General features: G+C 36.6%; 1 protein-coding gene across 2 annotated transcripts; it reads left to right on the top strand.

Moving 5' to 3' along the window:
- The first annotated feature begins 73647 nt into the window (after positions 1 to 73647).
- On the top strand, positions 73648 to 133163 carry LOC131146582 (pre-mRNA-splicing factor ATP-dependent RNA helicase DEAH1-like). Of its 2 annotated transcripts, none has more exons than XM_058096257.1 (28): positions 73648 to 73749; positions 73931 to 73996; positions 74089 to 74194; positions 74345 to 74475; positions 74631 to 74855; positions 74974 to 75048; positions 75481 to 75567; positions 76308 to 76341; positions 76433 to 76487; positions 79114 to 79173; positions 79290 to 79361; positions 80630 to 80693; positions 94257 to 94336; positions 94543 to 94610; positions 94706 to 94763; positions 94924 to 94981; positions 95073 to 95141; positions 101811 to 101879; positions 102044 to 102133; positions 112183 to 112269; positions 113429 to 113544; positions 113620 to 113686; positions 114144 to 115184; positions 115547 to 115609; positions 120515 to 120638; positions 120784 to 120884; positions 130965 to 131027; positions 131142 to 133163. In XM_058096257.1, exons 3-28 carry the CDS (start codon positions 74095 to 74097, stop codon positions 131310 to 131312), a joined length of 3228 nt encoding a protein of 1075 aa, XP_057952240.1. In that variant the 5' UTR covers positions 73648 to 73749; positions 73931 to 73996; positions 74089 to 74094; the 3' UTR covers positions 131313 to 133163. The 2 variants fall into 2 exon arrangements, with proteins under 2 accessions (XP_057952240.1, XP_057952241.1); XM_058096258.1 differs by having other exon boundaries at positions 73654 to 73996; positions 131142 to 131214; positions 132719 to 133163.
- The last annotated feature ends 11016 nt before the right edge of the window (positions 133164 to 144179 follow it).

The following is a 144179-nucleotide window of genomic DNA, read 5'->3' as shown; positions in this document are numbered from 1 at the left end:
ATTGGTATTTTAAAAATTAATACCCTAGGTCAAACCAATAGCATCAGTATTACACAAGCCTAAGGTCAATCTAGTGCGGATAAAATAAATCAATATATATTTGACGGAAATTAAACTGCACAAGTAATCTAATTAACCATGTAAGGGAAAGCAGTAAAGAAAGACAACACCCTAAATGTTATCGAGGTTCGGCAAACTGCCTACATCCTCGCCTTGCCTCACCAGCACAAGGATTACACTTGGAACTCACTTAATGGGTGGAGCGGCACTTAAATACAAGCAGGTCAATTAGCACAGGGCTGACCTCAACTTTCACAACCAATCCTTCCGGGCTGGATTACCGCCCCCTCAGGCAACCCCTGGAATACAACAGTATTTCAATACAAGATGCATACAAATATAATGCTTCTTAATCAAGCATATTTGCTCCAGTAATAATCAAAATATACCAATAATGTAAGAACAATAAGCTCAATGGTGTATATGTGCAATAAGTACTCACAATAGTGATTATCGCAAATCAAGCACAAGATTGTATCTACAAGAAAATCTTTGAAACTAAGTAATCATAAAATCTCAATCTCAGTTTAGGGTTTCAAAGAATCAAACCAATAGAAATTTAGAATATCTCAAAAATAGTTTTCTCAATATCAAAGCACAAGGAGATATTCAGATATGAGCTTGTAAAAATATTTTTGCACACAAATAGGCAAGCCCTAATGAGTCTTGCAATAATAATGCAAAGACCCACAAAGCTATAAGATTTTTCCCAACCAAAGATTTATTAAATAAAATCAAGAGGAAAAATCAAGCTAAACCCTCAATCCAAAAATCAAGTGAATACTATACAAATGAGAGTTTCTAGCAATATAGAACAATGAATAAAACACTCACAATGTTAGATATCTCAAAGGAATGAGAGTATATGAGTGTATGGACTTTGTGTAAGAAAATAGGATTTGAAAATTTTGAAAGAGTTTTTTGCTAATCAAATGGCAAATCACATGCTAATCCAAGCAAATGAACCCCTATATATAGATTTGGTTAAAATTATAACTGTTGGGGATATGTAGGGCATGATTAAATATGCTTTAAAACCATTTAAGAAAATTAACCCTATTTAACTTAAAATAACCACGGTAAAAATTAAAACAACCCGAGAGTTTCGGGCACTTGACTCATGGTTCAGTCGCCCGAACAAACATAATAGAAAATTTTCATTTTTGAAGTTCGGGTGCCCGAGTGTGGGTTCGGTGTGCTGACCGAAGGCGATTTCTATTCTGTTTGAGGTTCGGTCGCCTAGTCTTGAGTTTGGTTAACTAAACTCATGTGTTCAGTAGCCCGAAGCATTTTTGAACGTGAAGTTCAGGCTGTCGAGTTGGTGGGAAAAGTCAGAATTGTGGTTCAATTGATCGGGGACGCTACGTTCCTTTTAGTTCGGTCATCCGAAACCAAGTCAAAACTTTGACTGGTCAATGGTTCGGTCGCCCAAAGTGTTTTGAACACAACTATTCGGTCGCTCGAAGCCTATCTAATTTTACCCTACAAGTCCAGTTTTACTTCAATTAATTCCCCTGATAATATGTATTTTTGGGGACAGCTTAGGTGTATGTGCAAGGACCTAAGATCTTTGTAACGTCTTTTGGGCTTATTTCATCTACATGCATGATATGCAGTGATTATTATAGACTTTTTCCTATATTACTATTACAGACTCGAATGAGCATAAAATAAATTACACTAAGAATAAATGTTTTAAGTCTTTAGACTTTAAGTCTTCTCATGCCATCAAGTGATCTTGCAAATATGAACCTACACATAGACTTGATAGACATTAAATACCTAAGCATTTGTCATAATCAAAATCGGGTGTGACCAATAAGGTCAACATTCTCCCCCTTTTTGATGATGACAAATACACCATGCAAAAGGGGGTATCACCTTGAAAGGCTCCCCCCTCCCCTCTGACAATACGCACTATTGAGAATTTTTAAAGAATTAAAAGTTCAAATATTTCTAAAAAATATACCTAATTTTGCCTCTTCTCCCCCTTTTAGCAACAGAAAAAGGGGCAGTGATAAACATAAAACACATAGGCATAGGCATGGAGTATAAATCATTTAAATTCAAGACATGTTTGGGAAAGTTTTTAGAAATTTCGGCAGCATGGCGTTTGAAAATAGAGCATTTTCCCAAAAAATACCTATATAGAAATGACCTGATTGAGTTTTAGATTAACAGTTTATCCATAACTACCAACTCAAATAGTCTAGTATGATCAAGACATAAACATAAATATAACTATCAACATGCAAGAGATATGATAGTCATGTATTTGCAAAACACATACAAACTCATAAAGTATAATGTAATGATAGATTTAAAGTTTAGAGCTATATGTTTTCTTATGATAAGAAGCTCCCCCTAAGTTTATGCATTCTATCAAAAATCTAGGAGGCATCTCTATTATGCATTATACCTAGCTTACGTCTAATCTGTAAGAACCTATCTTCCACAAAGGGTTTGGTGAAAATATCAGCCCACTGCTCATTGGTGCACACAAACTCAAGTGTCATATCTCCTTTCTGCATATGATCACAAAGGAAATGATGTCTAATTTCAATATGTTTAGTTTCTAAATGTGAGATAGGATTTTTAGAAATATTAATTGTACTAGTATTATCACATTTAATTGGAATTGTATCATAGTGCAATCCAAAATCCGTAAGTTGTTGTTTCATATAAAGCTTTTGAGCACAACAACGCCTAACTGCAATATATTCTGCTTTGGCTGTGGATAAGGCAACTAAGTTCTGTTTCTTAGAAAACCAAGAAACCAGAGATTGTCCTAAATAGTGACAAGTGCTGCTAGTACTCTTCCTATCAACCTTACTACCGGCAAAGTCAGTATCAGTATAACTAACAATCTCAAATGTTGTATGCTTAGGGTACCATAAGCCTAATTCTATAGTTTCAACTAGGTACCTAAGAATGCATTCGACTGCCAATAGATGAGACTCCTTTGGAGTGCCCTAAAACCTAGCACACATGTACACACTAAACATGATATCAGGTCGACTAGCTGTGAGATATAGGAGACTACCAATCATGCCACGATATAATTTTACATCTACAGGGATTCCTTGCTCATCTTTATCAAGTTTGATGGAAGAACTCATAGGAGTGCCAAGAATTTTACCATCTTCCATGTTAAATTTCTTTAGCAAGTCCCTAACAAATTTAGATTGGCAAATGAAAGTCCCATATTTAGCCTATTTAATTTACATTCCTAAGAAGAAACTCAGTTCACCCATCTTGCTAATTTCAAATTCACCTTGCATGCATTTGGCAAACTCATTACACAAATCATCATTAGTTGCTCCAAAAATAATATCAACATAAATTTGAACAAGGAGCATATCATCATTTTCAGATTTGATGAAAAGTATAGTGCCAATTTTGCCATAGGTAAACCCATTTTCTAATAGAAACCCACTAAGGCTCTCATACCAAGTTTTAGGAGCTTGTTTCAATCCGTGCAAGGTTTTGGACAAACAATATACATGATCAGGATATTTATGATTTTCAAAATTGGGTGGTTGTTCTACATATACTTCTTCATTTATGTAGCCATTAAGAAATGCACTTTTAACATCCATTTGATACAATTTAAGTTCTTAAAAGTGGCATAAGCAAGCAACATACGAATGGCTTCCATTCTACCTACAGGAGCATAGGTTTCATCAATATATATATCCCCTCTTCCTGATTATATCCCTGGGCAACTAGTCTAACTTTATTTCTGGTTACTACCCCATTCTCATCCTTCTTATTTCTATATACCCACTTAGTTCCAATAATTGTATGATCATTAGGCCTAGGAACTAGGTTCCAGACTTTACTTCTTTCAAATTGGTTAAGCTTTTCTTGCATAGACATCACCTAAGACTCATCTTCTATGGCTTCCCTATAATTTTTGGGCTCCTCCTGAGATAAGAAAGCAAAATGGCTAATTAGGTTTCTTAAGGAAGATCGTGTTGCTACACCACATGAAGGTTCACCTATAATTTGATCTAAAGGATGGTTCCTAATGTATTTCCAATCCCTAGGTAGTTCTTGAACCTCACTTTCAACTTTATCATTTTCAATTGATTTATCATTTGCTTCTGAATTGATGTCCACATTATTTTTAGTAGATAGCTTATCTAAACCTTTTCTAATATCAATATCATCTTCATCATCTCTTTTACACAATGGATTAGATTCATCAAATACAACATGAATGGATTCAATAACAGTTAGTGTTCATTTATTGAAAACTCTATATGCTTTACTATTAAGTGAATAGCCTAGGAAAATACCTTCATTGGATTTATAGTCAAATTTCCCTAGATGTTCATTATCTCTAAATACAAAACATTTACAGCCAAAAACATGAAAATAGGAAATATTAGGTTTATGATTGTTCCACAGACCATATGGAGTCTTATTAAGTGAACACTTGATTAATACTCTATTCATGACATAACATGTAGTACTTACACCTTCAGTCCAAAAATATTTGGGTAATTTATGTTCATTCAGCATAGTCCTACCCATTTCTTGTAGTGACCTATTCTTTCTTTTTACAACACTGTTTTGTTGTGGGGTCGTAGGTGTAGAAAAATTATATGAAATGCCCTGTAGGTCACAATAATTTTCTATCCCATCATTTTTTTTAATTTAGTTCCCCTATGACTTCTTTTGTGTGTGATTTTGTAGCCTTTTTCATTCTAAATTCTTCTACATAATTTAGTGAATTTTTCACATGATTCATCTTTATGAGAAAGAAATAACACCCATGTGAACCTAGAAAAATCATCCACAATAACAAAGATATACAAATTTCCACTTAGACTTTGAACTTGATTAGGACCAAATAAATCTAAGTGTAGCATTTCAAGTGGTCTAGTTATAGATATGAATTTCTTTTTCTTAAAACTTGATTTTGTTTGCTTACCCATTTAACATGTATAATAAATTTTATCTTTTACAAAATGTGTTTTAGGTAAGCCTTTAACCAAATCCTTTTTCATAAGTTTTGATAACAAATTCATACTAGCATATCCTAAACGTCTATGTCATAACCGGCTAGTTTCATTTATTGCAGAAAAACATATAACCTGTTAAGATGCTAAGTTATCAAAGCTAGTTGTATACATATTTTCATTACGTTCAGTGGTAAAAAGTACTTTGTTATCAAATTTACTCTCAATAATGCATTTATCATTTTCAAAAGACACTTTATACCTTTTTATCACATAATTGGCTAATACTTAACAAATTATGTTTCGAACCATCAATAAGCAGTACATTATCAATAACTAGGGAAGGTTCCTTACCAACTTACCTACGCCGATGATTCGCCTATTTGCATTGTCACCAAATGTCACGTATCCTCCATCCTTGGGAGTGATGGATGCGAACTTAGCCTTGTCACTTGTCATATGTCGTCAACACCCGCTATCTAGGTACCACTTGTCCTTAGAGGAGGATGATCTCAAGCACACCTGCACGAAAAACAAAGTGACTAATGCTGGTCCCCAAATTCTGTTAGGTCCACAAGGGTTAATGCCTAGATCACCTCTGACTCTCCACACCTTTTTAATTCGTACATGCTTATTTCTAAGTGGACAGTCAAACTGGATATAACCAATTTGGAGCTATCCTCCAATTTTCTTTCAAGTTTGGCAATTTTCAAATCTTTTTCTTTAAGTATCGATGCATAAGAATTCTTTGCAATTTCAAATAGTTTTGACCAATTTTCACACTTCTTTTTCAAAACATCATTTTCCTTGGTCATTTTGTTCAACAATTTAGATACACGAATATATTCATATTGCAATTCTTTAAAAGTAGACATGTTATTAGGATCACAATCATCATCAGAATAATACGAGGATAAGAAACAAGAAGATAATACCTCATCACTATGTGCCATCAAGCACAGGTTAGCAACCTTCGAATCATTGCAGTTTGAATCTGAATCACTGCTACTTAGTTTATCCCATGAAGTGCCTATTTTCATGACTTTATTTTTTTTCCTAAACTCCTTCTTTCGCAAAGGGCAATCAGGTTTGATATGCCCAACCTTGTCGCAATTATAGCATGTGGGAGCATGCAATTTTTCCTTTCTTTTACTAGACTCTCCCTTCTATAATGTTGAATCCCAAAACTTTCTATGTGGCCTACTATTCTTCCTGAAGAACCTGCTAAATTTTCTAGTAAGCATAGCCATGTCATCTCCAAATTCAGGTTCACTGCACTCACTAGATGTATTAGTAGATGTTTTTAATGTAGTCACCTTCTTCATTCTATTGTGCTCATTTAGTATTTCATTAATAGCTAACTTATTAAGGTCTCTACCCTTAGATATGGTCGTAGCCTTTGCTTCCCAAACAGGAGGCAAACCCCTAAGGACTTTCCTAATCATCTCATACATAGGATAGCTCTTACCTAATGCATGTAGTGAATTAATGATATGTGTGAATCTAGTGTACATGCTCTGAATGGACTCATCGGTGTTCATCCTAAATGCTTCATTTTCACTGGTCAACATATCAATCCTACTATCTTTTAATTCTCTAGTACCCTCGTATGTGACCTCTAACTTATCCCATATCTCCTTAGCAGATGAATATGCCATAACTTTATTAAATTCATTAACATGAAGACCATAGTACAGGTTATTCATGGCAGTAGCATTTAAACTAACACATTTCATATCATCATCAGTATATTCCTCTTCAGTCTTAGGAACTTTAGTTGTACATTCAGTTTTCATAGGGACATACTTTCCCTTAGAGACAACTCTCCACACCTTCCAGTCAATATTCTGAAGATAGATGTGCATCCTCTACTTCTAAAAGGTGTAATTGACACAACTGAAAATCGGAGGGTGTGTGGAAGAGGGTCCCTTAGGGAAAGGAGTTACAATGTTATGAGTCATCTAGATCTTTTGCAAAATAACTATTAAGTCTAAGCTACTAGACTCTGATACCACTTGTTAGCTTTACTGTAATCCTAAAAGTGGGGGTGAATTGGTATTTTAAAAATTAATCCTCTAGGTCAAACCACTAGCAGCAGTATTACACAAGTCTAAGGTCAATCTAGTGCGCGTAAAATAAATCAATATATATTCGGGGGAAATTAAACTGCACAAGTAATATAATTAAGCATGCAAAGGAAAGCAGTAAAGTGAGACAATACCATAAATGTTATCAAGGTTCGACAAACTGCATACATCCCCGTCTTGCCTCACCAGCACAAGGATTACACTATGGGCTCACTTAACAAGTTGAGCAGCACTTAAATATAACAAGGTCAATTAGAATAGGGCTGACTTCAACCTTCACAACTAATTCTTCCAGGCTGGATTACCGCCCCCTTAGGCCATGCTTGGAATACAACAGTATTTCAATACAAGATGTGTACAAATATAATGCTTCTTAATCAAGCAGATTCACACCAGTAATAATCAGAACACACCAATAATGTAAGAACAATAAGCTCAATCGTGTATATGTGCAATCAACACTCAAAATAGTGATTATCTCTAATCATGCACAAGAGTGTATCTACAAGCAAATCTTTGAAACTAAGTAATCATAAAATATCAATCTTAGTTTAAGGTTTCAAAGATTCAAACCAATAGAAATTTAGAATATCTCAAAAATAGTTTTCTGAATATCAAAGCACAAGGAGATATTCAGATTTGAGCTTGTAAAAATATTTTTGCACACAAAATTGCAAGCCCTAATGAGTTTTGCAATAATAATGCAAAGACCCACAAAGCTATTAGATTTTTCCTAAGCAAAGATTTATTAAATAAAATCAAGGGGAAAAATCAAGCTAAACCCTCAATCCAAAAATCAAGTAAACACTACACAAATAAGGTATTGTATATGGAATTATGAGTTATTTATGATTTTATGTTTCCTGCTGCTTAGGCTTCTGCATTGTGTTTCTATTATATCCCTGATACCCATAGGTTCAGGTTGATCATGATTTGCTAAATTGGTTATTGTGGTTTTTATTATATTATGGGAAAAAATATATGGAAATTAAGCAGGTCGTTACAGTTTGGTATCAGAGCCTAGGTTGCTAGGTTTTGTAGACTTTAGAATGCAGCGGAAATGATACCAGAGTATAGGAAATGATTTAAGGTTTTGTTCTACAGTCTAGAAGCAAGACTACTGTAGTGGTTTCTGTGTTTTTCCTGGGGTGACGATTTCAAGAAAATCATAGTAAACTATTGTCAGGTTGTGTTCCTAGAATGTAGGACTGGGGTTAAAAGTAACCTAAGAATGTTAGAATGAGAAGTTAGGTTAGACAGGTAAATTATAAGAATAGAATTTCTAAGTTGCGTTTATTGTTTTTAGGATGGATATAGGTTGAGGTACCGCCCATGCGAGCGGTAGTGATGGGGCAGGGCCTTCGAGTGCAGGCGGGACTGACTCTGACGCGGTATTACGTAGCGTGGCCCAGCAGGTTATGATTGAGATCGCTAGGAGCTCTAGGGAGCAGGGTGGTTTGTCAGTTGGCCATGGATGCACTATCGAGAAGTTTACGAAGATGAATCCTTCTACATTTTCAGGAGGGGTCGATCTTGCATCCACTAAGAATTGGATGTAGGAGATTGAGAATGTCTTGGCCGTGTTGCAATGTACGGAGGAACAGAGGGTCCTCTTTGCCACCTATACACTAACAGGGAGGCCGAGAGATGGTGGACTACTGTGAGACTTTTGGAGCAATAGAGGACTACGCCAATAGCCATAACTTGGGATCGGTTTAAGGAATTGTTCTTCGATAGATATTTTCCAGCTACTGTTTGAAAAGCTAAAGTGGAGGATTTCCTAAGTCTGAAGCAAAGACAGTTAACAGTTCAGCAGTATGCAGCAGCGCATTTTATCAAGCTCTCTCGCTTCGCTCTGTATGTTGTTCCTGATAAGGTGAAAAAAGCGAGACAGTTTGAGAGAGGTTTGAGGCGAAGCATGTTCAAGCAGGTGGTGGTGTTGTGGATTCAAGACTTTGCTGAGTTAGTCGACAAGGCAACCTTGGCAGAGATTGGTGAGCGTCTGGATGTAGAGGAGCAGGGATAGAAGAAGAAATATGCATCTTCGGGCTATCAGCAGGGTCCTAGACAGAATCAGTAGAGGAGAGGAAACCATGGTAGAGGAACAAGGTAATAGACTGGAGGTAGTGAGATTTAGGCAGTGCAGGGTCCTCCATTCTACTAGACTTGTGGGAGGAGACACTAGGGAGAGTGTCAAGCTGGTGGAGTTATCTGTTACCGCTGTAGTAGGCAGGGTCATATGGTGCGAGACTGTCCTATACCACCAGATGCAGCTTCTGCTCCCAGACCGTACCGAGGAGGATATCAAGCGCCATGTGGGGGCTAGCAGAGGAATATGGCTCCAGCCAGGTTGTTTACTCTGAGGCCGGGTGAGGCTAAGACAGCAGGTGACGTGGTGACAGGTATGATTAGTATGCTTTCTTTTAAAGTTATTGAATTGTTTGATTCAAGAGCCACACACACATTTGTGTCTTTGGAGTGCACTAGATTATGTGGTACAGAAACGCAGATGTTAGAAATTGAATTGTTGGTATCTACACCGACTCGGTTAGCAAGGAAGTGTAGTAGGGTGCTCCAGGATTGTTCAGTTGAGATTCAGGGGAAAATCTTGTCTGCCGATCTAATAGTGCTGGATATCCATGGGTTCGATGTTATCTTCGGCATGGATTGGCTAGTAGCTAATTTTGCCAACATAGAGTGCCATTCACAAGATGTGATACTTAGACCTCCGGGACGAGCAGAATTCAAGTTCGTAGGGTTGCGAGTGCAATCCCGCCTCAGCTAGTTTCAACTATCCAGGCCAGGAGACTGCTGCTGAGTGGTTGTCAGGGATTTGTGGCAGTTGTAAATGAGATGTCAAAGAATGAATTCAAACTTGCTAGTACGCCGATGATAAAAGAGTTTAGTGATGTGTTCCAAGATATGTTACTAGGCTTGCCACCTGATCGCGAGGTAGATTTTCCTATTGATCTACTTCTAGGTACAATGCCGATTTCTAAAGTACCTTACCGAATGACACTAGCGAAGTTGGCAGAATTGAAGGATCAGTTGCAAGATCTGCTTGATAAGGGCTTCATACGACCCAGTGTATCTCCATGGGGAGCTCCAGTTCTATTTGTGAAGAAGAAAGATGGGTCTATGAGGATGTGTATAAATTATAGAGAGATTAATAAAGTTACGATCACGAAAAAATATCTTCTACCCTATATAGAAGATTTGTTTAACCAGTTCTAGGGAACACGGGTGTATTCAAAGATTGACCTCAGATCAAGCTATCATCAAGTAAAAGTGAAAGCAGAAGATGTTTCGAAGATGGCCTTCAAGACCAAGTATGGCCATTACGAATTCCTTGTTATGCCATTTGGTCTAACGAATGCTCCTGCTATATTTATAGATTTTATAAATAGGATTTTTTATCAATATTTAGATCAGTTATTGTTGTTTTTATCAATGATGTACTAGTCTATTCGAAGAGTTATGAGGAGCATGAGACACACTTGAGGTAGGTTTTGCAGACGATGCGGGAAAAGAAATTGTACGCTAAGTTCAGTAAATGTGACTTCTAGCTTGAGAAGGTCATGGTTTTGGGGCATATTATATCTGGAGATGGTATTTTCGTGGATTCTAGTAAGATCGAGGCGATAGTGAATTAGGCTAGATCGAGGAATGTCCAAGAGATCAGGAGTTTCTTAAGGCTAGCTGGGTATTATCGTCGTTTTGTTGAGGGATTCTCAGCATTGTCAGGGCCTTTAACACGACTGACTAGGAAGAATGTTATATTTGAGTGGGACGACAGCTGTGAGCAAAGTTTCCACGAATTGAAATAGAGGTTAGTCACAGCACTAATATTGGTCACCCTGTTAGGGGGTGAGGGTTATGTCATTTATTGTGATGCATTCTTGAAAGGACTTGACTGTGTATTGATCCAGCATGACAAGGTAGTGGCGTATGCGTCCAAGTAATTGAAAGAATATGAAAATAACTACCCTACTCATGATCTTGAATTGGCTGTAGTAGTGCACACATTGAAGATTTGGAGGCATTACCTGTATTGTGAGCAGTACGAAATCTTCTCAGACCAAAAGAGTTTAAAGTACTTTTTCATGAAGAAAGAACTGAACATGAGGTAGAGAAGGTAGTTAGAACTCATTAAAGATTTTGACTTCACTATCAGTTACCACCCAGGGAAGGCAAACATGGTAACTGATGCTTTGAGTCGGAAATCGGTGGGACCAGCGTTGCAGCTATGGAGATCCAGCATCCGCTCATGATGGATCTGGAGAGATTCGGTATAGAGTTGGTTGAGAATGGTTCTCAGGCTTGTATTTCTAGTTTAGTGGTGCAGCCTACGCTACAAGAAAGGATTAAAGCCGCCCAGAAGGAAGATCCAGAATTAGCATAGGTGATAGATAGAGTGCAGAATGGTCAGGGGGAGGAATTATGTTTTTCAGATGACGAAGCTCTACGGTTTCGTTCCAAGTTATGTATTCTTGTCGATGCTAGGAACAAGAAGACTATTTTAGAGGAGACCCACAAAACTTTGTATACAGTTCATCCCAAAATTTATGAAAATGTATAGGGATCTGCAGGAGTCGTACTGGTGGAGTGGTATGAAGAAAGAAATTGTCGAATATGTAGCCTAGTGTTTGACGTGCCAGCAGGTGAGAGCTGAGCACCAGAGGCCAGCAGGGTAGTTGCGGCCATTATTTATCCCAGAATGGAAGTGGGATCACATATCTATGGATTTTTTGACAAGACTACCGACGGCGTTACACGGTCAAAATGCCATCTAGGTGATTATTGACCGTTTGACTATGACTGCCCACTTTTTACCTATCAAGATCAGCTACTCCCTCAACAGGTTGGCGGAGATTTACTTTTAGGAGATAGTTCATTCACAGAGGGTGCCAGTATCTATTGTGTCAAATCAAGACCCATGCTTCACATCACGATTTTGGAGCAGTTTGCAGGAAGCACTAGGATCTCAGTTGTCTTTTAGCACGATATTTCATCCTCAGTCGGACGGACAGACTGAGAGGACGATGCAGATATTAGAATATATGCTTCGAGTGTGCGTATTGGATTTTGGGGGTAGTTGGACTCAGTTCATGTCACTGGAAGAATTTGCGTAAAATAACAGTTATCATACTAGCATTGGCATGGCACTGTTTAAGGCTTTATATGGTAGGAGATGTCGTTCTCCTTTTTTTTGGGATGAAGTGGGTGAGCGGTGAGTAGTGGGTCCAGAGCTTGTTTAGCAAGCGCGTGATAAGGTTCAACTCATCAGAGAGAGAATCAGTACAGCTCAGAGCCAACAGAAGAGTGATGTTAATAATCGCCATAGGAATTTAGAATTTATTGTTGGTAATCATGTATTTTTGAAGATAACTCCGTTGAAAGGGGTTATGAGGTTCGGGAGGAAGGGTAAAATTAGCCCTAGGTTTATCGGTTGATTTGAGATTCTAGAGAAAGTGGGGCTGGCGGCCTACAGGCTAGCTTTGCCACCTGTGTTATCCAGAATTCATAACGTATTCCACGTATCTATGTTGAGGAAACACGTCCCAGACCCTTCTCATATTATCAGTTATGATGAATTAGAGCTCAGTGATTCACTTGTGTATGAGGAGGTGCCAGTACAAATTCTGGATAAGAAAGTTCAGGAGTTACGTAGCAAAAGGATTCCTTTGGTAAAAGTTTTGTGGAGGAATCATTTAATGGAGGAAGCTTCTTGGGAGTCCGAGGAGCAGATGAAACAAAAATATCCACAGCTATTCTAAGAGATATGACAAGTAAAATGTAAATAATTAGGTAATACTTCTTTTGCAGGTACATGTAATAGTTTAATTAGTAGGCGATATTTTAGTTTTGGGAGAATTTTATTTTGTTTATGCAATCTCCCAGGAATCAGAATGTAACCACGATATTCCTCCGCCATAAGTGAGGGTAAGTAATAAAATAAGTAGACCATTTTGTCGTAAGGGATGATGAACTACGTGAATAGCAAATTTTGAGGACGAAATTTTATAAGGAGTGGAGAATGTAGCGACCCAAAGAAATTATAATATTTAAATAATAAAAGAGGGGGAAAAGGAAATTAAAAAGGGGCACCACAGGTCTTCATTGACGAACGCAAACATATTGGGCTCGTCGATGAGGGTGCTCTTCGTCGACGAGAAAATACCGAGAGGGGGTTTTGGGTAATTCTAAATTTCATTGACGAGGTGAGAGTTCGTCGACGAGTTGTCTTCTGGGCCTCGTCGACGAGGTGGTGTGGCTTGTCGACAAAGGCCATAGTATAAGTAGCCCTAAACGCCATTTCTTAGCTAATTTTTGCCACAGAATTTCTCTCTCTCCCTCCCTTCGGTTCTCCTTACTTCTCTCTAAGATTTCGAGCCGATCTTCTGCTAGTTCAACAATCTGAAGCCACCACGACACTCCTAGGGAAGTTCTCTGCATATCCGCCAGAGTAGATCGTTGGTGGGGCTAGTTCGGAATTCATCCCAAATTTAGGGTAAGACTTTCTACTCAGTATTTGACTTCTTGAAAGTTGTAGAAAACATAGTACGCGTAGAAATAGTGAAGTTTAGTTCTGGGAAGTATCATTTTCAAGGTGTTGAACGGGGAATCCTGCGGGTGTAGGACTGTTTATCTTAGGGGCTTTCAAAAATTGGGTAAGGGGATAAACTAAGCTAGTTATTTTATGAAATTATATGTATATTATTACAGTGTCTGATTTCAGGGAAATAAATAAATATATGCTTTTATGTTGGGAAAGACTACTGTAAAAGATGATGTGTTTAAATATGTATAAAACCTATTTTGTGTGGCATGAGCAGAATTTATAATGAAATACCGTTTTCTGAGAATATGATAAAATATGGATTTTTATAATAAAAAACCGGTGTACGGGCTGAGAATTTTATATATTTTTCCGGCCTACGGGCCGAGCTATGGATATGATTTGCCGACAAACGGGTCGAACTGTGGATATTATTTGTCGGTGTACGGGCTGAGCTATGGTAAAATATGAAATGCTTGCGTACGGGCATTTTTATGTCATATATAAATATGCAAAATGATGTGATGATAATGATTTTTCAATTAATAGTATGAAATATCCATGTATCGCAGTTTGATTATATGCTATATGTTATTGGCTTGATTTAGGCTAGCACTTACACGGTACCACTGCTATGTGTTCATGATCATCATGATATTGTGTTAACGCTGCTGTACAGAGTAGCGCGAGGATGGATAGTTGATGTGGTTCTAAGAAGTGTGAGCGCACCTGGTGTATGGACTAGGTCTGGCAGACCCATCGGACTTATAGACTGTACTTTTGACTTGGCAGTGGTCGGCCAACTATTGTCAGGTCTCGTCTTCGGGCCACACAACCCAGTCATGTGGGGGTAAAAAATGACAATATTCAGCTAACCTGCCAGGATTGTTTTCTTATTATTATTATTATTATTATTATTATTATTATTATTATTATTATTATTATTATTATTATTATTATTATTATTATTATTATATGAGATGGATTAGTCTTAAAGAAATCATGTATATTCTGCTATGCTATGATTATACATGTTTTTCCCAGAAATGATACATACAGTTTTACTAGTTATGTTTATGTATATGATTATATGTACAACACAGAAATGCTCATGTTGTCACACACTAGTATTAGTTTATTTCCCTTACTAAGAGGTGTCTCGCCCCAAAATTTTTATAAACATTTCAGGAGCCCCGGATAGGAGAGCGGATAAAGCTCCGCTGAGATAGTTACGACTGATCTGCCCTCTCTGAAGGGTATGCATTTTGTGTTAGGATCAGATGGATTTTTGTGGGAAGTGACTCTAGGACTCTTTTGGGTGATTTATGTATGTAAATACAGTGGATATAGTAAATCTGGTATTGTGATGGATGGAATTGTATATGGAATTATGAGTTATTTATGATTTTATGTTTCCTACTGCTTAGGCTTCCACATTGTGTTTCTGTTATATCCCTGATACCCATGGGTTCAGGTTGATCCCGATCTGCTGAATTGGTTATTATGGTTTTTATTATATTATGGAAAAAAATATATGAAAATTAAGCAGGTTGTTACAATTTGTCATAATCAAAACCGAGTATGACCAATAAGGTCAACACTTGGTCATCAAAACCCCTTTTTACCGAGGTGTGGTTAAATCAACCTAAATCCTATTTGTTAATCCTAGGTTCTAAGGAATCAATATTATGAAAATCATGTAAATTGTTTTGGCACTCATTCTTCCTTGGGTCCCAAGGGGTTGATTTTCTTAACTACCCATTCTAGTTTCCTTTCTTTGCCTCTAGCTTCTCTGTAAGGGAAAAAATAACGAATGCCCCCTTTTCCTTCACAATACAAGCATGATTTGTTTTCATATGAGGGTTTTGCCATATTAACCCTATATTTACTTGACGAGGCACACCCATGTGATTTAAAAGAGGAACCATAACTCAAATTCCATTTGTAAAGATTATTTCTTTGGGTTCCTAAAGGCTTATTAATGTTTTCTATCCCATTGATGAATTTACTATAATTTTTATTTTTTAAAATAATATTTTCTTTTAAAATATTTTCAATTTGATCTTTTAAATTTTATAATTTTTCTTTTAAAGTTTCTTGCTCTTGTTTAGTATTTATAATAAGCTCCTCATTCCTCTTTTTAAAATAATCATTTTTATTATTTCAAAGAGGATTCCCTTTTGTTTAAACATAGCAATCTCATTCTCAAAATGGTTGTTTTTTTCATTTTATCAAAATTAATTAATCAAATAATTTAGCACAATTATTCACTAATTCATTATATGAAGGAGTATAATCATCGTCATGGGAACTTACCTCTTCTTGCTCATTAGCTATGAGACAAGAATGTTCTACTTCCTTCTCTACTTCATTATTGGTGGAAATTCCATCGCATTCGTCCCAATTTGTTGCAGCATCCATGTAACGACCCATAAAATACTGATATTTAAATATTAAAAAGAGAGGAAAAATGGAAACAAGAACAAAAGGAGGCAGAACTCGTTGACGAATACAGGGCTTTGTTGACGAGTACATAAGGAAACTCGTCGACGAATGCAGGACTTCGTCGACGAGAAAATACCGAGATGGGATTTGGGGCAACCTAAAATTCATTGACGAATACAGGGATTTGTCGACAAATTTATTGAAAGATTCATTTTGACAAGATGACGCATCTCGTCGACGAAGGCCACAGTATATAAGGGGAAAACTCGAATTTTTATCACTTATCCGCGCCCCACACTCTCTTCTCTCTCTTTCTCTCTCTACGACTCTTTCTCACTTCTCTCTTCGTTTCCGGACCTGTTTCTCGCCGGATCAAAGATCTAAGGCTACCACGACGCTCCTGGCAAGATTCTCTACAAGTCTGCCAGAGCTTATCGCTGGAAAAGTTGGGTTAGATTTCCTCCCAATCTCAGGGTAAGACATTTTATTCAATATTTGTCTTTCCTTCTATTATGAGAAATGTTGTAGGTAAGAAAATACTGATGTTTTGTTCTGCGGGATTGTGTTTTCAGGATGTTGAGCTAGGAACACTATGGGTATAGAGCCAGAATTTTATAGGGGCTTTTCAAAGCTAAGGTCAAGGAAATATGCTATGCTATGAATTTTAATGATGTTAATAGAGATTTCATAGAGACATATTTATACCAGTTTATTATACAATTTTTACATATTATGAGTTTAAATGCTTGTGTGGCCTGAGTAGATTTTCATGTGATGGAGAATGTATACAATTTTTATAATGTATCATACTATACTGAATATACAGATAAACATATATATTCACAGAGATTATACAGAGAAATTTACGTGCATATACAGTTTTTATATGAGTAGTTCATGAAACAAACGTATATATACATATATATATATATGCATATACATATATACAGTTTTATTCCAATCAGTATTATATCACAGTTTTATACAGAACAGTATATGCCAAGTTATAGCATGCCATGTTTCCTATTACCATAACATACAAAGTATATAGATAGAGTATATAGACAGAGATACAGAGGTAGCATCAAGATACTACAGATACAGTATACAGAGATTACAGTATTTACAGTACATAAAGATAACGTTATGGTAATTTTGGAAAACATGATGAAAACAGTAAAAGAGTATATATGTATATATGTATATATAGTATCAAATCCCTGTGGAAAAATTACAGATAGATACAGTTTACAGAGCATAATACCATTGCTAGATACAGATAGAGTGCAACCACGTATCTCAGATAGTATGTGGGTACCGTCGACCGTGCTCGGAGAGTATGCAGCTCCCCAGTTCACTAGGTGGAGGGGGCCAGTTTGACGAGGTAGCAGCCAATCCCGAGCTTAGGAGTGTATGCAGTTTGGTCGGGCTGAGGTAGTGTAGAGTGTATTGACTTATCTAGAGGGCCGACCAGCTAAAGTCCCACCTACGGGCCACACAACCCTGTCATGAGAGGTCAAATCATGACGTACAGAGTCCCAGGGATAAAGCACAGTTATGTATATGTATACAGTTTTACAGTATATGATGAGTATAGTATGATATTATCAGTATAAAAAGTAGAAAAACAGACGATACAGTATATTTTAAATTGTGAAAGAAAGATATGCTATACAAATGATTTAATGCATTACAGTTCAGTTACTATTTTAAAAGTATCTTTAACTTAGTTACCACACACTAGTAATAGCATATTTCCACTTACTGAGCATTGACTCACCCCATTACTTTACCATATTTCGAGTGAGCCAGCTAGGCGAGCAGATCTGGCTCGCGAATAGAAAGTAGTTTGATCACCCTGGTTATAGGGTGAGTTTTTGTCAGAGTTGAGTATTTTTGAGTAGATGATGCTGGAGGAGTATTTTTGTGTGACTATGGTCTGTATATACAGAATTCTGGTATTGCATAGTAAATATGTAAATGGTTGCATGATATGAGTTTCCGCTGCTTAAGTATGGATCTGGATATATATATATATATATATATATATATATATATATATATATATATTAAAAAAAAAAAAAATTGTATAAAATTTGATGTCATTGCAATCCACGTCCCCATTCTTCTTAACTTTGTATATATCTTTGAGCTTGTCCCAAATTTCTTTTGCGGTTTAATATCTGCAAATGCGATTGTATTATTCATCACTCAAGCTACAATAAAGATAATCTTTTGTTTTGAAGCTAAGTTGTACTAACCTCTTTTCAACGATTGTAAGCTCCGTTAATGACTTTGGGATATCTTCATTCTTCTTGGTGAAGGAGAAGTCTCCATTTAAGATGATCTCCCACATATATAGGTCACATAATTGAATGAAGATGGTCATTCTGCTCTTCGATGTCAGGTAGTTGGAACCGTTGAACATCGGTGGTTTGGTCATGGATTATCCTTAGGAAGAAGTGTCCACCAAATACACCATTTGATCTTTTTACTCTGTAATTTACTCTAAAAAATTATGCGCCTCACTCTGATACCACTAGTTGGCCCTAGAGTAGAGTCTAGAGGGGGGGGCGAATGGACTATTTTACGTATTTTTGCTTTTATCTGCAAAATATAAAATCTTGGCAACATGCAAGTAATTAAATCACAATGTAAATAATATAAACTAAACACAATATATAAATTAAATATTTTAGGGAAGAAAAGCTTAACAAATGATTTTAACATGGTTCGACCCCTTGCCTATGTCCACGCCTTGAGAAGCACTTAAGGATTCTTAATCTACTATCACGACCGTCTTCACCGGCGGAGAAGCCTTTACAACACAAGGGAACAAATACCTTAACGCTTATCAAGAGCCTTCACACAAAAACAAATCCCTTGACGCTCAACAAGAGCCTTTCCAAGGGAACAAATCCCTTACCACTGGGTTCACAAAGAACCCTTACAAGATGAATATGAAATACAACAAAATTGCTCCTTGAATGAGCTGATATTTGATACACTTGAAAACTTCACACAACTCTCTCAAAGTAATGATTCACCACAAGATTGAAGAGCAAAAGGGAAGTTTAACACAAAGATAATGAACTAATTGAAGTGTGCTTGTAAATACTGTATGATTTCTAAAATCTATGTTTAAAAGAAGTCTTTGAACTTGTATTTAAAGGTAAAATGGAGTACTAGCCGTTTCGTGATCGTTATGTAACAACCTGCTTATTCAATCATATAACAAAACATATTTAATAATAAAGTCAACCCGAACCCATGGGTAACGGGGACACATCTGACATTCATAGCAGAAACCTAAGCAGCAGTAAACATAAATCACATTTTCATAACCATAAAATACAAATACCAGAATCTACTACATTCCCAAATATTTGTGTTTATATACAATCTCCAAAAATACAAAATATATACATATCTAGGAACCCACACCACAAATCTACTGTTCCTAGATCAAAACTTACACACCTAGCGGGGTAGTATCAAACTAACTCAACGGCAGCCTCGATTCGCCGGTCATTCTGGGTTTCTGAAAAGTTATTTAAGTTCGGGAGTGAGACACTTCTCAGTAAGGGAAAATAAACTAAATACAACCATGTGACAACATGAATATTTGATGCAATTATACATATACAGTACATTTCATATACCTGAAAACATACATCAAAACATAGTGAATAATCATGTGCTTTCATATTTTCTAATAAATCATATTGCTCATGAATCATCTGATATAACTAATATTACTGAAATTTACCTAGGATGTATAGCTAGCTGATGTCATGTATTACCCACCATGACAGGTTGTGAAGCCCGAAAGCGGGACCCGACAATGGATGGCCGACCACTGCCGAGTCAAAAATGTTTATAAATAGGATGGGTCCGCCACACCCTAGCCCATACTGCCAGGTGGACGTCTACAATTCTACATTGAAAGTCACATCGACTATCCATCTCCCACCCACTTGTGGGGTGATTAGCACAAGTCTGAACATAATATATGATCTATATAGTAACGGTACCGTGCTCGTGAAACTGAACTAAACTAACATCTAGTTTCTAATAACAAATAATACATGATAATATACTTGTCTAACATAATTAGATCGATAGCATTTTCTTGAAATAACATAGACACATAGGATCTTGCGCCCGTTTCTTTCATATCTGTGACCTTGCGTCGAACATTCATAAATACGGCATTGTGCCTAAATCATACGTAAAGTACGGCCTTGCGCCAACTATCAATCACGGCCTTGTGCCGATTTTTCATACATATCATTCTGAATAAACAATTCATTTATCATGTATTTCAAAAACCATAATATACTGCATTATTTCATAACTTCTGAAAAACATACTTTATTCATAAATTTGTCATATCGTAATACTTATCAAGTAATATATATTCATGCCACACAATGCTGAGTAAAATCATACATTTCTTTCTAAAATTGTATTTCTTGTATAACATCAGTATTTTCCCAAATATGCATTTTCTCAATAATAATCAAGTATAATACATGCTTTTTTAAAAATTAATTTGTTGATAAATAATAATAATTTGCATAAAAAATAACTGCGTTTATTCCCTTACCTGACACTGAGAAGAAACCCCCTAAAAATCCACTCGTCCTGCACCCGCAAGGTTCCCTGTTCAATACCCTGAATTCAATAACTCCCAGAACTAAATTTCAGTATTTTTCCATGAATAACATTTCCTATAACTATGGGAAGACCAAATTTTGCATAAAAAGTCTTACCTCAACTCAGGGATGAATTTCAACATAGTCCCACCAACGATCCGCTTCGGCAGATTTGGAGGGAACTTCCCCAGGAGCGTCGTGGTGGCCTCAGATCCTCGATCTGGTGAACGACGAAGCCGAAATCGAAAAGAGAGGAGAGAGAAACCGTAGGGAGGAGAGAGAGAGAGAGAGAGAGAGAGAGAGAGAGAGATTTTTGCCGATTTTTTCTACGTAAAATCTGAGGTTTACTCTATTTATAACAAGAGCTTCGTCAACAAGCCATGTGACCTCGTCAACGAGGTTAAGAGGTAATTCGTCGACGAACTCTCCCCTTCGTTGATGAAATTCAGTGTCTCCCAAATATTCTCTCGGTATCTTCTCGTAGACGAAACACACCTTCGTCGACGAGTTCATAATAATGCAATGTCGTCTACGAACGAAGCCTGCTGCCCCCTCTTCTTTTCTGTTTCCATTTTTCCACTCTCTTAATTATTATTTAAATACCATTATTCTTCGAATCATTATATTCTATCCTCCTTATAAAATTTCTTCCTCGAAATTTACTATTCATACAACTCATCATCCCTTAAAGCCAAAACGATATACTTATTTTATTACTTACCCTCACTTATGGTGGAGGAATACCGTGGTTACATTTTGAGTCCTGGGTGATTACATATATCAACAGAAAATTTCCCCCAAAACTAAAATACCACTTACTAACTAAAGTATTACATGTACCGGCAAACGAAATACTACATATTTACTTACATTTTCTAATTACACTTGAACTTCTTCGGACAATTGCGAGTATTTCTGTCTGATCTGTTCCTCGAGCTCCCAAGAAGCCTCTTCTACTGCATGATTTCTCTATAAAACCTTTACTAGAGGAATCTTCTTATTACGTAGTTCTTGTTCTCTTCTATCCAGAATCTACATGGGTACCTCCTCATAGACTAGTGAATCACTGAGCTCTAACTCAACATAATTGATCATATGAGAGGGGTCTGGGACGTATTTCCTCAACATAGAAACGTGGAATGCGTTGTGCATCCTAGATAGCATAGGCGGTAAAGCTAACCTGTAGGCAACCGGTCCCACCTTGTCTAAAATCTCAAATGGACCAATGAACCTAGGGCTAAGTTTACCCTTCCTTCCAAACCTTATAAACCCCTTTAACGGAGCTATCTTCAAAAATACATGATTACCAACATCAAATTCTAAATTCCTACGGTGATTATCGGCATAACTTTTCTGTCGGCTCTGAGCTACACCGATTCTATCCCTGATAAGCCGAACTTTATCGTACGCCTGCTACACAATCTTTGGTCCCACAACTCATCACTCACCCATCTCGTCCCAATACAAAGGAGATCAACATCTCCTACCGTATAAAGCCTCAAACGATGTCATGCCAATCCTGGCTTGATAACTGTTACTATACACGAACTCTACCAACGACATAAACTGAGTCCAACTACCCCCAAAATCTAACACACACGCTCGAAGCATATCTTACAATATCTGTATCGTCCTCTCAGTCTGCCCTTCTGACTGAGGATGGAATGTCATGCTAAATGATAGCTGAGACCCTAAAGCTTCCTGTAAGATTCTCTAGAACCGTGACGCGAAACGCGGGTCTCGATCTGACACTATGGACATAGGCACTCCTTAAGAATGAACTATCTCCTGAATATAAATCTTCGCCAAATGGTTAAGGGAGTAGCTAATCTTGATAGGGTGGAAATGGGCGGTCTTGGTCAACCGATCTATAATTACCCAAATCGCATTCTAGCCATGCAATGTCGATGGCAGCCCTGAGACAAAATCCATAGATATATGGTCCCACTTCCACTCTGTGATAAATAGTTGTTGCAACTAACTACCGGCCTCTTGTGCTAAGCTTTTACCTGCTGGCACGTCAAACACTGGGCTACATACTCGACGATTTCCGATTTCTTTATTCATGCCACTCCACTAGTAAAACTCTCGCAGATCCCTATACATTTTCATACTGCCAGGATGAACTGTATACAAAGATCTATGAGCATCCTCCAAAATAGTCTTTCTGACGTCAACATCAACAAGAACACACAATCTGGAACAAAACTGTAAAGCTCCGTCATATGAAATGCAGAATTCCTCTCCCTAACTAGTCTGTACTTTATCTATCACCCATGCCAATTCTGCATCTTCCTTTTGAGCTACTTTAGTTCTTTCCTGCAGAGTAGGCTGCACTACTAAACTGACGATACATGCCTGAGGATCACTCTCTACCAATTCAATGCCAAATCTCACTAGATCCATCATGATCGGATGCTAGATCCCCATAGCCACCAACTTTGATTCCCCAGACTTCCTTCTCAGTGCATCAGCTACCACATTTGCTTTCTCTGGGTGGTAACTGATAGTACAATCAAAATCTTTAATTAACTCTAACCACCTTCTCTGTCTCATATTCAATTCCTTCTAAGTGAAAAAGTACTTCAAACTCTTGTGGTCGGAGAAAATCTCACACTGCTCGCCGTATAGGTAATGCCTCCAAATCTTTAATGTGTGTACCACTACAGCCACTTCAAGATCATGGTAGGGTAGTTCTTCTCATATTCTTTCAACTATCTAGACACAACAGCACTACCCTGCCATGCTACATCAATACACAGCCAAGTCCCTTCAAGGACGCATCACTGTAAATAACGTAACCCTCACCCCCTAACTGGATGATCAGTACTAGCATTGTGACTAGCCTCTGCTTCAGTTCTTGAAAACTCTGCTCACAACTATCATCCCATTCAAATCTGGCGTTCTTCCTAGTTAGTCCTGTCAAAGGCCCTGATAAAACTGAGAATCCCTCAACAAAACGATGGTAATATCTAGCTAACCCTAAGAAACTCCTAATATCCTGGATGTTCCTCGGTCTAGCTCAATTCACCACTGCCTCAATCTTACTAGGATCCACATAAATTCCATCCCCTGAAATAACATGCCCCAAAAACACAACTTTCTCGAGCCAAAAGTCACATTTGCTGAACTTTGCAAACAACTTCTTTTCCCTGAGCATCCGCTAAACTTGCCTCAAATGTATCTCATGCTTCTCATAGCTCCTCAAATAGACCAATACATCATCAATAAAAACAACAACAAACTAATCTAAATATGAATGAAAAATCCTATTCATCAAATCCATAAATATCGCAGGAGCATTCGTCAAACCAAATGGCATAACAAGGAGCTCGTAATGCCCATACCTGGTCCTGAAAGCTATCTTCGACACATCTTCTGCCCTTACCTTTACTTGATGATAAGCTAACCTGAGGTCGATCTTAGAATATACCCGTGTGCCTTAGAGTTGATCAAACAAATCATCGATATGGGGTAGAGGATACTTGTTCTCGCTGGTCACTTTATTAATCTCCCTGTAATCTATGCACATCCTTATAGACCTGTCCTTCTTCTTCACAAATAGTACTAGAGCTCCCCACGAAGATACACTAGGTCGTATAAAGCCCATATCAAGTAAATCCTGTAAATGATCTTTTAATTCTGCCAACTCTGCTGACACCATTCGATACGATGCTTTAGAGATCGGCGTTGTATCTGGAAGCAGATCAATAGGGAAATCTACCTCACAATCAGGTGGCAGACCTGGTAATTCATCCGAAAACACATCTAAAAATTCTTTCACTACAGGTGTATTAATAAGCTTCAATTCATTCTCTGACATTTCCTTCACAAAAGCCACGAACTCCTGACAGCCATTCAAGGGCAGTCTTCTCGCTTGAACAACTAAAACCATCTGAGGTAGAGATTGCACTTGTGACCCTGTAAATCCGAATTATGGTCTTCCTGGAGGTCTGAATATCACTTCCCTCGCACGGGAGTCTATAATGGCAGAATTAGCTGCTAGCCAATCCATGCCGAAGATGATATCAAACACATGCATATCCAGCACCACTAAGTCAGTAGATAAAATTCTCCCCTAAATATCAACTGGACAACCACGGAGCATCCTACAACATCTCACCACTGGCTCGATCGGTGTAGCCATTAATAATCTAATATCTAGTGATTGTGTTTCAGCCCCACACAATTTAACACACCCTATAGATACAAACGAATGTGTGGCCCCTAAGTCAAAGAGTGCAATAACTTTAAAAAAAAAACATGTTAACCGTACCTGTCACTACGTCACCGAATGTCTCAGCATCACCCAATGTCAAAGCGAAAACCCTAGCTGGAGCCATATTCCTTTGTTGGCCTCCACGTGGCACCTGATAGCCTCCTCGAGCAGGTCTAGGAGCAGGAGCAACACCAATCTAAGCCTGACAATCTCTCATCACATGCCCTGGCTCCCCACACCGGTAGCAAACACCTCGCCCGACACGGCACTCCCCTAGGAGTCTTTTCCCACAAGTCGAGCAAGCTAGAAGTGCCTACATAACCTAAAAACCTTGAGTCCCTATCTCCTACCTCCGATCTCTGTAGTAGCCACCACTCTTACCCGAACCACGGCCGACTCCCTACTGGGAACCAAAAGGCGCGGATCACTTCTTCTGTCTCTGCTTCTCAGCCTCTAACCGCTCTCCAATCTCCGCTATGGTGGCCTTATCTACCAACTTGGTAAAATCCGGCAACTTTAGCATCAACACCTACTTATATATTTCCTTCCTCGGGCCTCTTTCAAACTGTCGTACCTTTTTTGCCTCATCTGGAATAATGTACGGGGTGAAGCGAGATAGTTCGATAAACCTCGCCGCGTACTCTTGTATGGTCCGCTATCCCTATTTTAGATTTAGGAACTCCTTTATCTTAGCTTCCCTAGATAAGGTTGGAAAATACCTGTTGAAGAATGTCTCCTTAAACTGCTCCCACATCGTCTCCACAGATACTGTCCTCTACTGCTCTAAAAGTTTCACCGCTGTCCACCATCTCTCAGCCTCTTCAGTCAATTTATATGTAGCAAATAGTACCCTCTGCCTCTATGAACACTGTAGTACTGCATATACTTTTTCGATCTCCTGCACCCAGTTTTCAGCGACTACAGGGTCAGTTCCTCCTGAGAATGCTGGAGGATTCATCTTAATAAATTTCTCGATCGAACTGTCGTGGCTTGTAGACAAACCACCCAACTCCCTAGAATTCCTGGCAATTTCTACCATAACCTGTTGTGCCACACGGCGTAAAACTGTATTTGAATCCCACTAGTATGGGCACTACTACCACCAGGGTCCATCCTGAAAAACAAATAACTTAACTTAGAACCCTATCACCATAACATATCATCCAACTAGTACAATATTTCCTTAATTAATTCATCACTGTTGATCTTAATTCAAGGTTCAAGCCTACAAATTAGATACCCAACCAGACGATAGTTTACCATGACTTTCTTGAAATCATCACCCTAGGAAAATCACACAAACCACCACGGACGTCCTACATCTAGACTACAAAACCAGACCTCAAATTCCCTTATCCTATACTCTGGTATTATTACTACTGCATTCTAGAGTCTACAGAACCTAGTATCCTAGGCTCTGATACCAAACTGTAACGACCTGCTTATTTAATCATATAATAAAACATATTTAATAATAAGGTCAACCCGAACCTGTGGGCAACGAGGACACATCTAACATTCACAGCGGAAACCTAAGTAGCAGTAAACATAAATTACATTTTCATAACCATAAAATACAACTACCAAAGTCTACTACATTCCCAAATATTTGTGTTTATATACAATCTCCAAAAATAAAAAATAGATACATATCTAAGAACCCACAACACAATTCTATTGTTCCTAGATCAAAACTTACCCTCCTAGCAGGGTAGTATCAAACTAACTCAACGGCGGCCTATATCCGCCTGTCTTTCAAGGTTTCCTAAAAAGTTATTTAAGTTTGGGGGTGAGACACTTCTCAGTAAGGGAAAATAAACTAAGTACAGCCGTGTGGCAACATGAATATTTGATGCAATTATACATATATAATACATATCATATGCCTGAAAACATTTATCATAACATAGTGAATAATCATATACTTTCATATTTTCTAATAAATCATACTACTCACGAATCATCTGATATAACTAATATTACTAAAATTTACCCAGGATGTATAGCTAGCTGATGTTATGTATTACCCCCCATGATGAGTTGTGCAGCCCAAAGGCAGGACCCGACAATGGCTGGCCAACCACTGCCAAGTCAAAAATGTTTATAAGTACGATGGGTCCACCATACCCTGGTCTGGACTGCCAGGTGGACGTCTACAACTCTACATTGAAAGTCACATCAACTATCCATCTCCCACCCACTTGTGGGGCGGTTAGCACAAGTCTGAACATAATATCTTATTTGTATAGCAATGGTACCGTGCTCGTCAAACTGAACTGAACTAACATCCAGGTTCTGATAACATATAATACATCATAATATACTTGTCTAACATAATTAGATTGATAGCATTTTCTTGAAATAACATACATACATAGGGTCTTCTGCCCGTTTCTTCCAAATCTAAGACCTTGCGCCGAACATTCATAAATATGGCCTTGTGCCGAAATCATACGTAAAGCACGGCCTTGCGCCGACTATCAATCATGGCCTTACACCGAATTTTTCATACATATCATTCTGAATAAATAATTCATTTATCATGTATTTCAAAAACCATAATATACTGCATTATTTCATAACTTCTAAAAAACATACTTTATTCATAAATTTGTCATATCGTAATACTTATCAAGTAAAATAATATTCATGCCACACAATGCTGAGTAAAATCATACATTTCTTTCTAAAATCGTATTTCCTATATAACATCAGTATTTTCCCAAATATGCATTTTCTCAATAATAATCAAGTATAATACATGCTTTTTAAAAAATTAATTTGCTGATAAATAATAATAATTTGCATGAAAAATAACTGCGTTTATTCCCTTACCTAACACTGAGAAGAAACCCCCTAAAAATCCATTCGTCCTGCACCCGCAAGGTTCCCCGTTCAATACCCTGAATTCAATAACTCCCAGAACTAAATTTTAGTATTTTTCCAAGAATAATATTTCCTATAACTATGGGAAAACCAAATTTTGCATAAAAAGCCTTACCTCAACTCAGGGATGAATTTCAACTTAGTCCCACCAACGATCCACTCCGGCAGATTTGGAGAGAACTTCCCCAATAGCGTCGTGGTGGCTTTAGATCGTCGATCTGGCGAACGACGGAATCGAAATCGAAGAGAGAGGAGAGAGAAATTGTAGCGTGGAGAGAAAGAGAGATTTATGCAAATTTTTTCTGCGTAAAATCTGAGGTTTACACTATTAATAAGATAAGCTTTGTCGACGATCCACATCACCTCGCTGACGAGGTTAAAAGGTAATTCGTCGACGAACTCTCCCCTTCGTCAACGAAATTCAGTGTCGCCCAAATATTCTCTCGGTATCTTCTCGTCAACGAAACATACGTTCGTCGATGAGCTCATAATGCAACGTCGTCGACGAATGAAGCCTGCTGCCCCCTTTTCTTTTCTGTTTCCATTTTTTCACTCTCTTAATTATTATTTAAATACCATTATTCTTCGGGTCATTACACGTTAGGAATGTAAAATAATTGTTTTCTTTGAAAACTACTCGTTTATACCCATTGGGGACTGAATCTCGACACAAATCGTCAACTATTTGACAAAATTAGTCAACTGTTTACCCAAATTAGTCAACTGTTTCATTTGGGCCACATTTTGCCTAAAATCGTCGACGATTTGCCCCAAATTGTAGATTAATAGCCTAAATCAGTAAAAGAATCCAACATGAAAGTTGTGTGATTTTTTCTTAACTTTCCATAGATATCATGATCGTCCTTTTTGGACTATTCTAACAAAAGTTATGCTCCAAATATAGATCGGTGTTCAAAAAATTTGAGAGGTACATAAATGAGGTTTTAAACCCAAGTAGGACCAGGCTTTTAAAAGATTATAACACTAGTATAATTTAAAACTTGTCCTCATAAAAATAGACTTTATTTTCTTAACTCTTTAGGTACATAAAAATTGTTTTGACTCAATCGGGACAAAGTATATTAAAATTCACAATACTAAGACCACTTAACACTTGTCCCATTTTAATCAAAGTTGAGTATCGAATATTTTAATATAAGTTATGATTTTGCCTTTGAAAAATCTTAAGTATGAAATAATGAAAAACTTATTTTTCATTTAATTGATATCCTATATACTCTTATGAACTAATATGCACATGCATTTGCTCAACTCTTGCTTAGTAAACACGTGTGAAACAGAACTGCAAGAGTTACAATAAACACTACCTCAAACACTCCCCATTACATATGATTCTATATTAGCTTTCTTGGATGTGCTTGAGTTCTACCAAGTGAGTTTCCTTTTGATCTTTCCTACTCGAATGTCTACTCAGTCCGATCTTTGTCTCTGATCCAGTATGTTCATGTCTTTGTCTCTGATCCAGTACCTTCATGTCTTCGTCACTTATACATGTGTTGGCTTTTTTAGTCCCATCTCCGTTTTGATGCTGACAAACACAAGCGGTTCTTATGTGTACTTTTAAGTGCGTGAAACGGTATAATTCAGGTCACACATCAGATCAAGAGGACATGGAAGCCATGACACGACTCAAAGCTCATATCTAGTGCATTTCATGGAGTTAAAGAGTAAAGAAGAAAGAAGAAGATATTTATGTTTTATTTGTATTGCATTTATTTTCATATCTCTGGTCTGTAATAATGCATGCATCTGCATGATATGGATTATATGTTCAAATGGTCATAATTTGACCATAGGGAACCGAATAACCTTAGGGATCAACTGACGCTGGATTTTTAAGGTTATTTCTCAAAAGCCTTAGACTGACCTTAGGACCATGATTACTTCATAATAATGTGCCCTATTAAAATCAAGTTAATCATCATATGAATAGGGACAACATTATAAAGGAAAAGGACCGAAAATGCCCAAATTAGCATGTTCAGTCGACCGAACTCAATTATACTGAGATCTTCGGTCAACTGAACGCCCAACAGGTCAGCAAGTTGACCGCTTGGTCAACTAACCAGAATTATATGGGCAACACCCTCGTCGACCAAACCCCCACGTGAGAATTGACAACTGCTCGGTCGACCGTAAATCATAGTTCAAATTGATCCTATCGACCGAACCGCGCAGAATTGGAAAATTGCCTTTGAAACCCTTAAGTCTGGTCGACCATCCTTTTAGTTCAAGTTTCTCTCGATTGACCGAACCCAACCACTTGGTCAACCAAACCTTAAGTTCGGTTGACCAACTCTCTCGGGTTGGCGAAATTTACCGAGGTTAAAAACACTTTAAAATTTTATTAACATCACTTAAACCTTTTCTAAAATGACTAATATGTCCCTAACGGCCAGATTTTCTTAAAATTCTATAAATACCCCCTCCATAACTCAGATTAGGAACTTTGATTAACTCCAAATTTCTCTCTAATCCTTTGTTAATCAAAGTTCCACCAAATCATTTTTATTACAAAAAATCATTTCTTTGGGGAAAATGTGTTAAACAAAGCTCTCTAACTCTTTTTCCATTTACTCATTTCAAAATCATTTTAGAAGAGAGCATATTCATTTTGGGCATTTATTTTTATATATGCATGTTTTCACTCTCACATATTATTCGTCTTTGAAAATCATTTTCTTGAGAGTATAGCTTTGGTTTTCTCCCAGATTATTTATTTGATAAATATTTTTTGGGAGAAAATTATTTATTGCACAAATATTTCCTTGAACATAAACTCTAGATTCTCCAAATACTTTTATTTGAAAAAACTTTTGTTCGAGAACATAATAATCATTTTTATATCCACGTATTTTATTTGTGCAAACTATTTAGATAAGCACCCTTACTCCCTGAGCATTATTTCATATCATTGGAGTGTGTGTTTTTATAAGCTCAATGTGTACATCCATGCCTGTATTTAGAAGCTTTTTCATATGTACAAAAATATTTTTACTGTAACGGTTGGGTTCAGCTCGGAATTGAATTGGGGAGTCTCAACCTCATAAGTGAGACCAATTCGGTTCAACCTGAAAATTGAATTGGGAAGTCTCAACCCCGTAAGTTAGACTAGTTCGGCTCAACCTAGTAATTGAGCTAGGGTTTTTCTCGCCTCATAAGGAGAGGATGTAAAAATCTTCTGCTTCACCTATTTAAGTGAGCAGGGTTAGTGGAATCCTTGGGGGGTATGCCCAAGGCGAGGACGTAGGCAGTATTGGCCGAACCTAATTAACAAACTTGTGTGTCATTCTCTCTCTATCTTATTTAAACTCCTACACTTAAATTTCAATATGCGTATGCTTGTTCATGCTTTTTTATAACCATATTGCATGCACACAGAACTAATTTAAATGAGCTATGCAGCACACGTGTATGTATGCACACACTAATAACTCAATTGTTGTATGTACACGTTTTCAATATTGAATGGGATATGAACTATGATGAGTACGTGTAATTGTTTAAATTTAGTCGAAAAATTTTTTAAAACCCAATTCACCCCCCTCTTGGAATCACACTAATTCCAACAACATGTACTAAACATGATCTGTAAAAATAGGATACACTTGAAACTACGAATACGTTAATATCATCAAAACACATTAAATATGATTATGTGGCCACTAAGGCTAATAGAAATATTGAACTTGCAAATGATAAATAAGGACAAAAACTAAAAATAGAAGATTTATTCCCAAAATTAGAATCCTTGAAGTTAAGACGACATTAAAAAAAAATGAAAGGTGGGAAATTTTGAAGATGGGATAAAACATTAATTGAAGTTTGGAAATGTTTACGGGATAAAAAAAAATTAATTAGATAACTAATCTATTGAATACTATTATAAAAACCAAGAATATATCAGAAGAGCATAAGAAAAGTGCATTGGTACCTTTGCACAAACACAAAGACAATATTCAAAATTGTAATAGTTATCATGGAATTAAGATTATAAGTCTTGCGATGAAATTATAGGAAAGGGTAATTGAACATAGAATAAGATTAGAAACAAAGACTTTAGAAAATCAATGTGGTTTTATGTCTAGGAGATTAACAACAAAAACTATTTATCTTCTAAGAAGTTTAATGGAAAAGTTTAGGGAAAAGAAAAGGGGCTTGCATATGGTTTTTACTGACATAGAAAAAACTTACGATAAAGTACTTAGGGAAGTTCTTTTGTGGGTCTTAGAAAAGAAAGGAATTTATAGTAGATATATGGAGGTCGTTAAGGATACATATGATAAAGTAATGATGAGCTTTAGGACTGTAGGAGGTGAGTATAAAGATTTTTCAACCATAGTAGATGTACATCAAGGTTCTACTTTGAATCATAATCTTTTTACTATAGTAATTGATGAATTAACTAAGTATATTCAAAATGAGATCCCTTGGTGTATATTGTTTGCTGATGATATCGTGTTGATTGATGATAGTATGAGAGGAGTGGAATCTAAGTATAAACTTTTAAGAGCCACATTAGAGTCTAAAGGGTTCAAGATAAGTAGGAATAAGATAGAATATATGAAATATAATTTTAGTAATATAAGGATTTGCAATAGAGATAAGATTAAACTTGACAATCAAGAGATTAATATTATTGATAGATTTAGATATTTTTGATTTATTATGCAAGCTTAAGGGAAAATTGAAAAAGATGTAGTACATAAAATTAAAACAGGCTGGGTAAAATGGGAGAGTGCATCAGGTGTGTTGTGTGATCGTGAAATCCCCTTAAAATTAAAATGAAAACTCTATAAAACAACTATGAGGCTAATTGAGAAAAACGCTATTGATCAAGTGAATTGGCGAAAAATTATACATTTAGCCGATCCCACGTAATGGGACTTCAAGGCTTCTTGTAGTTGTTGTTGTACACATAAAATATATGGTGATTGTGTGGGTTAACTTAAATTTGTTATTGATAAGCAAAATCTATTAACCCCATGTTTGATTAAAAATATTTATAATTTTAAAAAAAAATTAAAAATAAAAATAAAAATAAAAATATTTAAGTCACCTCCTTCCTTCTTTGACACCCTTCACATTTAACTATATTTTTTTCATATGAATGGACAAAATTGAAAATTGGTCATTTACTTTATATTTCCAAAATTTTGAATAAAAAAATTCCAAAACAAAAAAAATCATTTTACCCCATTTCTTCCACATCATTTACATTTACCTACAATTATGCAAGAAATAAACAATAGAATTGCGTATCACAAAATGAATTACCAATGTCTCATAGACCAAATCATCTTACCAATATTAAACGATAAGTACGAAGATTGGGATATCAAAGACTAAATGAAGATTCACATTCAAATGTGAATCCAATATGTTTGGATTCAGACATTTGTACCAATAATGAAAGTGTGTTCATCCCGAACTTCTTTATAAATATTCATTTCTATTACCCATATATATTTCTCTATAACCTATTACACTCATTACTTCATTTTTTTTTCTAATTAATTATAATTTACACAAACTAAAAGTTGGGGATGTGGCTCATATTCTGAGTGCATACATGTATCGGGAAAGCATAATGAAGCATTGAACAAAGCAAACTTCAAGGAATTTCTTTTTTCCTGAAATCGTCGATGGTTTGGTTCGACGCAAGCATGAAAAATTGAATCGAAGATCAGTAGATTGGGGGGATTTTCCTCTGGGATTTGACCTAGAGCCTATTGTGCGCATAGGGTTTATATAAATACAACTTATTGTAGCCCTAATTGTAAGCTTGAACAATCATATAGTATAAATCGGTCGTTGCTCCTATGGATGTTGGTGAAATTGCCGAAGGCCGTAAATCTTGTGTCTCTTTTCTATTGTTCTTCAATTATTGTGTGTGTGATTGTGATTCATGCTTGCTTGATTCGTATATTCACTATTGTGTGTTTGGTTGATTATTCCGGAACAATCCAAGTGTTCCAGATTGGTTCTGGATTGGTTTTAGTTGTGCGTGTTTCCGCTGCGTGTTTAACTCCAACAATTGGTATTAAAGTTGTTGTTTCGCATTGGCTGGGATCTCTTCAGCAAAGTTCGATGGAATAGGAAATTTTGAACTTTAGCAAAGGAGGGTGAAGTACGTGTGGGTGTAAGAAGGTATGGTGAAGGCACTTTACAGAAAGAAGTCGGACGAGATGGATGACGCAAGTTGGGAAGAGCTAGAAGCCAAAGTTGTGGCTTCTATCCGATTGTGTCTAGCCGATAACGTGATGTACCATATCATGGATGAGGAATCGCTGACAATAGTTTGGCTAAAACTAGACAGCCGGTACATGTCTAAGTCTTTGTCGAACAAGTTGTATCTTAAGCAATGACTTTACGAGCTTAAGATGGCAGAGGGTTTGGATGTGAATCAATACATCAATGTATTCAATCAGATCATCAGCGATCTGAAACGAGTGTTTAGAGACCTGGAAAATGATGATGATGATAATAGTAGTAGTAGTAGTAGTAATAATAATAATAATAATAATAATAATAATAATAATAATAATAATAATAATAAGTAAGAAAAAGGAGAAATTGGTTTTGTGCAAGGACAAATCGTCGACGGTTTGGTGGAGCTCAGAAAACCATTGACGGTTTTGAGTTACCACACCCAGGTAGGGGTAAAATAGTAAAAATTTGTTTGGTTAAAAACCAAACTATTGACGGTTTCAAGAAACCATCGACGGTTTTGCTTATGGACAAATCCCTATATATGATACCCTGTGGAAGAAAGACTTAAAAGGATTAGATGTTACTACCCATATCAACAAGGTGCACCCCTATTTTCAGGAGCCTTCTTATAAGTACTCTACAGTTAAGCTTGTTTGGCTTGGAGTAATCTTGGGATGGGTGACTTTCTGGGAGGTTTCCCAGGAAGTATGTAAGTGAGGACAAAATACATTAAAAAAGGATACGTGTTGGTCTATGGGGCTCGTCATTAGTCTGATAAGGCCCACCCCCTGTTGTCTGGTCCAAGTGGAGGAGGAGAGATGCAATGCTCCCTGGAAGACCTAGGTTGGGGCGTTACAAAATGGTATCAGAGTCATTGCCTAACTGGAAGTGTGATGAGATTCACATCGCTTAGGTTTGGAAATGTGGGTTCGCAACGAGGGCGTTGCATTCTGTAAGTGACGGAGAATATGATACCTTGTGGAAGAAAGACTTAAAAGGATTAGATCTTACTACCCATATCAATAATGTGCACTTTTCTTTTCGAGAGCCTTCTTAAAAGAACTCTATGGTTAAGCGTGCTTAGCTTGGAGCAATCTTGGGATGGGCGACTTTCTGGGAAGTTTTCTCAGGAAGTGTGTGAGTGATGACAAAACAAACTAAAAAGGACACATGTTGTTCTATGTGGCCATTCATTAGTCCGATAAGGCCCGCCCCCTATTGTCTGGTCCAGGTGGAGGAGGAGAGACGCAGTGCTCCCTGGCAGACCCAGGTTGGGGCGTTACACTATAAATAGGTTCCAAGTCATTTTTTTTAGGTAAGTTCACCGCCTCTCTCACTCTCTCTCTCTAGGCTGCGCTTTCCTCTCTCTCTCTCTCTCTCTCTCTCTCTCTCTCTCTCTTTGATTTTTTTCCCGATTTAAGCTCGAATCAAAGGAGAAACGTCATTTCAGGATCTTGGCGATGTTTCTCTGCAATTTAACCGGAGTGGTTCGGTGATTTAGGCTTTCTAGGTACCACTCCAAAACTAGGGTAAGTAAGATGTTTTAAAGTTTAATTAGTCATTGAGATTGTGTGGGCCAGGAATGTTAAATGGTTATTATTCTAGAGTTGAGCTGATTAAACTAGTGTATATGGATACAGGGTTTTGTGCGAACTTCGCAGGCACTGTTTTAGGATCCCTACTAGCATATTTCTAGGAAACAGGTAAGGGGAATAAATTATGTAAGGCTTTTTGAAAATTAACTGATTAATTTAAAGCATAAGAATATGAAAATGTTGTATATGATTTCTGGATTCAGGCATTTGAAAATACTGGTTTTAGATTATCATATATTTATCTGGGTAATTATAATTTTATGAAATATGACTTAAAATTTGTGTGGCATGAGAAATGGTTTTGTTACCGTATATTAAACATGTGGGGATCTTTTATGATGAAATGTGATTTATACTGGTACATGGGAAATATTGAAAGTACAGACACGATATTTTGATACTGAGAAATGTGATTTATACAGACATTATATTTTTGATATTGAGATATGTGATGACGGTATTATACCGAGAAATGAAATAACAGAAATGACAGTTTTTATACTAAGATTATTGTGGAATTGTGGAAATGAGAACCCTGATGGACCAGTGATGTACATGAGAGCACAATACGATTGCTAGGAAATGAGTCAGTGCAACCACTCTACTCGGGGAGAGTGTTGGCATTGGAAATCGATTATGCCTACAGAGAGATGTTGACTACCCCTAGGTCTAGACCAGGCTGCGATAAGCCAATCGTACAACAAATGAGAACTTTTTTGACTTAACCTGGTGGGTCAACCATGGCTAAGTCCTGCCTTCGGACCACACAATCCGATCGTGTGGAGTGATTACATAAGGGTGATATATGAATGTTCACTCAGGTTGGTTCCTCATTACAGACATGATGAAACTACTTTTACAAATATGTAGGGTTTTGAACCTAGAGAAACGTATTGAGCACGTACATATTTTTGAGAAAATATATGGTTGCAAATGTGTATATATATATGTGGATATGAGTACAGATTTCATGATTACTCATTTAAATAATTTATTAAATGAATGTGTTATGATACATTTAAACTCATGTTGCCACACACTAACAATATTTTTTTCCATCTTACTGAGAGTAGTAGTCTCAATCCTTAAATTTTTAACTTTTCAGGAAATCCATTGAGACAAGCTTAGAGAGCTCTGGGAAGGATTAGTGGTTTGGGGTTGAAGTTAGTGTCGAGGAGACACCACTATTTACCAATGTATGGATATGTTTTATGTAACTTGGGTTGTATAGATGATTTTGGGATAGAGATACTTTTGTATTATGATGGTATTAGTACTCTGGTGTTGTATATGGGATTTATGTATATTATGCTTCCGCTGTGTTGTAGTATAGCTTATAGACAGTTGTACCCGGTAACCCACTTGGGGATCAGGTGGTTTATCCATTGTATCAGAGTTTTATGTATAAATAAAAATATATAGTAGAATTTTTGAGTCGTCACAGTTTGGTATCAGAGCCTTGGTTTCTAAGTAGTGCAGACTTCAGTAGATAGCAATACTAGAGCATAGAAATGGATTTTGATGAGGGTAGGACATTGGTAGACTAGGAAACTAGCAAGTCATGATTAGGAGATAGATAGAATCTTAGGTTTTGGTTTCGAAGCCTGGGAGCAAGAATCCATTAACGGTCTTCTGTGATTTTCGTGTGACGTTGGTTTCAGGAAAATTACGGCAAACCATTGACGATTTTTGTTTCTAGGTAGACAGACCAGAACTTGAGACATTAGTTAGTTGGATAAATCCAAAATTTTTGGATTAGAGGTTTGGCCCTTGAAATGGTTAAGTATATATGTGTATATATATATAAAAGGATAGGAGAAGGGATTTGGGCCAAACCGTCAACGGATTTGTGTAGCAGGTAAAAACCGTCGACGATTTTGTATCTGAGTTGTGTGTTGATGCTTACAATGAAGACGTGGAATGCTAAATTGTTTACTTAGTTAGATAATAGTTGTAACGACCTGATTTTTCATGCCATTTTTTTTCCACTTAAACATATATAACAAATCTTTCTGTATTATCTACTAAAAACATCTCAGTCCCCAAGGGAGCACTGAGTAAAACTCTATTCACATTACATTCCTAAGCAGGGGTAAACATAAAACTATAAACTATATTTACAATACCAGAAATCTAGAGAGTTCCAAAATATACATTGCAAAACTCCCAGTGACATCCATCAAAAACCCTTAGATCTACCCAAATAACCAACACCCAAGAAATACTCACCCTCCAAAAAGGGTAGCGCAAGAACCTCTTTACCTGCGAGCCTGATCTGCTCACCTAACTAGATCACCTGAAAAATGTTAGGTCACTAGGATGAGATAACGCTTAATAAGAGAAGATATGGTATCACTAGTGTGTAGCAATTGAGTTACATTCTTTTAATATACTAATATAATACTGAAACTGTAAAACTGTTAATCTAGTATACCATACAGATTACATTTATCACAGTTTAAAATATAACGGTATTTTCGAGTTTTCTAATTACACATAATTCTAGTATTATAATAAATCTACTACTGTACTGTAAATCTATATTTATAGAAACAACTATGATAATACCTTGGAAACTAAATGTCATGATTTAAACCCCCCCCCCATGACAGGGTTGTGCAACCTGTAGGCGAGACTTAACTCTGGTTGGCCCACCAAGTAAGTCAATCTGAAATTCTACCAATCATCAATCTGGCCCACTGCAACCTCTTCGGGCATGATAACTTGTATCTACCTCATCAAACCGGCCTCCTCAACCTAGAATACTAGGGAAACTGCAATCTCTCCATAGACATGGTTGACAGAATCCACATACTATCTGAAATATGTGGTTGCACTCTGATATGAAAATAGCAACAATATCGTGCTCTACTGCCTGAACCTGACTGAATATTTCCTCAGGGTCTAGTACTATTTAGTACTGATACTTATAATTATCTTACTGTTTTTATCATGATTGTAAAATAACCATAACATTTTTAAACTGATCTACATAATCTGAATTTATGACTGAATAACTAAATAATTGAGTGTTATGGTTCTAAAGTTGTGGCATTCTGAAATATACTATAAATCATATTTTCTAAAAACTGCATAATGATATTTTCTGCTAATATACTGTAAAACATGATATTTGTAAAACTATATAAATACTATACTAAACTGTTATGAACTCATGCCATACAATTAAGTAACAAGAATCCCATTCTCTAAAGTCTGCATCTCCTAATATAATAATAATATTTTGGAAAAACTGAATAATAAACTGATATATATATATATATATATATAATTTTCTGCTAACTTTTTAAAATTCCTAGCATAGCATATTTTCCTTACCTATCTGACTCGGAGGCTGGCCTCCACTTAACTCTCGCACCCTCGGTGTACCAACCCCAAAAACCTTCATTTACATATACATATTTTTGTAAAAAATTAATACACCCATATTTTCTGAGATTGCTTATTCATAATTTCTTGAACTATAATTTACCTGGACTCCAGAAAAATATTCACTGGGGTCCCCAACCCATGTTTGCAGGGTCCCAAAAAAAAACATTCTATTCCTGAAAATATAATATCCTAATTTATTTCATAAAACTCCAGTATATTCTCATACTACTCAAAATTTAAACTCAAATAAGTTTAATAAAACTGAAAATACCCAAATAATCTACTTATCCTGAATCTGGGATGGTGCTTAAGTTGGCCAAACTAACAATCTGTTCCGGCAGACTTGTAAAGAATCTCCCCAGGATCAACGTGGCAGCTTCTGATTGTCAAAACGGAGAGAATGGGGGCAAGAATCATAGAAAGAAGTGGGAGGAACCGAATAGGAGAGAAAGGGAGAGAAATGAGGAAAAATGATTTTTCCTTGCTGAATCCTGATTTTCTGCTATTTATAAACCTTTTGCCACGTGGCCTCGTCGACGAGCCACATCACCTCATCGACGAGTTCAAGAAGGGAGTTCGTCGACAAGCACATAACCCTCATCGATTAGTTTCAAGCCCCGAAATAGCCCTCAGTAATTTCTTGTCGACAAGGCACGCGTCCACGTCGACGAGCAACGAGGCCCTGCTGCTTCCCCCTTTAAAATTCTTTTTCCCTCTATTTTCTTTATTATTTAATTCCAATCATTATCTGCGTTATTGCAATATTATCCATCACAATAAGATATTGGAATTTTAAGATTGTTTCTACCATATTTTCAGGATGAACCTCGGGAATAATAACAAAAACGCTGGAGGTAGTAGCCATATGGGGGCTTCCAGCTCGGGTGCTAGTGATTTAGATCAAGTCTTTCGTAGCATGGCTCAGCAAGTGATGGCGGAGATAGCACGGAGTTCTAGGGTGTAGGGTTGCACGCCAGTAAATCAGGGCTGCACTATAGAGCAGTTCACCCGGATGAATCCCTCGACTTTTCCAGAAAGTGTCGATCCGATTATGGCTGACAATTAGAGGCAAGAGATTGAAAAGATTCTGACAGTACTGCATTACACTGACGAGCAGAAATTTTAGTGTGCAACATTTAAGCTGACAAGAGAGGTTGAGCGATGGCGGTCAATGGTGAAGCTCCTGGAGGAGTAGAAACCGGTACTAGTGGCACTGACCTTGGGACGTTTTAAAGAGATCTTCTTTGACCACTACTTCCCCACCTCCATTAGAGATGCTAAGATGGAAGAGTTTCTGAATCTAATCCAGGGTCATTTGACAGTGCCACAGTATGCATCAAAGTTCATGGAGCTATCCCATTTCACCCAATTTATGATTCCTGATGAATTCAAAAAGTGCGGAGGTTTGAGAGAGGGCTGAGATAGGAAATATATGATCAAGTGGCAGTTTTGATGATATGAGATTTTTCAGAGCTAGTGGATAAAGCCACCATAGTAGAGACCAGTCGGCAGAAGGGTATAGGAGGATAAAGCCAGTGGAAGAGGTCCACGCCTCTTGTATTTCAGGTGAGTACGAGCCAAAGGCAGTGGAGGAGATTCGATGTGGGCCATTGGCAGGTGGAGGGATACTAAATTCCTTAGGGTAATCTGGCGCTCTTTATTTGCCCTCGATACTATAAGAGACATTCAGGGGAATGTCGAGCTAGAGCGGTGGTCTATTATTGATGCAATAAACCTAGCCATGTGAAACGAGACTGCCAAGTGTAGCTGAGCAATGCCCTGGCTCCTAGACCATACCAAGGGAACAATCAAGCACCCCAAGGTGATCAGTAAAGGAACACCACCCCGGCGAGGGTGTATGCATTGACATCGGGAGACGTAGAAGCGGCAGGCGATGTGGCGACAGGTATCATTTTTATTCTGTCATATAAAGTTGTTATTTTGTTTGATTCAAGGGCGACTCATTCATTCATAGCTCGATGGTTTGTCAAAATATGGGGAATAGAAGCTCAGCCAATGGGTGTCAGTTTGTCAATGGCTACACCGAGAGTTTTACAATCTTCCATATTAAATTTCTTTAGCAAGTCCCTAATGTATTTAGATTGGCATATGAAAGTTCCATGATTAGCTTGCTTAATTTTTAGACCTAAGAAGAAGCTAATTTCACCCATCATACTCATTTCAAACTCACTTTGCATGCATTTGGCAAACTTATTACACAACTCATCATTATTTGCTCCAAAAATGATATCGTCCGCATAGATTTGAACAAGGAGCGTATCATCAATTTTGGATTTGATAAAGAGTGTAGTGTCAATTTTTCCACGGGTAAACCCATTTTCTAGTATGAAACCACTAAATCTCTCATACCAAGCTCTAGGAGCTTGTTTCAATCCTTACAAGGCTTTAGACAACCGGTAAACATGATCGGGATATTTATGATTATCAAAACCGGGTGGTTGTTTTACGTATACCTCTTCATTAATGTAGCCATTTAGAAAAGCCCTTTTAACATCCATTTGAAACAATTTAAAATTTTTAAAAGTGGCAAAGGCAAGTAACATACGAATGGCTTATAATCTAGCAACAGGAGCATATGTTTCATCAAAGTCAATCCTTTCCTATTGGTTATACCCTTAGGCAACTAGTCTAACTTTATTCCTAGTTACTACCCCATTCTCATCTTTCTTATTTCTATATACACATTTAGTTCCAATTATGGTGTGCTCATTAGGCCTAGGAACTAAGGTCCACACTTTGCTTCTTTCAAATTGATTAAGCTCTTCCTGCATGGACATTACCCAAGACTCATCATCTATGGCTTCTTTAATATTTTTAGGTTCTTCTTGTGATAAGAAAGCGGAGTGATTCACTATATTTCTCAAGGAGGATCTTGTGGCTACTCCACGGGATGGTTCACCTATGATTTGGTCTAAAGGATGGCTTTTTATATATTTCCAATCTCTAGGTACCTCCTGATTTCCATTTTCATTTTCTTCAAGTGATTTTTCATTTGCTTCTTGATTTTCACTTGCATTGTTTTCAATAGACATTTTCTCTAAGAATTTTCTAATATCAATATCATCTTCATCATATTTATTAGAAAATGGATTAGACTCATCAAACACAACATGAATAGATTCAATGACAGTTAAAGTTCTTTTATTGAAGACCCTATATACTTTACTATTAAGTGCATAGCCTAGGAAGATGCTTTCATCAAATTTAGAGTCAAACTTTCCTAGATATTCATTATCTCTAAGCACAAAGCATTTACAGCCAAACACATGAAAATAGAAAATATTTGGCTTATGGTTATTCCACAATTCATAAGGGGTTTTATTAATTGATGGTCTAATCAACACCCTATTCATAACATAGCATGCAGTATTAATGGCCTCGGCCCAAAAATATTTAGGTAAGTTATGCTCATTCAACATAATTCTACCCATTTCTTGCAGTGACCTATTCTTTCTTTCTACTACACCATTTTGTTTAAGTGTCCTAAGTGCAGAGAAGTTATGTGATATGCCCTCTAAGTCACAATATTTTTCTATACTTTCATTTTTGAATTCCGTGCCTCTATCACTTCTTATGTGAGTGATTTTATATCCTTTTTCATTCTGAATTCTCCGACAAAGTTTGGTGAATTGTTCACTTGATTCATTTTTATGTGCAAGCAACAACACTCATGTGAATCTAGAAAAGTCATCCACAATTACAAAAGCATAAGATTTACCACCAAGACTTTGCACAGAATTAGGTCCAAATAGATCTAAGTGAAGCATCTCCAAAGGTCTAGTAGTATATATGAATTTCTTTTTCTTAAAACTAGATTTTGTTTGCTTACCCATTTGACATGCATCATATATTTTATCCTTTACAAAAGACATCTTAGGCAATCCTTTAACCAATTCTTTTCTAACAAGTTTAGACAATAAATCCATGCTAGCATGTCCTAAACGCCTATGCCACAACCAACTAGCTTCATTTATAGTAGAAAAACATGTTACTTGTTGTGAAGCTAAATTATCAAGTGAGGTAGTATAGACATTTTCATGTCTATCAGCAGTAAAAAACACTTTGTGGTCCGTTTTATTTTCTACTATGCATTTGTCATTTTCAAACGATTCTTTATATCCTACATCACACAATTCACTTATACTAAGTAGATTATGTTTCAGTCCATCAACCAACAAAACATTGTCAATAGTAGGAGAGGAATCCTTACGAACCTTACCTACCCTGATGATGCGTCCTTTGGCATTGTCGTCAAATGTCACATAGCCTCCATCCTTAGGAACAATTGAAGTGAATTTACCTTGTCGCCGGTCATGTGTCGTGAGCATCCACGATCTAAGTACCACCGGTCCTTGGAGGAGGATGATCTTAGGCAAATCTGCAAAATAAGCTAAGTGACTGATGCTGGTCCCCAAATTTTGTTGGGTCCACGAGGGTTAGTAGCAGGATCTCCCTTCACTACCCATACCTTCCTAATTCTAGCATGCTTATTCCTAAGTGGACAATCAAATTAAATGTGACCAATCTGTTTACATTTAAAACATTTCAATCTATACTTAGGTTCTTTAGGAGGTATATAGGATTTTAACTCACTGTGTAAAATGTCCTAAGTAAAGATTAGGTCGTCTAACATTCTCAATACCATTAAAACCAAGACCCTCTTTACTTAAGGAGTTTATTTGGGCACCAAGTAATTTTTCAAAATTTTCTTTGCCCTTGGCGAATTTAAAAATAATTTTGGAGCTATCCTCCAATTTTCTCTCAAGCTCAACAATAGTAGAATCCTTTTCTTTTAAAATAGAAGCATAAGATGTTTTTGCCATATTAAACAATTTTGACCAATTTTCACATTTCTTTTTCAACTCATTATTCTCTTTGGTCATTTTGCCTAACAATTTTGAAACACGAATATATTCAAACTGTAATTCTCTAAATGTAGGCATGCTGTCAGAATAGCAATCATCAGATGAATAATAAAAATATGATGAACTAGAAGACAATACCTCATCCTCGTGTGCCATCAAGCACAAATTAGTGACCCCCGTGTCACTATGATCTGAATCCGAGTCCCTGCTGCTAAATTGGTCCCATGAAGTCCCAGCCTTCATGGCTTTCTTCTTTTTCTTAGCCTCCTTTTTCAACAGTGGGCAGTTAGGTTTGATGTGCCCCACTTTGTTGCAATTGTAGCACGTAGAAGCATTTGATTTTTCCTTTCTTTTGCTGGACTCTCCCTTCTCATTAGTGGAGTCTCTATATTTTTTAAATGGCTTCATGTTCTTCCTGAAAAATCTATTAAACTTTCTGGTTAGCATAGCCATTTCATCATCAGTATCAGATTCACTATACTCACTAGATGTGTTATTAGATCCTCTTAGTGCAGTCACTTTCTTAGCCCTGTTATGCTCATTTAGTCTTTCATTTATAGACAATTCATAAGTGATCAAGGAACCAATCAATTCATCTAAGCTCAGGGCCTTAAGGTCTCTACCCTCAACAATGGCCGTAGCCTTGGCTTCCCAAACATGAGGTAAGCCTTTAAGGATCTTCCTGATCATCTCATATGTGTGATAGGTCTTTCTAAATGCATGCAGTGAGTTTATGATGTGTGTGAATCTAGTGTACATGCTTTGAATGAACTCACCTACATTCATCCTAAAGGCCTCATACTCACTGGTCAACATATCTATCCTACTGTCTTTCACATCTCTAGTACCCTCACATATGACCTCTAACTTATCTCATATTTCCTTTACAGTAGAACATGCCATGAACCTGTTAAATTCATTTACAACAAGACTACAGTATAAAATATTCATGGCAGTGGCATAAAGACTAACAGCTTTCATATCATCATCATTATATTCATCCTCAGTTTTAGGAACCTTAGCTACACCCTCAGTTTTCATAGGAACATAGTTTCTTTTAGAGACAATCCTCCACACCTTCCAATCAGTATTTTGAAGGTAGATGCCCATCCTCTGTTTCTAGAAGGTGTAGTTAACACCACTGAAAATAGGAGGTCGTGTGGAACATCATCCCTCAGGGAAAGGGGTCACAGAGCTATAAGTCATATGTGATCTTTTTTCCAAATAACAACTAGTCTATGCTACGTTACTCTGATACCAATTGTTAGCTTTACCGTAATCCCAAGAGGGGGGGTAAATTGGTATTTTAAAATTTATCTCCTAGGTATTCCTCCTAACAGCAATATGTTCACAACCCTATGGTCAATCTAGTGCAAGTAATATAAATATATTAGAAACTAAGTAAAGTAGTTTAATTACTCACACACGCACTAGAAAGCAATAAAGATAGTGTGACATATAGATATGTTATCGAGGTTTGGCCAACTGCTTACGTCCTCACCTTGGCTAACCAGCACAAGGATTCTCACAATAACTTACTCATTTAAACGGATGGAGCGGCACCTATACAAACCAGGTCAATTAGTACATGGTTGACCTACAACCTTTACACCAATCCTTACCGGGCTGGATTACCACCTCCTCAGGCCACGCCTAAAATTTCTCATATATACTATCAAAAGGTACAATACAAAGGTGCTTTCACGTAAAGCAAATTTGTACCACAAATACACACAATCACGAACACCACAGACGATTTAAAATGTAAGCTCAGTGTGGTCTAAATAGTTCAACTCTCAAAGATATTTTCTATCAGTGTAGTGAGTGCGTGAGAGTATCAATAATAATCTGTGTATTTCAAAATATTCAATCAAATGTGTTCACACAGAGTATCAAACAAGCCTCAAGAATGTCAATTAGAAGAATATCTCAATCACATGAATATGTATATGCTTGGATTGCAAAATAGATAATCTTTGTACTCAGCAAATGATATATATACTTGAATAAATATTGCCACAAAGATTAATGTAACAAACACAAATATCTTTTCACAAATAGTTCAATAAAGATTCCACAAGATATTTGAGTAAGTTTGAAAATGTTTTTGCAAACCAATAACAAATACAAACTTCCAAAGGTATTGCAATGAGAGTGCAACACTCGGAAGTTCACCACAAGCCTTCTTAGGGTAGGCTTATTAGAAAAGCATCGTAAGAGTGCTTAGGTTATGCTCTCGTGAAAATCGATTCAAGCACTCACGAATTGAGATAGCAAACCTCTAAATAAACACACTCAATACACTTTCAAATGACTCAAAGAAGTAAAGAAGGTAAGTTTGAGTGGATTTGGAAATGGTATAAGTAGTAGGAAGTATTTAGCTTGAGAGAGAAATATGATTTTTGTTTTTGCTAATTCATACCTAATTCTCCCAAATGAAAGAGTATATATAGACATACCAAAATTTTTGACCGTTGGGGACCTATTAGGGATTGTTAGAAAAGTTTAATGATGTTTAAGACATTTTAACCCTGTTTAAAAATATTAACTGCGGTAAATCAGGACAACCCAAGAGGTCTGGTCGACTAGAAATGTTTCAGTCGACCAAGTCTCATATGGTTCAGTTGACTAGAGGAATTTTGAACTAAGGGCTCAGTCGACCAGTAGAGGGTGATTTTCCAATTTTTCGAGGTTTGGTCGACCAGGCCATTTTGAACTGGCTGGTTTGGTCGACCAGACAGCTGGGATTTCTCCCGAGGACCTTCAGTCGACTAGGTAGTTAGAGTACAAAATCAGCTCGGTCGATCAGATGGTCAAAATGTTGACCTAGGGAGATTTCGGTCGACCAGGGCCTTTTGAACTACTTGGTTCAGTCGACCAGGTGGTCAAAATGTTGACCAGAGAGGGTTTCGATCGACCAGGGCTTTTTGAACTATTCTAGTTCGGTCGACCAGAACTTTGGTCAATCAGTTGACCTAGCGATGTTTCGGTCGACCAGGTCAAAATGAACTGACTTGGCTGGTCGACCGAAAGTGCACCAAGTGTGCATTTTGATCTGGTTTTGAAGCATACAAACCCTATTCAGGTGCCTAACAAATATATGTGTAAATATGTGTGTCCTAGGGTCACTTGGGGTCCAATTTCAAGACACCAAAAAAGTCCGATGTCAATCGACCGAAGGGAATACCCTAAGGTCTTTCTAAGGTCATTTTTAGGTTTGTATCTGGTTTGAGCTTACAAAATAACCCATACATGTGATGTGTGTGCTTATTACAAACCGGATACCCTAATTACTATTACAGACAAATTTCACTACAAAAAATATTACAATTAAGAGCATGAATTTGTCTTCAAACTTTGAGCTTTCACGTGTCATTAATGATCTGCTAATATAGACCTGCACATGAACTAGATATTTTTTAAATACAGGAGTATTTGTCATTATCAAAACCGGGCGCGACCTATAAGGTCAACAGTATCGATTACAGAGAGATAAATAAAGTGATAATATAAATAAGTATCCTTTTCCCTATATTGATGATTTTTTTTACCAGCTCCAGCGAATACGGGTTTTCTCTAAGATTGATCTTCGATCCGAATACCATCAAGTGAAGGTCAAGGTAGAGGATGTTCTGCAAATAGCATTCTGAACTCGGTATGGCCATTATCAGTTCCTAGTTATGCCATTCGAACTAACAAATGCTCCTACTGCATTCATGGATTTGATGAATAGGGTCTTCCACCAGTAACTGGATCAGTTCGTTGTGGTATTTATTGACAAAATTTTGGTGTATTCAAGGAGCCCCAAGGAGCACGAGGATCACTTGAGAATAGTTCTTCAGGTGCTAAAAGAAAGGAAGTTGTATGCCAAATTTAAGAAGTGTGAATTCTAGTTGGAATAGGTCACATTCCTCAGGCACGTGATATCTAGGGGTGGTATTTTTATGGATCCAAGCAAGATAAAAGCAGTAGTGGACTGGGTGAGACCAAAAAATGTTCACAAGATTAAGAGTTTCTTGGGATTGGCAAGATACTACCAACGGTTTGTGGAGGGTTTTTTCAGACTCTTGGGTCCTTTGACACGGTTAATGAGGAAGAATATGAAGTTTGAGTGGACCGATGATTGCAGGCAGAGTTTTCAAGAACTGAAACAATGACTCGCCACTACTCCAATTTTGACCATTCCATCACAAAATGATGGTTTCATGATCTATAGTGACGCGTCACAAAAAGGCCGGGGGTGTGTTCTGATGCAGTAGGTAAAAGTGCTGGCATACGCTTCTCAACAACTTAAAGAGTATGAGAAGAACTACCATATGCATGATTTGGAATTGGCTGCAGTGGTGTATGCATTGAAATTTTGGAGGCATTACTTGTACGATGGAAAGTGCGAAATATTTACTGATCATAAGAGTTTGAAGTATTTCTTCACACAGAAGATGTGATACCTCGTGGAAGAAAAACTTAAAAAGGATTTGATGTTACTACCCATATCAACAAGGTGCACCTTTCTTTTTTGGAGCCTTCCCATAAGAACTCCACAGTTAAGCGTGCTTGGCTTGGAGTAATCTTGTGCTAGGTGACTTTCTGGGAAGTTTTCTCAGGAAGTGTGTGAGGACAAAACACAATGAAAATGACACATGTTGGTCTGTGGGGCAGTTCATTAGTTTGATAAGACCCGCCCCCCTGTTGTCTGGTCCAGGTGGAGGAGGAGAGACGCAGTGCTCTTTGGCAGACCCAGGTTGGGGTGTTACAAAATGGTATCAGAGCAATTACCCAGTTGAAAGTGTGATGAGATTCACATAGTCTGGGCCTGAAAATGTGGGTTCGCAACGAGGATATTGTGTTCTGTAAGTGGGGGAGAATGTAATACCTCGTGGAAGAAAGACTTACAAAGGATTTAATGTTACTTCCCATATAAACAAGGTGCACCTTTCTTTTCGGGAGCCTTCCCATAAGAACTCCACAGTTAAGTGTGCTTGGCATGGAGTAATCTTGGGATGCGTAACCTTCTGGGAAGTTTTCTTAAGAAGTGTGTGAGTGAGGGCAAAACACACAGAAAATGACACGTGTTGGTCCATCGGGCCATTCATTAGTCTGATAAGGCCCGCCTCTTTGTTGTCTGGTCTAGGTGGAGGAGGATAGACGCAGTGCTCTCTGGCAGACATAGGTTGGGGTGTTATAGAAGAAGTTGAATTTGAGGTAGAGGAGGTGGCTGGAATTGATTAAAGATTTCGACTGTACCATCAGTTACCACTCAGGGAAAACTAATGTGGTAGCTGATGCGCTGAATTTAAAGTCAGGGTGTGCATCAGTGTTAGCAATAGTAACTCCACATCATATCAGGATGGATTTAGGGAGGTTGGGCATGGAGTTAGTAGAGGGAAATCACTAAGCACTCATTGCCAATTTGGTAATTTAGCAAACTTTACAGGAAAGAATTAAAATTGCTCAGATGTAAGATGCAGAATTAGTAAAGATTAAAGATAAAGTGCAAAGTGGACAGGGAGCCAATTTTAGTATTTCAGATGATGGAGCTTTGAGGTTTCGTAGCAGGATGTGTGTACCTGATGACGTAGAAATTAAAAGGACTATTTTGGAAGAGGCGCATCATTTCCTGTATATGGTACATCTAGGAAGCACGAAAATGTATAGGGATTTGCGAGTATCCTTTTAGTGGAGCAATATGAAGAGAGAAATTGCAACATACATAGAGCAGTGCTTGAAATGCCAGTAGGTGAAGGTTGAGCATTAGAGACCGGCAGGACCATTGCAACCACTTCACATCCTCGAATGGAAGTGGGAGCAAATTTCTATGGACTTCGTTACAAGGCTACCGTCGTGTTGACTTTGGTGTACTCCCAAAAGGGGGGTGAAATGGGTATTAAAAATTCATTCCTAAGTTTATCCAACTCAATAGCAGTAATACACAACCTAGGGTCTGTCTATATAATCGTAAACCCAATCAACACATGTACAACGTATAATGAATCAGACATACAACATACATATGCTAAAAATGAAAGTGCAAAAAATAAATTTCAAAAATATAAAGTACACGCACAATATGTTATCGGGGTTTAGCCAATACTGCCTACAACCCCGCCTCAACTCGTAAGCCCAAGGATTACCACCATTGCTCACTTAATGAGTGGAGCAGCACTGGTTATAACCTGATCAAATTTTTAGGGCTTGCCTTAACCTTTACACACTCTTCCTATAGGGCGAAGAAGGACCTACCGATCCTTACAGGCTGGATCAATGCCCTCTCAGGCCATGCCTGTAATACAATCAGATAAAATTTTTCGTACAATAAAAAGTACTTCTAACCCAAGAAGATTTGTACAACAATTCAGCACAGTATAATCAATGCACACCAATAATGTAAGAACTATAAGCTCAGTGTTGTATGTGTGTAATCAACACTCAAAGTAATGTCTATATTCAATCAAGAGCAATGAGTGTATCAACAAGCTAATCTCTGAAACTACGTAAGATGTATATCTCAATCACAGTTTAAGGTTTCAAAGATTTTCACCAAGTGTAATCAAAAGATCTCAAAAATATTATCTCAATATTCAAGCACAAAGAGATATTCAAAAGTAAGCTTGTGAAAAATGTTTTTTGCACAAACAAAAACATAAGCTAAGGTGTCTTGCCATTTGAATGAAAAGATCCGCAAGGTTTAAGTTTTCCCACACAAAAGATTTATTAAATTAAATCTGGGGGAAAACTATGCTCAACTCTCAATCTCAAAATCAAGCAAACAATAAATGCAATGAGAGTTTTTAGCAACAACGAATAATCACTCAAGGATATTCTCACAAGGCTTGATTTCTCAAAAGAATAGTGGTATGTGAGTGTATAGACTTTGTATGAACGAATGGGCTTTGAAAGGAATTAAAAGAAATTTTTAAAAGCCAATTCAACCCCCCCCCCCTTCTCTTGGGAAGCTATTCCTAATTTCAATTGGTATCAGAGCGAGGTTATAACAACTCTTAAATAGAAGCTATAAAAAGATCGTAATGGCTTACTTAGGCGTAGCTCCCTTTGGAGAGGGACAATCTTCACTTAGGCCACCAATCTTTTGTGGTTTGAACTATACCTTCTAGAAAAAGAGAATGCAAATATATCTTCAAACTATGAATTGGAAAGCATGGGAAGTTGTCATTAAAGGTGACCAAATTCCCACTAAGATAGTTGATGGAAAACAAGTTTCCAAAGAGAAAAATAATATGACCGACCTAGACTATAAGATGCTACAAGTTAATGCTAGTGCTTTGAATGCTTTACATTATGCCTTGGATACTAATGAATTTAATAGAGTAATGGCTTGCAAATCAGCTAAGGAGATATGGGATAAGCTAGAAGTAACATATGAAGGAACAACGGATGTCAGGGATAATAGGGTTGATATGCTCACAAGCGAGTATGAAGCCTTTAAGATGAACTCGGATGAATCAATTACAAATATGTTTACTAGGTTCACTCACATAATCAATTCCCTAAATGCCTTAAGAAAAACTTACACTACTTATGAGATGATAAGAAAAATTCTAAGAGGTCTTCCCTCCATATGGGAACCAAAGGCTACTGCTATCACGGAAGGTAGAAATCTGAAAAATACATCCTTAGATGAGCTTATAGGTTCTCTCCTCACATATGAAATGGCAATGAATGAAAAGAGTGGGAAAACCAAAGCCCAAGAAAAAATAACCTTTAAAGCCTTAAAAGAAAAGTCAAGTAGTGAAATGGATGAAGGTGAAGAAACCTTCATATCTAAAAAGCTAGCAAGGTTACTAAGAAGGAGAAACAAATTCAAGAGAAGAAATCAAAAATATGAATCAGATGAATCAGAAGAAGAAGTTACCAAGAAATCAAAGAATAAACTCCTAAATGCTAAAATTGCAATAAAGCTGGACACTTAAAACCGGAATGTCCAGTATTAAATAAAGAGTCTAAAAAGAAAAACAAGAAGGCCATGAAACCCAGTACTTGGGATACTACAAGTAGTTCAGAGAATGAAATAAGTGACCAAGAGGTTGCTTACACGTGCTTTATGGCATGGGATAACGAAGAAAGCTCCTCAACTAAATCTTCAAATAATTCTTGTAGTGATGAATCAAGTGATGAGGGTATGCCATCTTATGATGAACTTCAAAATGATCTATTCAAAATACATAAGATGCTGATAAAAGCAAATAAACAAAACACCTCATTGAAGAATAAGAATGAAAGTTTAATGAAAGAGTTAGAATTCTTAAAGAATGCTGAAAGAGATAAAGACTCAAAACTTAAGCAATTAGAACATAAGTATGAATCAGCAATGAAAGAAATAGAATCCAAAAATCTTGCTCAAAAAGAAAACAACTTGAAAATTGAGAAACTAGAAAACAAGAATGACCAAATGATAGAAGACCTTCGATCCTTATCCTCTACCGTGTATGAGAAAGATATGAATATTTCTGAATTAGAGAATAACATAAGAAAATTATCTCTAGAGTTAGAAAAATTACAAAAGAAGGTTGATAACAAGAAAGAGATAAAAAATCTTAAGAGTCAAATTGAAGATAAAGATAAGATCATTCATAACTTCACAAAAGGAAAGGAAAACTTTGATAAGATGATTGGATTACAAAGAATGTCTCTAAATAAAGAAGGCATTGGTTTCAATGGAATTGAAAATAAAAAGAAAAAGAATTCTTACATGGGATATTTCTCGAAAGAATCCAAAGACTAAACTTGCACATCTTCTAATGCCTACACAAACACCATATGTTATCAATGCAAGAAAAAGGGGCATATAAAATTTGAATGTCCATTTAAGAAGAAATGTGTTAAAATAAAACAAGTATGGAAGATAAAAGAAACCTCCCTTGAAAAATCCTCCGGACCCAAGAAAATATGGGTACCAAAAATGAAATAATGACTTCACACATATATAAAATAGAAAATAGCATTGTTCACCAAAATCATAGAATTAATTTTTTACTAGGCTCAACTTAAGAAAATATAAAGAAAATATCAAATCTGAACTTATTATATAAGCACCTTGATGTTACATGCTACATGCTTACTTGCCTACATGTGATGTATTGATATGCTATATGCTATATGCTACATGTAACTTGACTTGATTTATATTGAAAAGTATGGCTCACTATGTTGAAAATTGAGAATGAGGTTATTGAGCTTAAGCATAAATTTTTTATATAAGGATAATTCTTGAACATACATGTTTTTAAATGAATCACATGGATAAACATACTGCTCTTTATCTATGAGCTATGAAAGATATAGTAATTATATTGATATCCATGAACTATACATTATGTGATATTAAGCTTTGGTATCTATAAAGTATTTTTGGTTTCACATGTTAAAATTTTCAATAGATATCAAATCTAAAAGCTCACTTGGTATCACAAAGTCAAATTATTTATGAGCATGATTATGTCTATGAGCATGATATGACATTGACGATCTTAGCATGATATTGGTATTTTATGAGTGTGTTCATGAGAACATACAGGATATGAATCAACGTATGAAGCATGGATAATAAACTTAAAAGCATAATTGGTGTCAAATTTGAATGTATTGAATTCAGGGGGAGTGTCATGAATCATTAATCAATTGATATCATGAATTAAATTTTAAATTTTAAATTGGTATCATAAAAACCATCAAATTAATATCAGCTGGTATCTTGAATAAATGCTGTGAGCTACACACTACACATGCTATATTGAAAAACAATAACTTGAGGGTGTACATATGTTTGTAATACATGGTTATTGATATGCTCAAAATGATTTGTGTTTGAATTTAAATCTTTTCTTTTCTTTTTGATTGATGTCCAAAGGGGGAGAAGTTGTGAAGCAAAAATTGAGCATAATTGAGCATGAGCATAATATTGATTGAAAAAGCTTGTAAAACCAAAAGAAAGTGATGAGCTGATTGATGAAATTAATATTGATCTTATTAAGATAAAGCTTATTGAAAGGGGGAGCCTTTTTAAGGCTTACTCACATTTTTACTCCTTGTTTGTCATCATCAAAAAGGGGGAGATTGTTGGCCTTACAAGGCTTAAAATCTTGTTATCATGTTTTGATGCTAACAAACAAGTGAAATTTAATGTATTTGTGTGAGTAATGATATTTCAGGGCTCATATACGAGAAAGCAAGGTCAAAGTACTCACAAGGATCAAATGAAGTTTAAAAGAGTCAAAGCATGGATTCAAAGATGATATATGAAACCTTAAAAAATATGATGACAAGAATGAGTTGTTAAAAGCCAAGGCATATTAAAGTCCAAAGAGTCAAAGAAAGGCAAAGTGAGAAAGCTCAAAGAATATGGAAGCTTGAAGAAAAGATGGACTCAATCCAAGGACAAAGCATGAAGACTCAAGAACTAAAATTGTTAATATTTTAGAAGTTTTCATGTAAGTACTTTTAATGTTTAAAATATCGTTTGAAATATTTTGAAGCTATTAGGTTATCTTAGACCTAGATACTTTTTAAAATACCTGAAAAATATTTTTATAAGGTCAAAAATTATTTTAAAAAGGTTAGATACATTTTTGGAATGAAAAGCATCAAAAAGAGTTTTTCCATTTGCTGTTAGTTTTTATATAGCCGTATTGAGATGAATTTTTACCTATCAAAAACTCATTATTTTGAAAAGTGGTCAACATGAAAGTTGTAGTATTTTATCTTAGCTTTCTTTGCAAACCAAGAACACCTAATTTAGAGTTATAAAGAAAAAGTTATGGCTAAAACCCTAAAGCGGGGTCACTGTTGATAGAGAATTTCCAGAACAGGCTGAGAGTTGTAGCAGCAAGTTCAGATGACTAAAATGCGACTTCAGTCATCTGAACCTACGACATCAGATGATTGAACCCTAATTTCAGTCAACTGACCCTGTATCGAATTCTATTTTTTAAGGGGTTAAGGAACTTCAGACGACTAACCTCGACACTTCAGATAACTGAACACTGTTCAACGAGAAAAATTTTTAAAATTCTAATGTTTTAAAATATAGCCGTTTGAGCTTCAAATTTTCTAAAAACTTGGGAAACTCTCTAAGGAAACTTTTGAAACATGGAAACAAGTTTGAAAGCCTATAAATACATGGTTTTTCAAATCAAAACTCATCCAAGAATTGAAAAATATGCTTGTAAAACTGAAAGTACTCTTGTTCTTCCAAAGCTCTCTTGTTTACTCATTGAAAAATTCTTTTGCTGAGAATTTTAAAGTGCTGATCCTTCTTTCTTTGAGTTCCTACTGCTAATCCTCTTCTAAGAAGAATATTGGTGAATTCTACACTTGAGCTTCATTGTATTTCATATTGATATTTTACATTCAAAGTATATAGTGCTGAAATTCTACTAACTTGCTCTTTGAGAGAGTATACTTGTACGCAGATTATATCTTGTTTCTTGTAGTTCTTTGACGATTCCAAGGGTTGTTTGGATCATTGGCTAAGCAAGGAAATATTTCTTAGAGAGGCGGGCTCTAGCCTATATAAGGAGTGATCGAATGAGGGGATATCGTTTGGAGAAGGCGAGCTCTAGCCTTAACAAAGGAGTGTTGTAATCGGTATTGTTCCACCCATCAACGAAACTAAACTAGTGAATACTTTGGTGGTTTGCCAAAGGCAAGGACGTAGGCTGGGTATAAATCGAACCTCGTAAAAATCTCCGTCTCATTCTCTCTTTCCCTTACTCTTTATTTTCAACATATTTAAAATTGTGTGGATGGTTTAAATTTAAAAATCATATAAATTACATATATTTGGAAAGCAAACAAACTTAAAGTTTAATTTTGATTTGGGTTGCGGAAACCGAAAGGGAGTACATTGGTTACACCATATCTTGTGGAAACCTTACGGGAGTACGCTACTTGGTTAACATCCCAAAGATAAATTTACCAAGAGTTTATTTGAGTTTTAAATATTTGGAAAAAGTAATTTGATTCATCTATACGGGGCTTTACATCAGCAAGCATAAATTCTCATTCACTATAGGGCGTGGTTCAAATTTGGAAAATATAAACAAACAACCATCTTGAGTTGTTATATTACCAAAGTGCTGAATACTTTATATCATGGTTTGGTTGTTTGTTGTTTAACTTGTACTTGGAAAATAAATTAATTGTTTGGCTTGAAGATATTGTTTAATTGACTGGTTGTTTAATTGTGTTATTGATTGGATAAAGGAACTAAGTTCTCGATTGATTAAAGAATTAAACAAACAAGTCAAGAATTGGTTAAAAGAAATAAAGGAAGTTTAAGGTATCTCAAAAGGAATTAAAAGAAATTTTTAAAAGCCAATTCAACCCCCCCCTCTTGGGAAGCTATTCCTAATTTCAAACCACATCGTCCATGGGCGACCGAATCCCTGACTTGACACCTTTTCACCAACCCAGGGGCCTAAACATTACGTTCAAGTATGCCTCGGGCGACCGAATTGGCAAGTTTGGTCTACCGAACTGATGCGAACCTCAATCGACACGCGTTGAGACCCAGCAAACAATGTTGGAATAGTTGCCCAAAAAAGCTAAAATTCAGATTTTTGGATAGATAATGAATGGTAGACCTCGACCCGTTGTTTACGACAAACAAGAACTTTGGTATATACGACCTCAACCCGTTGTTTAGTGTGAAACACGAACCTTGGTATAAGGAAGACGCCACAAACGGTGGTGGAAAGCCGTTTGATAAGTCATTGGTGAACGCCACGGGAAATCCCGATAAGTTCGAAAAGTTCTTCAAAAGAACCAAGAAGAAACAAAGCCTCAAAGCCTCACATTTTTTATTTTTTTATTTTTTTATTTTTTTATTTTTTTTGAAACAAAGCCTCAAAGCTTCACATTTTTATTTCCTTCCCTTCCTTCTTACAATGGTGAGATATATATAGCTAGTATGGGAGACAAGGACATTAAACACTCAACAATTCCCACACAAACATGGGAGACAAGAACATTAAATACTTAGCAATTCCCATACAAACATGGGAGACAAGGACATTAAATATACCAACTTACTAGACACATTAATGACTCTCACAACTTACTAAAATCCTATGCAAGCTAAGTTGCCTTGCAATACACCATTAAGTTAAATTCCATATTTGAATTAGCACACAATTATTAATAAGGAGATTAGAGCCAATAAGCAAGATTAGCTCCATCACAAACTTGAATTAAGTTTAGTAAGTCTTCATCTTTCTTTGGGCTATACTTGGAGTGCTCCATTTTTGAATAAGCCCAAATATATTGAATCAGCTCGTGAAGTATTTCTTTGTTCTTCTTGGATCTCGCTTTGATGATAGGCCCAATTGAAACATGTAATGGATCCTTCCATGGTGCTTATTGATTCTCATCATTCCCCCACTCTTCAAAAGGATTCGTCCTCGAATCCATTCCATGTAATATTAAACCAATAAGACAAGAAAATATTGTAGAAACAACGAATCAAAGGAGTAGGAAAAAAAAAAAAATCTTTTTGCTCTCTTTTCTATTTGACTCCCTTTTTTTTTTTTTCTTTCCAACTTGCTACACGTAATGAAACAAAACATAAGATAAAAGATAGTAAACCTGATTTTAGTGCCTAAGCTCTGATACCAAATGATGCGAACCTCAATCGACACGCGTTGAGACCCAGCAAACAATGTTGGAATAGTTGCCCAAGAAAGCTAAAATTCAGATTTTTGGATAGATAATGAATGGTAGACCTCGACCCGTTGTTTACGACAAACAAGAACTTTGGTATATACGACCTCAACCCGTTGTTTAGTGCGAAACACGAACCTTGGTATAAGGAAGACGCCACAAACGGTGGTGGAAAGCCGTTTGATAAGTCATTGGTGAACGCCACGGGAAATCCCGATAAGTTCGAAAAGTCCTTGTCTCCCATGTTTGTATGGGAATTGCTAAGTGTTTAATGTCCTTGTCTCCCATACTAGCTATATATATCTGACCATTGTAAGAAGGAAGGGAAAAAAAAATGTGAGGCTTTATTTCTTTGTTCTTCTTGGATCTCGCTTTGATGATAGGCCCAATTGAAACATGTAATGGATCCTTCCATGGTGCTTATTGATTCTCATCATTGTGCTTATTGATTCTCATCACGAACTTAGCTTCGGGCACTCGAACCGTGGACAGAAACATTCTGTCTTTTATTTATCCAACTGATCCCAGACTCGGGCACCCGAACCTTGAAAAAGCACTCTTTTGGTTGAGTCTAATTAGGCAACGGAACCATGGGTCAAGCACCCGAATCTCTCGGGTTAAATTAATTTTTACCAGGGTTAAAATTAAGTAAACAGAGTTAATTTTATTAATGGTTTTTAGAATAAATTTAATAATACCCTTGGTGTTCCCAACGGTCATAATTTTGCCTATGCTTATATATATCTCTTCATTTGCAAAATTAAGGAAAGATTAGAAAAGAGGATTAAGCCAAAAATTCTCTGAAAAAATCCAAATCCTATTTTCTCCTACCAAGTCCATAACACTCAAATACCTTCATTTCTTCAAGAAATCATACTTTGTGAGTGTTTTATTAATCGTTTTTAAATTGCTGAGAAACCCTCACTTGCTTTGCTTGTGATTTTCATATTGAGGGTTTAGCTTGATTTTTTCCATCAATTTTTTTTTATAAATCTTTGTGTGGAAAAAATCTTATAGCTAAGTGGGTCTTTGCATTGTCATTGCAAGACTTATTGGGGCTTATAATTTTTTGTGTGCAAAAATATTTTATAAGCTCAAATTTGAATATCTCATTATGCATTGTTATTGAGAAAATTAATTTGGAGATATTCTAGATTTCAATTAGTTTGAATCTTTGAAACCCTAAACTAAGATTGAGAGTTTATCATTGCTTAGTTTCAAAGATTAGCTTGTATAAACACTTATGTGCTTGACTTGAGCTAATCACTATATTGAGTGTTGATTGCACACGTAAAGCATCGAACTTATAGTTCATACATTATTGAGGTGCATTGATTATATTGTGCGTAGTGGTACATATTAGCTTATGTAAGAAGCGTTTGTTTGTATATAAAATTTTAAATCTGTTGTATTCCAGGCACAAGCTTGAAGAGCGAGACTCGCCCTGTTGAATAGTCACAGACTAGCTTAGACCCGGTTAGGAAAGCTAGGTGCGCCATCCTAGTAAGGCGTGTTGGTTGAGGTCAGCCCCGTGAATTGACCTAGTTGTAACTGGTGCATCTCCACCTGTTAAGTGAGCATTAGTGGAATCCTCGGACTTGCGAGCTAAAGGAGTATTGGCCGAACCTCGATAACATATCGTGTATCTTTTTATATTTTCGCACTTTATATTTACCGTACTTGTATGTTATAGTGTGAATGACGCGCATGATTTAAATTCCACATATTATACTTATCTACGCATTTGGAACTGCATAGACAGACCCTAGGTTGTGAATGTATTGTTGCTATTTAGGTCAAACTTAGGAAAAAGTTTTAAATTCTAATTCACGTCCCTCTTGGGAATAGACCAAAGCTAACAATGCATTAATTATTACAGACCTTGGAATATTAAATATTACAGACCCGAATGAATGAAATATAAATTACAAACAATAAGCAATTCGGTCTTCATTTTTCTTCAAGTCTCCATATACACCATATGATATTTTCAATTCATGCAAGACTCAACCCACACACAAACTCAGGGCATAGGTTAGATACTTTGTATTTGTCATAATCAAAATGAGACAGGACTCGACAAGTCAACATGTTGGCACTTCATGGACAAGACACCATTTGGGTAGTCGTTGACCGGTTGACGAAGACTGCCCATTTTCTTCCCATCAGAGTTAACTACTTCATGAGTAGATTGGCAAAGATATATATACAAGAGATAGTTAGACTGCATGGCATGCTAGTATCCATCGTGTCTGACCGGGACTCACTGTTCACATCTCAATTCTAGAAGAGTTTACAAGAAGCCTTGGGTTCTCAACTGACATTCAGTACAACATTTCATCCCTAAACTGATGGATAGACAAAAAGGACTATACAAATATTGGAAGATATGTTGCGGGTCTGCGTATTGGGCTTTGGTGGTAGTTGGATTCGGTATATGCCACTGGTTGAGTTTACTTATAATAATAGCTACCAGGCCAGTATTGGGATGGTACCATATGAGGCATTATATGGTCGGAGGTGTCGATCCCCATTATATTGGGATGAAATTGGTGAAAACAGGTTTTGGGGCCATAAATAATACAACAGACTTCTACAAAAATTAGATTCATCCGAGACAGAATTAAAACCGCTCAGAGTTGATAGAAAAGTTATGCAGATACTCACCAGCGAAAGCTGGAGTTTAATTTAAGAGATCATGTGTTCTTGAGAGTTGCACTGATGAAGGGAATTATGAGATTTGGGAAAAAGGGTAAGTTAAGCCCTAGGTATATCGGACCATTTAAGAAATTGGAAAGAGTTGGTCCAGTTGCCCATAGGTTAGCGTTACCTCCGACACTATCAAGAATCAATGACGTATTCTATGTATCTATGTTGAGGAGTACACCTCAGATCCTCACACATGATCAGTTATGAATCACTAGAACTCAAAGATACCTTATCATATGCAGAGGTGCCTGTTCAGATTCTGGACAGAAAGAAACAGGAATTACGTATAAAAAGGATCCCATTGGTAAAAGTACTTTGGCGTAATCACACAGTCAAGGAAGCTTCATGGGAATTAAAGGAGAAAATGCATCAAAAATATCCACGCTTGTTCAATGGGGCCCAGAGTTAGACAGATAATGTAATAGTTAAGGTAAGTATTCATTTGTATGTAAGCAGGTTTTGTGCAGGTTAAATAGTTGAGTGTAATTAATTTTAAATCTAAATGTGATGGTTTTTAGGTTAAGTCATTTTGGGAGAGTTTTGATTTGGTTATTGTAATCTCCTAGAGCCGTTTATGTAACCACGGTATTCCTCTGCCACAAGTGAGGATAATTAATAAAATTTTAGCGATTTTCCTCAAATGTTGGTACAAGTGCTAAATGGCAAATTTTGAAGACGAAATTTTTATAAGGAAGGGAGAATGTAGAGACATGGAAAATGATAATAATGATAATAATAATGACAATAATAATAATAATAATAATAATAATAATAATAAGTAAGAAAAAGGAGAAATTGGTTTGGTGTAAGGAACCATCGACAGTTTGGTGGAGCTCAAAAAACCGTCAACAATTTTGAGTTACCGCAACCAAGTAAGGGTAAAACAATAAAAATTTGTTTGATTAAAAACCAAATTGTCGACGGTTTCAGGAAACCGTCGACAGTTTTGCTCAAGGACAAAAACCTATAAATAGGTTCCAAGTCATTTTTTTTAGGTAATTTCGTCCCCTCTCTCACACTCTCTCTCTAGGTTGTGGTATCCTCTCTCTCCCTCTCTCTCTTCGATTTTTTGCCCGGTTTAAGCCCGAATCAAAGGAGAAACGTCATTTAGGGATCCTAGCGATGTTTCTGTGCAGTTTAACCGAAGCGGTTTTGTGATTTAGGCTTTCCAAGCACCACTCCAAAACTAGGGTAAGTAAGATGTTTTAAAGTTTAATTAGTCATTGAGATTGTGTGAGCCTAGGAATGTTACATGGTTATTATTATGGAGTTAAGCTGATTAAATTAGGGTATACGCATACAAGGTTATGTGCGAACATCACAGGCACTGTGTTAGGATCCCTGCCGGCATATTTTTAAGAAATAGGTAAGGGGGATAAATAATGTCAGGCTTTTCCAAAACTAACTAGTTAATTTAAAGCATGAGAATATGAAAATATTGTATATGATTTCCGGATGTATCAGGCATTTGAAAATACTGGTTTTGGATTATCATATATTTATCTAGGTAATTTTTATTTTATGAAATATGAATTAAAATTTGTGTGGCGTAAGAAATGATTTTGTTACCGTATATTATACATGTGGGAATCTTTTATGATGAAATGTGATTTATACTGGTATATGGGAAATATTGAAAGTACAGACACCATATTTTGACACTAAGAAATGTGATTTATACAGACATGATATTTTTGATATTGAGATATGTGATGACGGTATTATACTGGGAAATGAAATTATAGAAATGACAGTTTTTATACTAATATTATTGTGGAATTGTGGAAATGAGAACCCTGATAGACCAATGATGTACAAGAGAGCACGGTACCGTTGCTAGGAAATGAGTCAGTGCATCCACACTACTCGGGAAGAGTGTTGGTATTGAAAGTCAATTGGACCTACAGAGAGATGTTGACTACCCCTAGGTCTAGACCAAGCTGAGGTGGGCCAATCGTAGAACAAACGAGAATTGTTTTGACTTAGCTTGGTTGGCCAACCATGGCTAAGTCCCACCTTCGGGCCACACAACCCAGTCATGTGGGGTGATTACATGACGATGATATATGAATGTCCACTCAGGTTGGTTCCTCATTACAGACATGATGAAACTACGTTTACAGACATGTTGTGTAATAACCTGAAGAATAATGGTATTTAAATATTAAAGAGAGAGGAAAATGGAAGGTGGCAGCAGACTTCGCATTCGTTGACGACGTGGCAACTTGGGCAGCTCTGAATTTCGTTGATGAAGGGGGAGTTCATCGACGAATTTTCTATTGACCATGTCGACGAGGTGACATGGCTCGTCGATGACAAGATACCGAGAGGATATTTGGGGTGACTCCATATTTCATCGACGAAGAGGAGAGCTCGTCGACGAATTTTCTTTTGAACTCGTCGATGAGCCACAAGATGACCTAGCTCGTCGACGAAGCCACTAGTATAAATAGTGTAAAATTTGAGTTTAAACGCAAAAAAATCGAGAAATTCTCTCTCTCTCTCTCTCCTCCCTATAGTTTCTCTCTCTTCTCTCTTCGATTTCAACTCCATCATTTGTCGGATCAACGATCTAAGGCCACCACAACGCTCTTAGGGAAGTTCTCTCCAAATCTGCTGGAGCGGATCATTGGTGGGAGCGAGTTAAAATTCATTCCTAAGTTAAGGTAAGGTTTTTTATGCCAAATTTGGTCTTACTGTAGTTATAGGAAATGTTACACATAGAGAAATACTGAGGTTTAGTTCTAAGAGTTGTCATTTTCAAAGTATTGATTAAGAAATCTTACGGGTGTGAGACCAGGAATTCATTGGGGCTTTTCAATTGTCGAGTAAGGGAATAAACTAAAGTAGTGATTTTCCAAGCAAATTATATTATTATTATTTATCAGCAAATTTATTTTCAGGAAGCATATATAATATATATAAGGAAATTTGTAATAATGCATGTTTGGGAAAATACTGCTATTATGTTGAAATGTACGTATATTAGTATGAGATGCTAGAAAATATGATTTTTGAGTAAAACTTATGGTTTTATGCAGTACTGTGTGGCATGAATATTATTTTGTGTGAAAAATATTATGATAGGGAAATTTTATGAATAAACATGTTTTCAGGAATTATAAAATAATGTAGTATATGATAATTTTGAAGTACATGATAAATGACTTATTTACTCAGAATGATATGTATGAGATTTTCGGCGCAAGGTCGTGTTTATGAAATGTTTGGCGCAAGGCCGTATTTTCAAAATGTTTAGTGAAAGGCCCTATTTATGAAAGTATAGAAATGCTATCAATCCATTTATGTTGAATGTTATATTATCATGTACTATATGTTATCAGAACCCGAATGTTAGTTAGTTCAGTTCAGGAGCACAATACTGTAGCTATATAGATCAGATATCTATGTTTAGATTCGTGCTAACTGCCCCACGAGGGGGATGGATAGTCGATGTGGCTTTCAGTGTAGAGTTGTAGACGTCCACCTAGCAATTCGGACCAGGATGTGGCGGGTCCATCGTACTTACAGACATTTTTGACTCAGCAGTGGTCGGCCAGCCATTGTCGGGTCCCGCCTTTGAGCTGTACAACCCGTCATGGGGGGTAATACATGACACCAACTAGCTATTCATCCTGGGTATGTTTTTAGTATTATCAGATATACTAGACATTTTATGAACTATATGATTTATTATAAAATACGAAAGTATATGATTATTGAGTATGTTATGATGAATGTTTCAAGTATATGAAATGTATTGTATATGTAGAATTGCATTAAATGTTCATGTTGCCACACAACTGTATTTAGTATATTCCCTTACTGAAAAGTGTCTCGCCCCTAAACTTAAATAATTTTCAGGAAACTCAAAAGGACAGGTGGGTCACGGCCGTCGTTGAGTTAATGTGTTACTACCCTATCAGAAGGGTAAGTTTTGTCTAGGAACAGTTGATTGGAGTTGTGGGTTCCTAGATATACATTTATGTTTTGTATTTTGGGAGATGTATTTAAACACCATGTCTATGGATTATAGTTCACTCTGGTATTATATCTTTTGTGGTTATGATGATGATGTTTTACATTTACTGTTACTTAGGTTTTCGCTGTGAATGTCAGGTGTGTCTCCATTACCCATGGGTTCGGGTTGACTTATTTATTAAATATGCTTTATTATATAATAAATTAAGCAGGATGTTACATGTTGGGTTTTGAACCCAGAGAAATGTATTAAGCATGTATATACTTTTTGAGAAAATATATGGTTGCAAATGTGTATATATATGTATATGCATATGAGTACAGATTTCATGATTACTCAATTAAATTATTTATTAAGTGAACGTGTTATGATACATTAAAACTCATGTTGCCACACACTGACAATAATTTATTCCATCTTACTGAGAGGTGTCTCACTCCTTAAATTTTTAACATTTTAGGAAATCTAGAGAGATGAGCTTAGAGAGCTCCGGGCAAGATTAGTGGTTTGGGGATGAAGTTAGTGCCAGTGAGACACCGCTATTTACCTATGTATGGATACGTTTATGTACCTTGGGTTGTATAGATGATTTTGGGAGAGAGATACTTTTGTATCATGATGGTATTGGTACTCTGGTATTGTATATGGGATTTTTGTATATTATGCTTCCGTTGTATTGTAGTATAGCTTATCGATAGTTGTACCCGGTAACCCACTTGGGGGTTGGGTGGTTTATGTATGGTATCAGAGTTTTATGTATAAATAAAAAAAATGTAATAGAATTTTCGGGTCGTCACAGGGTTGATGTGAAGTTTGAGGATGAAGACAAAGCGTTGATGCTGTTGAATTCCTTACTTATGACTCCAATGTATGAGAACCTAGTTACGACAGTGACTTGGGGGAAAGAAACCCTAGAATTGGAGGATATCACGAGTACCCTGTTGAGTTTCCATCAAAGGAAGAAGGTTAGCGACGACAATACTCAAGATGAAAGCCTCGTAGTGAAAGGAAATCAAGATCATGGGAGAGGCACAGGCTGGATCGAGGAGCCATAGGGCTTGGTCCAAATCCAAGAAGAGGAGGTTGTACGGTGTTTTAAGTGCGGTAAAAGGGGGCACAAATAACTCGAGTGCCCAGAGAGGATGAAAGGGAATGGTGGAAACAAAGAAGGGTTATTAAACACAGCGAATATAGTATTAAAAAAAAAAAAGGAAACTTTGGGAGCAATAACAATGATATGCTCTTGGTTTCATCTAGGTCACATGAGTTGGAGGATTCTTGGATCTTGGACTCAGCATGTTCTTAATATATGATGCCTAACAAATACTGGTTCACTATGTACAAATTGGTGAGTTTTGGTTCTATTTTGATGGGGAACAATGCGCTGGGCAAAGTGGTCAGGATGGGGAATATCATAATCAAGATGTATGATGTTGTGGTAAGGATGTTATATGATGTGAAGCACATACTGTAACGACCTACTAATTAAATAATAAATTTTTTCTTTCATCCATATTGAAACCTACTCTGCTCTGATACCTGCCAATTCAAGTATAGCTGACAACCTATGTAACGAGAAGCTGAATGTATATATATAAATCCACAACCATATATTCTAAATACAATACCAGAGTACTAAACCATTCCCAAAGTACACATATGCAACTGAACAAGGGCTACACAAAAATACACTACTCCCCAAAAGACTCACCTTACTGACAGAGCAGCATTGTAGCCCCTCTACCTGCAAGCCTAGTATGCTCGTCTAATTGGATCACCTGGAAAAAAAATGTCAATTTAATGGGATGAGATGATGTTCGGTAAGATGAAATATGCTATTACTAGTATGTGGCAAATGAGTTACAATTCTGTAAAAGTCTGTTTCTATATAATCATGTATAACTGAGTCTATAAAATACGGTACAAATAAAAAAAAAATCACCACCTATATCCATGTTGCTTAACATATCCGTATTTTAGGTTTCTACTCATAATACTTCTAATGTACATACGTATATCCTCTGTTACTGTAAAACTGTACATACATTATAATAATAACTTAAAAACTTCCCTATATGGATAACTATATGTCATGATTTAACCCCTCATGACAGGGTTGTACGGCCTGTAGGCGGGATTTATCACTAGCTAGCCTACCAGGATAAACCACTATACTCCGTCAGTCAGATCGGCCCTCCTCAACCCATATCTGATGGGAAGCTTGTCCACAACAAGGCATGATCGACTTATCTACCACGTATTATTTGAATACATGGTTGCACTCTAAACTGTATATAACTACGGTACCGTGCTCTGTAAACTGTTTCTATAATAGTCCATCAGGGTCTAATACTATATAGTACGTTTCTGTATATAACTATTTGTTTTACTATGATATCGTAATAACTGTATTAACCATGACACTGTAATAAACTGTATCTATATCAACTATGTTTTTGAAATAAACTGTAAATTTGTATGTCATGGTACTACAAAAACTGTATAATCATGGTATACTGTAAAGCATATTCCTTGTCTGTATATTCTGTAAAACATAATCTTGAAAATACTGTAAAACATGTTTCTATATAAATACTGTAAAACATGATTCTGTACTGTATCTATATTCTTATGCCACATGGTAATTTAAAGCATCTTAAACATAACTGATAAACTGTACAAATTCCAGCTCTGAATAATAAACTGATAAAACATATAATTTATATTGTAATCATACTAGAATTGCCTAGCATAGCATATTTCCCTTACCTGATTCCTGCTAAAATCCCCAACTATACGGGCCTTACCCCCCCCACAGGGCTCCCCACTCAGTACCCTAAAAATAATGTTTGCCAGAACATAATATTACTATTTCTTCACCTACTACATTTCCTACAACTGCTAGAAAGCCAAATTTTGACAAAAAGATCTTACCCTGAATCTGGGATGAAATCCAACTTTGTTCCACCGACGATCCGCTCCGGCAGATTTAGGGAGAACTTTCCAAGGAGCATTGTGGTAGCCTCAGATCATCGATCCGACAACTAATGGGGCCAAAATCGAAGAGAGAGGAGGGAGAGAACGTAGAGAGAGAAGAGAGAGGGTTTCGATCGATTTTCCTACGTAAAAATTGAGTTTAGCATTATTTATACTGCGGGCTTCATCGACGAGCCACGTCATCTCATCGACGAGTCCAAGAAGGAGGTTCGTCGACGAATGCCATCTTCTCTTCGATGAAATTCAGAGTTTAGGAATAACCTCTCGGTATCTTCTCATTGACGAAACATGTTCTCATCGATGAGACCCTCTTGTACCCTCGTCGACTAATCTCCTGTGTTCGTCGACGAGGCCATGAGAAATTCCTTGGGTTATTACACATACTCGAGCTGATGAAGAATTTGGTTTCGTTTGACGCTATGGATTGTAACAGATTTATATACAAGTTTGAAGGTGGGGTAATAAAGGTGAGCAAAGGATTTCTGACCGTGATGAAGGGGAAAAGAGTGTCAGGGAATATATTTACTGCTGGGAACTACAGTTGTAGATGGAGTTGCAGCTGCAAAGTCTGAGTTTGACAGTACAGTTTCATGTCAATACGGTTAGGGCATATAGGTGAGCGTGGGATGAAGGAACTTTACAAGAGAAATCTTCTAAAGGGTGTAAAATCATGTAAACTGGAGTTCTGCAAGTACTTTGTGCATGGAAAGCAGAACTAGGTTCACTTCATGACAACCACTCACAAAATAGAGGGATTACTAGACTATGTTCATATGAATGTTTTGGGGCCGGTAAGAGTAACATCACGTGGGGGACATGTGTGCTTCATGAGTTTCATTGATGACTACTCACGAAAGGTCTGAGTGTACTTCATGCCCCACAAGTCTAAGACGTTTGTCAAGTTTAAATTGTGGAAAGCCGTGGTGAAAAACTAGACCCGGAGAAAGATAAAGTACCTCAGGTCAGACAATGGCACTGAGTACACAAATTCGGGTTTTAGATAGTTTCGTGAGCAACATGGTATAAGGAGACATTTTCAGTATGCCAAACACCACAACAAATTGGTGTGGTGGAAAGGATGAACCAAACCCTAATTGAAAGAGCTCGGTGTCTCAGGTTGAATGCTAGACTTGCATTGAATTTCTGGGCTGAGGCGGTGAGTATGGTTTGTTTCTTACTTAATAGATCGCTAAGGGCATCATAGGATGGGAAATTTGCTGAGGAGGTGTGGACTAGTAATGATGTAGACTACTCCGGATTAAGAGTATTTGGGTGTCCAACTTATGCGTACATTCCTTGTAAGGAGAGACCAAAGCTTAGAGTATCAGAATGGTGTGAAAGGGTTCAAGCTATGGGATCTAGTGGCAAACAAGGTGGTGATTAGCAGAGATATGGTTTTCGATGAGAAAGCCATGTTTAGAGTACTAAGGAAGAATAAGAGAGATAGGTGCTAGAAAATTACAGCAGTAACAGGCATGTGGTTCAGGTGGAGTTAAGGACTCAGGGCAGAAATGCAGAGGGTTCTAACTCGAGAGATTAGCAGGCAGTGCAGGCGGAGTCAGAAACTCAATGTCAAAATGATGATGATGTTCATATCACAGGGAGTTATAGCTCAGGTGACTAGTAGCCACTGTGCAGTATAGTTATAGATAAAAACAGATGCATCGTCAGGCCACCCCCAGGTTTGATTTTGACAATTTGGTGTCTTATGCCATTGTCACTAGCAGCGAGGATCTTACTACATTTCAGGAGGTTGTGCACAACTAGGAGAAAGGTAGTTGGATGAGCGCTATGGTGGAGGAGATGGAATCACTGCATAACAACTAGACATGGGACTTGGTGGAGCTTCAAGTTGGGAAGTGGGCGATTGCATGCAAGTGAGAATACAAAAAGAAGCAAGCAATTTCAAAAAAGGAAACAGTGCAAGGCTAGTTTGGTAGCAAAGGGATACTCGCAGAGGAAGGGAGTAGACTATGAAGAGATTTTTCCCCCTGTGGTCAGGCACACTTCCATTAAGGTAGTGTTAGGACTGGTGGCATAACACGATATGCATCTGGAGTAGATGGACGTAAAAACGACTTTCCTCCATGTTGATCTGTAGGAGCTTATCTACATGAAACTGCCAGAAGGGTTTTGCCAACCTAGACGGGAGCACTTAGTTTGTAAACTTTACAAACTGAAGTAGTCTCTGAGGCAGTGACACAAACGGTTTGATGCCTATATGATCTGTATTGGTTGCAGGAGGTGTGAGTATGATTGTTGCATTTATATGAGGAGTCTTGATTATGGGTCTCTTATATTTCTTTTGCTTTATATAGATGACTTTCTACTTGCTGCTAAAGACATGACTGAGGTGAATCGATTGAAATCTCTGTTGGGAAAAGAGTTTGACATGAAATACTTGGTCGTAGCAAAGAGAATACTTGGCATAGAGATTTACAGGGACAGAGCTACAGGGAGACTATGGTTATCTCATGGTAGCTTTGTGGAGAAGGTGCTTGAGAGGTTTAGCATAGCTAATGCCAAACCGGTGAGCACACCGTCGGTGAGTCATTTCAGGCTATCTACCGCCCAGTACCCTATAACAGACGATGAGGTTCGTGACATGTCAAAGGTCCCCTATGCTAGTGCAATAGGGTGTTTGATGTTTGTCATGGTATGTATGAGATCGGACTTGACACAAGTTTTTAGTGCGGTGATAAGGTTCTTTTCAAATCCTGGTTGATAGCATTGGGATTCTGTGAGGGGTACGAACGAGTATGGCATCATGTTCAGTAGACAATAGAGTGATCCATCGGTAGTGGGGTATGTGGATGCAGACTACGCAGGAGACTTGGATAATAGGAGGTCTACCACAGGATACATATTCACCCTTGTGGGTGGACCCATTTGTTGGAGGTCTATGGTACAGTTGCTTGTTACCTTATCTACTACTAAGTCGAAGCACATGACAGTGGCTGAGGCTGCCAAGGAAGCATTGTGGCTCAAAGGATTGGTTAGGGAGCTAGGTGTCTAGCAAGGTGGAGTTCAGCTGCAGTGTAATAGTCAGAGTGTCATCTACTTGGCAAAGAATCGGGTGTATCATGCGAGGACAAAGCACATTGATGTGTGGTTTCACAAGATCAAGGAACTAATTGCTTCAAGTGAATTTTTGCTAAAAAAGGTTTGCATATTTGATATTGCAACTGATATGTTGACAAATTTTGTCACAGCGGACAAGTTCAAGCATTGCTTGGACTTGATTAACGTATTTAAATGCTAGATGGGAGACAAGCCCAATCTATGGTCTCGGGTGGAGCACCTGGTATGCTTTCACCTATTTTTCTCCTAAGTGATGAATATTCGCCAATATAGAGACTGTTGGGAATGTGGCTCATATTCTAAGTGGATAAATGTACTAGAAAAGCATAATGAAGCATTGAACAAAGCAGATGTTCACCAGCAATGCCCCTACAATAGGTGATGACCTCGTCTTCCTAGGGAACTCCAGAATCTCATTAATGGCAGGTCAAGGTAGATTATTTTTAAAACTAACTCCAGAATCTCATTAATGGTAGGTCAAGGTAGATTATTTTTAAAACTTACACCTAGTAATACATTCTAGCTGAATGATGTTCATCATGTCCCTAACATCAAATGCAATCTGGTGTTTAGATCTCTATTCAGTGAGGATTAAATAAGTTAGTCCTTACTTTAAAAGGGAAATTTGTGTAAAAACAATATTGCAATAACCGTCTGATTGCACTTAATATTTTATTTATTTTGAACGAGAATGTAAGCACCTTTAATTCAATCTATATAGTTTGTGGCATGGTAGACTAGTTGATATTAAAGACTAGAAAATTCATAATTAATTAGAAAATTTTATGTAGAATTTTTTTTAAATGTAAAATTTTTGAAAAGAAAAATTAAAATATTTTTGTATAAATAAAAATATTAAATCTTGTCCATGGTGATTTAAGATTTTAAAAATATTATGACATTAAATTATGTTTGTGGGTGACTATTCAAGATTTGCTAAGTTATATCTTTGAAATCTAAGGATGAGACTTTTGATTATTTTGTGAAATACATGACTAAAGTTCAAAAACAATTGTGTAAGAAAATTAAAATGTTAGTAACAAATAAAAAAGAGGTGAATATGACTCTTTTGTCTTTGACAAATTTTGTGAAAATAATGGCATAATCCAACAGATGACAACATCTTGTTGGGGATGAGGCTTATATTATGAGTAGATACAAGTACTAGGAAAGCATAATGAAACATTGAAAAAAGCAGACTACAAGGAATTTCTTTCTGCCTAAAACCGTCAATGGTTTGGTTGTAATCGTTGACGGTTTGGTTCAACGCAAACATGGAAACTTGAATTGAAAATTGGTAGATTGGAGGGATTTGGGGGATTTTTGTTCGGGATTTGACCTAGAGCCTTTCGTGCGCATAGGGTTGGTATAAATACATCTTATTGTAACCTTAATTGTAAGCTTGAACAATCATATAGTGAAAATCGGCCGTTGCTCCCATGAACGTATTCAAAATTGTCGAATCACGTAAATCTTGTGTCTCTTGTCTATTGTTCTTCAATTACTCTGTGTGTGATTGTGATTCGTGTGTGCTAGATTTGTATATTCATTATAGTGTGTTTGCATCGATTGTTTTAGATCAATTTGAGTGTTCTGGATTGGTATGAGTTGTGCGTGCTTCCGCTGCGTGTTCAACTCCAACACTAAATTGTAATATATGTTTTAAATTTCCTATCTACATATCTACGTTGTTTTATTATTATTATTATTATAAAATACTTCATACTCTTATGGATACTATGATCAAATTATGTCAAATTATTTTGAAGCAGGTATAAGCAACACAAACATTAAAATTTAAATGATTATTACTTTTAAAACAAATATAAACTAATAATGATATATTTAATTATTATGTAAATTGTAGAGGATCATGGTGTTGTAGAAATATATGAGGAAATTACTATTACTACGACTCCAACAGCAAGTACAATTATGAATTTCAACAAAATTGCCTTTATACATTTCTTCACTACATTCTTTACTGTATTCATTTATATTTTTCAGTAAATATTATATAATATTTCTTCTACTACTACAAAATAATGTAATAGATCTCATTTTAATGTAGTTGTTCAATATGAATTTGGTGGGACAATTGGTCATTTATAGGCTACACACACTAAGATTACTGAAAGGGGTAAAATAATTAACAAGTGGGAAGCTACGACGAATAAGAAGCATTAAAAAAAATAAACATTAATTAAAACTAGCCATGAGCACAATTATGTGCGTATCAAGCGTGCTCTACAAGTTTTTATTTTTTAAAACTTTTTAAAAACTATAAAAATATTAATTTTTTAAAAATAGTATAAGAACATTATGGGATAATCATAAATAATTATAGGGATATTTTATAATAATTATGAGTAGTTGTAGGGATAAATTTTAAATATTAAAAAGAATATTTTGAAAAAATTATGGACAATTTAAAAGTATTTTGGAATAGTAATAGTAATTATAAGGATAATTTTGACATTTTAAAAAGATGACTAAAAAAGAGAGAATTCCTTATAGTATTTTAGTTATTAGAGATTTGAGAAGAATCCAATGTAGTTAGTGCGGGCTGTTTGGTATCACCATTAAAAATTAGAGAAACGAAAATCAAAAAGAAAAATGAAAAACTAGAATCGAAAACTAAAAGCTATAAACCAGGCAACATGGTTAGTTAACATTTATAAAACTAATATAAATTGAAAACTTAATTAAAAAATCACTCATTTTCATCTTTAAATTAAAATATCATAAAAATATGATTAAAACAATAAATTTGCGAATACTACACATTAAAAAATTACTATGATAAAAATAAATTTATTATAATTATTTACTTAATTGTTATATTTTCTAAATTTATTTTATTTTAAAAATTTTATTAGATATGACAATTAAAAAATGGCAAAAGTATTTTACGATTAGCTTCATTAATATTTTTTAAAATTTATGCATATTTTTATTTTAATTATATTTAAATTTATATAATTATTTAATTTTTATTTTAATTTTAAAATATATAAAATAAATGATTTAATTTAAAAAAAATATTTATAGATATAAAAATTTCTAAAAATAAATTGGCAAAATAACTGAAAATTATATAATTTTTTTAACAAATATTTAAAAAATAGCAATAAAAAAAAATTAGTAATAAAAATAAATACATTTTTATAGTCAATTTCTTCCTAGAAATAAACCACAGAAAACAATAACGAAACAAAAACAGGCAAATTCTTCCTTGGCTGATGGCTCTGATGCATTTAGACACAAGTCGCTCCTTCCCCGAACTGTTCTTTACCCTGTACATCTAGACCAAAGAGGTAATCTTTCAATTTCTGCCCTTCGGAGCATCACGTCTGAAGCATGTCAGATGTAAATTACTACTAGTGAGTTTACGAATCTAATAAAATTACTCTTCAAATCTTCCTGTTCTTCTTTCAACCGGCTCTGCGTGCTTGCGCTACCTCAACCCTTATTTTCCTCCACCGTCGTTTCTGCAAGTTCCCTGCTCTGAAACTCTGAACCCTAACCTCAGTCCCAATCGCTCCGAACGAAGTCTTCGATAAGGTACCGTATCCCCGAGACTCTCGAGCTTTCAATGCTGCTGCTTTTATTTTTGCTGATTTGATTTGTTTGTTGTGTTGCGTTATCTGATGCAGCGTAAAATGGGGAGCGAGAGCAATTTGAAAATATGGGTCTCAGACAAGTTGATGTCGCTTTTGGGATATTCACAGCCAACAGTAGTGCAGTATATTATTGGATTATGTTAGTTTCACTTCTGCTCGTTTATTTATTTATTTACTTATTTGTGCGTTTTATTTTTGGGTCGAGGGTGTTGGTTTGGTTTTATGAATTTGCAATATTGTTCTTTTTTAAATTTGAGTGTGTGCGCGCCTTTTTTTTTTTTTTTTTCAGCTAAGCAAGCATCGTCGCCTGTTGATGTTCTTGGTAAGCTAGAAGATTTTGGGTTGCCAATCTCCAGTGAAACACGCACTTTTGCGGAAGAAATTTTTGCCAAAGTACCGCGCAAAGCTCCTGGGTTAAACGTGAGTTTTTTTTTTTAATATAAATTTAATTTTTCCCGTTGGTTGGTCGTACAAATTTGGCTAGAAATTGAAAGCTTTCTGGAATTTCAATATTTTTGTTTCGTTTGGTAGTAACCTTCTTGTTTTGTTGGACCTCCTGTTGCTGTTTATATCAGCTTTACCAGAAACAGGAAAGGGAAGCAGCTATGCTGGCAAGGAAGCAGAAGAGCTATGCTCTTTTGGATGCTGATGATGATGATGATGATGATGACGATGATCTTGGTGCTGGCGTGGACGATAAATCTTCTGCTTCTGTTGTGTCCCTTTCGAAAACAGCAGACAACCATAAGAAACGGTTCAGGAAGAAGATTGATGATAATCAAGAAGACGAAGATGACGAGGCATAGTGCTTATACCCTTATCATAGAATTCGATTTTTTTTTCCTATGGTAAGATTTTGTATTGCTGCTTCTTGTAATAACTTGTTATCTTTTGTTTTGACTGAATACAATGCCGTAGGTGAGTGCTCCTGCAGAAAAAGGAAAACGACTTAAAAGACAAAGACTGCAGGATGACAATGACGACTCCTCCGAGGTAACTTGTTGGTTATCTTTGTTCTCTTTCTTAGCATCATTTATTTTATGTCATTCCAGAAGGGAAACAGGATTTTTGAGATTTTATTGTCAGATGCAACCAAAATTAGATTGTTGTTCAGTTAATTGTGTTGCTGAAAAACTGTCAAGGTTTTCTCCCTCTCCTTCCTTGGAATCCCCACCTTATACCCCAACAAGCTCCTCCCCCCAGCCCACCCCCACCAAAAAAATAAAAAAGAAAAGCAACAATCACTTAAGAAATAATGCTGTACAGTCAAGCTGCAGATTACAAGCCTGAGTTATAAAGTGTTAACTACTGTATGCATTTTTTTTCACCCATAGTTAATTTTAACAAGGAGAAGCCCAAAATTTATGAGTTTTCCTCTCTCCCAATTTTAAACACTTGGTTGGATGTCTTTTTTTTTGCATGCAGTCAGAAGAAGAAAGGTTACGTGACCAGAGAGAGAAGGAGCAGTTAGAGAAGAATATGAGAGAGCGGGATGCAGCAGGGACACGGAAGGTACTCATTTATTTCTAAGTTGATGTTTTGATTGTTTCAATGTTATGCCATCAGTTTTGGCTTGGTTTAGGGGTTGGAAAAACCATTTCCCTTGGCATGCCTGGATCATTTTTTTGAGGTTAGATTAATTGTGGTTTGTCAGTGGACTGTGGCATAGTATCTTAATGATATCTATCTGTGTACTAGCATCATTGGCTGGTACATGTATGCATGAAAGCGAACTTAAGAAAGGGCGGGGAGGGGAAGGGGGATTTTTTAACCCAAATTGAAAGAAGTTGGGACATTCTGGGTTTTCTTTTGATGTGAAAATTTGTCTAAGAAGTTGGTTTCTTCTCTGACAATTCACAAAATTAGCCCAATTTATCAATTCTAAATTCAGTCTGATTCATTTGCCTGAACTTCATGGATGGTTTTGGTTGGACCTGGATTAGGGTTTTCTTCATGGAACTTGTTTGCTGGCTAGAATCATCTTGAAGCAGAATATTTTGCCCTCGCTAACATGATTATGCATGTGCACATGGTAGCTGTCACATTTCTGTGTCTTGCATTGCATTCTTAAATGAGCAATTCTTTTTTACACAATATTTTACTATTTAATTTGCATGGAGCAACAAATTGTGTGCAGCACTATTGTTTTTTGTTATGATTGTTTTCTTTGAATATTTGCAAATTGCATTGTTTCCGATATCCATGCTAAATTGTTAATGACATTGACCTATCACCTGTACTTTTATTGACAGTTAACGGAGCCAAAGTTAACGCGAAAGGAGGAAGGTAAAAATCTTGAAAGTCATATGTAGAAACATTCCTATGTACATATTTGTTTTTATTATTCCTTAATTTAATCCATTTTTATGTACAACAGAAGAGGCAGTTCGAAGATCTAATGTTTTGGAACAAAATGATATTCTAGATTTAAGGTTTGTCGTCTTACAAAAAAGTCTGTGAGGTGTTTCCTGTTTAGTTTAGTCTATGGTTTTGCATTTTGTATTGTCCTTTGGCTAGTTTTGATGCTCACAATTAACGTTTTTGAGAATTTTTTTGATTAGTAGTTGAAATCTAACATATAAAATAATTGGCTACTCTCCATTTTTTCTGTAATAGTAGAAAAATATTTTGAAGAAGAAAGGAAAATTAAAACATGGGGAAAAAAATTGAAGTAGTTGGAGAAGAATTGCCTTTTAAACAAGAGTCCAATTGGAGATGAAATTGAGATTGAAGTGGGGGAGTACACTATGGAAGGATGGGAAGGATTTGATGTCACGAATCCTCAAATAAAGATTCAATTAAGTGCTGCACGACACTCATCGAGAGCTCTCTCCCAACTAAGTCAGCCAATGATTACCCGTTCAAGTCTGCATACACGAGCACCACATAAGTCTCTTTAACCAGTAACCATGAAAGTAACCATTACAAACAGCCACAGTTCACATAGGCTAGAGGCATTAATACAGAAAGTATTCATAGATCAACGAAGTACATCATGGTCCATCATAAGGAGACACAACGATGAAAAGGACACACAAGTAATTTGATATTCAATATAAATTCCTATAGAATACATGTAAAGTCAATATCTTCCCCCTATTTATCCCATTACATTGTCTCCTAATATCCTTCCCCACTCATTTTATTGACGTTGGCATCAATTTGCTGTAAGAAGTCTTCAGTCCTTTGATTTTGGTGTTGCTGTCTTGGAGTTCAGGAAATCTTGAATCTTTTATGTGGCATGTTGGAGGTCTTTTGTCTTCTCCCAACTGTTCTTTTCTTCTCCCAACCTTGTCTGCTTAACCAGGTACTATTGTTGCTGACGACCTTCTTGGTTGAAGAATCTATCTGCAAGGATCTTCTCAACATTTGTGGTTATAGTCTTCGTCCTGGAAATGGTTGATCTCCTCGAATTTTGTTGGCTCAAATCTTCTTCATCAACATGGAATGGTTTTAAGTTGCTGGCGTGAAAAGCTGAATGGAGTGGTCGCCTATGACTCTTCATCCACTCTAGTTGTTCAAGTCGATAAGATGCATGTTCTACTTCTCTATCACTTTGATTGGGCTTTCATATCATTGTAAGAGTCTTTTGTCCTTGCCTTTGGTGTCTTAAAACACTTATTTAATGGAGTGGTTATGGCGTCTCTATTCAGAACCTAACTTTCTTTGGCACACAGGGTAATCTGTGGTAAATTTGGACTTTTACGAAATGGATGGGATGCTATTGTAGGAGTTGATACTACCTACTTGAGTTCTGGAAAATTTGTGTCTCAAATCTATCTGTCTTTTGTTCTTACTGTTCATATAAAGTGCATAATGTGTAGAGAATTTGCCTTCGGGTGGATAATTGGATTGGGGGGAATATGCTTTTGGCTATTGATTTTCCTCGTCTTTTTTTGTTTCTCCAATCTTCTTGAGTCTGCTATTGCTGCCTTCTTTATCGTCCAAGAGGGTTGTCTATATGTAGATTTTCATTTGGGGTGGAATCTCAATTTAGAGAGAAACTAATGAGCTTGCTTTTTTGACTGTTGTGCTTGATTCTTTTTGTGTCCAGGGGAGTAGCGAAAAAAATATTTGGTCTTTCAAGTCTTCATTCTTCTGACCTGAAAATCTTCCTTTTTCTCATTTGATCCATGACCCTAATATTAGCCCCTTTGCCCCTTTGCCCTTATCTTGGAATGATCAAGGCCTTTTCTTGGAAATCTGCGAGAAAATCCATACTAATGACTTATTTCCAAAGTGAAGACTTAATAAGGCCCTATCTCCCAGTGTTTGTGTCCCCTGCTTTAGGAATTAGGAATTGGGAAAATTGTTCACTTGATTTTAGATTGTCCCTTCTTTTGGGGATTTTGGAATAATTTGTTTGGGATATTTGATCAAAGTTTGTGCCCAGCTTCATTGGAGCATTCTTGTGTTATTGTGTTTGGAGGTTTTGAGTAGAGGAAGGAGAGGAAAGTTTGTGACGGTGTACTCTTCTGGCTATTATTTGGTGCATATGGTTGAAAGAATGCTTGAATCGGAGCACTATTATTTGATGCATATAGTTGAAAGAATGCTTGAATCGGAACTTTCTTGTGTTATTGTGTGTGGGGATTTTGGTAAGAGGAAAGAGAGGAAAGTTTTGTGAATGGTGTGCTCTTCTGGCTATTATTTGGTGCATATGGTTGAAAGAATGCAAGAATATTTAAAGGTGATGCCACTTCTAGTATTATGTTTTCGAGCGGAGTCGTCTTCTTGGCACCCCTTTGGCGGAGACATGTAGCAGGATTGGTTTGCGTTACTCTATTGATTTGTCTTGTATTTACTTTCTTTTGTTTAGCTGCTTTCCTTTTGTAATGGAGGATATCTGGTTCTCACTGGTTTTTTCATTTTTCTTTGTCATTATTGTACTCCTTGTTCCTTTAATACAATTTTTTGTTTATCAAGAAAAGAAAAAAAAAAAAAAAAAAAAAACAGAAATCTGGAGTATTTTCATGTGTCTGTTGGATTTGATTTCATAATTGTAATTTATTTTCTGAGGAAGTTAATTTTTATGTTTCTTTCTTGTGTCTGTTTCAGAAAAGTTTCAAGACAAGAATATTTGAAGAAAAGGGAGCAAAAGAAACTGGAGGAGATCAGGTAGGATGAAGGATGCGTCATATTTGATATTACTTTCTCTTTTAGTTACTTATTTAATTGTTTTCTTTTTTACCTCTCATCCCCTTTAATTTTTAACGATGTATTATCAATTTCAGAGATGATATCGAGGATGAACATTATCTGTTTGATGGTGTTAAGCTAACTGAAGCAGAATATCGTGAGCTAAGGTAATTTGTTATATATATATATATATATATATATATATATATATATATTAAAAATAAATAGATCAGTGTGGTATAATGGGCACAGGCATGATATTCTAATTGTTAGTCAAGATATATTGGTGCACATTATATGCTAATTTTAGGTGGATGCATGGAATATTTTTTTTTCAAGCCATTGAACTTGTTTCCCCTTTGTTGGCAAAGAATGAAGTGACATTTTAGTTCAGAGGAGGAAGTGAATGTCCTCAACTCAATGATCATGCTTCTCTTTTCCTTATGTTTTTCCTAAAAAAAAAAAAAAAAAGAAAAAAAAAAAAGAGGAAAGTAAAAAGAAAACACTTGTCAGGCCATTGACTTCAACCTTTTCTGATATAAGTAAAATAGAAAAGGCTCAATTTTCTGTTTCTGTCCAGATGAGGAGCTACTGTATAAATAATTGCTTCACATTTTTCTGTTTCGTTTCTGCTTGGTATTTAGAGGCCACTCGTTTGTAAGTTTACACAGTGAATTTTGTGTGTATGCTTTATTGTGGTGTGTTTACTTTTTGTGTTCAGTATGCAAGTGTCACTGTTAGAACTGTATAATTTTATATGTGGGCTGGACATGGTTGAATAATCAAAATTACCTTACAGTAAAATTGAGGCCTTTGTAACCGATCTTGTTAGTCTCAGTGCTTTGTTCTTTTATTTATTTTTTAAATGTCAACGCAGTATAGGAGCAGATCTGAGATTCTAGAAAATTTGTAGTGAACTGGGAATTTGCTTTTCTTACCCTTTATTAGACACTTGTTGGAAAGGATTTTGCTTTTTTACCCTGTTTTGGACAGTTGTCGGATAATTGTGCAACAGTAATTGTGTTGAATGTTAATCATGCTGTCTTTTGTCCAGAAGAGTACTCATTTTGAGTGTCATTCTTTTTTCTATGTTTTATGGATATAGAATTTTTGGTTTTTTCTGCCTATAACATCTTATAAGTGAGTACAACATGAAGAAAATGTTTTGCAGTTATTTAAGCCAGCAATTTTGTTGATCTTCTTAATAACTACTCAATTGGTTGTATTATTCATGAAATTTGATTTCATTGTAGACATGTTCTATGTGAAAAGTTGCATAATCTCTTTTTGGAGATTTCAGTATAAACATTGAAGTTGCGCTGTCAAATTCCTGATGCATGCAACTTCAAATGATTGTTCTATTCTATAATGCTGTAAAGGTAGATTGCTACCAATTAGTGTTAAGCTTCTGGTAAAAAAATCATATTATTGGCAGATACAAGAAGGAAATATATGAGCTTGTGAAGAAGCAGACAGAAGAGACTGATAACACAAGTGAGGTAATTGACAATTTCTATTCCTGTCAAGCTGTGGTGGTTTTGCCCCATTCATTTATAGTCTTTACCAATTCTGTACTGTATATTAATACCATTTGCAATCATTTGGAAGAAGATTGTTACTATGTTTTAAAATGTTGTAATTTAACTTTGTGTATGGTTAAAATTGGTATTGATGTTGGTTATTATGAAGTATCTTTACATTGTCTTCATCAAATACAACCAAACTTATAGGTTTTTGATGCCAATATTTCAAATCTATTTTTGATGTGAGCCACATCATCTGTGCTTCTGAAAGGTATTGATTTATTTTATAATGTGAAATGCTTCTGGAAAAGTTTGGGACGTCAGTTTCATATGTTTTTATGACCATTTAGCTGTCATATTTTCAGTTTAGGTTAAATTATTTGTTTTCTTATCTTTTGAATGGTCAACTTATCTTGACAGAGTTTTCTTTTTGGATTTTTTGTTCTTTAAATTATTCCTGACCAGTTTTACAGCACAGCATCTCCTTATTTGCTTTGGGATCAATTTTCTGTTTTCCATTTCTCTCTTTGTATTTTCTTCCTTTCTGTTTCTGCTTTATGTATCATTGAAAACTAAGTTGTTGCGTGTGCTTTTTCTGCTTATAGCCGATAGTTTGTACTTTATAGTTGCTTGGTCACAACTTCTTATCTTTGGAAAAAGGATCCTTTAGATCTAGTTATTTTGGATGATCTAAGATTTGTTGATGGTTTATGCTTTTAGTTTATTTCCTGGAAGATCATTTCCTTGCCATCTTTAGGGTCTGTACTTGCATGAGCATAATTGATGTCTGTATTTGTAGAACTTCATGAAACGTGTCATGGAGGATTTGGGCATGAATCTTTTGATTTTATGAGAGTTTGGTGATGTTGTTGATTGTCAATTGTTGGCTAATATTGGAAGAGCTTATGTTTTCTTGATAACCAATATATATTTCCTCCATTTCTTAGATTTTAATTTATTTTAAATATCTCGTTCTTTTTTTAAGTTTCCTTCAGCTCAAGGCTTTCCTTTTGTGTAAGGAGTATTTGATTTTTCCATGGCTCTTTTTGGTCCTCTCGACAACATTTTATGGATAAAAATACATAATTTTTTCCATACCTTCAGATATTGAGGCTTGTTGTGAGTTATTTGCTTCTGTTTGCCTTGGAGAAAAGTTGTTGAAACAACACAGATCTTAGTGTTTATCATGGTTTTAAATTTTGGCTGAACTTTTGGGAGCAGTTGAAACAAAAACCAGCTTTAATTTCCTTTTTTGCCAAATTTTAGCCAAAATATAGGAAATTTAACTTCAATTTCTTTGGGTTTTGTTTTTGTTTTTGTTTGTTTGTTTGGTTTTTTTTCCCTGTAGTAAAAGAAGAATTTCATTAATAGATTACGAATATACAGCCAGGAGAATTAGACATCTTCTTAGCAAAGTCTGGAAAAATCCAGATAAAAACATAGAAAAAAAGCAGAAAACTAATAAAGACAAATAAAACCAGTGCGAACTAACAATCCCACAGAATGCCAATCATGCTGAATATCAGAAAAGCTTACACCCTTAATTCCTTGACCCACACGCAAAAAAGAAGCCAAATAATGTATCTTTTCCCAAACCAGTAAATGTGATGACTTCCTCCCTAGAAAAATACGCGCATTACGATCCAACCACAACCCCCAAAAGACTGCAAAAAAAGCACATCGCTCTTCCTTTTTTCCTGCCAAAACCAACAAAAGAAACAGCTAGAAGGCTCTCCACTGCTCCAGAACTCAGCCAACATTCGTACTGAATAGCTTATTCCATACCCTCCGAGCATAATCACAATGAATGAACAAATGCGATGAGGATTCTGAACAATTAAAACAAAGAACACATATGTTTGGAGATATAGCCTTCAATAGTCTCCTAATCAGCAGCAAATTATTGGTATTAATTTTATAAAGTGCGACCAGAAATATGAGGCTTGATTTTAAGGGGACTTTGGCCTTCGAAATGGATCCATAGAGAGGAAAAGATGAATTAGATCTAGTTAAAAAATCAGAAAAAAATTTGCATGAGTAAACCCCCAAAAGATACAAAGGCCAAGGCTGACTATCCTCTGAAGAAAAATGACAGTTATTCAACAAGACCAGCAAAGAGGATAGCTCAACCATCTCTCTATGGTTCAACGACCTATGAAAATGAAAATCCCAAGAAGGAAAAGGACCACTTGGATCAACAACAAAAGATGAAATGGAACCATCCTGCCCTGAGCTCAAGCGATAGAGGTGTGGAAAGAGGTGGACAAAACTACATTCCCTAACCAAGGATCTTTCCAAAAGAGGATATGACTACCTCTTCCCACTAGGAATTTAATATGGGGAATGAAGAGGGGATAACTTTGAGAGATAGCTTTCTATGGGCTCTCCAATGAACATCTAAATCTCAAATTGATATCCCACCCATTCTCGTCTAATCCATACTTTTAACCACTTCATACCACAAGGAAGAATTTTCTAGCGAAAACTGCCAACGCCATTTAGCCAGAAGAGGTGTTTATAGACACGAGGTTTCCAATACTCAAACTGCCCTCTGGTTTAGACCTATCCACCACTTTCCAACTTACCAAATGATCCCTAAAGCCCCTTACCCCGACCACGAGAAGTCTTTCATTATCTTCTCAGTCTTGCTAGTGACCCCCACCATAATCTTAAAAATAGAAAAAAAAGTATAAAAGGATTATAGAAATTAAAAAGACAAGACTGGATGAGTGTAATTCTGCTACCGAGAGAAGAAAAAAGCACCTTTTGACCCATCCAGTCTCTTAGAAACCCTTTCCACAACAAGATCCCAAAAACTGGCAGATCTACGGTTACCCTCCAAAGGAGAGCCCATAGATGGGACAGTGGCCAATCCAAAACACTACAAGTCTACAGCCCACCTCTGCTGACAACTCCCTGACACTCTTGTCAGCATATTGATAGCCGCGTGCTGCTTTTCCCTGTATTAATCTTAAGCCTAGAAACATTCTCAAAAAGGTGGAGGAGACCCAAAATATTAAAAAAGGAGGGTCTATGATCCTCTAAAAAGAAGATGGTATCATCAGCAAACTGAAGGTTTGAGACCCTGACCCCCTCTCTCCTGACCTCCAACCTTTTCACTAAACCTCTATCCACAACCCTATTCACCATCCTACTCAACATATATTATCAAAAAAAAAAAAGAAAGAAAGAAAATTCATCCTAAAAATATCAGTCACTAAAACAACAAAAATGGGGCAAGCGGGTCACCTTGCGTAATCCCTCTTGTAGCTTTTACCCAAGATTTATACTTGCCATTCACTAAAACCGAGTAGCTCACATTATGCAAAAAACTTCTAATCCACCACCTCCATCTCTCACCACACCCCTTGCAAAAATCTTATCTAGGAAATTCCAATTCACTCTATCATAAACTTTCTCAAAATCCAACTTAAAAATGGTTCCCATCTTCCTGCTTGAACGTTCTCAACAATCTCATTGGAAACAAAATGGCATCCACAATTTGCCTACCCCCAAGAAACGCACTTTGAGACTCATAGATAGTCCTTTCAAGCACCGCACTCAACTTGTTAGCTAAAATTTTAGTGATGATTTTATAAACACTAGAAACGAAGGTAATAGGACTATAGTCTAGCATCTTGATGGATTTATTAGTCTTTGGTGCTAGAGTTATGAAAGTGGAATTGATACTCTTGCTTAAGGTCCCATTTGCATAAAATTCCTTAAAAACCTTAAACGAGTCATCCTTAACCACCTCCCAACAATCTTGGAAGAAAGCCATATTAAATCCGTTAGGCCCTGGAGCTTCAATCTTCTCCATCCCCAAAACCTTGACCCTCACTTCTGCTTCCTCAGAAGGTCTCTCCAACCTAGCTACCTCATCACTAGACAAAAGGTTCCAATCTAAACCTTCAACCATTGGCCTACTATCATCCTCCTTGCAATACAAATTAGAATAAAACTCAATGAGTTCAGAAGCAATTTGACTCTGATTGGAGATGGAATCCTCCTTGCCTACATCCAACTCCCTAATCAAATTCTTCCTCATTTTCCTGTTAGCTATCCTATGGAAAAATATAGAATTACAATGACCATCGTTGATCCATTTGAATTTCGTTTTCTACCTCCAATTTCTCATTTCCTTCAAAGTTGCCCCCTCCAATTCATTCTTCAAAGATAATTTTTTCATCCCTTCCTCCCCTAAGAGAATCGTATCTTCTTCGTCTTCCTATCTAATTCAGCTAACTCTTCTAAAATACTAGCCTTTTTAAACCTTAAATCTCCGAACACCTCCTTATTCCATTCTTTCAACTTTTGGTTTGTCCACTTCACCTTTTTCATGAATCTAAAACCTTACCGCTCCCTCTTTACATCCTCATTCCAAGAATTCCTGACTAAGGCTGAAAGGAGTCATGATCCGACCACATTTTCAAACTTGAAAGGAGTAGGACCCCAAGAAACCTGTCTTGATTCCAATATGATGGGGAAGTGGTCAGAAGTAGGCCTAGGTAAAATTGGTTGAGATAGATTAGGGAGCTCATCCTACTAGTCTGTGCAAAATAGGAATTTGTCGAGCCTGCTTGCTATTGCTCTAGCAACTCCCACCAACCATTTAAAGTTAGCGTTATCTAGGGGGAGATCTCTCAAACTGCAATCCCTAATAAATGAATCAAAACTCTGCATAGTGGCAGTAAACCTATCACTCCCTTTCTTCTCTTGGGGAAGCCTTATAGCATTAAAATCACCTCCCACTATCTAATTAGGAGCACAAAAGCCAAACATGGAACAATGATCATTCCAAAAAGAGCTCCCAAGGGTTGGTCTAGAAGGACTATGCACTGACGATACCCACCATTGGCCCTGGTCATACACTACTACCAAGACAGAAAGAGAGACCTACTAAATTATCCAATTTAACAATAGAGTGAGTGTTCCAAAACACCAAAATACCAGCCACCGACTCTTAAGAAGGTATGAAGGCCCAATCATTATTATGCCCTTCTTAAATCCCTTTAAAAAATCTCTTATCAACATTCTTAAGCTTTGTCTTCCGAATCAAAACAATATCAAGAGGATATCTAAGTAGGACCTTTTTGATTAACCCCTTTTTTCTAAAGTTCCCCAAACAACATTCCAACTGAAAATTTTCATAATTTCACTTGTTTCCCTCCCTTCTCAACTCTCTCCCCTCCCCCATTATTGATTGAAGAAACTAGGTCCTTAAGTTATTTTAAAACCTTCTTCTATTTTTGCTTATATGTTCTAGGACTCATCGACAAATTCACCTTGATTCCAACTAGACTAACTAATTTTAGACCTTGGTCCTCCAGGAAGTTATTTGGATATGGAATGTCTCTCTCGCTACTCCCCCAGGTCAACACCAGAGGCGCTACCCCTACTGGAACCCTCCCTTCTAGCATAAAGTGTCAGAAGAAAGAATTGATTGAATAGGAAAGGAAGAATACCTTTTCTAGACAAATTCGGATCGACCATAGGGGTAGATGCTGCTTCATCAATAACCCTCCCCACCTACACAACAACCAACACACACACACACACACACACAATTTACAGAAGGAATATCAACAAAGTCCACTGTATCAGAGTTAGGTTTAGGGCCAAGGGAGTTGGGACAAAGACTCCTTGTTAGTGAATTCTTTCGCTTGGTTTAAGTTGTGCTTATTATCATTTGTACCCCCTTGCATAGTGTCAAAAAACAATTGAGCTCACTCTTCTTCATACAATTGCAAGCTTTGTGTGTGGCCATCGCATTGCCTCAAGGCTTCCACTCTCTCACCTTTGGAAAGTTCCTCTATAAGTTGTGACATGCACCCTTTTCATACAAATCTAAATAAGATCTTAATTGATCCACCAACAATTCCTTCTTGGAATTGCAAAAGCTGCTTGAGTCATCTTCCATAGTCGAGACCTCTTCACCACCGCTAGTCAAATTATCTTCCTCTCTCTGCCCATCATCCCTTTAATTGCTTCACCTTTCCCTCCCCCCCTGCATTCATTTGTAAAAACTTCCTCCCCCTTACTATTTTAGGATCTTTGATTCCCTTCCTGATTCCCCATTGGCTAATTTAAGAGATTACCGTTGGATAGTAACATGTGAAACATTCCTTAGATCTTCCTTTGTCACCTTTGAGTCTCCCGATCACTGTGCCTCTTTCCTTGAGAGGTTTGTTTGATCTCCCTTCCTAAATTTTTCTTCGTTTCCAATCCATGTAGATTACCCATCTGGCTGCCAGAAAAGGACCCAAACCATTTAGTCTCCTTAGTGCTAGAAGGTCTTGGATCCACCTCCTGGGTAGAATCTGATGCCACAATACTTTTATCCTTTTCAACCCATTTGCTAACAACCCTTCTTAGCCCATTAAAGATAGGCCCAAGTCTTCGATCTTCATTATTGTTAAGATTTTGATTAAAATGAATGGCCTAACTTGGAGATAGGTCTCTCCCTATATTTATAACACAACTTAAATACATTCTAATGACAATAATACCCATACTAACTCGCATCAATTAACATACTAACACGTTGAATAATAATAATACTAAAAGACGTAAATAACCTCTTACACTCCCCCTCAAGTTGGTTCATAAATGTCATATGCTCCTAGCTTGTTACAAATAAATTTAACACGAGCAGCCCTCAAAGATTTGGTGAACAAATCAGTAAGCTCTATATGTCACTTCACATAAGTGGTAGTAATGATCTTTTGCACAAGTTTCTCTTGAATAAAGTGGTAATCAACTTCAATGTTCTTCGTCCGCTCATAGAAGACTTGGTTGGAGGCAATATGAAGAGCAACTTGATTGTCACACATCAACTTCATAGGCTAAGAATGCAAAAAACCCAATTCTTTCAATGTGTTCTGCAACTAGACAAGTTCACAAGTAGTGTGAGCCATAGCTCTATATTTTGATTTAGCACTTGATCTAGCCACCACAGTTTGTTTCTCACTCTTCCAAGAAACCAAATTACCACCAACCAAGATATAAGACCCGGTTATGGATTTCCAATCGGAAGGTGACCCAACCCAATTTGACCCTCCCTAATCACGATATAAAATGCCTCTCCTAGGTGCACCTTTGAGATATCTCAAGATGTGAATTATTGCGTCCCAATGACTTGTCCTCAGAGAATCTAGAAATTGACGCACAACACTTGTTGTAAAATATACATTCGATTGAGTTATTGTGAGATATTTCAACTTTCCAACAAGTCTCTTGTATTGTCTAGGATTAGGTAGCAAATCACCCATATCTGACATTAACTTGCTATTAGGATCCATGGGTGTATCAATCGGTTTAGATCCCAACAATCCAGTTTCATCCAACAGATCAAGAACATAATTTTCTCTTGACTAAACAGTTCCCATACAAGATCTAGGTACTTCTATACCCAAGAAGTATTTCAATGGTCCCAAATATTTGGTTTGAAACTTATTCTATAAAAAAAGTTTGAGACTCTAAATATCTTTATAATCATCACTTGTAATAACAATATCATCCACATAAACAACAAGAAGGATCCTACCCAATGAAGTATGACGATAAAAATAGAATGATTCGCTGCATACTGTCGAAGACTAAACTCAAGTACTACAACACTGAATCGACCAAACCATGCTCCGGGAGACTGTTTTAAACCATATAGTGCCTTCTTGAGCCGACATACTAAGCCTGACTTTTCCTAAGCGTCAAACCTAGGTGGTTGCTCCATATAGACCTCCTCCTCAAGGTCACAATGCAAGAAGGAATTCTTCACGTCTAACTGATGCAAAGGCCAGTGACAACTAGTTGCCAAGGAGATGAATAGATGTACTAGTGTAAGTTTGGCGACTGGAGAAAAAGTATCAGAATAATTCAGACCATACATCTGTCACCTAAGTATACCCCTTAGTGACAAGACAGACCTTTAGACGAGCCACAGAACTATCAGGGTTGACTTTCTCTGTGTAAGCCCAGTGACATGCAACCACAGACTTGTCAGGAGGAAGAGGTACCAAGTCCTAAGTGCCATTGTCATGTAAAGCATTCATCTTTTCAACTATAGCATTCCTCCGCTCAAAGCGGGCTAAGGCTTCTGAAATAGATTTAGAAAGGGTAGCAAATGATAGAACAGTAACAAAACAATAATAGAAGGGTGATAAGAAGTCATAACAAACATAGTTGGAAATGGGTTGTTGAGTACATGTGCATTTACCTTTCCTAACAGCAATGCGAGGATCAACATCATGGGGAATATGATCATCAGACGAGGAAACCAAAGGTGTGGTAGTAGAAGCCGGAGGGGACTCTCTTCCTTATAGTCGCCGTGATGAATGCACTTGCAAATTAGGGTGATCAAGACGATGAGAAGGACTCGAACTACATGGAGACTCAGATGGTTGGTTGGGCAAGGACAACAAAGTAGAGTCTGGAAGATTAGACAAAGGATGAGACTCATTGAGTTCAGAAGTACTCCGGGACTGGGTGTAGTAAGGTGTAGACTCAAAGAAGGTCACATCGGCAGAAACAATGAAGCGATGCAGCACATGACTATAACCACGATATCATTTTGGAGTGGCCCAGAAAGACACATTTTATAGCAGGAGGATCCAACTTATCCTCCCCAAGAGTTAGTTGATGAACAAAGGACACACACCCACATATACGATGAGGGAGAGAGAATAAAGGTGAATTGGGAAAGAGAACGGAGCAGGGAATTTTACCACTAAGAACACAAGATGGCATCCTATTGATAAGATAGCAAGCAGGAAGTACAACATCACTACAAAACAGTCTAGGTACATGCATTTGATAAAGTAAGGTGCAAGTGATTTCAAGGATATGTCTATTTTTCCTCTCTGCAACCACATTTTGTTGAGGAGTGTGGGCACATGGTTATTGATGGACAATATCAAATTGAGTCATATAAGTGGTGAATTGTGTAGTGAAATACTCTTTAGCATTATCACTTCAAAGTATTCTAGCTGGAAAAACCAAATTGAGTCTTTATTTCAGAACAAAGGGCACAAAATACATGAAATAGCTCGGAACGATCTTTTATTAAATATAGCCAAGTCATTCTTGAATAATCATCCACAAAGGTTACAAAGTACTAGAAACCAAACTTGGACACAACTCTGCTAGGACGCCAAACATTAGAATGAATTAACATAAAAGGGCTTGCAACTTGTTTATTTACTCGGGAAGCGAAAGGGACATGATGGAACTTTCCTAGCTAACAAGACTCATAATCAAGACTAGACACAAAACTCAAATTAGGAACAAGACATTTTAACTTTTCTAGTGACGGATGACCAAGCCGACTAGGAGGTGTAGCAATAGCGGTGCTGGCAGTAGAGGGAGATAGCGACTCAAAGTGATAAAGTCCACCAGCTTCAGGCCCTTTGCCAATCGTATTCCTTGTCTTCAAATCCTGAATAACCACATAATCAAGGAAGAATGTCATTGAACAATTCATGGATTTAGTAATCTTGCTAATGGAGATAAGATTGAAAGGAAATTTGGGAATATACAAACCGAAGGAAGTGAAATAGAAGAAGTGGGATTTACAGTCCCAATTCCCTTGATTGCAGTGGTGGATCCATTAGCAAGAGTAACACAAGGTAGATTTTCAGGATATTGAAAAGTGGAGAAGAAGCTAGGTCTACCTATGATATGATTAGTGGCAGTGGAGTCTATGACCCAAGAACTAGGACGATAAGTATTGGATGACAAGGATACAGTGGGATTACCTGTTTGGGCAAAAGATGCAATGGGAATAGAAGCTTGTTGTGATGTTTGATATTACTGGAACATGAAATACTCTTCCTTTGACATAGATACATTATGTTGCCCTCAACTCAGCATCAAAGGTGTGGAGTCGGTGGTGGCTGCATTGGCTGAACCCAAAAGTGTGAAATTAGTGGTGGCTGCATTGGCAACACGTGAAGGTCTACCATGGAGATCCCAACACTGCTCGATAGTATGATTACTCTGTCCACAATGAGTGCACTTGCAAGGAGTACCTCTACCTCGTTTGTCTCTACTACCATGTCCGTTGAACCATCTCGATAACTTTTGCGGTTGTTTGATAGAGAACTAGAATCGGCATGTATAGCAAAGGCTATCTTTTTAGAGCCAGATGCAGGAGCAGGAGATTGCGTGCTAATGGAAGCGCGAAGGACACAAGAATAAACATTGGCAAATGATGGCAGCTCGACACTACTAAGTATCTGGGACCAGACTGCATCAAACTTGGGTCTCAAGCCCACTAGAACCCGAAGGACTGTCATCTGATCCCTCTACTTCTGCATTTGGAGAACGTTGGCAGTTATAGATTGTACAACGTTAGGCTCCTCATGAATATGCTTCATCTCTCCAAAATAATCTGCGATGCTCTTATCTCCTTTTTGTAACTGAAAGTACTCATGGGATAAATCATACATTCGTGTAATGTTACTAGAGTATAGAAGCTTGACATAATCCCAAATCTCCTTGAATGTATTTAGCTGCATACACATTTGTGCAATCTGTGGCTCCGTTGAATTCCATAAGATGGAAACAATCAAGGCATCATCTTGAACCCATGCTTCTTTTCTCCCCTCATCAGAAGGATCAGATTGGAGCAAGTGGTCAGATTTTCCTAATCCTGCTAAATAAACTCGAACAGCTTTAGACCATTGAACATAATTCTTTCCATCCAATTTTTGAGTCGTATCTTTGGCAGCGATGTAGGAAACAGACTTTTGGGATTCATAGACTCAATTTGAATGCTCACAAATTTGCATCCACTCCAATGTCAAACAAGAAGAACAATCAAAACTAATCGGGAAAATCACGAACTATGTGAAGTACCAACACAACCATGGACGAGATGAATGATTCACTGACTGATATAGCACTGCCACAGCCTCACAACTGGACACACGGACACTGTCACAGCTCCAAGAAACTCACAAAGAAGCCTTTACGAACACCAAACAGAAATTAACAGAGTACTGCAAATGCATGGTCGAAAAAGGTTGAATTTTTTAGCAAGCAACATGCCTAACAGCTTGATAATATTGTCTAGAAAAGGGATCAGAACATGGCAGATGGAAAAAAAAAAAAGGAAACGGTTGCTGGAAACTCACTCAGATGGCGGCATGTGGGGTCGGCACTGCCAGCAGTTGGCTGGCGCATGGCGGTGCTTGGGGCCTTTTCCGGCGATGATGTTTTGTGGGGTTAGGCTTTGGAGGGTTTTGTGTTTGGGTATATGGTTGGTTTTGTGAAATAACGAGGGGTGGAGGTGGATCTCAGAAGGACAGTGACGGGAATTTGTTTTCCAGTGCAACTGAGTATAATAGGGTTTAGGTTGGATCACACATCTCAGAAGGACAGCGATGGGAATGTGTTTTTCGGTGACTACCAAGTATAATAGGGTTTAAGTTGGATCACACTTTGATACCATGTTGAGATTTTGATAAAAATGAATGACCTAACTTGAAGATAGGTCTCTCCCTCCATTAATAATACAAATTAAAAACATTCTAATGATAATAATACCCTTACTAACTCTCATTAATTAACATACTAACACACTTAACATAATAATACTAAAAGATATAAATAACCTTTGACAATTACCTATGTTGGAAAGTAGTTGCTTCTAAATCGTCTAGAAGTTCTCCTTTCCTTTACTGGAAAGGCTCTGACAATTTGGGTGAATGAGCAGTTATTTAAGAGCCTCTGAAGAACGTTCTGCTTCTCCAATTTCTCTTGACGGTGGCTGTGGAGCCACAATCTGCACAACTCTTGCTATGATATCCTCCAAGGTTGAGCGGTTATCCAAGAGCCTCTGAAAAACGTTCTGCTTCTCCAACTTCTCTTCATGACTTCATGGTGTCTGTGGAGCCACAATCTGCACAACTCATGCTATAATATCCTCCAAGGTTGATAGACAACTTCATAAGGCTTCCAGAAACTTATGCCATCCTTCATTCTGATTCCCTCTTGGGAGGGGAGAAAGCTTCTTGATATATATAAACCTGCCCTTCCCATTCCTCTTCAACTCTATTTGAATTCTGGTTCCTCTTCTAAATAGCGCACCCCCCCACTGCCCATTTGCTGCCTCTTAAGGATCCGAACAGATCAACCCCAAGGATCTCAAAATCCATAAAAACTGCTTTTTCATGTAGATAAATGAGAAGAATCTCCATGCAAATTCAGAAAGTCTGAATGCTGTCCTACCCAGGCAATTTGCATTAAAAATTTTCCTCTCTGCTTTTATAGTAGAATGTCCACTCATTTCAGTCCCTTCTCCCATAACCACATAGAATATGTAGCAAGTAGAGTATCAGTTGACGGAAGAGCATGACCAGGCAGTAAGTAATCAAACAGCAGATGAATAGCAGCAAATTGTTGCACAGCAGCCAGTAATTAACTATCGGCAAATAATCAATCAACAAGGACAGACAGACGCAAGTCTTCTTGATACAGATAACATGATCACAGCCTCAGAAGAAGACTGACGATGACAGGGGTTGGTGTGAGGAGGCTGGTAGATGCAAAGGAGTTTCTCGCTGGTACAGATTTCCTGCTTCAAATTCTCAGATTCATGGTGGCATTCAGACAGTTTCTGAAGGCCCAAGAAAGATTTGAACAGTCTCTGAAGGCCCAGGAAAGATTACTGATGTGGTACGCAGTGCGCTTAGGTCTGTAGAACTTCTTCTGAAAGTCTGTTGGTAGTCGACAAGAGAGTCAGCAGGTGCTTTGTACTCTGTTGCTGGTGAGGGTTGAACGAGCTCTGATGACCAAGGAAGAGTTACCATATGGAGATGCGAGAGTCTGGTTAGAAAGTTTTTCGGTTGTCAAAAGGGATTTCTGGTAGATAGGATAGAAATAGGGTTCGGTTGCAGTGGTTGTGTTAGGGCTTTGGTTCGGTTTCTGCGCTAGGGAAGCAATGGAAAGAGGTTTGAGATCAGATTAAGGAGGAAGGTGATAGAAGAGGCTCACTGTGCTCGCTGTCTCGAAGGTGGGAGACACGTTGAGCCTTTTGCATTTTGGTTCTTAGTTATTCACAATCATATATTTTAATATTTCCCAAAGTTCCTTTCATATTTTTCATAATTTTAACATAGTTTAGTTTCGAAAACCAGTTTATGTTGTTCTTTAAATTCAAATTGGAATTTTCATTGATATTTCCATAAATTGAGACCCTCAAAATTTCCTTTGGAATCAGAGTTTCGGTCTTTTGATATTCATGTACACATCTTCTGTGCTCTGAAGATTTTTCAAGGAAACCAGTTTAGCACATGTTTATATGCATAATTAGACTTGTAAGAGATGGCTGTGTGATGTTTCTCAGGAAAGGATGTTAGGTGCACCATTGAGATTGCAAACAGTGTCCAAAATGAGAAATTATTTGTTGACTTCCATGCTATCTGTTGTCTTCTGAATTCCTTCTACATGTTTTATTTTGTTTTTATATATTTGCTATTATATGTCAATGTTATTGGTTGATTATGTAATTTATTTTCTGATGTTCTTTCTGGAGTGCAGTACAGGATGCCTGAAGCTTATGATGATGAAGGGGGTGTAAACCAGGATAAGAGATTTGCTGTAGCTCTGCAGCGTTACAGGTTAGATTTCTTCAATCTTGAAATGTGCATGTGATGATCACAGCCTCCTGAATCATCATTGACCCACAAACATTATACAAAAACAAATTCACCATATGTGAATGATGTTTTTCTTTGAATTCTATGAAGCATGAGTAAAATTCAACCCTTCTGTTCTAGATTGCACAGTAGAACTGTTTCTTTATTCTTGCATTTTCCCTTCACAGGGATCTAAGTTCTGGTGATAAAATGAATCCATTTGCAGAACAAGAGGCTTGGGAAGACCACCAAATCGGTAAACTCTTCTTCCTCTCATCGCACTTGGGTTATGCTTGCTTTTAAGCATTATATAATCCTTTTCACCTGTCTAATTCTGAAATCATTTTGTAGGAAAGGCTACCCTGAAATATGGTTCAAAAAATAAAAAGCAAATATCTGATGACTATCAGTAAGCAATGATCATTGTTCTGTTTTGTTATAGTTCTTCACTTCGTTGATGGATTTTTTGAACTTCAAATTTAGAAAAATGAAATACTTGGATGTCATGGTTATGGTTTTCCCTTGTTCCCACTCATTTTCAAATCCTATTGTGAATCTTTCATATTTAGGTTTGTGTTTGAGGACCAGATTGAGTTTATCAAAGCATCTGTGATGGATGGGGATGAGGTGTGCTCAGTAGCTTCAGCCGTGAGAGATTGATATTTCTTTTATGGTTCTTTAAACCAACTTTCTAAGGCTGATACGTCGTTATGTGCAGCTTGAGGATGAGCCACATACTGAGTCTCTTGACAACTTGATGGCAAAATCAGCTTTAGAGAAGCTTCAGGTGTGCATTTTAAGATCTTTTCTTGTTTATGTAAAGTAGGTAATTTTTTTCCATTATTAAATCTTAAAATTAATATGCCAGTAATTTAAATCCTGTGGGATCTATGTCTATAGTGTACATTATACAGTATGTATGAAGAAAAGTTAACGTATGAACAGGTTTTAAGTTCTCTATAAGATGAAAATGAGATGAGAGCATATAGAACATAGACTAAAAGAGAATAAACCCCAGATCTGTTCTTGGTTGCTCTTCCCGCTGAAGTTTGAGGGATTGCCTTGGACATTAATTTTGGAGTGATATATGAAACATGATGCTGCTTCTTGTTCCTTTGATAGTTCAGATAGATAGTAGATAGATTCCACCCTAGCAATTGTTCTCCCCCTGTGTGGGTTTCTAAGAGAATGGCAAGTGATAGGGTTTCAGACATTCAGTGCAGGTTGGGTCAAGTTTATACAATCTGATTGACGAAGAGGGGGGTGTCAGCTTTCTCTGAAAAATGTCTCTGTAGTGCAATGACAGGAATGCACTGAGTTTCTTGCCTGCAGTCGGTTGGAGGTTCTTGCCTGCAGAAAAGATACGAAGGTGTTTGAGGAGGTCCAACGGAATGATGAGAAAGTTTTTGGAGTGTTGTCGGTGCGAGGGGGAATGGGTATTATGCCTGAAACATGGTCTTAAATTTCCACGAAATTGTCAAAATTTCCGTTGAAATTTCTGATTTCCATCACCCTCGAAATTGAAATGGCAGTCAATTTCTGTTTTACATAATTCCCATCGAAATTTCACAAATCATTTGAAATTTATTGAAATCTCAAAATTTTATTTGAACTTGTTGAAATTTTAACTATAGATCGAAATTTCGTCGGAATTCAAATGAGAGATTTAGGAGTGAAGTCAAATTTCTTTCTTAATTTATTTCATTTTATTTATTTTATTGAAACAAAAAGATTATTACAAGGGATTTTGAAATTATATGAAAAAATAAACTTACAACAACACTTTTTTCTAACCATTCATCTCTAAATTATCATTAATTTTATAAAAATATAATATTTAAATGATTTAGGAATTTAATTTGTATTAACTGAGTATGTTCAATGTAAATTATTTTACAAATATATTTGATACAGAGATTATATTACCACTTCCACCTTATACGCAGCATAGATGCATTTAACTTGTAATGTATTAGTCCTAAAACTTATATTATGACGCCTATTAACCATTTATAAAGTTTCATAAAAGAATTCCATGCTTTACTACTGATTTCCATTATTTTTGTCAAATAAAAATCAAAACTGACATCGAAATCGAAATTTCCGTCGAAATTTCCACACTTTAGAGCTTCGAAATTTGATTCGAAATCGAAATTTAAGACCTTGGCCTGAAAGCAGTGTTTTGAAGCCAAGTGATATTGGAGGAATGAAGTGCATCTGGATGGTGGTAAAAGTCCAAAGGTGAAGAACAATATGATAAACAAAATATAAGCTTCTTTAAATATAAAATATTTGTAGGTGCAGAAGTTTGTTTGAGGATTGAACTAGGGGTGCAAGGGGGGAAAATTGTAGTTTTGACCACCAACACACAGCACTGGAGATGAAAACAAAAAGCCTAAAAAACTATATTAAAATAGATTGAACCAGACTGTTGAACCGGTTGGACCACCAGAACTGGAAACCGGATGGCTATCTGGTTTGCCTTCCGTTCTGGGTTTAAAAACATTGCCTGAAAATCGTTGAAATCACTTGGGGCAAGAGGAAGACTATTGATTGATCCCTGAACTGGAATTAACAAAGCTGTGGTAGTCCATAGGGTAGATCCTCAGGGGGTTTGCTGAGGAGAAGATAACTTCGCCACCATTTGGAAGAGGAAAAACATTCTGTGAATTATCTCGAAGTCCTAAATGGCCCACAGAGAAATTGGAAGTTGGAAGTTGGATGGCGATGTATTGAGGGAAATTGACCTTGATGAAACTACAAAGTGAGGAGTTGTATCAAATGGGCGAGGATTTTTTAGTCCTTGCTTGGAATAATAAAATTCTAGCCACAGAGATGTCAAGATGGGCTCACGGGTGATTGATATTCCAACTTAGGAGTTGGGTCCTTAATTCAAGATGCAATATGATGAATTTATTAATCACATATTGAAGGAAGGGGGAGGGCAAGGAGGAGCAAGCCATGAGAGAGGAAGAAGATCAGTTAGGAAGAGTGTCTGAGTGACATGGACTTGTAGTTAGTCAATTATAGTACTGAATTTGAATTTAAAAAATGATTACGGGCTTTAAATTCCAAAGGATGGAAATAGCCATTGGGCCATAATGAAGAAGTGATGCAGGGGCAGCATCAAGGTTCTGCAGCCATGGGAGAATTTAGAAGAAATAAAAGAGAGGAAGGAAAGGGAAGGGACTAGGCAGGTGAGAGGAGATACCAAGGGGGAACTCACGTTCAATTCCAATTCAAATTCATCAATAACTGTCTACATCATGGCTTTCACACACTATTTATAAGAATGCCTAAACACATAAAATTACACACATACCCTTAAAACTACATGAAATCATGAATTACAAACAAACCCATACTTTACACAAAAATTACAAAAAAGTCCTCAAAATACACATAATATTATACTAATCAAACTAAATACATGATAAACTACTAATTAAACCCAACAATCCCTTAACCCAATTCTTCTTATTATTCTCCAACATGGCTTTTCCCAAGATCTTGCTTCTTTGTCCTACATCAACTCTCCCCCAGTTAGAAAAAATTCGGCCTTGAATTTTGAAATGTTGGAGAATCAAAAGGGAGAGGCAAACTTGGACTCTTCAAAAGCCAGTGCTTGAATGAGACAAGAGACCACATTCTATTGGCAGCACCATAGACTTGAGTTGAGAATTAGCATCAATGAACATATCGGGGATGACAAACTCAACGATAAGAATGTTTGAAAGACTTTGGATGTCCTCAAACACATGCATTTCCTTGCTTGTAGTGTTTTCAAGTTGAGTAAATGTGACTGATTCTTTGTCTTGGTTAATTGGTAGAGCAGACTTCCTAATGATTTTCTTCCCATTATAGTGGAAGACATATGTATTCTCAAGCCCTTGAGTCACACCCAAATCATCCAACCAAGGAGAACCGAGGAGTACATGGCCAATCTTCATAGGTAGGATCACACCAAACATTAGCCAAATACTCACCCATTTGGATGGGAACCAAATGTCTTTCATAGACATGTACAACAGTGTTATCAACCCAAGATATCTCATAAGGCTCCGGGTGAGGTTCTGTATGAAGCTGCATTCGAGTGACTCCATTTATGGAAGCTACATTCATTGGACATCTTCCATCAATAATGATTTTGCAAACCTTTTCTCTCTGCATTTGTGAAGAACTTGAAATTGTGCCCAAGGTATGATAAATGACATTCCATTGTCCTATTATTTGTCACCATGTTGCTGAATTTATGCATATATATATATGCATACAATTTTAGCTATATATCACAACCATTGAACACAATTTTCCACAAGCCTTACTCCCAATTTCTCAAAAACTATCCTCAATTCACCTTTGATATTGATTATCCTGCTGAAATGAAACAAATGCACAAAGAAAACTCACAAATTACAGCAATAAAACCTGATTTTTAATACTGGATTGACAATTTCTAGGGTTTCATACCAAAAATTAGCTTCCATAAGGCTCCGGGTGAGGTTCTGTATGAAGCTGCATTCAAGTGACTCCATTTATGGAAGCTACATTCATTGGACATCTTCCATCAATAATGATTTTGCAAACCTTTTCTCTCTGCATTTGTGAAGAACTTGAAATTGTGCCCAAGGTATGATAAATGGCATTCCATTGTCCTATTATTTGTCACCATGTTGCTGAATTTATGCATATATATATATATATATATATATATATATATGCTGTAGCTATATATCACAACCATTGAACACAATTTTCCACAAGCCTTACTCCCAATTTCTCAAAAACTATCCTCAATTCACCTTTGATATTGATTATCCTGCTGAAATGAAACAAATGCACAAAGAAAACTCACAAATTACAGCAATAAAACCTGATTTTTAATACTGGATTGACAATTTCTAGGGTTTCATACAAAAAATTACCGCGCTTGCTTGCAATGTAGTGTCCACAACCAAAATATCTTGCTGCTTATCAAAATATCATGGAGAAAACACCAAATGCTTGTTGTGAGAACCAATTTCTTGCAATTCTGGCAGCAGGAGGAAGTCCGGCAGAATCCTCACTTGCCGTCGCTGGTGCATGGGGCATGTGAGTCTCCGGTGGCGAGATTCCAGCGATGAAACTTCAGGGGAGATCAGCGGGTGGGGAGCACAGTGGTGGTGGTGGTGTGATGAGAAAAACACAAGATACTTGGGATTCTTGAAGGCAGACAGCTGGAGTATATTTATCTGGCGTGTGGGGTTACCTCTGGTGGTTGAACGGTGGTGAAATTGAAGGGAAGGGTTTTGTGGGGGTTCTGTTTTTGGTGATGTGGGTGGTGTTGCAGAGTCAGCTGGAAATTAGGGTTTTGAAAAATGGGACACAATTGAAATTTCTGAAAAAGACTGCACAACTGCTTCTCGTGTTTTTATAAATTTTTTCTAACTAAAATTTCAGAACAGAAAATAATCATAGAGAGTGATGGAAGGGAAATAGGGAGAGGAAAAGACAAGAAGGAAAAATGTATAAGAACTAAGTAGAAGAAGAATAAGAATAAGAAGAAGAAGAAGAAGAGAGAGACAGAACAGAGAAGGGAGGATTAGATACAGAATAGAGAGTGAGAGAACAGAACAGAGGCAGAGCAGAAAACCAGTGAGCAAGAAGAGAAGAAAGAAGAAGCAGCAGCATAGAGGGAGTGAGAAGTTACAGAACGGAGGAGGAGAAGGAAAGAAGAAGAAGAGAAGGAGAACAGCAGCAGCAGCAGAGGGAGATGGAAGTTGCAGAACAGTGGAGGGAGGACGAAGAGAAAAAAGGGGGAAGAAGAAGATTGAAAGGAAAAGATGGAGTAATTGAAATGGTAGAAAGAGATCGTGGTTGGGCTTTGATACCAAATGATGCTGTGGCAGCATCAAGGTTCTGCAGCCATGGAGAAATTAGAAGAAATAGAAGAGAGGAAGGAAAGGGAAGGGAGGAGAGAGGAGATTCCAGGGGGGGAACTCACCTTCAGTTCCATTTCACATTCATCAATAACGGCCTACATCATGACTTTCACACACTATTTAGAAGAAAGCCTAAACACATAAAATTACACACATACTCCTAAAACTACATGAATTACAAACAAGCCCATACTTTACACGAATATTACAAACTAGCCCCCAAAATACACGTAATATTATTCTAATCAAACTAAGTACATAATTAACTACTAATTAAACCCAACAATCCTTTAACCCAATTCTTCTTAATTATTCACCAACATGGCTCTTCCCAAGATCTGTCTTCTTGTCCTACATCCAGAAGGTTATGAGCTGAGGGGGAAACATTGATGTGGACTTCTTCGAAAACCTAGAGCCCAGATGGAAGGTTGTGTCTAGCTCGGAGTCTAGACCTCTAAGCACCTTGAGATTATGGGCTGGGGATTGGATCAAGCTAGATCTAGAGCGGATGTGGGCAAGGTCTTTTATTCAAGTGTTCCAAGCCAAAAATAGAAGAGATTGAGTATTAATGAGAAGGAATTGTGTTCAGCGAAACCCTAATTCCACTCTGAATGAAGGAAAATGGTCCTCAAGGTAATGGTTCACCATCAGTGATAATTCACCATGGAAGTAGGAGCCTCCTTCAGCAGGGAAGCTGGGCAAGTGATACAGAGATTGTTACAGAGTTTGAGGTGATCAAGCAAAGCAAATTGAGTATGAATATTGTTTAGGTTGTGCAACACGAGGAAAAAGGATAACAGCTTGTGGGTCCCTAGCCATGATCAATCCCACCATCAATGAGGTGGTTAGTTGTGGTGGTGTGGACTTCCTCCAATATGTTATGGGTGGCCATTCTGAGCAAACTAAAAATTGGCCCACAACATGCCATGGCTCTCCATTAAATTTTCCATCTTTCCATTCCATCTTTGAAGATGAATGAGAAAATATTATCACCTAGATCAGAAATATTAGCACCATATCTGTGATTCCAGGCTTTCATCTAAATACTTTTACTAGTTTGGCAGTTCAGGGTCATGCTATTAATTTTAATTTAAATATCTCTGTAATAAAAGGAGATCAACTATGCTTCTGTACAGGGAAGGAGTTCCAGTGAAAGAATAACGAATTCAATTTTAGGCCCAGCTCCATATCATTAGACTCTTGTTGTAGAGTAAGGCATTGAGCATTGTTTCCTTGTAAAATTTCAATTTTACTGTTTTGATTGCTGCGACGACCTAAGATTTGACAATTATTTTAATAGAAGAACCACTATATTAATGAGAGAAGAACTAATGTAAGGAGGATAAGGCATCCTTCCAATTGTTGTAAAAATTGGAAATAGTGACTCGAAACCAGAGATTAACCATGTACATAATAAAACACAGAAAATAGTCTGGAAAGTTGTGTATGAGAGTAGGTTCGACCTTTAAATGCTGTTACATCATCAAAATGTTTCTGTGATCATTAGTTGTGATTTTTGCTTTTGGCTGTTTCAGGAAGAGAGGAAAACCCTACCTATATATCGATATCGAGATGAATTACTTCAAGCCATTCATGATCATCAGGTTTTTTCAATTCCTTCTGTTAGACCTTTCATTTCCTCATGTTTTCTGGGGTTTCTGATGAACAATATACTATCCTGTATGAAGCTTCTTGTAAACCCATTTATTGATTCTACAGTTTTTACTACACATAATTTTGTTTATAATCCTCCTAGGCACTTCTGTAGGTTCTTGTTATTGTTGGAGAGACTGGTTCTGGAAAGACTACACAGATACCTCAATATCTTCATGAAGCTGGATACACAAAACGTGGAAAGGTATAAGCTTTGTTGCCTGTAATGTCATTTTCCATAAAAATAGATTTCAATCAAAAAGTTGAAGTGTCTGTTCTTTTTTAAAATTTATTTTGCTTCCTGGTAACTTATTTTCTGCTGAAAAATCTTTTAATGTGGGGTATTTGACTGCATCATTGAGTTGTGGTCAACCGATCTCTTGGAAAGGCTTCTGCAGTAGCCAGGGACATGATTGACTGTTGTTTATAGTTATAAATATTGATGTAGTGCTGCAGAGAATATTTTGACCATAGCACTGATAAAAAAAGGAGAATATTTACAATATAGGCATCATATTCTATAGAAAATATAGGAATAAAGTGTAGATAAATGAGTGAGGAGAATGTTAAACATAGATGGTTCCTGTTATGTAGAAAAATAAAGGACATGAGGAAATTAAGGGGAAAATTCAATGAAAAAATAAAAGAAGGGTAAGGAGAATTTCAGTTAGGTTTTGTTAGAGCTTGATATACATGGTTGGCCCACAACCTAATAGCTTAAGATTTTAGGTAACTTGGTAATCTAACATGGTATTAGAGCTAGTTACCAAGAGGTCCTGGGTTCTAATCTTGTTGCTTGCGTATAACTGCAATGGGTGTTATTATCGTGTGTTTATCTCTCCTAGTGCTATTGGGCTGCACGTGCGGGGGAGTGTTAAAGCTTGATTACATTGTCGGCCTACAACCTAATAGCTTAAGCTTTCAGGTAAAGTCGTATTTTAACAGGTTTCAATTCTCTAATGATGCAAGCTTGCTCAGATATACATAATGAAGCTTTTATACAGGCTTCTCCCCAAAATCTAAATAAGGCAACAAATATATGGAGAGTGATATCAACTACATAATGGATGAAAAATTCAAAATAAAATTTGAAAAATAAAATATTATTGTTACTTAGCCTGCAATGAATCCATAAATCCCATTGGTTTCAAGCATGATTGTCGTCATTTCTTCCTGAGGGAAAACTTGCCTCTAGTGAGGAATGGTTTGTGTACTGCTCTAAGGTCAAGATCAAGGCATTGCAACCCATCTTTATGAATTGGTGGAGTTGGAAGTAGGACCATCCTTCTATTTATTGAGAAAAAATTGTCTGAGACCACTGTGCATGGAGGCTATGATGAAGAATTGGTTTGTGTGCTGATGAGGAAGAAACTCCACGAGCAGAAATATTTTCTAGCATAGATGGAGGCTGATATGTGTCTCGGTACAGTGTGAAGTCATTAGCATTGAAACTGGACTAATGCATGCATATGATGGTAGCAGGTAGTTCAAGCCTCAAGCTGACAGGCATTAGGTCTAAACTGACAAATAATGCTAAAAGGATCGAGGCTGAGGCATGGAGCTTGTCAGAGGAGTTCTTGGGAGAGATTAACACAACGTCACATAGTGATCCACATTGAATTCTACATGCCTATGGTGTGCCTTACAACCAGTCAACCACTATATAAATGGATATATAAATTGGACAGAAAATGAAATTTTATTAAAAGAAGGGAGAACATACAAGGAGGATAAGAAATACTCCTAAAAAAACTAAAAAACAGAAAAAAGAAAACAAAAACGTAAAAGAAAAAATAAAAAAAAGGCTAATAAAGCCTTTAAATCATGTTGGAAATCTGATAAGCCACTGAAGACAGCCTAAGGAAAAAACCTGCATTTAAGTGAAAAAGACAATCCTACCTCAAATAAAAGAAATAGACAAAGCAAACGCAAAACAGCAAAAATTGCACACCACCATAATCCACTTGCATCTTTATGCCTTCCAAAACCTCCAAAAGTATCTAAAGAGCTAGAGTACACCTAAAACACTTGAAATAAACCAAAAAAGCTTGTTCTATAAACTCCAAGTTACACTGAAGAAAGAGATGAGCATGAGTCTATCCACTGCATGATACATCACACACATAAGGAAGCTCTTTCAAGATGCCAATTAAGGTTGTGGACATTTCTCTATTAAAGGCTTTACAGTGGGGAGTGAAGTAGGGTAATGAAGGTGTCACAATTGTTTGTGCATTTTACTTTTTTCGCCGGACGAAAATGGAGTAAATCTTAAATTTGAGATGTGTTCTGTGTTTTGGGGCAATTTCTAGCCGTAAGGCGAATTTGACATAGAGTGGGTTGATACGTGTGGGAGAGGGGATAGATGGAGGCTTTTTGGTTGGGGGGCTGCTATGGGAGCTATGTTCATATGAGAGTTTTGTGGAATTTGTGCTATGGGAGAGCAATTGTGTGCCCCTCTGGGATGGGGGTGGGGGTGAGGGGTGAGGGATGGGGCACCTTCATAAGGAGCACTTTGCCTATCCTTTATCTGTTTTTTATCTCTCTTCCCCATCATTTGCTCGGTGGCCTTGAGGTTGGAGGTTTTGCAAAGAGATCCCTTTGGGGGCAATATAAGGTGGGAATCAATCTTTTGGTGAAATGGAATGTTGTTAAACAACCTTCAATCAGAGAAAAAAGTTAGGGGTTTAAAAGATTTAATCTCCTTCCATAATGCTCTTTTTTTTTTGGAAAGTGGAACTGGTGGTTCATGGATGAAAAAAAATTGTGGCAGAAAATCATTCCGGTCAAGCATGGTTTGGAAGAGAATGGATGGACTTCTAAAGAAGGTGGAGAGTCAAATAAGGTGGGGGAGTGGAACTGAACCAGGAGAGGATATGAAGATTTTATACAGCATGGGCTGCTAATAACAGCAGTGAATGTGTTGGGCAAATGCCTTGGTTGACACCAAAGGATTGGACCAGATGGCAAAGGGACAAGATTCATAGGTTTGCATGGAAGGGAAGGTAGACAAGCTCAAGGGAACTCTTGTTATTGTTCTGATTTATCGAATTTCAATAACAAATTTTGCAGTGGGAAAAATAGTGATGCATACAGGAAGGCCCTTAGTTGTTAGAATCTTACGATTCATGATTCAATTCATATGATTCGTATCAATTCCACACCAAATTGATCTGAATCATTGCTGAATCTATTAATTCCCCTCATGAATGTAAGAGTTGATCTGAATCTATCAATTTTCATGATTCTGGACCCCGACTAGTTTAAAAACCCTAAAACAACATTTTATTGTTTATTTATTGCGTTTAGTTTTACACGATTACCTTCCATTCCTCGTCTATGCCAGTTTTGTGCCAGGAAAAAAAAGAAAATGGACCTTAGGTCTTATGTTGCCCTCACAAAAGCATTGATTACTCTTGGAGGAGTATAGTGTTTTGCCATTAAGATGGGGCAAAACAATCATTGGCTAAGGTGGTAGTCACGTTTTGTTGTGTTGTTAAGATTCAAAAGCTGGCTTATTTAGTAATTTGTTCAATTATGTTTGTTTTATAGATTTTTTTAATCTGAGAAAGAATAAGCAAGAAATATTATTATTTTAGTTGTTAATAAACGCTAGAAGTTCAGTTTTTTATTATTTTGTCTTGGTTCCTCCCCTTAAACATCCTAAAGTTAATTTTTTTATTAATATTTCTTGGCTCATTCTCTTATTTTTCATTTGTTTAGGGAAAGCACACATGAATATGATGCTTCTATTGTCAAAATTTAATTGTATTTTACTATTTTGCTTGTTCATATATCAATATATGCATGTAATTTAGAATTGATTTTGGAAATTTGTACTGTAATCTTACAATTCGATTTGATCCTTGATTCCCAAAGTTGTAATTTTGATCACGATTCAAATGTTGGTTTGACAACTATGCACAGGCCTGTTTTATTCCCATCACTGCATCTGGTTGGTTACCCAAACTATGATTGATTAGCTCAGTTTGGCCATGAGTCTGATGCTGAAAGCAGCCCAGAGATCTGGTTTGGTGTCAAAAAGGCTTACAGAAGTTTCTCATCTCTTCGCAGATGATACTATCTTTTTTTGCGAAGATGATCCCCCTTACATCCTCTATCTCTGATGTATTTTGTTAGGATTTGAGGCTGTCTCAGGCCTGAAAGTGAACCTTGGTAAAAGTGAGCTTATTCCAATCAGAGAGGATATGGGGGGGGGGGGGAGACCTTCCTTGCTGGTCTTCTGGGTTGCAAGATGGGATCCTTTCCCATTAGTTAGCTCAGTCTCCCCCTCAGAGCCAAATTCAATACAAAGGAGTTTAGTACCCTATTATTAAGAAGTTTGAAAGGAGATTGGCTGGATGGAAAAGAAATTTCTTATCAAAAGGAGGCAGACTCACCCTCCTCAGGAGCTCTTTGATGAATCTTCTAGTTTATTTCATATCCCTTCTTCCCTTACTGGCTTTCATCGCTAGGTGATTGGAGGGAATTTAGAGAATATTTCTTTGGGGAAGCATAGAGGAGTTTAAATATCACCTTGTTAGATGGGGAGTGGTCAAACAGCCCATTTGATAGGGGGATTTGGGGCTGAAATCCCTCCTCACTTTCAATAAAGCCCTCCTTCGGAAGTGGCTACGGAGGTTCATGAAGGAGAAAGACCACTTTTGGTGGGATATTGTTGTTTCTAAATATGGGCTCGAGCATAATGGTTGGATAACACACAATAGAAGGGGACCTATGGAGTGGAAGTGTGGAAATTCATCAGGAAAGGATAGGATGACTTTTTCCAATTTGTGACATTTCAAGTGGGAAATGGAGCCAATGTTTACTTCTGTCATGATGTGGGGCGTGAGAACAGTAAGCTTAGAGCTGTCTTTCCTTCCATCGGTAGATTGGCTTGTGCCAAAAATGCCCTTATCAGTTTTCATCTCCAAATCACTGATCGTGGAATTTTCTGGAATATTCCTTTTACTAGGAATGTGGCAGATTGAGAAATTCATGCACTCTCTGATTTTTACAGAGTCTATAAATTCCATTACCAAAAATCCCCAATGAACCAAAATGGGCTTTGGACAAAAATGGTGTTTTCACTGTTTAATCTTTCTATAAGAAGCTGTCATCGATGGGAACAAATTGCAACAACTCCCCTTGGATTCACATTTGGAGGACAGCAGCCCCTTCAAAGGTTGACTTTTTTTGTTTGGGAGTCCGCACATGGAAATATTTTAACCCTTGACATTCTGCAGAAAAGAGGGCTTGCAGTCACAAATAGGTGTTTTCTTTGTATGGCTGGTACAGATTCAGTCAACCAAATTCTTCTCCACTGCCCCTAGACAAGGAATTTGTGGAATTTGGTTCTATCCTTGACAGGACAGCAGTGGGTTACAGCAAATTCAGTTTGGGCTTGGAAAGGCATCAGAGCCACCAAGGAAAAGCGAAAGGATTTGAACCTCTCACCATCTTTAGGCATGCTTGGAAAGAAAGAAATAGGAGTACCTTCAAAGATACAACTACTCCGCTTCAGACCACAATGATCAGTTGATTGGGTTGTTTCCAGCTGGCTTAGTGAGTAAATTGTTAATGATCATATTCTAATCCTTCCGAGTGGTTGATCTTTTGTAACATGGGTTGGCATCCCTTTGATGCCTTGCTAATATACATTTCTCTTTACTGATAAAAAAATTAATTTATTAATATTAATGTTAATTTGACATTTCAAATATTTTTATTAAATAAAAATATATTATTATTTTTTAATTAATTGTAATATTATTAATTTATTTTTATGATATTATTAGTTTAATGATATATATTTTTTTATAATTTATCATTGGTTCTAACTAATAAAACGATCATCATGCCATTTATTTGTTTAAATTTACAAATATTCCACTGTCTATGAATGTAGCTACAAACAAGTAGCTAGAACTATTCCCTCTAAAAGTGCTTATTTTTTCTCCAAAAAAGTAGTTTTAAAAGTCGATACTTATTGCAATAAGTACTCATATTTAGGTGCATGGCAAGCAATCCTTTTTAGCACGAGTACTTTATGTACTTTTTGCAATGTGTACTTTTTTATTAGTGGTTCCAAATAGGGGCCAAGCCATAAACAAGTACATTCTAGGAAAGTAGTCTCCTACAATCTATTAAGAAAGTGCAGTATTGTATTATTTTGGTTTCTTAATTTTTCTTGTTTCCCATGCATACTAGTTTGTTAAATACTTATGTAATGGGGGGAAGTTTGGACTGAATTGAATTGAATCATTGTGAAAGTTTCTCCATCCTTTGATTTCATCTGTTCTTTTCAATTTCTCTTCATTATTTTGTCTCAATAGCAATGGTTGCAAGTATGGAGGTGAAGAGAATGGGTGATCTGTGGACTGCCTAGTGAGGGAGCACAGTATGGATGATTATGGCAGCGAGTAAACAGTGATGATGGTGATTATCTGGTAACAAAATGATGGATGATATTTCTGATACCAATTGATCCAAGAGTACAAGACCCATTGGCAGTATAGGGGAGGGAAAGAAAATAGGGACAAGAAGATAAAATTAAAGGGGAACTTGAAGGGGAAGTGAAAAAATAAAATACCAATCAGATTCAATATGCGTATGCGTGTGCACCCAGGAGTAAGTGTCAAACATATATAATGAAGCCTTTATATAGAAATGCTTAAACCAGAAGCTACAATGTCAAGTCTGAAAAGTAAAGTCATAAACAATGCCTTCACAATACTATAAATGAGAATTTGAGTGGGACAATTATAATCTCTAACAGAAAGAAAATATAAATATGAAAACATGTGCTGAAAGAGCTAACATGAAGCATATTCAAACTTGTAGGGGACATCATTCTGAATATCGAAATATTTGGAGTGCTGTTAGTTTAGAACTGGGAGCTCTTCCAACATACTGGAAATAGGCTTTCATATATTTTTTTTCCATGGTATCTTGTTGGAGGCAACAGCTATTTCTCATGAAGTGGGTTAGTTATGGTTGAGAAGATGGGGGCCCTTGATTGTTTTCTTGTCTTTAAAGAAGTCACTGGTGCCTGTAGCATTTATTTATTTATTTATTTTTTTTGAGGGGGGGATTTGAAGATATGCGAATTCAATAATGAGGTGTTATCTCAAACTAGATGTTCAATGGTTCAAGTCATAGAAACAAGTTAAACAACCTCTCGAATTGTGAATGTAAGGCTGCATACATCATCCCCTCCCTAGACCCCTGAAATGGCATGAGAACCTGTGCAGTGGGTATTGTGTTCAGTTTTATTCTTATTCCCCTTTGCAAACATTAATTTGTCATGCTCATGAACTTCCTTTTATGAAACCCTCTATATTCTTTCCCATCCCCCAGTTTGGTTTGTAGGTTGGAATTCAAGTAGAATAGGAATCGAGGTAGGAATGGAATTGCTGTTGGAATGTAATTACTACATTTAATTAGTAACACCCAATAGTTGTCATAATAGCTGTTTTGATTCCTTTCCAATGTTTGGTATTCTTTAATGGTGGCTTTAGTGGAAAGAAAAATACGTATTTTTTTTGAAAAAAAGTCATTACACAATTATTTAATTTTGTAATCTTTCAAATATACGACTTCAATACAACATTATTTTGTTTTTCGTGTCGTTATTATTTTTATTATAATAGTTATTATTGTTATTATTATACTGTTGTAATAATTTATTATTATTCATAGTAACAATTATTATTCTTAAAATTATTTTATTATATTATTTTTGTTATTATTATAACTGTTATATTGTTCTTCTTCTTCTTATTATTTTTTTTAATTTTTTTTAAAAGGCAGCCCAGTGCACAAAGCGACCACATATGTGTCTAAGGAAGGGGCAGATCATGATGGATCTATAGTACACAACCTTACCTTGCATTTTTGCAAGAGGCTGTTTCCATGCCTTGAACCTATGACCTCTAGGTCACACGATGACAATTTTACCATTGTGCCTATGCTCCCCTGTTATTTTTATTTTTATAATATTTAATTTTAAAAATCTTGAATTTATCATTATAATTGTAATTGTTGATTTGTTGTTCTTATCATTGTTGTTGTTATTGTTATTTTTATCATTTTTGTTATTATTGTTTTTTTTATAATAATTTTAATTCATAATCGAAGCTCGTCTCGAGGCAAGGCATGCCTAAAACGCCTCAAGGCTCAATTCAGAATACCAAATTCCAAAAAGGCTAATGCATTACACGCTAAAGCATTTGTATTTGTACAAAATGCATGCCTTTTGCGCCTTTTTAATTGAGGCTTATGCATTTTGGTTGTGATTCTTGAGTTAGAGTTGGTTAGAAAATTTTAACTACATTTTTATATAAATGAGTGTCATAATATGAGTTGATTTCTAAAACTCTTGAACCTAAACCTTTCCAAAATAATTGAGTTATATCTTAGATCATGAAAATAATTTGAACTTTGTAATCGTATAGCTATCGCTTCTCATGATTTACGCCGTGAATTAATGTTAGCAAATTTTGAGTAACCAACAATTTTTTTTCAAAGTATGTTTAATTTTTTTTATGTTATGTGTGTTTTTCTTAATTTTTTTATGCCACGAATTCATGATAGCAAATTTTGAGTAGCCAAGAATTTTTTTTGCAAAGTATGTTTAATTTTCTTTATGTTATATGTGTGTTTTTCTCAATTTTTTTCTTAATTTTAGAACTATATGTAATTTATTTGCATATTTTTTGTCTAAAAATGAAATTCTCAAAATGCTTATGCCCCTATGCTTTAAGGCTTATGCCTTGCATCATAAGGATTAAAAGGCCTCGCTCTATGCCTTCGCTTTTAAAGCATTGGTTATTACATCATAGTAATAAATTTTCATTATTTTTAATAATACTTATTATTCTTATAATTACTATATCATTATTTATTATTGTTATTGTTGTTGTAATTATTATTATTTTTATAATAATTATTATTCTTACCATCGTTATTATTTTATTATGATTATTCTATTGTTGTTGTTATACCTTTTATTTATTTTTTAGTGAGGGCTATAATTTTCTTTAAAAAGAAGAATGAGGAATGGAATTGTGATTCCAATATGCAAGGCGGAATCACCATTCTTTTGAATGGGGAATCAACATTCCAGCTGGAATATGATTCCACCCTCATTTTTGCAAACCAAATGTGGGAATGGGAATTAGGTTCGAATTTCAATTCCATTCTAGTCTTCATTCCATGAACCAAAGTGGGGTTAGTGAAGAAAAAGGGAATGTGGAGAAATGTTCCATCTTACACTGAAGTAGGCAATTAGATGAATACAAGTGAGAAAACAAAAAATAAAATAAAAAAAATTATAGGATTGCGGATTTTTAAATTAGAGGGTTCCTTATAATAGAAGCTTTTATTTTATTTTATTTTTTTATGTTTCTCTCAAGTGTTTATTCTTCATATTTAAGGCAATTGTTCATGGGAAAAAGACCTCAGATGATATAAGGAACTCCATATATGTTGTAAAATTGGCTTGGCCAGTGGAAGTGAAGATAAGCTTAGTAAAAAAAATTTTCAAAATGTTTTATTGGTTTTCAAAGGACCCAATTCAATTATCTTCCCATCAATGTCATCATTTGAGGTGGTGGCCTGCACCCCAGCTTGTGGGCATGATTTCACACTAGGCCTTGCTCTAAGTAAGAGAAGGGGCTTTATTCAAGGAAATACATGGGTGAATTGATAGCAGCTTTACTTTCTTGAGGGGAGTTTAGTAATGACATATTGTAAAGTGTTTATAATATTTAATGTAGTTGGTAAGTTGACCTGGTTTCTCTTAGTCTAGAAAGAAATTATTCCTTGTATAGAATACACATATTTTGTCTCATCTAAAAGGGAGAAATATTTCCTTGTGTAGAAAAGACATAGTTTGTCTCATCTAAAGGAAAGAAATATGTTAGATGAACTAATTTGACTTGTAGAGCTTGTGGAGATGTACTTATTTGAATATGTAAAAATTGTTTCTATTTGTGCTTGGCCACATCCATCCAAACACAGATAAGCATGCTAGAAACTTTTTGTGTTCTTTTATTCGTTGCTTATGTAAGCATGCAAGCAGAAATAGTTACTGTTGAATAGTAACACTAACAGTAAAAGGTTCTTTACACAAAGCTGCTGACTGATAAAATATTATGGCTTATATCCTCGATAAATTTCATAATTTCATTCTTCTGTTTGTTTGAGTTGCAGTTTGTGATTCCTAATGAAGTTTGTTTTTCCTTTTTCTCACAGGTTGGATGTACCCAGCCACGGAGGGTTGCAGCTATGAGTGTTGCTGCCCGAGTTTCTCAGGAAATGGGTGTTAAACTTGGGCATGAGGTGTGGCATTGCATTTGATTATCTCTGGATGTTCTGCAGCTGCTCTTTTGTGTGATTCTTGTTGATTGGTTGCTTTCTTGACTGAGCAGCTGAGTGGGAAAACATGCATTGTCTGATTTTTAAATGAGTTAGTCCTTTTGCTTTTGATGCTATGAATGTATAAATTTTGGTTCCACTTTAGGGTTTCCTGAATCTCTGCACTTTCTATGGTTGATCTGAATCTGAGGAGTTCTTGCTAAGAATCTTGCATATTAACCTGATTTATATTGCAAATTTTCTGTGATCTTGAACACAAATGCATTCAGATGAGTTTATTGAGTCTTTTGTTTAGTTTCTCACTTTCATTTTATATGTTGATCTCAGTGTCTTTTGTATCATTTCGGGTTTTTTTTTTTTTTTCCTTGCTGTTTTTGTTATTGTACATTGAAGAAATCTGTTATGAAAATGCATTATTATGTTGTTGGTTTTATGTTTCTGTTGTAATTTTTTTGCAAATAATGAAAACTAGATTTTATGGTTTTTCAATTGTTGTGCAACTTGTTACAGTGCTTTAAGATTTAGATATAATTTTTGTGGATTAAATCATTCATTCTATATAAAATCTTTAATTGGTTTTATAGTAAAATGACCATATGAATTGAAGATATAATTAAAACATATTCATAAATTTTTTTTGAAAAAATTATTAAAAATATCTAAAAATCATTTTTAATTCAATTGTCATATACAATAGGATTGTTCTTGGAGCATGAAAAAAGCATGAAAAAGTCAGTTTAAAAATATAATAGTTATAGAAAATGATTATAATCAATTTCTATTTTTGTTATAATATTTTATAATTTGTATTCTTTTGCATTTTATTATTTTAATCATATATTTTTTAATTGTTGTTCGATTCAAAGATAAAAATGAACATGAGCTAATTTAGGTTTTTTATTTGGTTTAGTTTTGGAAATATTAACCAAAGGGGTTGCTACTTTTCAATTTTTAGTTTCTGTTTATGGTTTTCACTTTTTGTTTCTGGTTTTCTTTTCAATAATTTTTGATAGGAATACCTTATGGTCCCTTAATTTCTCATTAGTGTTCTAAATTGTTACACATTTTGGTTTTGGAAATCTGATTGCTGTGGCTTTTGGTTGCTGTTGACTCCTACTTACAGGTTGGCTACTCTATTCGTTTTGAAGACTGCACATCAGAAAAGACAGTACTCAAATATATGACTGATGGAATGTTGTTGCGGGAATTCCTTGGTGAACCTGATTTGGCAGGCTACAGGTGAGCTATGTTTTGAATGATGTCTATGGTTATGTTGGATGAGCACAATACTTACATATCTGCGATGTTTTTCAGTGTGGTTATGGTGGATGAGGCCCATGAAAGAACACTCTCGACCGATATTCTCTTTGGCTTAGTAAAGGTACGCAGAAGCTATTTCAACCTGCATAGTTGCTCCTTTTCAAAGTAATTGAATGGCATAGTCGTGCTTACTCTCTGGTCATTGTTCCAATTTCCATTTTCATTCCTTTGTTTGGGAGGTGTATGGGGATGTGGGACTTCAAAGTTCTGTGAATTCATTCTCAGTGATGTCTGATGCAACTTTGATTGGCTGATGCCAACGGGTCAGTTTTTTGCTTTCTTTTGGATGATCAGAGGGAGGAGTTATAGCGGGAAATGTTGCCATAATAACATCTAGTAGCTTTTATTTGTAATTTCTTTGTTCTGTAACCTGCCAGGTAAATCCCCTCCACTGGGTCAAATTGAATTGGAACCCTTGCTTTTTAGAACTGACGAGTGACTGCTTTCTAGGACGAAAAAGTACAGTGCATTATCCTTGTTATCAATTAATTTAGCATTTGAATGTTTCTTTGTTACAGGATATTGCTCGATTTCGGCCTGATCTTAAGTTGCTTATTTCAAGTGCTACTCTAGATGCAGAGAAGTTCAGTGATTATTTTGATTCTGCTCCAATTTTTAAAATTCCTGGGAGGAGGTTCCCTGTTGAAATACACTACACAAGAGCACCAGAGGCTGACTACTTGGACGCAGCAATTGTTACAGCACTGCAGATCCATGTTACCCAGTCTCCAGGGGATGTTTTGGTGTTCCTCACTGGTCAGGAGGAAATTGAAGCAGCTGAGGAGATTCTGAAACACAGGACCAGGGGCTTGGGTACAAAAATTGCTGAGCTAATAATTTGCCCTATTTATGCAAATCTTCCAACTGAACTACAAGCTAAAATTTTTGAACCTACTCCTGAAGGGGCACGTAAAGTTGTGTTGGCCACAAATATAGCAGAAACATCATTGACAATTGATGGGATCAAGTATGTCATTGACCCAGGATTTTGCAAGATGAAATCTTACAATCCACGAACTGGGATGGAGTCATTACTAATCACTCCTATATCTAGAGCATCGGCAATGCAAAGGGCTGGTCGTTCTGGACGAACAGGTCCTGGGAAATGCTTCCGATTGTATACTGCCTTCAGCTATTATAATGAAATGGAGGATAATACGGTGCCTGAAATACAGCGGACTAACCTTGCGAATGTTGTGCTCACTTTGAAGAGCCTTGGCATTCACGACTTGTTGAATTTTGATTTTATGGATCCACCACCGGCTGAAGCTTTACTGAAAGCACTGGAACTGCTTTTTGCTTTAAGCGCATTAAATAAGCTAGGTGAGTTGACTAAGGTGGGTAGAAGGATGGCAGAGTTTCCTCTTGATCCAATGCTTTCAAAGATGATAGTTGCTTCCGACAAGTATAAGTGTTCAGATGATATAATTTCGATTGCTGCTATGCTGTCTGTTGGAAATTCAATCTTTTATCGGCCAAAGGACAAACAAGTTCATGCTGACAATGCACGGATGAATTTTCACACTGGAAATGTTGGAGACCATATTGCGCTGCTTAAGGTTGGTTGCTAATTATCATGCTTAACTAAATATAAGCATACTGCTGTGCCCTTCCTCGTCCCTGCACCAACACACATGCGTGCGCGCGCGCGCACACACACACACACACACACACACACACACTTGAAAGTGGTGTAGGGAAACCCACAAAAAAAAAAAAAAAGGGAAAAAGAAAAGTGATGAGCTGACTTTTCTCAACCAACATAACAGATGTGCATATTTATCTCAAATGTCTAGAGCAGGGAAACCAACAATGACCGATAAAACAAACTTCCTTCCTGCCTCCCATTTGTTTCAAATTGTAATCATGGTGTTGGGTTGCTTATATTCATGAACTCTTATGTATTGGTGGTGGTTTTTAGGTGTACAGTTCGTGGAAAGAAACGAACTTCTCAACTCAGTGGTGCTATGAAAATTATATTCAGGTACATTTTGATGTTTTAATGCCTTTTTTAGTTATTCTGGTCTTCATAATATCTATAGTAAAAACATATCATTGAAAACTGTATATATGCTTACAACAATAACAAGAAGTTTTAGTCCCACTAAGTGGGATCGGCTATATGAATCCTTTTCCGCCAATTTATGCAATCATGGACCATTTCTTTTGATAGATTCAAGGATATTAAATCCTTACTCACCATCTCCTCCAAAGTTATTTTAGGTCTATCCCTACCCCTTCTACTGCCCCTCACCGTAATTAAGTCACTCTTCCTCACAGGTGCACTATAAGGCCTACATTGCAAGTGTCCATACCATCCGGTCGTCCCTCCCTTATCTTATCTTCTATAGGAGCGACATTTAACTTACCTCAAATATGTTCATTCCTTAATTTATCTTTCAATGTTATACCACTCATCCATCTAGGCATTCTCATCTCGGCAACTTTTACTTTTTGGATATTATATTTCTTCGTCGCCCAACATTCCGATCCATATAACATAGCTGGTTTTATAGCTGTCTTATAAAACTTCCCTTTCAATTTGAAGGGTATTTTACGATCACATAGCACACTTAAAGCACTTCTCCATTTTAACCAACCTGCTTTAACTCTACGTATTACATCATCTTCAATTTCTCCTTCAGCTTGCATAATAGATCCAAGGTATCGAAATGTACAAGTGCTATTTATTTCTTCATCATCAAGTTTAACTTTGTCTCCAATATTCCTCCTATCATTACTAAAATTACATTTCATATATTCTGTTTTATTTCTACTTATCCTAAAGCCTCTAGATTCCAAAGCTTCTCTCCATAATTCTAACTCAGCCTCTACTCTGTTTCTAGTTTCGTCAATTAATACAATATCATCTGCAGGCAACATACACCATGGAACCTTCTTTTGAATACTCTTAATCAATTGGTCCATCACTAAAGCAAAAAGATAAGGACTCAAAGTAGATCCTTGATGTACACCTATGGCAATTGGAAATTCTCTAGTTTCTCCATCTATAGTCCTTACCCTAGTCATTACTCCATCGTACATATCCTTAATGACATCAGCATACTTATATCATACACCCTTTTTTTCTAAAACCCATCATAGAACTTTCCTAGGTATCCTATCATATGCTTTTTCAAGGTCAATAAATATCATATGCAAGTCCCTCTTCTTTTCCCTAAACTTTTCCATTAATCTTCTTAAAAGATAAATAGCTTCTGTGGTAGATCTCCCAGGCATAAAATCAAATTGATTTTCTGAGATCTTCATTTCTAACCTTAATCTTTGTTCAACTACCCTTTCCCATAGTTTCATTGTATGACTCATAAGTTTAATTCCACGATAATTATTACAATTTTGAATATCTCCTTTATTTTTGTATATAGGTATTAAAGTGCTTTTCCTTCATTCATCTGACATTTTCCTAGTTTTACAATTGTATTAAATAAATTAGTTAACCATATAATTCCGTTATCACCCAAGCATTTTCAAACTTCAATTGGGATGTTATCTGGTCCCATAGCTTTCCCATTTTTCATCTTTTTTAGTGCAAACTTAACTTCGTTAACTCTAATTTTGCGAATAAATCTTATATTTTTAGTCTTTTCCTCATTTGACAATTCTAAGTTTAAGCCTTCTATTTGGTTTTCGTTAAACAACTTACTAAAGTAACTTCGCCATCTTTCTTTAATATCTTTGTCCTTAACCAAGACAATATCATCCTCACTTTTAGAAACCTGAATTTGTTGAACTTTTGGAGGATCCAGGTGATTTGATCCTAAGGGGCAGTTATTAGTTAATAATGTCTTGCTGAGATTTTATTTAGTTAAGCTTTATGCACATTTATTGAACATATGTGTGTATGGTAGCTTGGATTTTGATGGACTAGATTTACTAAGAAGGATTCTTAATTTTTTGTTGGTTGACCGATATAGGGGATAAGACACTTCTGATGATTAAGATGGTAAAATTATTTTTTGGATGATCTTTTACTGCTGTCATGTGTATATATCTCAATTGATTTATATATACTCGACAATTTTTATATTTTGGTTGTGTTGAATGGAGTTGATAATGGATTAAATATGCAAATTCTATGGGTTTCATTGCTTATTGCCTATCTTAATAAAAAAAAAAATTCCATCTCAATATATTATTAGAACGCTAGTGTGCTCAAGTTTCAGAACTGAATCAATATATGATTGTTACTGATTGAAATTTAGTTAAGCATTTTTCCAATTGATTATGCGGTGGATATTTATGATAAGCATTTTGCAAACAATTGTTTATTTATTTTTGGCTCGATGCAGATAGTTTGTGTTGCATGTTTGCATACTTAGGGATCATTTGGAACCACTAATAGAAAAGTACTTTGTGGAAAAAGTAATTATCTAAAAAGTAATCTGGAATTACTTATTATTTAAAAAAAAAAAAAACTTTTCTAAAGAAATACATATTTTCCTTAAAAAGAAGTAGTTTGGATAAGTACTTTTCGAAATAAGTACTCATTGTAAATCAACTACTACTTATTGACAGAAGTACTAAATTTAAGTACTTTTCATAATAAATGCTTAGCTTTAAGAGTTTCAAATAGGGCTTAGTGTTTAAATGGTGTCTGTTATACAAATTTTAAGAAAAGCCCTGGGCTGATTTTATATACATGAAAAAACATCTTTGATTTATTTGTGCCCAAATTGAGTTCTCTGTGAAAATGCTTAGATGTTCTTCGGTTCAATTCTATCTCAGCATTTTTTGGAGTAAACTCTGCCCTAGGTTTTGTACAATAATATATGTATTTATGGAACTTCATTATCTAAGGTAATTTATTTATTTATTTTAAATTTCTGCTTCCAAAGCAAACAACAAGAAAGTTGAAACCAAAGAAGGCTGTTCAATATGATTCAGTTCTTGTACAGGTGCTGGTATGTGGTTACTGGTTTCTGATTCCAGAAATTATAAATTCTTTAGATTGAATAGCCTTTTTTGCTTTTAGCTTTCCTGATGTTTGCTTGCAAAGCGACATAAAAAAAGTTGAAACCAAAGATGGCCATTCAATACAATTTTTTTAATCACCAAAGAAATATTCATTAAAGTGCGTGGATGCTTGCCAGATGCAACATACAAAAGGAAATCACCCACACAGCTGGGTCTTAAAAAAATCAAGAATTACATGGTTGTCAATTTAAAACAATACTCTTTGCCCACTAGTAACAATAGCAAACTCTCAGTATTTTATAACATTAAGGTTGTTGCCAATCCTTCGAAAGCTATCCAGTTTCTTTTCCTCCACAAAAACCAAAAGATGACAAGGGAAATGAGGATCAAGGCTTTCTTCCTTTCATTGCTTGAACAGATATCTTTCCAAGTCCATGATTCTCCTTCCACTGCTCTGGTGGTAACCCGCTGCTGCCTAGGTAAGTCCCAGGTTGCGGGGACCAAAACTTTGTCGTCCAGGAGCGGTGCAAGATGATGTGATCAATTGATTTAGCATTTTCCAATTGTAAGAAGTACTTGTTAAAATGAGGCAGATCCCTTTTCTGCATGATATATTATAGAAATCTTTCCAGGAGTTGCCAACCACAGAAAGGAAGCAACCTTTGTGGGTGCTTCTGTTTTCCTGATGTACTTCCAGGGGAAGTTGCTGCTGGTTGCTGGTGGGGGAGTGAGATTTCTGTAATTGGATCTGACCATGAATCTATCATTTTTATCCAGGATCCACTTGGGATCATTAGTAGTGTTAAAATATTGAATTTTGTACAAATCGCCGTAAAAGAAGGCTGTTAAATATGATTCTAGTTCTTCATCCAAGTGCTTGAATGTGGTTTCTGATTCCAGAAATGATAAATTACTGTAACTACTGATTTTACAATAGGATGGAATTTTTCCTTTTTAATATTTTTTTGTATATTATTGGTAAAGGAAGCTGCTATTTTTGTGCTATCCCAAAAATTCCTGTGTGCAGTCCATCTACCATACATCTAGCATATCTATATATCATAAAAAGTGTGGTTTGTTTATGAGCTGAATTTACCAGTGGTCACATGGATGATAAATTGAAAGTAACCCTCAAAACTGAATTTTGTTTACAGATTTAAGGATTGGTTTCAAATTTGAATGCCACTTTTTATTTTTAAGGTTGAGTTCGACTCTAAATCTGCTCTGAAGTTTTCAGCATGCTGAAATAAAATGTTGTTAATAAAAGAACAGTAGCGATAATAATATGTAGCTCCCAAACATGTGAGTGTGCCGATGTCGCTCAGATAGGAAGAAAATATAGGTGCTTGTGATGAATGGTAGCCGCTTGGAGAGTTCTAGGTTGAATTTCAGATTGTTTCATTCTTTCTTGCTTGGTGCCAGGATGCTGAATATTTTGGTTATAGGGTTTTAAAGTGCATGAAAGAAGGATTTGATTTGGTGTCTGAAAGAAAGGAAGGGAATTGTTTGCTGTTCAGGGCTTTGGGAGGAACGTGAGTGGATTTGAGAGAACACACATGGCACTGATTTTGAAATTTATTGAAGGTATTTTGTTCCATAATAGTCTGTTATGGAAGAGCCTAATGTAACACCTAGTGCACAGAACTCCAAAGCTATAATGGTGGGGCTGCAGGGGCGTGATGCATGTATCCTTACCTTGACATTTGGAGAGGCTGTCTCAATTAGTTGAACCTGTGGCCTTCGGGTTTGCCTTCAGGTTTGGGCATTGCCACATTTACCATTAGGTGAAAACTTGCCCTACCTGCATGTTTGAAAACTGGTTTGGGTTGAGCTAGTTAAGTTCCCTTTAGGATTCTATTATTTAACTGATTCTGTTCCTTCATTTGTGAATTATCCTCTTTTTTTTTTTAACTGCTTGTTCTTGACCCTTTTCTTTTGATTTCAATCTTCTCAGGTCAGGAGTATGAAACGTGCCAGAGATGTAAGAGACCAGTTGGAAGGTCTCTTGGAGAGGGTTGAAATTGAACTGCTGTCCAATCCCAATGATCTAGAAGCAATAAAGAAGGCCATAACATCAGGTACTATTGCAACTTGTTGGCTTTTAATTACTTGAAAGAAGGAATGTCTCCTTCAGCATTCATTGTTGAAACTAATTCCATATTTTATATATATATATATATATATATATATATATATATATATATTTATTTATATTCTTTTCAGGGTTTTTCCCTCATTCTGCAAGGCTGCAAAAAAACGGATCGTACCGAACTGTTAAACATCCTCAGACCGTCCACATTCACCCCAGCTCAGGTTTAGCACAGGTATGCAAAGCATTTCTATTTATTATTATTGTTTTTGTTTATGTGAAGAGATGGTGACAACGAAATGGAATATTTAAATGTGGGAAATGGGTCAGCTCTTTTTCTTTAAATTTGAATTAGATTATAAGTGGAGTGGATAGATGAAATAGCTAAAATACGCATGTTTTAATTCTATGAGCACACATTTCCTTTATGAGAATATTCTACAAATAATCTTGTGTATAGCAATTATTCTGATGTTAAGAAAGGGAAACACTTTATCTATATGCAATGTCGGATGGCACTGTAAGTTTGTATAAACAGATATTAGTGCTATCTCACTTTGTACTAGCTACCCAAATATATGCAATGCAATCTGAGATAAATCATCCTTTTTGATGAGAAGTTCCCTTAAGTTTCTATCCGGCATACTTGTTTTCAATGATTAGGTTCTGTCAGCACACACACTTGCGGGCAAGCATTCACACAAAGGTGCAACCCAAAACTCTAGCAGAAATTAGGAGGCTGATAATATCACAGAATCAATAGCTGCCTGAAGATTAACAAAATGCTGCTCCTTAAACCGAAAATGCGAAGTTTAAATCAACTGATAGACAACTCTATTCCTATCTTCCCCCCCCCCCCCCTCCCCAAAAAAACCCAAAAAGTACCCAATAGAAATGTTGCCCGGATTTTTTTTTTTTGGGGGAGGGGGAGTGGGGTGGTTGGGGGAGGGTAACTTGAAAACATACTCTTATCTGTTTGGATTCCCCTCCATCTCCACGGGTCTCCCATAACAGAACCAGCTGTCAGTGCAAGCCCATCATGGGCACATGGCTTTCCTTGGGTGATGCAGAGGCACCTAACAGGCAAAACCTTAAACTAAGATTGAATAATTTCAATTCCAACAAACTCTAATGTGTTTACAACCCTCATATAGGGCATACTTTCCTAAAAATAAGCTTAAAGTAAATAACTGGAAATAGAAATAAACAAAGAAACTAAAGTCGAGATATTTTCCTAAATGAGGTATAGCGCTTCCAGACTGTCCTCCGCGATAGGCTATCCCTCCATCACGGAGATTTCTGGATCAGCTGCAACTGATAATAATTTGATGTGATACATTATCTTGGCCTCCTTTTTTACGCACAACCACCTGCTAACCACTGAAATAATCTCTTTTTTGCTAGTAGCTAAGAGACGAAATCTTTTCTGAAGCTGCTTCTTGTGGGTAAGAAGGCTACTTTGGTAGGAGCACCTCTCATCCAAATGGCTTCCCAAGGTAACGCTTCTTTCTCCCCCATGATTACCCTGAAGCAGCCTCATGAGTGTTTTCATCTCACACCATCCTTGCTTCTTTGTGTAACCTCTCTCCTGTACTGTCAAAACACTTGAAAAAACTTTCCAGCTCCCAGTTCTGAGCTCTTGTCAAAAATGGCACAACCACACTACCCTTCCAGCTGTGAAGCAAGGAAACCAGAACTCACCAGAGCATCTGTATCTTTCGTCAAGAGAAACTGCTCTGGACGCTGACATTTTGAAGGAGTCTAGCCACATTGTCTATCCCTCCAAATGAGGAAACTATATCCACTTCCAACCTTAAAAGCAGTCTTCAGACTTGGGAGAGCATTTCCCAACTTATCCTTATTCTTCCTTTTTCATCTCCTTCCACAAACCCATGGGAGCCTTTTCCCAACCTTTCCTTATTCTTCCTTTTTCATCTCCTTCCACAAACCCATGAGAGCCTCTTCTCTCTCTCTCTCTCTATATATATATATATATATATATATATTTTCGATATGAAAGAAATTATATTAAAAAGGAAAAGAAGATAATATACAATCTGTTGGACAAGAAGTCCCTGAAAGATCCTTGAGTTCTGTTCTAGCCAAATGCATAGCACCATTAGCAAATAGGACTGCAATCCCTTAAAATCCTACAAATGCCTAAAACTGAAAAACTCCACATGAAACAGCTCCTCCATGGTACTTAGCCGCACTCAACATTCCCAATCGTTGTGAAAGAAGATTCCACAAGATAATTAGTTACACATGCATCCAAAGTTCTTCCTTCTTCCAGTTACACCTGTACCTAAAGTTCCTTCTCTATTAGGATCTCTCACCCCCAGCACACTAGCAAAAAATTCCATTCTGCCTTCTTCAATTGGTATGAGCATTCTTCCTCAAATTCATCTTTGTTGAATAATTGGGCAAATGGAAGACCTAACCTAAATGATAGGTCTCTCCCTCTATTTATAATATATGTCAAGTACAATACGAATGACCATAATATCCTTACTAATAGGGCTGCAAATGAGCCGAGCTGGGCCGAGCTTCAACATGTTCAAGCTCGACTCAGCAGGATTAAAGCTCGGCTTGGGCTTGGGCTTGGGCTCGGTTCAGTTTGAGCTTAGAAAGTCAAGCTCGAGCTTGGATCGGGAGTAAAATTATTGGCTCAGTCTCCTCGGGCTCGGGCTCGGTTCAGTTTGAGCTCAAGAAGTCGGGCTCGAGCTCGGATTAGGACTAAAATCATTGGCTTGGGCTTGAGCTCGAGCTTGAGCTCTGCTAATTTTGCAAGCTCAGAGGGCTTAGGCTTGGGCTCCGGCTCTTGCTCAAGTGTGGGCTCAAATTTCGTATATTACCTATAAAAATAATAACATGACCAAAAATGCATATGATTTTGTTCCATTGATCTGCCTTATTAGTCTACATCAAATATGATGAAATGATGGTTAACAATTCTATAGATATATTACAAAAAAGAACATAAAACGAGAATTACTTGAGAAATGGTACTCATTTTCGTAATGATGCATATACAAAAATGCCAAGACACAGGAAAGCAACAATATATGATCAAAAAAGCATATGATTTTATTCCGTTGATCTGCCTAATTATTCTATTTCAACTATGATGAAATGTAGTTTAAATTTAAATTATAAAATATTTAATGCTGCATTTGGAAGATGGGGAGCAAAACTTCAACTCCATGCTTACAAGATGGGGAGCAAGTAAATTAAATTTCATAACAATCTACTTGAGTTTGACTCACTTGGTAACTCAATTCAACTTGATTTTATTCAAGTTTGAGTTGAACTTAAGTTGCTCGAGTAGTTGTTCAACTAAGACTCTTGTATAACCTTTTTCTGTTCTATTATTTATACACTGTATAAGTAATATATTAAGTATTTTATAAATATTTTTGATATTACAAATATTTATATATATTTTAATACATATTTATTAAAATAGTAAAAATGCATGTCATTCACTGTTCAATGTTCATTCCCCTAAAAAATATTGATATCTGCTAAGTTTTCCAACATCATAGAAATATCTTAATTTTCTTGGTAAGCACTCCGTGCTGGACTCGAATGAAATCAGCAAAAGGGTTTCCCCATGCTTGAGGTCCTTCCTCTTTGAAAAAAGCCTTCTAACTGGCAATTAACAGCTACGAAAATCCTCTTGCTCTTACACAAGAGACTGGCCAATGTCAAGATCATTGAAAATGGAAATGGAAGTCCTTAAGCATCCATTAAAAAAATAAACAAACCAAAGGCATGGCACGTGTTATATATGTTTCTAGATTCATTTATGATAAACATAGGACACGATCACAACAAAATCCAGTATAAACCTGCAACTAAATTCTCTTCACTCTTTTTCTTCCCTTTAAATTAATTAAGAGGGGGAAATTCAGTGAGCTCATGATCGTCAAAATATTAAAGCTAGCTAAGTAAAAAAATCATAGAGAAGGCATCATGAAATCATGCGGAACTTGATGAGCATATGTTCAAACTTGGGAGTACCATCCCTTCTAGCTCAAAAAAAAAAAAAAAAAAAAAGCAAATTCAGTATACAACTGAATGATCAGTAGTAAAATTTATGTTTAAGAGCGTGGACAAGGAGATTGGGAGAGGAGAGGAGATTGAGGCCAAACTAAATCTAGTGCAGAGATCAGAGGAGAAGTTATCTCAATCACGTGGCTGAGGGGCTGTGCGCCTGTTTCTGTTTTGTCACTAGGCTCCTACAGGCTATGGATGACGAGAGATGGAGAGAGGCAAAGTGAGAAGTGCAAGCAATCAACAGAGTCGCAAAGGGGCGGAGCTAAGACTTGAGAGGCAACTGTCGAAGTGTGAAATGAAGTTGTGAAGGGCAAATATAATTATAAATATAATAAATAGTTAATAGTGAGTTGTAATCAAGCCTATTTTTCGGAGCTCACTACCGAGCCTCTTAACGAGCTCAATCGAGCTGCTTATGAGCCAAAATGAGCTAAGCTTGTCTGTGTTCACACTTGGCTCATTTATAACTGAGCCTAAAAAATGGGCTTGAGAATCGCTCATTAAGATAATGAATGAGCCTGAACAAGCCCTTACCAAGCCGAGCATGAGCGGCTTGGTTTGTTTGCAGCCCTACTTACTAACTCATACTAACTAACACAATTGTAACACATAATAATAATGCTAAATGACTAAAGAACCATTAACACTCCTCTGCCCCACCCCCAAAAGCTGGAGCATATATATCATATGCTCCTAGCTTGTTATAAATCAATTTCACATGAGAACCTCGTAAGGCTTTAGTGAACAAATCAACAAGTTGAAACTCAAACTTCACATGGGTGGTTGCAATGAGCTTTTGTACAAGTTTTCCTCGAATAAAGTGGCAATCAACTTCAATGTTCTTTATTAGCTCATGGAAGACTAGGTTGGGGACAATATGAATAGCAACTCGATTATCATTCATCAACTACATAGGCTGAGAATGTGGGAAACCTAGTTCTTCCAATATGTTCTTCAACCAAACAAATTCACATGTAGTGTGTGCCATAGCCCTATACTTTTACTCAACACTTGACATGGCCACCACAATTTTTTTTTTACTCTTCCAAAACACCAAATTACCACCAATAGAGATAAAATACTAGGATTGTGGATCTTCGGTCAAAAGGTGACTTGGCCTAATCCGCAACTATATATCCCTAAATATAATTGTGATTCCGATCGAAATATAATAGATCTGTCCCTGTTGCACCTTTGAGATATCTCAAATCTCAAAATGTGAATTATTGCATCCCAGTGACTTGTTCTGACTCACAACACTTGTTGCGAAAGATATATCTGGTCCAGTGACTGAGGCAATTCAACTTTCCAACAAGTCTTCGATATTGACTTGGGTTAGGTAAAAAATGATCCCTATCTAACACAAACTTACTATTGGGATCCATGGGTGTATCAATAAGTTTGGATCCCAACAACCCAGTCTCTTCTAAAAGATCAAGAATGTACTTCTTTTGTGACAAGACGGTTCCCGTACGAGATCTCAATACTTCTGTACCCAAAAAATACTAAATGATTCCAAGTCCTTGGTCTAAAACTTATTTTGTAGGAAAAAATTTAGGTCCTAGATGCCCTGATCATCGTCAGTAGTGATCACAATGTCATCCATATACACAATAAGAAAAATCTTGCTAGATAGAGTGTGGCAATAAAATACAGAGTGATCTCTTGCACATTGTCGGACGCCAAACTCAAGGGCTACAACACTAAATCGGCCAATCCATGCTCTGGGAGATTGTTTTAAATCTATATATGATTTCTTAAGTTGACACACTAAGCCTGACTCCCCTTAAGCAACAAACCCATATGGTTGGTCCATATAGACCTCCTCCTGAAGATCGCCATGTAGGAAAGCATTCTTCACATCTAACTGATGTGGAGGCCAATAACAAGTAGTGGCTAAAGAGATGAACAAACGTACCAAGACAAGTTTAGCGACTGGAAAGAATGTGTTTGAATAATAGACCGTACCTCAGAGTATATCCCTTAGCAACAAGGCAAGCCTTCAAATGAGTCTCAAAATTGTTAGGATTGACTTTCACATTGTACGCCCAACGACAACCAACCATAGACGTACCTCAGAGTATATCCCTTAGCAACAAGGCAAGCCTTCAAATGAGTCTCAAAATTGTCAGGATTGACTTTCACATTGTACGCCCAACGACAACCAACCATAGACTTATCAAGAGGAAGAAGTACAAAATCCCAAGTATCATTATCATGTAGTGCACGCATCTCTTCAACCATTATAGTTCTCCACCTAGAATGGGATAGGGATTCAAAAACAGATTTTGGAAGAGCAACAAATGACATGGTACTAAATGAAACAGTAATACGAGGGTGACAAGAAATCATAACAAAAAAAATTAGAGATTGGATGTTGGGTACAAGTGTGTTTACCTTTCTGAACAGCTATAAGAGGATTAACATCATGGGAAATAAGATCATTTGACAAGGGATCTGGAGGCGCATTAGTAGAAGCTGGAGGAGGCTCTCCTTCCTCATATTGCCATGTGTATAATGGCAAATTGGGATGACCCAAGCGACAAGGACTCATGTTGGATGAAGATGTAGGAGTATTAGTTACAAATAATAGGTCAAATTTGGAAGGCAAGCAGAGGAAGTGACTTATCAAGGTCAACAGAACTCAAGGAATCAAAGTAGTTGTTGGTGTAGACTTAGAAAAGGTGACATCAGCACAAATAAAGAATCGATGTAAAGTAGGGTGTAACATCCATATCCCCGTTGAGTATAGGAATAGCCCATAAACATACATTTAATAGCACGAGGATCCAAATTATCCATTCCTGGAGTTAACTGATGGACAAAGGACATTACCAAATATATGAGGGGGAAGGGAGAACAAAGGAGCCTTAGGGAAGATAAGTGAATATGGGATTTTACCACCAAGGATAGGGGATGACATTTTATTGACGAGGGAGCAAACTATGAGCACAACATCACTCTAAAATACTTTGGGGACATTCATTTGATACAATAGGGTACAAGTGACTTCAAGAATATGTCCGTTTTTTCTACTCTGCAATCCCATTTTGTTGTGGAGTGTGGGCACCAGAGGATTGGTGGATCATACTAGAATTAGTCATTAAGGTAGTGAATTGGTATTGAAGTACTGCTTAACATTATCACTACGAAGTTAGGATCCTAATTGACATATCAAATTGAATATTTAAGAACAGAAAGCATGAAAGATATTAAACAACTTAGAACGTTCTTTCATTAAATTAAACCAAGTCATTCTAGAGTAGTCATCAACAAATGTAACAAAATACTGTGAAACCCCAACTTCAACGTGACATGGCTAGGACCCTAGACATCGGAATGGACTAGTATGAAAGGACTAACCACCCGTTTGTCGACCGAGGAAGCAAAGGGAACACGATGTTGTTTTCCCAATTGACAAGATTCACACTAAAGATTAGGCACAAAATCAATGAAGGAACTAGTTGTTCAACTTGTCCATGGACAGATGACCAAGGTGACCATGGATTTGAAGTGTAGCAGAGTGTGCAGGCAATAGGAGGAAAAGTGACTCAAAGTAGTAAAGCCCACAAGCCTCACATCCTCTACCAATTGTTTTCCTCATCTTTAGATCTTGAATAACCACATAATCAGGAAAGAAGGGGATTTAGTGACATTGTAAGCTTACTAACTGACATGAGATTGAAAGGGGATTTAGGAATGTATAAAACGGAAGGGAGAGAGATGGAAGGAGTAGGATTTACAATTGCTATCCCCTTAACCGCAATATTGGACCCATCAACAAGGGTAACTTGAGGTAGATATTTAGGATACTGGAGGACAAAAAAGAAATTGGTTGCACTTGTTATATGGTCAATGGCAACATAATTGATAATCTAAGGACTAGAGGGAAAGATACCAGATGACATACTGACTGTAGGATTACTTTTTTGGGCAAACGAAGCAATGTGATAAGATGCTTGTTAAGACAATTGATATTGTGGAAACCTTGAATACTTCTTTGATATAGTCACAATACACGATTCACTCAAACAAGTAACTACCGAGGGAACCATACTTTTGGGATTTGCAAACTCCATCCAAACACACAAACTTAGACCAATGATAACGAGATTAATTGTTGAAACAATTGGAACAACCACAAACAAGGTGACCCACCATGAATGAGTCACAAATAAATCAGTGCAAGGCTGCTACAGCACCAAGAAACTTTGACACAGCCCCAAGAAACCAACACACAGCACCGGAACAATTGGAGCAACATCAAACAAGGTGAACCACCCAAACTACACTCACCATGAATGAGTCACAAATAAATCAGTACAAGGCTGCCACAGTACCAATACACTTAGACATAGTCCCAAGAAACCAACACACAGCACTGGAACAATTGGAGCAACAACAAACAAGGTGAACCACGAAAACTACCATGACGTGTCACCAAAAAACTTATATAACACTGCCAGAGCCTCACAACAACAGCTTATGAACACTGCCACTGCTCTAAGAGACTCACCCTTTACTAACACTGAACAACAACTAATGGATTACCACGAGTGCATGGTCGAAAATTGGACCTTTGAGCAAAACACATGCCCAACAACTTGATATTATGATCAACATAAGGAGTTAGAACATCGAATCAGGAACACAGCAAATACTTCTGTTTCAGACCCAATAAACTCAATCACTATTGACAAACAGCTTCAGGAAGCATCAAACAACAATTCCTCGGGTGCTGCACATGAGCAATTAAAAAAGGTGAGATCTTTTGATAAAAACATCACGAAAAACTTCATTAATATTTACAGAGGGATTTGAGCACTGCTGGATGAATTCAGACCAAAAACATGCCTGAAAGTGGCTTCATGCACTGGCGCGTGGAGTTGGCCCTGGCAGCCTTTGACCAGCGCGTAAGGGTGTGTAAGGCACTGTCTGGAGATGTGAACTGGGAAGCAGATTGGCAGTGTCTGTGGGTGACTATGGTGGTGTTTTTGCAAAATCTATAGTAGATTTTGTGTTCCTGAGCTGGCAGAGTTGCCCAGCAAATTCCCAGCGACTGGTCTGACTTACGGAGGCTGCTGGCTGTTTTCTAGGGCTATAGTGTTACAGGAAATTCTCCTATGATGGTAGACATGCAGTTGATTTAGGGTTTTAGGCGTAGGTTTTGATGGTGGTTGTAACAATTAGGGTTTAGGTCTTAGAATCATGCTTTGGTACCATGTTGAATAATTGAGCAAAATGGAAGACCTAACCTAAATGATTGGTCCCTCCCTCTATTTATAATATAAGTCCAGTACCAATGACCATAATACCCTTACTAACTCGCACTTACTAACACAACTCTAATACATAATAATAATGCTAAATGACTGAATAACCCACTAACAATCTTCAAGCCTGATATCGCTTCAAAGCAATACGTCTCAAATTCAAAATCATTTATTTTTGCTCCACAAAGGAAAGTAGTGTTGTCAGCAAAAAGGTGTGATATTACTCTCAGAGGATCCCAGCCATAATTACTATATTATAGGGATAAATTTATGTAGGGATAGCTTTTTAGATGTTACTTTTGAAGCTGAAGATCACAGGTTCAAAACACAGAAACAGCCTTTTCAAAAGCTGAGATAAGACTGTACATTGTGGCATCCCTAGACCTTCAATATGGCTTGGAATCTTGTGCATTGTGTGTTTCCCATTTGCAAGGGGTTGTTTCTTGGATTTGGTTAGTTTTCCAATCACTAAAAACAAAGACCTAGAATTCCACTTCGGTATGCTATATTGAGTACTGTTGGGAGTTCACACTTCATGTGGCATGGGGCGTTGTTTTTCAATCATTTTAAGCTGTGAACGGTTAAATCCTTGCATGGAGAAATTTTTAGAGCAAAATCATTTTGGAAAAACTATGTTACTGTTTCTCCCTTGGTTAATATAATGTTTTTAACATTTCTAGCCTTCTTTATAACGTTTCAGCTACAGAAGTCTCATAATGTTTTTCACCTGCATGTAATGGCAATCACATATATGCAAGTATGCAAATGCATTTGAGCATGTATTGAAGTAGGTTTTATCAATGAATATTTTGAAGACAATTAAACAAGATTTTAATTCTCTTTTTGTTGTCAATAAGAAAACACTCCACAAACAAATCATTCAAGTAAATAATGTCTCAAAGAGCAGCAAGATGTTGGTCTTGATTTTGTTTGAACCTAGTTATCATGTTTTTGCTCTTAGTTGTTTTTTATTTTCTTTTAAGGTGCTTCCACGATGGGTTGTATACCATGAGTTGGTTCTTACAACCAAGGAGTACATGAGGCAGGTATGTTTTTCATTTTCCCTCTTGAATAGTTAAAGTGGATTATTGCTTCATGTTTTAAGGTTGCTTACTTGTAATTTCTTGTGGTTTAGACTAAAAATTGTTGTTGGATTACAGGTCACTGAACTAAAGCCAGACTGGTTGGTGGAAATAGCTCCTCATTATTATCAGATGAAGGATGTTGAAGAGTGTATGCTCTCTCTCTCTCTCTGTCTCTCTCTCTCTCTCTATGCACGCATGTACAGGGGTGATTGCAAAGCATCTCTACATAAAGAAACTCTATTGTAGCAATGAGCTCTGGTGTAAAATTTCCAGCACACTTTTGTACCGTTCCCATTCAAAGTTCTTAATTCTTTGTCTTCAAATGCTCCAGAGAGCAGTAGGGGTTGCCATGTTCCTTGTCCTTGGATGATCCATACCAATCTTTCACCTTACTATTAGGTGTCACCCAAGCTACAGAAAGCCACTGCCAGATCATGATGGTGAAGAAGCAGGATGCAAGTGCTCTCTCCACTACACTTCCACATTAAAGTACTGCTTAACTAGCTTTGCACCTCTTTTCTGGGAGATCATTCCCTGTAAGACTATCCTCCCAACGAGCTTCCCAGGAGGGAAAAAAAAAAAAAAGCAACTTTTTTTGGGAGTACAAAAAAAAAACAACTTTTTTTGGGATCTTTAATACTCCAAATGGCCTTCCTAGAAGAAGAATCAGCATAACTTATGCTGAGTGCAGGTTTTAATAATTTTTCAAGAAAGTGAACCTACCATTTTTACCAAGAAACAATCTCAACAACTCCTTCCTTATTTTCAAAAATCCTGACTCCATATTGAGCCAACTGATTCTATCTCTACCAGCTCCCAACTCCAGTATAATTTTTCTACATTTATTTTCATGAAACCAACAAACTTAGAGAATGGCTCCTTACCAGTCATGGTACTCTTATAAAGCCCACCTATGAGGGGTTTTATTCCATTTGTGAAACCCATAAACTTGCAGACTACTAGTAACAGCTCATTGCGAGTCATGATACTCTTTCAAAGCCATACCAAGCAAGTGGGCTCTCACTCCACTTGTGAACCATCCCCCACCACCACTACTGTACTTATTTACAGCAATCCTACTTGAAAATCCACCTTCCATCGCAAACCTCCATAGCTGTTTGCCCTGAAGGGCCCAATTGAACACCTACAATTTCTTAGGCCCTGAACATCTGCTTGGAGAGGGAGCAAACAATGCTGCAGTTGATCTTTTCTTCTTCTGAGTTACCCAGAGAATCCTTTTGATGCTTTTTCCCTGACCGTTTTTAGCCACCAAAGTTGGAATGGTGAAAAGCAACAAGATTGTAAGACTGGAAATAGTGCTTCTAACCTTAACATGTGTGCTTATTTTGTTTGATTCTGTTTTGGAATAAGGGTTACCCACTATCTTCTTGTACTCCATCCCTCGTATCTGAAGTTGCTCAGGATTAATTGCAATTATCAAGGAAATGAGTACTGTCTGTACAGATATTTAGACATTGTGCAGAGGGCGTTAAGAATCCAGTAATTGGGTTCTTCAATTAGTTTTGAACTTCTTGTTGGTTCCACTGTGTTTTGTGGTGTAGTGAAGAAACTTTTGAACAGTTTGGCTGCTTGTGGTTAGTTTGCTGGTATCATTTTACTGTTTTGATTGCTCAATATTCAATTTCTGGCAGTGGGATCAAAGAAAATGCCCCGGGGAGAAGGCCGTGCTATTAAAGACTAACAGGTGGCAACAGTGGGGAAGAAAATCAAATATGTTGCTATGAAACAGGGAATGCTTTGTTTAATCAAATATACCATCTGGAGTGTGGAATAAAAGATGCTTCTCTGCGAAGGTGTGCGCACAAAGACTGCTGACAAGCTGCTGGGAAGGAACAGAGAATGAGGAATAAAAGAACTGTAAATACAATTTTGTAATATTTAGGCAGCCTTTTTCTTTCCAAGGGCCCTTTTATTTTATGTGTATGCATTGTCAAAGCATTTCCCCATTGTATTGGGCCTTTTTTCTGTATATAATTATCGTAAACATTGATAAAAATACGTGTTGTACTATCTAAGATTGTTGATTTTTAGAATCTTATTTCATACAATTTATCATAGCATGGATTCCTTCTCAAATGACAAAAGGTTGCCTACATTTTTTCTGAGATTGCTCTGGTAACTTTTGCAATGTGCAAACATTTGCTTTGTTACAATTAGTTAATGCCAAGTATTGTTCTTGGGCCAGACCTATGATTAATCTCAATATTGTGCTTAATTTTTTTTTTTTACATAAAATTTCTTAAGAAAAGTACGAGAGATTAAAGCAGAGTAAGTAAAGCAAATTGAAGGAATGAAAGATGGACCAAATATCATCGGGGAAAGTCACTATTGCCTAGTAGGCAGCAGCATTGGATAAAAACTTGTGGTGGTTGAATAGTATACTGAAAAGTACTGTTCTTATTACGTAGTAGTTGAAGCCTGTTTATGATAACATTGCGTTGACACTGGAACTAATTAATTGAAAATATAAAATTTAAAGCAATTAATGAAACATGCTTGTCTTAGACTGTAGAAATGTTGGGTTTGGAGTTCACTGGTTCGGTCAGATGCTCAAAATTAGGTCGAGTGTGTTACCAAGGGGTTGGGGAAGCTGCATAATTTGCAGAACTTGTGTGCGCACAATTGCCTTTCTACAAGTTTAGAAGCCCAAATCATGTGGGATTGTGTGTCATTTATTTTGACAAATTTGAAGGCTCAAATTTAAAGAGTTTGTGAGATCATGCCTCCTTAAAAATTTAAGAAGTCAACTCATGTGGGAATATATGTGCATTTGTTTTGTCCTATTCTAGATTTGGAATGGGGTCAGAGCAAAATCTTAGTTCGTAGTCTATTTAAAAAGGACCATTCTTTGCATATGCACACATACATTTTCCCTTTTTTCTTTTTATGGGAGGCTAGAGGAGAGGATTCACGTTGAGGCTAACGAGCGAAGGGCAACAAGTGTATGTATACAAGGGTGGGTATATAGGAGGGAGATTGGGGAGGCATTGGAGACAATTGGTGAGGACAGCAGAATACATGAGGCCTGAGGCGGAGGGCTTTGAAGGACGGAAAACAGAGGATTCAAGTTGGTTTCCTCTTGAAGGAAAGGATCCTTGTCTTTCCCCCTTTTATTCTATGTAATTTGTTGGTTTTATTCCCTTTTTTGGGGTTGTGTTTATTTATTTATTTATTTTTTTGAGAGAGAGAGAGAGAGCTGTTGGCTTCTACAGATGTTGTTAGACTTGGCAAAGCGGATCGGATCGGATTATCTATTGCAGATTAGATGGATTACTAGGTGAGGATATTACAATTCATGTTCGACTCAATCTAGGTTGATGATTTATAGTGGTTTGGATTGGATAATCCATGACAGATGACAAATAATCCATTATTCCCATCCGTAATATAATTTTTTAGATTAAAAATTTATTTTATAACATAATAACTGAAGTTATTTTTAAAATTATAATTTGATAATTGTTAAACATTTAATAAACAATCACAAAATTATAATTTTTATTTTTTTATTTTTTACATAATGAATTTAAGACCTTTTATTTTGATCTTTAGAAAATTAAGTATTTAGACTTAAATTTGAATGTGGGCATGGGATAGGCTCGGAGGTGCATATAGTAGTGCAAGTGTTGGGAGTGTGAGATTAGGTTTTGATTAAAAAGCCTTATGCTATTTGAATTGATGCCTAATAAGCATAGGCATATGAGATTCTCAATGAATTTAGACATTAGTTGTTAGTGGATAGGGAGATATCCATCGGATAAATCTTTAAATCTACCAACCCACTTGTTTAGAGGTGGGTAAAAAGAGTTTAGATCATATTCGATACATTTAATATACATATTGGTTATGAGTTGGTTTAAGTAGGTCGGATTCGATACAGATTAATGAATTTTTATCTATTTTACTAGGTCTAGTTGTTGCTAGCAGCTAGTAGCATAATTTTTGGATTTGCATGTGTGCACGAGAAGGTTTCGGAGATCCCTCCCAAAATTTTCTTTAAAAAAAAATAAAAAATTCAAAAAAATGAGATTTTTTTTAAAAATAAAAATTCTAGATTGTTTTATAGGATTTCTAGGGTCTCTATGGTCTCATCATATTAAGGTTTAAATTTTTCTAGAATCACAAAAATTATTTCTTGGAGTAGGCTAGCTTTTATTATGCATATCATTTGTTGTGAGATCAACAAATGCTTATTTCTATATAAAGGCAAAGTATTGCATTGTGAATGACCAACTAAAATGATAATGGATCCTCTTGATGAAGAGCCCTAATGAAGAGTGGGAACCTTCAAAGAAGAACCATTGAGTAAGACTTATGAGATACAATTGTTATACGAGGAAGAATGTATAAGGTTCATTTTAAAGGTGTAATTCTATACGGAGGATCTTTTCATTAAATTGCCAATTTGATGATTCACTAAAAGGTGAATTGATTCGGTTTTTGATATGTTTGGATGGTATTTATCAATTTGAAAGTTTGAGATTGCTATCTATTGCAGGGTAAAATTTGCATGGATGCTCCGTCGACTTCCGTTGACCTGAAAGGGGAAGAAAAGAAAGACTTGGAGGACCTGGGGTGTACTCCGGGGGATCACTCCGATGCTTAAGTAAGAGGAACGCTTTTTGAGAGGCTGAATGCAACAGTAGAATGGTGTTCAATCACTTACCTTGACCTCTTCTCCAGATCCCTTCTTATAGGGGCTCGAGTTGACCGTACGTTGGCTCGTACTTATTGCGCGGGGGCGTGAATCGCTCCCCAGTCATAAAGTGCTTGCACCTATTATTTGGCTATTTAAGCTGCTGGCGTGGATCTCTCCTCCTCTTTATTGGGTTGGAGCTGATCACTCGTCAGAATGTCTGACCCGGAGAAGGCGCGAGATAGGTGTTGACCTGCCCTCATTGGTTAGATTATTTTGGGCGTATCACTATCAAACAAATTGATTGAAAATCTTCTGGACGATCAATTTCATGGTGTATAGAAGTTGGGTTTGTTTAATCTCTTGGATCAATTTAACAAAATTTGTTGATTTGATGAAGTCAACAATGCATTGGAGAATGGATCTCGATCTGATCTTTGTTAGCATGAGCTTAATCACGAGCAATGGATGTTTGAAAGAAAACTCGATTGCCCATTGTTGGTTAGAACTTCAACTATTCTTCATTTGCCAAGGTTGCTAAAGAATGAAGGTTGATTCTTGACTTTGTTCTTATCTCTTTCTTTTTCTTCTTCTTCTTCTCTCTTTCTCTCTCTCTCTCTCTCTCTCTCTCTCTCTCTCTCTCTCTCTCTCTTCTTTTGTCTTCGAGTCTCCTTTGATAAGCCAACCAAGGTTTCTATAAGGTTAAGTTAAATTCTAAGAATTCTCATGTCTTACCATGTGTTTTTGTTGTATGGATTCTATATTTTTATTGGTTAAAACCCTTGTCCATTTGTTAAGCCCCACATTCATGAAGCCCAATATAATTTTGTAATAAATTTAAGCTTATTAGGATACTTAGGTAAATGTTTACATATTTTAGTTTGACTAAAATTTGCATTGCAAATTTTTTAATGTTTACAAATGCCCCCACTCCAAGACTGGTCTGTTTGCAAATTTACTGTGCAATAAAGACATGTCTTGGAGGACTTGCAGACTTTCTGGGTGTTTTTTTTTTTTTTCATAACCCACCAACTTGAAATAGTTCAAGACCTAATGTAACACCCTTTTTTTTTTTTTTTTTTTTCAGCATATACGCTTATATCTTTTTTAGTCCAAGGCTAGAACATGTGGTAAATTAAGGCTTACATACAATAAACTACTAAACTATTTTTTTGAAAAAATATTGTATCCACACACAATGTGTTGTCAGAAGCTTTTGAGTCCTAAATTTTAGCCTCGTGTCTCGATTTTTTTCCCAATTTGTTTTTTTTTAGACTCATTAATTAAGCCTTTAATATGGTACGTTAAACAAATAACTTTAAGACATGTCAATTAAGCTTTCATGGTGGCATGAATCTAGTACAAACGCACCGCTCTTTAAGTCCATCTGTTAAACCTTCATTGTGGCTAGAATCCAAAACAATTGTTGTGTGACCATTTTTTTGGATTTGGCCATTGAACTCTTTGAAATAATCAAGGGAAATAATATTATATTACAAGAGATGATTTGTTTGTCGTAACCAATATTATTATCATGATCTCAAAGTCTTGGTAAGGAAATGATTCATTGCCTTTGTGGTAAATGAAGAAGAAGTCACGAGGCTCCCTCGATTGCACAAGCTATGATAGTAGGCAACAAATATTTTTGTTGGTGGGCTGAAGGTAGGAGTTATTGGAAAAAAAATGTCAAATGACCATTTGAATCTTCTTCCCAAATCCATTGAGACACTTGACTTCATGGAGCATCTGATCCACGGGAGTGGATAGTGCAAAAGTTATTGTCATTTAAATAAATGATGCCATCAAATGGTTCCAAAAATGACATTCTATTGGAATCCAAACCTTGTTGCCCGATTTTGCAAAGAACTATCTTAATTAATTGTGAATGAATTACATAACAACACAACTTTGAAGACTTCCTATTCAAAGATTTAAGTGATCATCAGACAATTTGAACCAATCAACCATAGTTTCTTTACCAAGATAACTAGTTAAAAATGGAGAACAATATATTGATTGCTCAGTCAAAATCTTCAGTCTACATAGGCATTTTTCCAGTGGACACTATCCCACCTTTGTTAGACTATTTTATGCGAATCTCGGAAATGATGAGGATGGATGTTACTCCCAGGTTCTAAAGACTGACATCAGATTTGATGTTGAGTATCTGCCTGACATCCTTGATATTAGGTGGGGAGATTTTGAGTGCCTTAATTCTGTGACATCCTGGATAAATGAACAAAAGTTTTCTATTGGGACGTTTGCAACCTAGTTATGACTGACCCACTTGCAAACCCCAATCACCCTCCAGACTATAGGTCCTTCACCTTAGAAGCCAAAATAGTTCATCTTCTGATTACATATAATATTCTGCCTAGGGCTGGGTCTAGAGTGCATGTATCCTTTCTAGATTGCCCTATCATGTGGTGTCTATTCGCTAGAAAGAAACTTGACCAGCCGAGTTTGATGATGAGATGGATGCTGACTAAGACTGTTGGGCATAGGATCATCATGCCTTATGGGGGGATCTTAAACAGGCTATTCCTGAGGATGGAAGTAACCCAATCGAACCTTGCCATGCTAAAAAGAAGGAGAAACGCAGATATGTTCTCCTAAGTTTCATTGAGGTTGATGGGGTATGAGTTGGGTGGCAACATGTGGTTACCCACGGGTGCTAGGAGACCGGCAAATCAGGAAGAGGTTCCACAGGAGATGCCACCATAGCCTGCACAGCCATCAAATGCTGACTTGATGGCAGCCATCACAGGGTTTGCTGATTCATTTGCTCAGTATAGAGATTCTCAGTCTTAGCTCACCCAGACCATACAGACAGATATTAGGGAGTTGAGGGATATGGCCTTGTCATCAATGCATAATACACTACTCTTCGTGATGAGTTCAGAGAGTTTTTGATCTCTTTAAGAGTATAGGTATAGGGAGCTAGAGAGGATCATAGCTGTTAATTTCAATGAGCTGAATGACCATATTCATGAGCTGCACGATGATAGAGATGAGGAGTAGATGGATTTTGCCCCAGATGGAGGAGATGATGTTGATGATGGGGATGGGGCATAGACACAGAGAGAGCTCCCTGCAGAAATTGATTTTTTTATTATTATTATTATTATTATTACTATTATCTGGTATGTAACTATAAATAACGTATATTGTTTTGCTTTTCTTTCATTGATTACAGTACACTCTCACCTATTATCCATTTTGATTTCTACTGATAGTTGGGTCATTCACAGTTATTTACATTTATTGGTAGCTATTGCTTGAGGGGGAGCATTAGTTCTTCATGACTAGTATATTAAATTGCTCCTATGATCATGTTATATATATATATATATCCATATGCTATTCTCTGATCTTTATCATGTATATTCGCTGATGGATGGTTTACATTTTATATGGACTATTGATTGTACTACTGTATTGCATGCGTAGTTTAGAATGCCTTTTGTATAGCAGATGTAGTGGATGTAAATTGCATGCTAGTAGTTGTCTGTAGGTTCTTGCGTGATTATACTGAATTATAAATTGCTTGTTTGAACTCATCAGGTACAAGTTTTAAGGGAAAACGTTCAATTTATAGACGGCATGCTGCCAAATTTTTTGAAAAATTTTCCAAAATAAAATAGAGCACAATGATGATTATGATTAAATAAAAGTTAAAACATTTTTGAAACGATGAGTGGAAATTAATTAAATATCAAATTGCATCCTTACATAATCCTCAGATGCTTAGGAAATCTAAGATAGTTGCTTACACTACTTGGTTTGTTAAATGAAAGAAATTTTTTTAAGCACTTAAAAGCATCTAAGCTATCATTCAACTTGAAAGGGAGAGGAGCTCTTGAACTAAAACCTTATATTTTTTTTTCCTTTCCAAAGCTCAGATGTGTATTGAAATTCAATGTGGCATGTCTCCTTATAGAACTGTTATTGAATATCTAATGTTAATATATTCATGATTGCCACATAGTATTTGTGTTTGTCATATGATCTTGCATGTGACTGTTAAATCCTTAGGATCAATATGGTTGTACTTTTCTGGTCATGTTTTATGTGTGCCTAAATGAGATACCAGAAAACTTTTTCTTGCATGATTCTTAAAGTTTCTTTTTCAGCAAGCTCAGCCCCAACACCTTTTGACACTATCATAAGGGGGCTATACCTATACTTATTGTAATAACCCAAAAAATAATGATATTTAAATAATAATTAAGAGAGTGGAAAAATGAGCTCATCGATGAAGGAGAATTTCGTCGACGAGAAGATACTGAGAGGATTGTTTTGGGCGACTCTGAATTTCATCGACGAAGGGAAGAGTTCATCGACGAATTGCCTATTGACCTCGTCGATGAGGTGACGTGGCTCGTCGACGAAGCCCCTAGTATAAATAGTGTGAAACTCGATTTTAAACGCAAAAAAATCAGGAAATTCACTCTCTCTCTCTCTCTCTCTCTCTCTCTCTCTCTCTCTCTCTCTCTCTCTCTCTCTCTCCTCCCTTCGGTTTCTCCTCCTTCTCTCTAAGTTTCTAGGCCGGATTTACGCCGGTTCGACGATCATAAGCCACCACGACACTCCTGGGGAAGTTCTCTGCATATCTGCCGGAGTGGATTGTTGGTGGGGCTAATTCGAAATTCATCCATGATTCGAGGTAAGGCTAAATACTCATAATTTGGTCTTTTCACAGTTATAGGAAATGATATTCACGTGAAAATACTGAAGTTTAGTTCTGAGGATTGTTGAATTCAGGGTGTTGAACAAGGAACCCTACGGGTGTAGGACTAGTGAAATTAGGGGGTTTCTTTTTAGTACCAAGTAAGCGAATAAATTAAAACAGTTATTTTTCCATACAAATTACTATTATTTATCAGAAAATTAATTTTCAGGAAAGCATGTTTTATATTTGAATATTATTGAGAAAATCTATATTTGGGAAAATACTGTTGTTATATAGGAAATGTAATTTTAGAATGAAAAGTATGATTTTACACAACATTATGTGACATGAATATTATTTTTACATGATACATATTATATTATGGAAAATTTTAAAAATAAGCATGTTTTCAGAAATTATGAAATAATACAGTATATGATGATTTTAAAGTACATGATCAAAGACTTATTTACTCAGAATGATATGTATGAGATTTTCGGCGCAAGGCCGTGTATGTTATATGTTTCCAGCGCAAGGCCATGTTTATGAAATATTCGGTGCTAGGCTGTATTTATGAAAGTATAGAAATGCTATCAATCCATTTATGTTAAATGCTATATTATCATGGACTATATGTTATTAGAACTCGAATGTTAGTTTAGTTCAGTTTCAGGAGCACAATACCGTAACTATATAGATCAGATATCTATGTTCAGATTGGTGCTAACCACCCCACGAAGGGGTGGGAGATGGATAGTCGATGTGGCTTTCAGTGTAGAGTTGTATACGTCCACCTGACAGTTTGGACTAGGGTGTGGCGAGCCCATCATACTTACAAACATTTTTGACTCGGCAGTGGTCGACCAACCATTGTTGGGTCCCACCTTCGTGCTGCACAACCTGTCATGGGGGGTAATACATGACATCAGTTAGTTATTCATCTTGGGTATGTTTTCAGTATTATCAGTTATAACAGACATTTTATGAATGGTATGATTTATTAGAAAATATGAAAGTATATGATTATTCAGTATGTTATGAAGAATGTTTACAGATATATGAAATGTACTGTATATGTATAATTGCGTTAAATATTCATGTTGCCACACAACTGTATTTAGTTTATTTTCCCTTACTGAGAAGTGTCTTACCCCCGAATATTAAATGATTTTCAGGAAATCCAGAAAGACCAGCGGAGCGTGACCGCCGTTGAGTTGATTGTACTTCCCTGCTAGGAGGGTAAGTTTGGGCTAGGGTCAGGAGATTGTTGTTATGGTATCCTAGTCGTATTTTTGTGGTTACTGTGGATCGTAGTCAGCTCTAATATAAAATATTTTGTGGTTATAATGATGATGATGATGATTTACATTTATTGCTGCCTAGGTTCCGCTGTGTATGATAGGTGTCTCCGTTACCCACGAGTTTCGGGTTGACTATTCTATCTACTATGTTCTATTATATGATTAGTTAAGCAGGACGTTACACTTATATACCCATATTTTTTTATGTTTATTCTTCTGGCAAGAAATAATTCTGCTTGTGACATATCATACTTTCTTGCTTGTGTATTACACTCCCATATTTTTAAAACAAAAAGGGGGAGTGTGTTAAAAGGGATTTTTTTTGGGGACTACATTTCTCAAGCTAAGATTTAAAAAAAAAAAAAAAAACCTCAAACATTTTCCTTAACTTAGCCCTTTTGTTGATGCTAAAAGGGGGAGAGGTTTCCCTGAGCAAAATGCATGAATACTTCTTAGATCTCAATGCAATTGATACTATATTATATCTTATGTCTTCTTTTCTGAATATGCCTATACTGTGATGCCTATTTTTACGATATGCATATTTTTAGGGGGAGCCTCTTTTGGCTGGACCCAATTTGGTCATGCGTGTTTGTCATCATCAAAAAGGGGGAGATTGTTGACTTTGTGAGTTCGATCTCTATTTTGATGCTAACGAAACACTGTGAACTTATGTGTGTATGTAGCATGTGCACAGGTTTATGATTGAGATCACACATAAGGGACAAGGAGCATAGAGGCCAAGATGGATAATACACATTCACCTGGCGTACTTCATTGAGTGAAGAGTATGAAGACTTAAGACATTTTTGTTTTTATTGTAATTGCATTTAGTTTTTGGGTCTGTAATAATAGATGGTATTATTTGCATGTCATGCATGATAGGGTATTGCTGAAAGACCTTAGACTGACCATAGGTCCCAAAATATTGCATGAAAAAGTCCCCCATATCTTAGAAGTAATAATCATGTGAATAGAGGTGACTTCAAAAGGGAATTAGAACTTAAATGCACAATCTTTGTATTTTCGGTCGATCGAACCACAACACACATAGACCTTCGGTCAACCGAACCTCCCTAGGGTCAACAGTTGACCATTTAGTCGACCAAGTTTGAAATGATCTTCAATGCTCTGGTCAATCGAACTGGTATGTGGGAAATCCCAACGCTTTGGTCTACCGAACCTTTAGTTATAATATGACCTGGTCGACCTAACCTATGAAATTTGGTCAACAGAACTTGACTTGATCGACCAAACCTTGGAGGTACAAAATCGGCTCAAATCTGGTCGACTAAAACCTCAGTTCAAAAATGCCCTAGTCGATCGAACTGAGCAATCTGGTTGACCGAACCTTAAATATAGTTGACCGAAACTCTCAAGTTGCTCAATTTTTACCGAGGTTAAACTAAGTTATTTTTAATTAAATTTAATTAATCTTTTTTCAAAATACCCAGCGTGTCCCCAACGACTATAATTTTTCCCAACTCTATAAATACCTCCTCGTTTGTCACAATTAAGACATGATTAGGGTTTTAGATTAGCCAAATTTCTCTGAAAATTTTATTGGCTAAAATCATTCATACTCCTATATCTTTTCAAATTTATTGCCCAAATCTACTTCCTATACTCATCTAGCCATTTATTTTGAGTGAGATTGGTTTTTCATATTCATCCAACAAGCTCAAACTCTCCCTCACTTGTATTTGATTGTGTATTGATTTTTGGAGAGTGGCTTAAGGTTTTTCCCATAATATTTCATTCATAAATATTTGATTGGGAAAAACTCTTACTTGGTTTAAGATCTTGTATCCTCATTGCAAGGTTCATAAGCTTGCTTTATTTCTTGACAAAAATATTTTTAGTAAGCTTAAACCCTAATATCTATTGTTCTTTACATTTGAGAAATATTATTGTGATATTTGTTTAGGGTTGTAGAGACTGTTTGACTATTCACATTACAAGCATATTTGCTTGATATCAAAAGTCTCACTCTCATGTATACACATTGACATACTTATTATTGAGAGTTAACACATTGGTTAACAAAATCTCACTTGAGCTTAATATCCTATCATATGTAAGTGCATTAATTGATTGAGCATAGTGATACATATCTGTTTAGTGTAAGAAGCATATTTGTTTGCACACAAATTTGATTATCTGTTGTGTTCCCGACGTGTGGTCAGAAGAGGGAGGCTTGCCCTGTGAAAAGTTCCGAATTGGCTTTGACCCAGTTAGGAAAGTTAGGTGCATCATCCTGTTAAGGTGTTATTAGTTGCCACTCCACCCGTTAAGTGAGCCATAGTGGAATCCTTTACTCGTGAGCTTGAGACAGGGACATAGGTAGTATTGGTCGAACCCTAATAACATTTCTTGTGCCTACTTTTAATTTCTGCAATTTAAATTTTAGCACTTGAATGTATGCGTTTAATTCTTGATAAAGTTTATGATTGTATGAAAGACCCTAGGCTTGTGTAATACTG

Source organism: Malania oleifera, chromosome 13, assembly GCF_029873635.1.
Source record: "Malania oleifera isolate guangnan ecotype guangnan chromosome 13, ASM2987363v1, whole genome shotgun sequence".
Classification (NCBI taxonomy): domain Eukaryota; kingdom Viridiplantae; phylum Streptophyta; class Magnoliopsida; order Santalales; family Ximeniaceae; genus Malania; species Malania oleifera.
This window is presented reverse-complemented; position numbering and strand designations above follow the sequence as displayed.

What these genes read in the sequence shown, in the direction of transcription:
- LOC131146582 (XM_058096257.1), top strand. Translation starts at nt 74,095, where the DNA reads ATGGGGAGCGAGAGCAATTTGAAAATATGGGTCTCAGACAAGTTGATG. An exon ending in GCAGAATATCGTGAGCTAAG is followed by an intron (nt 79,362 to 80,629) that starts GTAATTTGTTAT and finishes TATTATTGGCAG; the next exon opens with ATACAAGAAGGAAATATATG. An exon ending in GTGTTAAACTTGGGCATGAG is followed by an intron (nt 112,270 to 113,428) that starts GTGTGGCATTGC and finishes TCCTACTTACAG; the next exon opens with GTTGGCTACTCTATTCGTTT.